This window comes from Vitis riparia, chromosome 14 (assembly GCF_004353265.1).
Source record: "Vitis riparia cultivar Riparia Gloire de Montpellier isolate 1030 chromosome 14, EGFV_Vit.rip_1.0, whole genome shotgun sequence".
In the NCBI taxonomy this organism is placed as follows: domain Eukaryota; kingdom Viridiplantae; phylum Streptophyta; class Magnoliopsida; order Vitales; family Vitaceae; genus Vitis; species Vitis riparia.
In genome coordinates, this window is record NC_048444.1 from 5874610 (window position 1) to 5985069 (window position 110460).

The window sequence follows — 110460 nt, forward strand, 5'->3', positions numbered from 1 at the left end:
TTACCATAACATTCTAAATCACTTGTCTTTTGGATTACTCAAGGAGACACACTATCTCAATCTCATGAGATATCATGGTACCTCTATTGAGCATACCTATTGCCACTAACTTCCTCTAATAGTGACATAATCCATAAGAATATGTGATCACTTTAGGATTTTACTCATAGGTCAAAATCTCTTGTTAACTTTAACACAAACTCAATACCCTTTCAAAATTGAGATTTCATGCAATAGAGTAGTTTGGTGAATCATGACAGTTGATAGTCTTACATCATGATTCACTGTAGATCTTGTCAAATGCGTACTCAAATCCATGAACTGACCATGAACAACTTATCTATTTATAAAAGACCCATGACTTGTATTCTCTACGTAACTCCTAATACACCAAATTTATATACAATATAAAATATATAGACATGTATACTCAAACAATCAATTAATCCATATGGGATAATAAATAAAAACCAAGAAACATGAATAAATAGAAAATTATAAATGTATCTCTATTTGTTACATCATATCATGTTTTTTAAAGTTCAACTCCATAAAAATTTATGAATTTATTTCAATCTATTAGATCATATCATGTTTTCTAGAATTCAATCCCAATAGAAGACTATTAGTGCATTAGATTATTTAGATTGACAATTTTGGTTTAGGATTCTAGGTACTTTCTTGTGATTTAAACTTCTTTGAAGATTCAAGGTTGTTGCAAAATCAACATGTAAGTGTGATTATGTTATTTGATAAAAATGATATAAAAGGTATAGAGTTAACTTATGAAAGGAATAAAATTAATTTAGAAAGGAATTAAATTGAGAATTTAAAAAGAAAAATATTTTTAAATAATAAAATTAATTTGAGACGAAATTTTAAATGGAGGATTTAAAATGGATAATCTTTCTAAATATTTTAAAAAATTTAGAAAGTAATTTAAATTAATAAATTTAGAAAATAATTTAAATTAATAAATTCATATAATTGTTTTGGTAGGTGATTGATATTTTGAGATTAATATTTTTTTTTTCTTTTTGTGAAGATATGTGATTTTTTTTAAATGGATTTTGATTAAACTATATTGGTAAATCATTTTCCCACATACTACTTTGGAACTTTTGTAAAGATGTCTTCTTCTTCTTCTTCTTTTTATTTATAATAATTTTAATGGATTGTAAACTATTTATATTTATCATTTTTCTTCACATTGCTTTCATGGGTATTGTTTTTTAGGTGTATAGAATCACAAGTTCCAAACTTCAACAATGTTTTAGATGAATTGGAGATATTGAAAATTAATTTATAGGATATATGGTTTACACAAGTGACTTTGAATGATTTGTAGGATTAAGGTTTATGTAATCATTATTTTATTATAAAATTACCAAAAGAGGAGAATGCTAGTATATTAAGTTATTTAGATTAAGCTGACAAGTTTGTTCTATCCATTTTGATTTAATATTTTATATACTTTTTAGTGATTTATAGGCAAATATGGTTAAATTATTTGAGAATAATGACAAAAAAAAAGACATAGAGGAGACATGGAAATTAGGAATAAAATTAATTTGGAAAAAAATTTAGTTTGAGAATTCAAAAAGAAAAGCCTTCTCCAAATAATAGAATTAATTTGAAAAAGAATTTTAAATTGAGGTTTTAAATTGGAGATTTGGAATATATATATATATATATATATAAATTGAGAATTTCAAAAAGAAAATCTTACCAAATCTTCTAAAATTCTTAACTTTTCAAATTATTATTATTTTTCTTTTTGTAAAATATGATTTCTAAATTGATTTCAAGTCCACTAGATTTCCTCTTATATATGTCTATTAAGAAAGTTTAATCAAGAACTTATGTGCCTTTTTAAGATATTATTCTTGACCCTTAACCCGAAACTCTAAAAATTATCTTTATTTTTTTCTTAAGTTCGTGAAAAAGATTCACATCCCTCAAGGCGTAAGGGAATCCACTCAAGAGAATGGTGGTATTGCATTGTTGACGAGAGGGTATAAGTCTTAAGAAGTAACTATTAGACAAATCTCTGTACCTCTCCTTCATTTTTAACTAGATTATACCGTGGGGAAGACAGTAAAATCTTTGGGAGATTTTGTGAGTGGTTTTCCACATAAATTTGTTGTATTTTGTATGACTAATTTATCTTATTCTGTAATTCTTAAAGAAAAATTTAAAAATAAAAGTATGAACTTAAAAGGATTAAATATTTACTCCTTTAGATATTCCACAATCAAAACCTACAAACTTTCAATTATCAAAGGGATAAAAGAGTATTTTCCTTTTTATTATTTGCTAAAAGGTAGTGTATTAAGAAAATTATTTTTTAGACTCAAAAATACATTTGGTAATTTTTTATTAGAGAATGTTTTTTGAGAAGTTGTTTTGGAAACAAAGTGTTTTTCAGGTAAAATATTTTAATTGTTTTTCAAAGTTTGTTTTTAGGGTTATTTTAAAAATAATTATACAAAAAAAATATGGAGAATGAGAAATTATCCTCTAGAAAGCAAGAATACATTTATAACAATTTATTATTATGTAAAAAAAAATAACGGGATTAATTAAAAATTTATCGCATTGTCAAAGTGATTGCCTTGAAAAGAAAAATATAGTAATTTAACAATTTTTTTAAAATCTTTTAAATGGTTTATCAAAATGAATTAAAATAATAAAAATTGCTTAAAAATTGAAATGGAGGGGGCAAAATGCCATGCATGAACAGTAGAGGGTATCTTTTGTTGTCTTTTCTCGACTTTTATATTATATTATTATTTTTTAATGATTAATAAATGTGAAAATCAGATAGAAAATAAGGCTTTGTATTGGAGTTGTTTTTTGTTCTTCCCAACAAAAAACATAGAAAATACAAACAACAAAAAACATAAAAAATACATTTGACAATAAAAAATTATTTTTTATTTTTTATTTTTAAAAACATAAAATAAGATGTTTTCAGATAACGTCTTTTAGTTATTTTCTATTATTTTCACTTGTTTTTTAAAGATTGATTTAAAAAATAATTATACAAACATATAAAATAATTAAAAATAAAATACTAGATATAAAAATTATTTTTAAAATATATTTAAAAATATTAAAAATAAGTTAAAAGCATTTTAGATTTCTAAACAAACTTTTATTCTACAAAAATCATATAACAATTTTTAAAAATTATTTTCAAAAACTATTTTTTAGAATTATTTTTTAAAATAGTTACTAAACAGACACTAAATATCATTTATAAAATAAATATTTTAAAAAAAATTATTGATTTGAAATAGGAATTTACTATTTCTTTTTGCCTATTTTTCCGTAACAGTGACACAAGGCTTCATGACATTTGTGTTTAGTACACATGTATGCTAGAAAAGCTTTATTCTCAAAATTACCAATTTAATCCGATTAGAGGAATCATTCATTGTCCCCAAATAATGATATTCTCTTTTATGGTGAGTTTGCTTGGAATAATTTGATCGAATCTAACCCTCTCAAGCCATAAATTTATTATTTTATATTTTAAATGTCCATAAATAATGAAAATCAATATAGATGAAATAGTGAAAAATTTTGAAATTAAAAAGATGCCATGAAACCAACACATTAAAAAAAAAAAAAAAGGTGAAGGTATTATAGAGGAGAGGAAGAAAAGGAAAAAACAAGAATCATGTGGTATGATTGTTTGTTGGTCATCATTCTTTAAGAAAGAAAAGACGATATGATGAGTTTTTTTTTTACTTATCACGACATAGTAAAAAGAAAAAAAATGATAGAAGGAAGGGAGGGTTGGGGGATAATTTTGAAATTTTGATGATTTGCATTGTTGAAGTTTATATTTGTAATATTATTTTTCCCAAAATGAATGTAATTTAAAAGTTAACAAGATAAACTTCTAAAAAAAATTATGTTTTTTAAGTGTTGCATGATTACATGAGCATCCTGTTAGTTTATCAACTTTGTAATTTCACTAAGTGAAACCTTTGGGTCTTAATGCACCTCCATCAACTCTACATTAATCTCTTTAATCATAATTATCTTTTAAGTTCTAAAAAATAACTCTCATGAATAAGGACGAAAATTTTGGGATATATCGATGATATATTGCCGATATATCATGTATCAAGAACAATGGAAATGAATTTTCGTGATGGTATATTGAAGAGGCGAAATTTCCAAAAATCGCTAAAAATCGTTGATAACTAGTGATAAATTGACGATATTATGAAATAATCACCTAACAATGCCAAAAATCGTCAATATATCTATGATTTATCGATGAAAAATAGTATATTTTTATAGAAATATCGATGAGGATAGGGGCATGATCTGATGGCCTATATCATGTCCATGTTTGCAATGGTCATCTACCTCCCCTAATGCTTCATTTGACGACCTAGATTAAATTTTGTAGGTGATCCAACAGTTGGGAAGTGATCCTAACAACTATTTGATGATTCAACGGACAGGTTTTGTCTAGATTTCGATCAAACGATCAAAATTGTTTTTTAACGTTAAAATAACATTGCAATAGCTATTTTAGCCGTTTTTTTCTCTATAAATAGTTGATTCTTCATCTATTTCATCCACATTTCATTCCATACTTCAACTGACCTTTTATTGCTCATAAATTTTTTGTTATTATTCTCAAGTTCTTATAAATTTGGGAATTTACAAGTCAAGTTTGTGGATTAAATCTAAATTCCAAACCAAGTTGCTCAATTATTGTAAGATATGTTTGTTTTAAATTTTAATTATTTTGTATTAAAGTGTGTTAGCCCAAGGGTTCTCTTAATTAGGTTTTGATGATAACAAATCATGGTTAAGTGACTAATTGGTTTGAATGGTAAAGAATCTTAGGTATAAATTTGGAAATTCATCAAATGACCAAATGGATATAAGATCGAGACTTTTGATCATAGGAAACGAATGTAAAATGAATGCATTGGTGCACTTAGGTTTTTCATACCTTTTCATGCATCTTTGAAAACTTGGTTTATTCTTTAAAATTTCGATTTCATTAAAACCCGAATTTTATTAAATGTACCTTAGGCAAAACGTTTCAAAATTGGCATATTAATTTACCTAAAAACCTTGTCTAAGTGTTAGAAAAGAAAGAAATTGAAAAAAATAGGTTTTCAAGGCCAAAAGGCTTAACAGGTCAAGACTCTGGCCAACCAGCTCAACCAGTTGGGGAACCAGTTGCCCTTGTCCGGTCGAGATAACGGTAACCTACCAAAGTATTAAATGCTCAAACGACTAGTAAACCGATCGACCCCCAGCTCGACTGGTCGAGGCTACCTTTTGTTTTTCTTGGCTCCCGAGCTTAGAAATCTATAAATTGAGAACTCCACTTCATTTATGATATAGAGAACACTTGCAATCAATTGTCATCCTATTTGTTCTTAGCTTAAAAGCTCTCATTTCTTTCTTAGTGCATTAAATCATCACTTGCATATCTTTTAGTGCACCCTTGCGAGTCATCCTAACTTTGTTTTGTATTTGAGCTATCTTTGAGCTAGGTTGAGGGATTCTTTCTTGTAAAACTTGAGTGTTAAAACTTTCAAGAGGTTTGAATCTTGAAAAGATTGTGTAAGAGCCCATTGGAGCGTGGAATCCAAGTGTAAATGATTGAAAGCTTGGTTGAAACTTCAAACTAATGGAACTCTCACTCGGTTAGGAGATTGGGGAGAGTGGACGTAGGCAAGAAAGTGTCGAACCAATATAAAATCCAAGTTTGAATTCTCTAACTCTATCTCTTTATTTTTTTTATTATATTGTGCTTGAATTTGTTGTGTTGACAAAGTTTTTGAAAAACCCAATTCACCCCCCTTTTGGGTGTTTTTCTTATTTAAGCATAGCCTTTATTTTCTCAAAATGTAATTAATTAGTAGATTTTTAAAAAATTTAGTAAATTAATTTAGCTTAGTTATATATTTAATTCACTAGTAGATTTGCAATAAATTAATTATTTAATTTTATTTTGATATTGTAATTGGTGAGTGGATTTGCAATTAATTAGCATATTTTCTATAGATTTAAGCAAATTAACTTAACATAGTTACTTATTTGATTTACATAATAAGTAGATTTGAAATTATTCACATAATCAATAGATTTTGCAATAAGTTAATTTTAAATTAATTATATTTTTTATATTCAATTATAATTAATTAGTAGATTTTTAATTAATTAGTCATTTTTAATAGATTAAGTAAATTAATTTAGTATTATTATATATTTAATTCACATAATTAGTGGATTTGCAATAAGTAAATGAAATTAATGACTTAATTTTAATATTTTGCATCATTACTAGGCATTGAATTTAAATTACTTCAATTTTATGTTATGCATGTTAGGAAGTGTCCTAAATTCCTAACTAGTATAGATTCTTTTTTTATAAAGAATATTATATAGAATATTTCTAGGTTGATATATTATTGTAATATTAGACTTCCTTATAGAATAAGGAAGGTTGTTGGAAATATCTTTATAAATATTCTAGGTCATGAGGGGAAAAAGTCATGAAATGGAGATGGGCCTGTAGAGACTATACGAGGTGGATAGAGATGTGAGGAAGAATGGGAGGTACCCGGTGGAGCGAGAGGGCTCGAAGTAAGGTATGAATACAAGAAGTGGGGAAACATGGGATGTTTCAAGAACCCAATAGTTGTATCTGGTTCTGTCCTCTGTAATATTTTTTATTGTATAGTGGAATTATTCTCTCTTATCTGTGGACGTAGGCATGGTTGGCCGAACCACGTTAAAACCTCGTGTACCATATGTGTGTTTGTTTTATCTTTGTGTTCTTGAATTAACATTGTTGGCATCAAAGCTTTCGCTGGCATAACAATGCATACTTCCAGTTGAATAGAATGACCACTACAAGTGGACGTGGAGGTGGTGGAAGTTTAAATTACTTCAAATCTTTCATGTAGCTTCATAATGAGCGTACCCTTACAAAATTCACATTTATTATTGATTTACATGATATAATTAAATTCAATATTACAAATTTATATCATACATATATCAATTTCTTCAACAAAACAACTTTTAAATGTTTATTATACTTTTAATTTCTTCTTTAAGGTTTTTTTTTAATATATTTTCATCATCAATATTTTATGTCAAAATAGTTATCGATATATATGTAAAATTAGTAGTTTCAATACATAATTCAAAACATTTTATCATATACCCCTCTTCCTAAAATTTCTACACTCACATCACCTCTCATTTTAAAATAAAATAGAAGTGTTTGTATTTGTTGTAAAATGATGATAAATGCAATGTAAATAAAAGTTTAATTTTAATAATATATATGATGAGGAGGAAGAAACCAGATAAGAAAATTAAGGTTATGTTTAGTTCCCGGAAAATATTAAGGAAAGAAAAAAAAATGCGAAGAAAAATGATTTTTTCATGTTTGGTTCTCCTATAAAAAAAATATAAAAGAAAATCAAATATAATTAAAACTAATTAAGAACTTATGTATTTTTTAATATTTTAATCTTTATATTGATGAGATAAAAATAAATAAAATAAATTTGAAGTAACAAAAAAAATAATTTATTGATTTTTAATATATTTTTTTATTTTCCTTCTACTTTTCCTTTGTATTATCTTTCTCTTACATTTTTTCTCAAATTTTATGACAACCAAACATAGCCTAAGAAAGTTGAAAAAATGAAAGAAATGGAGAATGATTAAAAAGACAATGAAAAGAATTTCTTTTTTGCTCGAGATAAGTTTGTACAAGAGATGGAGGCCTTTTATAGGCTTCATTGAAGTCCTCCGTTAATGACTCTATTTATTCATATTAATGGATGGCATTGATACCACATTCGCCTTTTATTTACAACAGTTTTATATTATTTTATTTTGACCTTTTTACCACCCTGCTGACGTGTGTTCCCTATTCACAGCGTGTCACATGTAGCTATCGAGGTGGCACCTGAACAAATAACATAACAGAAAAATGCTAAGTTGTATCAACACTTTTATTATTATATTTTTATTTTTTATTTCGTTAGGTGACATGTCCTTTTGTATTTAACAACCAAATAACCACTTTTCTTTTTTAATTGTATTTCATCCAACAAACAAATAATAAAAATAATGATGGGTGTGACCCTAAAGACAATATATTTCAGAAATGTAGAAAATAATGGGATATGAAAATAACATATATATATATATATATATATATTAAATAATACATATATTAATATTATTTTATAAAATAAGTAATATAAAAAATAAAAAATATATTTATGATACATGAAAATACATATCCCACATCTTAACTTAGGATTATTATACTTTATATAGAAATATTGGTAAATATATCTCCAATATTTTTGAAAATTTATTTATATTTCCGATATTTTTTAGAATTTCCTAATATTTCCTCTGATATTTTCACCTCCTATTGTCTTTTTGTTTCATCAACTCGGTCAAAGCATGCTCTAGACCCCTCTTTCCTATTGATCAACTCGATCAAAGTACAAAAATGATTTAATTTTACCATATCAAATAGATTATAATTTTAATATTAAAAATATTTTAATAAATAAATAAATTAGAATTATTTTATTTAAAATTTCATTTAATTGATTACAAAAAAAATGTAAGACCATCATTATAATTATCTTAAGGAAGTCTTTTTTTTTTTTTTTTATATCAATTATACTATAATTAAAGATAAAGAATAAAAACATTAAAAACTATCATAATTTATTTTACATTATTAAATAAATTATAGTTTTAATATAAAATATATTTTTAAATTAGAGATATTATTATCAATTTCATAAATTCAAGTACCATATTTTAATCCTTATCTATCCTATCCTCCGTTGACTTGTATCCTTTCAGGCGATGAGTGAAAGCACAAATGTTCTCCGATATCAAAGACAAGGCGACCTGTGCAATGGGAGGAGCCGTTGGCATGGAGACTTGCCAAAGGAAGAAAGTCCAAAAAAATGTACCTTATTATTAATAATTAATTAATCATCTTCAACTCTGATCGGGTGTGGTCAGACAATTCTATATCTAAAAGGGAATATTAAATTTGATGGTGGCCGGCCGGGTCGGGGAGGGATCTGGAGTCCTCATTCGCGGTGATTGGTCAAAGCTTCCAAACTCTCAAGTAAAAAGGCCGCCTTCATCTTTATATGTTTATCATTTCGTCGTCTACAAGTTTGTAATATTCAACCATCCTTATCTGTCTTTGAATTTTTATATGGACCAGGATCCGATTCCAACGTCGGAGTACGGCGCTGAGCCCCAGACGCCAGGGTGGGAAAAAAATATCCGATTTTCCGAAAATTAATTAATTAATTAAAAAATCGAAAGAGGGAGAGAGAGAAAAAAGGAAAAATGATTCGGGTTCGTTGGTAAATCTATTATTCGTAATTATTTTAAAAAAGGAAAATGGGGATGGTGGCTGGGTCCTATAATTTTGTGGGGATTGTCAATCCCGGTGGGTGTCACGGGCCGTCGCTGTTCCCTACAAATTCCTCGTCAACTCCCGGCCCCAGGGCTTTTTTCTCTTTTGATTGCTTTCGCCGGACACGTCGTGGTGGTGGTGGCAGTGGCCGTGGCCGTCGTGTGACCATGGCGACGTCTCCGGCACCTTCATCGCCGCAGCGGAAGATTCTCAAGACCTCGGATCACCTCCGCCACGTGGATTCAATGTCGGTTAAGCCTTCCGGCGCTGGCAAGGTGTCGCAGTTGAACGCTGTCATACTGGGCGAAGCGCTCGCTTCCGAGGCGCACGATCTCGTCTTTCCCAGTCATGACTTCTCCTCACAAGCTCTCGTCTCCTCTCCCGAAAAGGTCTTCCGAAAGCCCAACTCTTTTTTTTTCTTTTCAATTTCATTTTTATTATGTTTTTGTTTTATTTAATTTTGAATTTTTTTTGGGGGATGATCATCAGTATGAGGAGATGTACAAAAGGTCAGTTGAGGATCCAGCTGGATTTTGGTCCGACATTGCTTCCGATTTCTACTGGAAAAAGAAGTGGAGCCAGCCAGTCTGCTCTGAGAATCTTGACGTCAGGAATGGAAATATCAAGATTGAGGTACTCTAATTTTCAAGTTAATTTATTTTATTTTATTTTATTTTTTTAGTTTTTGTTCTTATAGTATGTAATGTGGGGGGAATTGAATTCTGTGAGCAGTGGTTCAAGGGAGGAAGAACCAACATTTGCTACAACTGCTTGGATCGAAACATTGAAAGTGGAAATGGTGGCAAAGTTGCAATGTACTGGGAAGGAAATGAGCCTGGTTTTGATGCTTCTTTAACGTATGCCCAGCTACTGGACAAAGTGTGTCAGGTAAAGATGGTTTCCTCCAACCAAATTTTCGGGAATTAAAGCGATAAATGAAAATTTACATCGATGTTTGGTTATGTTGTGTGAGATCTGGATTTTGTATGTGTATCTTGTGACAGCTTGCAAATTGCTTGAAAGATATGGGTGTTAGAAAGGGTGATGCTGTAGTGATCTATTTACCCATGTTAATGGAACTCCCAATCGCAATGCTTGCATGTGCTCGCATTGGTGCTGTACACTCGGTATGCCACAACTTTGCTCTGTCTTCCTTTTCTTTGTAAGTGGGCAATGCCTTTTTTGGAAGTGTTTTGCGAATAAATGGCTTTTATTTGCTCTATTATTTCAGGTAGTATTTGCAGGATTTTCCTCAGAGTCTCTTGCTCAGAGAATTGTAGATTGCAAACCAAAAGTCGTGATAACTTCAAATGCTGTTAAAAGAGGTTCTAAGGTTATTTCCCTCAAAGACATAGTTGACGCTGGCCTTGTTGAGTCAGCCAAAAATGGGATCTCTGTAGGTAAGAAAATCAAGTGAATTTCTTATGGCTGACAAATATTAGTCTCCAGTAGTGCCTTTGCTCGCCCTCATGCCTAAAACTGACTTGCCTATACACCTTTGCAGTAAAATCCTGTCTCATGTGATAGACGTAAAATTTTATGCCCCATAATATGATCAATGGTAATTATGGGAATGAGAGAGGGGCCTTTTGGAATCAGGTTATCCATGCCAGGCATGAGAAAGCAAGAGAGGGGTGGGCAACTTAGGAGGTAAAAGAGGGGTATGGGGTTGGGTTGTGGAAAGTGATAAGAAAGGATTGAGATCTTGTGAGATCTAGAATTCCTTTGTGGTGGGTAATGAGTGGAGGGTACTTTTTTGGCGGAAGATACATTGATTTGGTCCGTGATAAAGAGTGGTAAATTTACAGTTAAGTTCTTTTACAATATTTTAGAACCAGACTTGAGTGGGGCTTTTCCAATGAGCTGCATTTGGATTTCTTGGGTTCAGCCCAAAGTTAGTTTTTTTTCTTGTGTGAGAGACAGTGTGGGGTAAAGTTCTAACTTTGGATCAAGTTCAAAGACGAGGTTGGTCAAATTGGTGTTTCTTGTGCCTTGGACATGAATCCATAGATCATTTGTTGCTCCATTATGAAACGACAAGGGTTTTTTTGGGAGCTAATTTTTGTACTTTTGGGGGTGTCTTGGGTGCTTTCTTTGTCAGTTAGAGATACTCTGCTAGGTTGGCATGGTTCTTTTGAGGGCAAAAAGCGCAAGAAGGTTGGCAAGGAAGTCCTTTGTGCTTGTTTTGGACAGTTTGGAAGGCAAAGAACAACATTGCATTTTTTTTGAGTCGCTGTTTTGGCGGCTCTTTTCAATACAATTTTATCTCTTTTATTTATCAAGAAAAAGGAACAACATTGCATTTGATAGCGAGGTTTTTTCTATCCAAAAGCTGAAAAGGGATTTTGTTTCCTTTCTATGGTTTAAGTCTAACTTGTTTTTAGATGATTGTCCACTGACTTTAGTAGGTTTTTTTAATGGTTGGGTGCTTTTTGAGGTTCTTATTTTGTATTCTTTTGTTTGAGCCTTGGTGGTGGAGGGAGGTTTGTTTTCTTGTATACCTTGGGCTGCTTTTCTGATAGCTCTTTTTATTTTAATTTGAGTCTTTATTTATATATAAAAAAATATGATCAGTGGTAATTGTGAGTTATTGTTGTGTAGCATCTGTAAGATGGAACTTCTATTTCATAAGCAGATGGTCTTTTTTAAAATACATATACTGTATGTACCCTTAAGGGGAAAAACTGGGTTAAGGCATTGTAGGCATAGTGGTTCCGCTTCTTTTCTTGAATTAGTAGTTTTCATTCACCTTCTGATATTTTCCAATTTGAATTTTTTTTTAATGTGTTTGATAAGTGGACGTTGCCACATTTTGATATGGAAAAAAATATGGAATACTGAGTTTTTTCTACAACAGGGTTTATAAATATCTAAGTGTGAGCTGAATTGATGTGAACTTGTGTAGAGCACCAAAGATTAGACATTGGATATAGTTGACATAAACCAGATCAATCAGGCCTTAGTTATGGCCTTGGGTTAGCTTTCAACCTGCCTAATTTTCCCATGTTGCGGTCCTCATTACAATCAATGATTATAATACACGAATCCATGTAAAATTTATACCGAACATTGATGTTTTTCTTTTGCCTTTTTCTTTCTCCTAGAATCAAGGACCCTTCCCTCTCTTCTCTCCCCCTAGAATTTTGTGTTCTTTTTTTTTTTATTTCCTGATCGTCTGTTTTCTGAGCAGATGCATGCTTAACCTATGAAAATCAATCTGCGATGAAGAGGGAAACTACTAAATGGCAGGAAGGAAGAGACATTTGGTGGCAGGTTAGTAGAAAAATCACCTACTATAGGCTGTATGTTATTGTGGAAGACAAAACTCTTCTATTTGTAATGTTCATGATATGACCATATTTTGGCATTACTAATACCACTGTGTAGCCACAAGTATAGAAATGGCAATTGATAATCTTGAATTGAAGGAAGTGCCGTTAATAAAGAGCAATAGTATTTTGAGGAATTGATGATTAACAACTGTCTTCCAGGATGTTGTTCCTAAATATCCAACTACTTGTGATGTGGAGTGGGTTGATGCAGAAGATCCACTTTTTCTGCTCTATACAAGTGGGAGCACGGGAAAGCCCAAGGTATCTGATATCATTAGATCAGATGAAAATTTTCCATCTATAGTTCTTTTTTATGGTCTAATATAAATTTTTAAAAGGGTGTTCTGCACACAACTGGAGGATATATGATATATACTGCGACAACATTCAAATATGCATTTGACTACAAGCCGTCTGATGTATACTGGTATTATTGAAAATTTAATCTATTCTTTTAGAGCTTTATTAATGGGAATCAGATCAATAATTTATCATGAGCTAACATATCTTTTCCCTGATTTTAGGTGTACAGCTGACTGTGGTTGGATTACAGGACACAGCTATGTTACTTATGGACCTATGCTTAATGGGGCGACTGTTATTGTTTTTGAAGGGGTAATGAATATAGCACTTGTGAAATAGTTTGATCACTCAAATTTCCATTGAGTAACAAATAATGAATCGAACATGATACATCGTTACAAGTGCATTAAGATCAACCAAAAAAAAAATTCAATTCTAGGATTTGGAAACCTTGGAAAGGATCAAAGTTGATATCTGAATGCATGTATAAAAGCTTAGATGTAAAGGATATAATTTGATATAATAATTGTGAACTTAGCATGTCTAAGAAAGTATTAAATTCTTTAATCTTCTGGTAATCATTCCATATCCATTTTATTTTGTCATAATTTATGAGGATTAAATGATATCACTTAAGACTAAATTTTAATGTAATCTACTGAAGAAGCAGAAATTTATATGGTAGCTCAGTTGAAGATAGTTGGTATCTGGAAGATGTGACTACTAAAGAACAAGGCCAGATGTTGAAACTGGCACCCTGAGATGGCCAAGGGATTGGTGTGTTTTATGATGTCATGTTGACGTCCCAACACCTCAGAATTCCCTGCTTTCCACCCCCAATTTTTTGAGGAAAAGAGAATTTCTATATGGAATTATACAATGAAAAAGAGATAATTCCTTGGAAGCTTCTTTATAATTCATTTATTTTATTTCTAAATATTTCTAGAGATTTTAGCAAGTTATGGGGTATAAAGTAGAAGGCATCAGCACACCGCAATGTTGTTCTGTACCTGCATGAATTCTCAAGTATAAGTAGGTGATAAGTTATCGTAGTTGCCTGTATTCCAAGTACATTTTATTTCAATCTACTTGGATGTCTAATGATGCAACTTTATATCATGTATAACTTGCAGGCTCCAAATTATCCAGATTCTGGACGTTGTTGGGACATTGTAGACAAATACAAGGTGACGATATTCTATACTGCCCCCACTTTGGTGCGCTCCCTCATGCGTGATGGTGATGAGGCAAGATATATCTCTAGACCTTATATGGAAAATTGTGGTTGAAATCATTCATGCAGATTAGCTAGTCAAGTTCACAACTCAATAATGCCTTACCCAACCATTTGGAGTTAGTTACAGAAATCCTATTTTGCTTGTTAGCTGTCTCTAGGTCCATGGTTTCTTTGTAGCCATGCCATTTCTCGGTACCTTTACGACGGTGTTTCTCATGTTCTTTTTCCTTGCACCCCTGTTATGTTTATCCTATTATAAGGTGGCTCTTGCATTGTTTTTATAATTTACCATCTGAGTAAATTATTCATGAAAAGGCATTTTTAGCTGCTTATATCAGTTATTGTTGATGATGCAGTATGTCACTCGTTATTCACGCAAATCTTTACGGGTTCTTGGAAGTGTAGGTGAGCCGATCAATCCAAGCGCATGGAGGTACTTAGCTCTATTTTACATTGTATAAAAATCTTTGTTTTCAAATTCAATGGTGTACTTAATAGATTCCTCTACCTTACAGGTGGTTTTTCAATGTTGTTGGAGACTCAAGGTGTCCTATATCTGACACTTGGTGGCAAACAGAGACGGGTGGCTTCATGGTTGTTTTATTTCCATCCTTTATTTTTCTTCTACCATGATCAGAGTCATTTAATTTATATTTTCTAGGTCAAGATATTTGTTCAATAGGAACATTTATGCCGATTTTGTTTTATTTATGTTTTTAAAATTTGTAAATCTGTTATTCATGGTGGATGTTTGTTGCCTTTCAGATTACTCCTTTACCAGGTGCCTGGCCCCAGAAACCAGGTTCTGCTACTTTTCCTTTCTTTGGTGTTCAGGTATTTGCTTCACTTGACTCATCTTCAATATCTTCATTGGTGTTCATTTTTTTGATATTATTATTATCCATCTTCCTCTTTGGTGTAAATGCAGCCTGTTATAGTGGATGAGAAGGGCATTGAGATTGAAGGTGAGTGTAATGGGTATCTGTGTGTGAAAAGCTCATGGCCTGGGGCATTCAGAACTCTTTATGGTGATCATGATAGATATGAAACAACCTACTTCAAGGCATTTCCTGGCTATTACTTTAGTGGTGATGGCTGCAGCAGGTAAATTATGATTAGGATCACATTTGTCATTCTATATCTGTCTGCTTGCCTTTTAACTTCCTGAATTACTCTTTTGATTTTAAATTTCTTAGTTTTTAAGCTTGGTGGTATCTCTAACTTGTGAGTTATGTTTCCTCCTAAGAAATGATGCCTTAAATGCTAAATGAGTGATTGTTTTTCTTGTGTTGGTCAAATCTTTGTTTTAGGGACAAGGATGGATATTACTGGCTGACTGGAAGAGTAGATGATGTCATCAATGTCAGGTATGTGGGATTTCAAACATTGTTTATGTGAGATATGCGTTTTTAACAAATTTAATGCGAAGGATATGTGCCCATTGAATCATGAAGTTGTAGGTTTCTTAGTTTTCTGATATTAAAAGTCATTTTAAAAAAAAAAAAATGGATTTGTTTAACATTATATTAATACATGCAGTGGACATCGAATTGGCACAGCAGAGGTGGAATCTGCACTTGTCTCGCATCCGAAATGTGCTGAAGCTGCTGTAGTTGGTGTTGAGCATGAGGTAACTTTTCATTTGTCAATGTCACAATTAAAATGTCTGTAACAGATGCCCTGTACACACTTCGTCTCAATTATCTAATTTATCTTTCACTTCTTGTTGATTGTTAGGTAAAAGGGCAGGGCATATATGCATTTGTTACTCTAGTAGAGGGTGTTCCTTACAGTGAAGAACTTCGGAAAAGCCTTATCATGACTGTGCGAAGCCAGGTTTGTAACTACCCTAAATGCTTCTAATACGGAAACAAGCTTTTAATTTTCAGACAAACTATGTAGTTGGCTTTTTGAAAGAGGAGATTGATAACTTCATACCATATGATGCCATCTGTATGGTGGAAATTTTGATGCTTCAAAATGCAACAATACGATATATAAGCAAGATGAAAGAATCTATGCTTCAGGGTGTATCCTGTATCTTCAGTAGTCCAACGATTACACATAAAATTGTAAATGTGTTTTATGATAGAAATCAATAAGAAACATGGAACAAGTCCAAGGGAAAGGCCTTAGTTAGACTTTAAGGTTTTTCTCTTTCTTATTCTTGAATTACTTTCTTTTACCCCTGCAATATCCCTAATTTCTCCTTCCCTCTTGAATGCTTAAAAAATTGAAGCCAATTCTGTTATTATATAATTGTAGTTAACCATTTTAAAGTTGTCCTACATTAATTTTAGTCTTAAAGCCAAAGTTTTGCCTTGAAGGTGCATGCATTTGGGGAACTAAACAATTTACAAAACCATGAGTTCCAAAATTATTTCTAGTATTCAAGGTGCTACTTCAAGTGTGTTCGGTGGCAAATTCTGCTACTATTATAGTATGAGGTCATGACAAGACATAACAACCAGACTGATGATACAGTGAAGCCAGTTGAAAGGTATAAAGAGAAACAACCAATTAAAGTAGTAGGCTCAAACCATCAGCTTGAACAATCCCCCATTGGACCATGTTATGGTAAAGAATGAAGTCTATAGTTTATAATGTTTAGTGGTTTCTTAACCTTTGTATAGCATAGTAAAAAGGTGGCTATGCACCCAGGATCTGTTATCTATTAGCCTTATGTATTTTGCTAACCTGATTGCATACTATACCCTACTAATGTAGCTTAAGTAGAACATTGCTGGCTATGCCAAAAGGCAACAGAAGAGGAGGATTGTTGACCTAATAATGTCTTCCATACTTTCATTTTTTGTCAAGGGGGACCATGCTCTATGGTTATTGGAGGTACCGATTTAATGGTTATTGATTGGGCTACTAGTTTAAGCCCATTGTCACAGGAGCTCATTGAGAAGCTCTTATCCTGGTAACAAAGAATCATTCAAATCCCCACCAAGTAACACACAATGATAAGTCTGCTCCAATTAGTCTTCCTTGTTTAGTTATCCTGTTATTTGTGAGGACTTTGGGGAATCAATATTTTGTGATGCCTTAAAAGATAGTTAACTTTTGCTTGTTTGACCTATGAAAATACTTCCACTCTTATGCACAATGGGCATAAAGAAAGTTCTATGTCCGATGAATGACTGTCCCCCATCTATGCAACTAGAGAAGAAATAATTAAAAGGCCATATGTGAATTTGAAAGAGAACAATTATCGACTCTTAAGTGTGGGTTAATCGAGAGGAAAGAACTAGGAACATCTGGCAGAAGTAAAAAGCATCCTTGTTAATGTTTCTAACTTATTGCCGGAAGATTTACCGAACGAGATTCCCTCACATGGCATGATATATGATGAAGTTCTGTTCATTTGATTTCTTATGTGATCTCAACAGATTTACCAGCCTACCCAAAATATAATGGAGTATACAAAATTGAGAAGATAGTTTGATGGAATCCTTGCTGAAGACCGTTTTCAATGAAGCTCAAGTTCTTTGGAGTTCTTACTTTACCAACTCCTAAGAAGAATGGATTACAGGGAAGAAAAGTGATTTTGGGAAGGATTCCTTGGAATTCCAATAGAACTTTGTAAATCATACAAACTTAAGGTTGAGATTCTTCAGGATTAGGGGAATTTATAGGGATAAGCCCCTAAAGATTTATTTATGAAATGGAAGACAAGGGAACAAAAAAATCCTGAGTTGACCTGATCAAAATTATTTTGGTAATTTTGCAAATTTGGTTGCTTAGAGTTGAAGTTAGTAGTAGTTGATTTTCCTTACAAGAATCTGGGAAGCATTGTTTGTGAGAACTATCTTATCATAAAAAGTTCATATGCTTTTAAAAGAAACTTTCTATAATCTATATTCTAAAAGTATGCATTTTCCTAAAGTTATTATTATTTTTATAATTATTTTAGGCAAATCGATGAAGTAAAAGGAAGAGAGAACAATAAAAAACAATCTCCCTCTCCTTACTTTAAGTTCAGCAAATTAATGAAGCAAAAGGAAGAGAGAATAAAAAAAAACAACCTCCCTCTCCTTACTTTAAATTCAACCCCCTACGAAATCTATCATGCTCATAGGCCTAGCATCCATGTTTGCTCTAGCCCAATCCAAAAAGATACACATAAAGGAGGATTTCATTGCTTGATTTGATTGTTTTGCATCTTCAAAGGACCTCCTATTTCTTACCTTCCATAATGTCCTAAACAGGCATAAAGGAGTCATCCTCCTAGCTTTCTTCCACCTTTTCCCCTCAAAAGAACCTTATCAACTCAAAAGAGTTCCTCTTACTCAAAAGGGCATCATCACCCATACCACTCCAAACTAGAAAAAACCAGTTGCTATAGGATTCTTGCTTTGGGACAATGAAGGAGCATGTGATCAGTCGACTCTTCTTACCTTTTACACTTGTAACATCTGGTCTGAATACTCCATCCCCTCCCCCCAAACAGCTTCCTAAACAAAGAAACTCACATTCGTTGGAACCCATGGTTCCAAACTGTACTTGCAAGAAAAGGCACAGTTCTTGCGTAGGCTAGGAAGCTTAGAAAGAATTGATAGAGAAATTGTCACCCTTGGTTTCGTTCCAACCCAATCTATCCTCCACTTCCACTATTGGTTTCCTTAAGTTGTTTTTATTTGGTTATTTTATTTTTTAATTCCATCATTCAGAAGGTTTATGAGATCTAAAAGGAAAATTAGGGTCCTAATATGCTATTATTATGTTAGCTAGGTTTTTTTCTTGACCCCTCTTGGGTGTATGATGATTATGAGGTTTGGCATAGCATCTCAAATATTTTTATGGCTCAGGACTGGGCTCAGATTATTTAACACTCAATAGAATTGGCTAAAATATGCTTAAAGCCTATAGCTTTCAATCCCATAACTCAATTCCTAACTCATTATGGATAACATTAATTTATGGAAGGGCTAACAATCTCCTTTAAGGATCCTGACAATAGCAAACATTCCTTAGGTTTTTTGATTTGTCATTTACCTCCTTTCTTAATATTTGTTTCTGTACTGATTTTTTATTTTATTTTTGTTCATAGACTGGTTTCTTTAACAATGTTAATGCTATTTTTCACATAACCAAAATATCCTCAATCATGTTGAACTCATCTAAGATTTCAGTCAAACTCTAAATGGTTTCCTCCACCTTGCTAGAGTTGCTTAAGACTAAATGTCCCCTTGTTGCTTCCACTTCAAAGCTCTTCATCACTAAATTATAAATTTTAGCTCTCAACTTAAAAGAAAAAAATTTAAAAACAAAAACAAAACAATGATGGTGTTCATGCCATGAAAGCCATAGTGCTGATGTTTTTTGATGTCATAAATGGAGGTCCTGCACAGTAAAAAAACCCAGTGGTGTGCAATGTGGAGGCTGTTGGACTCTATTGACTCTATTGTTGTGGAAAGAACATATGATGATAAGGAAAAATGGTCACATGAAGGATGCTAGTTACATCGTGATTGGGGTACTGGTTGCTGCTGATGATGGTGCACAAGAGAAAAAGATGGGAGGCAAAGGTGGTTATTTTGGTTGTACATGGCATCTGGTTCAATATTGTGACATCAAAGAGCAGAAAGATTTTGGATTCCGGAAGTGCAGAAGGGGAATGAGGATTAGGGGTTTTTGTAGGACTAGGGTTTTCTTCACCATCATAAACCCACTGCAGCGATGTAGATATTCTACTTTATGCCCATGGAAGGACAGAGTGGTGATGATGAAAGGTCTGACTTGATAACCTTTGATATAACTGGTTTGTTTTGTTAGGATTTTGGGAGGCAATTTGTTACATTAGGAGAGGGAGGTGACATCAGCATATATTAACTAATTTCAAAGGTGATTTTAGGATTCACTATAATGTTAATGCTAGCAACTTCCATCCTAATTTTTAATGGTGGTTGATGGAAGGGGCATTTCCATTAGTTGTCAGTGAACCTCAGTAGAGGTGTTATTATAATGGTTTTTGTAATTTATCCATCATAATTAGTTCTAAGACTATTGTATCATAAATACCTTAGTAGATGTTAATAGTTCAGTCTATTGGTGAATATATATCCCCTGCAAGTATTGAATGTATCAATCAGAAAACCTATGAAGTGGATGCCTTCCTGGATTTTATGATCAACTCTCCCCCTATTTCAAGGGAATATTGCACATATCCTGAATCCTACCTTCTGATGGAGGACCCTACATGAGTCCCACACACAAAATTTCACTACAGAACACATTGTGGCTTAATCACATTATTGCTAATTAAAACTTGATGTTCTCTCATCTAGTAATATTTTGACAGAAAATCTCCTTTAATTTTGACCACTGCATCTGGCTTCTCTCCATCATTATCATGCTAGACTTGCATTTGTTGGACTGCATCAGTCTGAAAGATATGCTGTTACACAGCTTAAATTGTATGCCCAAAATGTTTGAAAAGGAGAGATGAGTGGTTTATCTAGATTGGATATATGATAATGAAAACACCAAAAAAAAGGAAAAAAAAAAAAAGTGGGATGAGCTTTACCCTAGCTAAAGCCCATCCAGCTGTGGCCTAGGTTTGTTGATCCGAGGCTTGTCTCAGGACCCTTATGATTAAGCGCCCTGTCCATTGACAGTGCAACTATACGATGTTTTCTATAAATTATTACATGCAAATGCATGAATTCATCCTTTATCTACTCTGAAGCTTTAGAACTGGTTCACATTTCAGATAGGAGCATTTGCTGCACCTGACAAAATCCATTGGGCCCCTGGCCTTCCAAAAACAAGGAGTGGAAAGATAATGAGGAGGATTCTGAGGAAGATTGCTTCCAGGCAGTTAAATGAACTTGGTGACACTAGTACACTAGCAGATCCGAATGTGGTTGATGAGCTTATTAAACTTGCTGATTCATAAATCTCCAAGCTTCTGAAGTGCAGCAAATCAACCAGTGGAAGAACAAGTTTGATCTCAGGCTGTCAGCAAAATTGGTGAGCTTGGAAAGTGGACAAGAGAATCACTTCATATCTTTTGCCTTATATTTTTTAGCTGCTTCTCAATCTTGATTACCACTCTCGTTGTCAAGAAAATTATGCAAGCAGGATTTCTTTCCCCAAACGGCATAGTATGTGCACTTCACTATCAAAATGTTATTTATGATCTCAGGGACTGTTGAAACTAGATTTTGCTGTGGAAATAATGGAAATGAGGAGCCTATACAAATATATATATATTGGAATGGGGATACCAAGTACAATTTCATTGTGGAATTAATCAAATCATTTGTTCGGCTATCATTTGTTCTAGCTCACGATGATGCTCAACTGTTTTTCAGTGTTTGTTTCATAGGGTGTTAGTTTTATCTCTATGTATGTATAGATTTGGTGCTTCATTATTGATCGAGTGTTTGTTTCAGAGTGTCTATTTGGTGTTTTCAGATGGAATTGAGTCGATCTTTTTCAAGTGTTCCGCCTTTGAATTTCCTAAATTAGATCTGAAAGTGGTGGTAGCATACATAAAAGGACTCTAAAGATTTTAATTGAGAAACAAAGCAACTCAATAAAGCTACATTCCTCAGAACTGATTAATGACATAGTCTGTTACTTGACATCATCAACACACGGTATAAGAGGAATTGGGTTACCATCAAGGACTAATGCTGATTTGAGGAATATGTGCTATGGATCCAAGTTCAGCAGGATTCTTCTCTTTCAGCCTATTGGCTGATATTTCATCACTTAAAGCTTATCTATTGTTAAGTTCATATTCGACGTTTATGACGACTTAAATTAAATTATTAAATCATATTAATTTATTAAGTTGATTTATCCAAAGCAGCTAAGATAGCAAATGCCACATGGAAAGACACGTCAATCTCAAACCTGGCTAAGGAGAACAGAACCAATACTTTCCATTTAGTGAGAATAGCAGAAAAGAGAAGATATCATTGATTTCTTGTAATTTTTTTTTTTAGGCAAATTTTCGTCAGCTTGTCACTCCCTGCATACAACAAAATGAGGGCGAAAAAAAAAAGGGTTCTTTGGAGGTTTGACAAAATTGGGACATTATACTGTACAAATATTGGATTGTAGAAGAACAATTATAAATTATGTGAAGCATCGCTCTAATATGTAGAACCCCCGCGATGGATGAAGCTTGAAAACAAGCTCCCAATTTACAGGGCATGTTACAGGTGCTGAAGCAGCAGGACGGTGAACCTTGGCAGCTCACAAGCTGTTGGCTGGATCAACAATAGTACCTTGGATCAGCAGTACTGATAATGACGAATCAAGTCAGATTTGGAACATTTCTGTGACTATCAGCAAATTCTCGGACTAGTCGCTTCAGAATTTGTCCCCCCTTCCCCTGCATATGCCCACGATTATCTTTTCCTCCATCACATCTCTTGCTCTCAAGATAGTCCAAGGCTGCGCCACCAAGGGCTTTCAACCAAACTGGCACTAACACCTCTGCTTCTCCCTGCTTTAGATACTCAGCTGGTAAAGCTTGCACCTGACAGCAACTCAAAAGTAGTCAAATGAATTCTTAATCCAACTTGAAAAAGGGAAAAGAAGAAAGGAATATCAAAAACATGGCAAGGGAATATGATAATCTATGGAGAGAAATCATCTAAAAGTAAAAATAAGGTTGGCATATGGAATTGGCAGAATCATTGCTGGGTATGGATTAATTGAAGGAACACTGCTGCACCAGCAGCAAGAATGCATGTTTTATTTTTGACTAAAAGCCTCAAAGACATCTAGACCATACAAACAGGGGGATTAACCTGAATAATGCCCCAACCTAGCCTGTCTTTTTAAAATTTAGGTAGTCCAAAAATGGAACATACCCAGATCCATTTGCTCTGTTCTTAACATAGCCTAATCATATGAAAGTATACATAAAGGAGCCAACAAACCAACACACACACACACAACCAAAAAGAAAAAGGTAAGTTAAGGAAAAAAAAAAAGGACTCACACCTTATGAACTGCCCAGCATATCAGTAAAATCTATTAAAGACACTCCCATTCCCACCAGATCTACCCAGTCCATCCAAATAGAAATTTCATGAGAGCAGGTTTTTGGGTTGTAAGTCTGATCACTCTAGATCATGAAGATACCTTTTTTGTTCCATGAAGTACTTTTTTTGTTCCTTCCATAAACACCAAATTAAGCAAAGTGGAGCCACATTCCGTACTTTATTCTTTCCCTTTTGAATAAATCTACTTGCCAGATAATGGTTTCAAATATGTGTGTGTGTGTGAGAGAGAGAGAGAGAGAGACTGACCGCTAAGCGCAGCCATTCATGCAAAGATTCCCAACAAAGAATAGCCTTGCATGCTGTTCCTTCACTTAAACTGCAAACTGCAGCCAACTGTTGCAAGATTGTTGCAGATTTGTGTACCTGTCAAGAAGAGGGACCAACAATAATCTCTTAGCTGGATTCTATACAAGGATGTATAACAATGAAATGACAAGTGAATGGAAAAAACACAATTATAATTTGCCACACCAAGCAGCCCATTTTGATATAAATAGGTCAATTTGCCACACAAAATAGCATACTCTCCAGTAGTAAACTAGGATTATCCTATCACCTGACTAGTGTAGAAAGTTGTTCATCTCCATAAATTTTATTACAGTTGAAAAAGCACAACGAGCTTGTTCAAATTTCAAACACCTTCTGAATGAATTCATTTTTTTTTATTTGGACCTTTTAGAGTTACATCTTCTCACAGTAGTCAAACAAATTAATAAAAGAGATCAGTACATAGTTTCTACCTCATCTATAATTTGTCTTCAGATAAAAGTTAGGGATGCATCAGGAAATTAAAATTGTCCCATGGGGAAAATTTTGAAATGAAAATTTAGATTATTGATTAGTAAAAGATTAAAAACAGACCATACATTAAGAAGGCTGAAAGTAAAAGGCATTGGTGACTCCAGAATTCTAAACCTAGAATTTTACTAACAGAGTTATTGTTCATGCTGGAGTTTTCATCTGATAAAAAAATAAATTAATTAAAGGGCAAAATTGCTGTTGGAGCCAAAGAGAAAAATATTTCACTTGAAGATAGAAATCATGAGAACTCCTATCCCAAACCACAACAATTCTCTGTTAAATTTCATTGTTAGTTATTGTTTCAAAGAATGAAATCCAAAATATGCAATGTTTGGAACCTTGCTAAGTCCAATATCCTATGTCCATGTTCATGTCCTAAAAGCTGGCTGAGTTAGATGCCAAAGCCTGAAATATACTAATTGAATATGTAATATTTGAGTGCTTATATTGAAAGCTAGATCCGTTTTTCCAAATTTTACTCAGTTGAGATGTAAGGACATTCGGCTTACCCTTGACATTGCTGAAACACCAAGTAAAGCATATACAACATTTGATACAAGTCCCTCACCACTATGGGATATGACCTGAATCGCCACAGCACTGAATGATCCTTCAGGGATACAAGTCATAGATTCCAACAGAGAGATCAGGCCAACCTCCAAGAAACCTAAAAACCTCAAGAACAAGTTAAAGAATCAATATGTCTCTCCTTAATATTAACAAATTAAACCAGAAACAGTCAAAGAAAACAGAAAAAAAAAGGGGGGGAAGATAAACAAGAGAAATAAGCAAGAAGCTAACAGCATGATCCTAAGAAAGAATGTGGAAAAAATTCCCAATGCAGTAGCTAGCTTTACCATGATTGACTTTTGTTTGAACACTACAAGAGACTTCGGTTGGAGAGTATGCTCTTCAACTCACTGATGTGATAATTACACCAGACAACATGGGTCCAGTGATTGCTAGAACCTAGAGTGACTTGAAACACATACATATTGAGGATACCATTAGAAGTTTAAATAATAAAGCCATGACTGAATGGCATCCATGAAGTTGGAAATTTGGTGGTTGACAAACAACATAATGATGGACATGGTAAACATACAGGGGCGTGGAACCCACCATTCAGCGAGTTTGATAACACCTCTGTATTCTTTTTTTTTTTGGAAGTTCAGTGTTACACCCAGAGTAAATCAATAGATTAAACTAAAGGGTACTTAAGCATCAACATATTAATTTCAGCTAAAAAAAAGGTCTTATAGGTATCAAGTTCCAAAACCTCAGCATGCAATATATGACCCTTGAAAATGAGTCAGCACTTGGCATTGGATGCAAGAAACAGAAACAGAACATGGATATAGTAGTTATAAGAGAATAAAAACTTCATGCTTCAACAGAAGAGTATGGCCTGAAAAGGGGCTAAAATGAGAGAACAAGTTTCATACTGAGAAAGCAAACAATTGATATTTGGAATAATACAACAGATTTATCACTCTCATCTATATGTGAAAATTTTCAAGAAAAGTGTGAGCTGCCAATATACTATGCTTACAGGACATATATGACATTGCAGCTAGTGCTGCTCCACGATGCATGGCCGTGCAGCATATAGCTGCCTTTTGGAAGGAAACTTCAAGAAGGGAACCAGATGCAGCCAGTACCTCCTTAGATACATCAAATAGCAAGATAAGTCATCCAATGTATTTCCCATAGCAGGTAAATCACAAAGAAATATTTAGAGAATTCTGAAAATAATTAAATTCTGAAAATGATTTTCTTTTGTCATTCAGATTCTAAATGGATAAAAATTAAAATGGGATGCACAAAAATGGAAACAAATCCAAAATGAAATGAGAAGTAAATAAACCTTGGGGGAGCCACGAACAAAAGTAGATGTGAAATTAGTGTAGGCTTCCACCAGATCAGGCTCTTGGTCACATATGTACGAAGAATTGAGAGCCATTACTGATGCTGCATATGTAAATCTTTCAAAAGCGCTGATAAATAAAGGTCCATATTCCTCTTTATGACCAAATTCTTCAAGGACAACAGAAGCTGAAAGTAATTCATGATGTTCCCAAATAAATAAAAAAATAGAGAAATAAATAAGTGACATATGGTAATTGCATCAATCAAAGAATTCACAGAACAATAGCTAATATTTTTCATAAGCTGTGCAACCTATGTCGTATAAAAGCCATGAAGGCAGGCATGGGATCCATATCTCTTTCTTTTATGCTCACTTTCTATATTTCTTGCAGTGTTAACAACTATTTTTTTCCCCATAAAGTGAGTTTCCCATTGCTTTAATTTCTTATTATGTGCTATCTTCAATGGTTATTAATTAATAAAGGCAAGTGTTAGCATATTTGCTTAAATCTTAATGAAGGACACAACTAAATTGTCAAACAGAAATACCTATGATTAAAACAAAAAACAGTGGGCTAAGATTTAGGACAGCTTACAGATTTGGAGTTTATAAAGGTGGAACAGAGGAAATAGGACTAGGGATAGAATAAGGATTTGAAATCAATATATTGCCGAAATTCCAAAGACTTGAGGGTTTTTCCTTTTTTTTTTTTCTTTTCTTTTTCTTTTTTTCTTTTTTCCTTTTTAAGGGAAAAAGAATGAGTTATTGGGATATTTGACAGCATAATATCTATATTTTGGGATGTTAAGAATGGTGAACTTATGATCCTGGAAGCAAAGTTCTAGATTATAAAGATAGGAAAACAATGATTACAACAGTGTAGAACCCTTCAACAGGATACTAGGTCATCACAACTAGAATACTTAGGAAACTAGGTTACATTACACAATCATTTAAGACCTTCAAACACAGCCAGAAATTTCTATATACTGTCCTTTGTTGAATTGAAGCATGTACATGGGAAGGCTGCTTCATCACCCTGTCATCATCAGACAACTTTTAAGATTAGAAATTTTTACTTCACCTAACCATAATTCAAGCCATACACCAAGATGGCAAGATCCTTCAACAGAACTTGAGTTACCCATCAACAGAAGTCCCATGGACAATTACTATACCCAGGGCCCACAAAATATGAAATTTCAAGAATACACTTCAGTAATAGAACTTATGCTTATCACTGGTTCTTTAGGACTCTTTTCGGACATTTCCAACATCATCATTGATATAACTAGTTCCGCTTCTAGAACTTAAAAGACCAAAACATCCTTGTTCGTGAATGCAGTTCTATGTAAGACTCAACTTGGATAGAATTGAGCATGTGCCAACTTCTCACTTCTACCACAAACCCCAACCCAATCTCAGTTTGCAAAACAAATGGAAAATAAATTTTCTCCCCATTGCAACAAAAAAGTAGAACCTTACCTGTTCTGATATAGCATTCATGACTTTGGAATAATACAAAATTTTTTGAGAGGCAATCTAGCACTTCAGGTAATAGAGTTACAAAATGCTGGCCTGCAAATGAAACATATTCAATAATCATATAAAAGCACAAGAATGAGAAAACTCCACTCTGTAGAGGAAATTTGTATCCAATCCACAATATTTAAAAGATAAGTAATTTAATAGAGGCACCAATACCTGAGGACTGAACTGCTTGTGAAAGAGCCCGACAGGCTGCTGCAGATAGACTACCATTCTCCATGTGTTCAGACCTAAAAAGTTTCTCCAGAACAGGCCAAAAAACACTCAGCAACACAAGAATAGGATCATCTGGAGAAGGACCGATTGATAATGGCCCAGCAAGATGACTGAATACAGTTCCCATCCTGAAATTGAAAAATTGGTCATTGAAGTAGTTCAATTAATATATCCGTTACAAGGAAGTCAACTACAATATTAAGACAACCCTTCTGGTGTATCTTGTATTCTTCAATAAATACCCATCACATTCTCTCAATCAAAGATCGCAGAAGAGGTAATAGAGCAATTCAGTTAAAGGTAGTTCAAAACAACCATGGGCTGGGAGTTAAATGTATGGTACCACCTCCTTCCTACAATAATACACTTGGAAGAACTCTGGTTTAGTTAAGAAGAAAAATAAATCACAAATGAAGGAAACTTGAAAAGAAAAACATTATTTTCCTACAATATCAATGGAAATATTGACAGTCTACATTTATACAAATTTTGACATTGATTTTGAAAAACAAATACAAAAATTAGAAGCAAGAGAGTGTAACAACTGGATTTTCAATTAACCAAAGGTATTTTTATTGAAGGAGATCAGTATTATATCCTTCTTGGAATGTCTATAGCCTGGTTGGAGATGGAAAATTATACATTTTGGGATTTTCATCGATAGTCTAAATTGACAATAGTAGGTTTTAACTTACCTATTTTTTGGCTATGTAATCTGGTTTTCTATTCACTTGTTGCCTTGTATACCCCTGCATAACTAGGGTGTGCCCCCCTTTCTGTTAGGGGGTTTTAATATATTTTCATTTTTCCTATATAAAATTCATAAGGACCTTACTGATTTAGCACTAACAGAAATTATACATGACAAGAATGTAGTGTGTAAAGATGCCAAATGAAACCATCCTGAAGCATATAAAGAACATAAATCAACCCACATCAGATTACTTAACAACAAAAATATAGAAAAATGTCTGAAAATGACTTCCAGACATTAGGAGTGATAATTTTTGTTTTGCTTCCCCCCCTCCTTTTTGTTTTTCTACTTTCTGCTTTTGGTTATGTTCTGTTCTCCCAGTGTCTGGGCCACTTATTGTTTGGGCATTTGTTGATGAATGATATGCTTGAACCATGCAGTCAGTTGAACCAACAATAAGTATGCATGTGTTATTGGATCATGGGAAGTGGAAATGATGGAATGAAAAATATATCCCCAAGGTACCTTCTGTCATAACAACAAAGGTAATTAGAGGTCTCAACAAGTTTCTGAGTGGAGTTAAGACCTGTAAAAAGAGTTTCAACAGCAAGAATGCTGACTTGATAAAATTTTGACTAAGGTAGGGACTAATGGATCAAGTCTCAAATTCCTACTTGAGTTACTTTTTCTCTTCGATTCCTAGATTGGCCAACCCAATAGTAGGCAAGTTAAACAATTATCCAATAAGTTGTCTGCATATCTATGTCTTATCTCAGAAGAGCATCTTTGGACCTTCAAGAGGTGCGGTTTATTTTTTATCATTTTTTTTCCATAGGAAATAAGAGAAAGTATATGAATAAAAAAATCTAACAATACAAAAAAAAAAAAAGGTAAACAAAAAATGAGCTGTCTTTTTTTAATAAGCATGGGAAGTGTACAAAGATTGCCAAAGGGCAAGAAACAAAAGAAATAAAAGGGAAATACTCTAGTGTGACCCCACCCAATCCATAAAATCATACACAGATGAGCATCCCACTTCTATACAAAATCTGGACAAATAAAAGAGTGTTTGAATAAAAAAATCCTTTAACAATTGAATCCACTTCTTCGCACTTTCAAAAAACAAAATTAGACACCAAAATACACCTTCAAAAGACAAAATTATATTACTCCAACTCTTTGTTTTCAAAATTGAATCTTAAAAAACTTAAAATCAAGTTAATTACAAATTTCTAGATTATGCATTATTATTATCAAAAATAAAAGATGTATTAACTAAAGATAATAAAATATAAGAAGGACGAGAAATCCTCTCCATGAAATACAAACCTGATCAAAACACCCATGAAAACCTCTGCTTTACAGGGAGATCGTACAGAAGGTAAAAAGACTACACAAAAATATAACTCAAAAGTTCAACTCGACTCCTCACCAAGTAAGCCCAACCCTAAGGTGCATACTAAAAGCCAACTAAACCGAATGACACTTGAGGGTAAAGGTTTGAAAACATCAGTACAATAGGCCTAAAAAGAAACAAAGAAATGAATCAAGTCCCATATCATCTCAAGCGTCTAGTAAGTATTCTAAAAAATCCTAGCATTCCTCTCTCCACACAATCCACATCAAAGTGAGAGAAGCAATCTTCCAAAGAGTCTTGTCTCCAATAGAGTTCCCAAAACACATAAAGGAAATAACCATCATATTGCAAATACTCCTTGGTTGAACCCACTCCATCCCAACCTGTGAGAATAGTCTATGTCATTACCCTAAAGTAATATGACAATATAAGAAAAGATTATCAATCGTCTCTCCACTACCCATACATAGGATGCATCAATCAAGACTAAGGGCTTTCAAAGGTCTTCTCAATTGTAGCATGTCATTGTTATTTACCTTCTTAAGTGCCACTAACCAAGCAAAATTTATGACCTTAAAGGGGACTCTTGATTTCCAAAAAAATTAGTTGAATGGAAAGGAAATGAATCCAATAAATTGGTTAAGGCTTAAGAAGAAAGATTTTACTGAGAATACTCCTAAAGAAGAAGGTGACTAAGCTTTCGCATCTGAAACAGATGGACACAAACGTACAAGAGAAAGAGAAGTCATTAGTCTTTCAAAATCCTTAATCTCCAAGTCAATTAGATTACAACAGGAAAAAAAAAAATTCCAAGGAGCATCACTACCCAAAATAACTGAAAATGAGAGGTTTCTAGTTGTGACAACTTTGAAAAGTCTTGGGACTTGTGAACACAAAGGTTGATCCCCCCACCACAGGTTTTCCCAAAAACGAATTTTTATCTCATCACCCACCACAAAGCAAGTGTCTAAAAAAAAAACCGAAATCTAAGTGTAATGGCTTTCCAAGGGTAACGATGTGACCATCCGACTAAATTATTAGCATCCAATCCATTAGGATTTGTCCCATAGATACTCAAAATAACTTGATGCCAAATGACAAAACTTTCTTTAGAATGCCTCCAAAGCCACTTCCCTAATAAAGTTTAATTCCTCAAAGCAAGTTTCTCAAACCCTAAAGCACAAAACTCCTTAGACCTACACACTAGATCCTAATTGACCAAGTGATCCTTTACCTTCACCAAAACCTGACCATAAAAAATCTCTTCGCGTTTTTTTCAATCCTTGATGCTATTAATACTAGATTATGCATTATTCAAATACATTATTTTCTATAAATGGAATCTTAGAGATCATGGATTAGGGGTTGTTTATCTTCAATTAGCTTTTGTAGTCTTGACATTGGCTACACCAAAGGATGGGTTAAAACCTTAAAAGGGAATTAGATGGGGAGATCCACTATCTCCTTTTTCATTTTATTACCGTGGCAATAAATTAATGATCAAAGTAAAGAATAAAGACCTGCTAGAAAGTTGTCAAGCAGATAGAAGGCATATCAAAGTGTCTCTCGTGCAATTCAAAAATCACACTATCTACTTTTGTAGAACTAAAACAGAAGGTAATTACAATGTTAATTTTATTTTATTAGTCCTTCAAGGGTTTCTAAGCTTAAGGGAAATCCACTTAAAAGTAATCTTTCCAACATAATTGTCATCCTTGATTATCTTAACAGATAAGCTACATATAGGCTACATCATTGTAAATTGGGCCACTTCTTATTTAGGTCTCCCTTTGGGTGGAACCACAAAGCACTTGGCTAAAGAATCAAGTATTAGAGAATATCTCTAACATATTAGATGGGCAGGAGGCAAGTGGTGTGGGGACACCTTTGAGGGAGTCTTTCCCGAAACTCTTTTCTATAGTCTCTTCAAAAAATGCTTGGGTGATTGATGTATGGGATAAAGGTAGTTGGAATCCTAGGTTTGGAAGGCAATTGCATGATTGGGAATTGGAGGAGGTTGAAGTCTTTTTTGGGAGGTTGTATGAGTACTCCATTAGTATGGAAATTGAAGACATTATGGTGTAGTTGGTTACAAAGGATGATAGTTTCTCAATTAAGTCCTTTCACTCTTCTTTGGCAATTAGGAGAGCAGAGATGTTTCCTTTTGGCTTAATTTGGAATTCCTGGATGTCGTCGAGAATTAGCTTCTTTACTTAGAAAGCAACTTAGGGTAGGATTTTGACTCTAGATCAGCTCTAAAAGAGGAGTTGGAGAATTCCTAATAGATACTACATGTGTAAAGCAAAAGTAGAAACAGTTGACCACATTCTCCTTCATTTGTTCGAAAGCACAGTTTTTGTGGTAGATGTTTTTGCTCTCTTTGGAGTTCAATGGATGATGCACTCCTTAGTTAGGGTATTCTCTTGAGCTGGTGCAGGACCTTTATAGGTAAAAAGAAAAGGAAGCTTGGAAGGTTGCTTCTTTGTACCTATTTTGGACCATTTGGAGGAAGAGAAATAGAAGAGCTTTTGATAATTGTGAAACTATGACCAATTGATCATAAATTATTTTTTGAACATTTTTTGCAATTAGGTTAGAGTGTAGAGTGGGGTGGCTCCATATTGTTGATTGACTTTTTCGATTGGTTAGGCTCTGTGTAAGGCACAGTTGCATATTTTTGTGTTTTTGTGCTATTTTTTGGTAGTTCAGTTGCTTTGTATACATTCTCTTTTTTAATACAATTTTTATATTGCCTATCAACAAAAAAAAATATTAGATGGGTAGAAGAAAGCCTACTTAAGTTTTTTGGCACGAAGAATAAAAAAGGCTATAAAAAAATAAAAAGAGGAAGATGAAAATAATGGAGAACTTTTGGACTATCATTAGATTCACTACAGCCCACACCTTTATTATTTGTAAGGAAATTGGAATATATATAAATAATATGCCCTTTCACTTATCAACTATTTAAATTCTCAACACTCACTCTCAAAGTGGTGCATGTATATCACACATACCCAACTTGCATAATACCCAATGACATGCATGACTTGTGTGAGTTCCTTAGAAAGAAAATATGCAAGTTGATCACTAGTTTTCATTGGTGTACAGATTTGGCCAAACTTGAATTTCACCTTAACAAAACTGATCACCCTCAATATACCTTTTTCTATTAAGAAGAACTGGATTATAAGTTATGCTAATTGTAGTTTTATAATCACATTCTAAATTCATGGGCAACTTTGCTGCTATACCCAATTAATTAAGAAGAATCTTCAACCCAACAAGTTCACAAGTCATAACAATTTTTTTTGCTTGTACAAAATACCAATGTTTTGAAACCAGATCGGTCGGTCAGACCAGTTCAACTGCTGAACAATCCTTGTTCTAGTTTAAAGAGTATTTTTGGACCATCCTGCAATTAAACCGGTAGAGAACCAGTGATCTGGCCAGTGAGACTGGTCAATCATCTAGACCTAACAGTTTTACCAAAACCGGCTGGGTGTTTGTTTTTTTCTTTCTTTGTTCCCAATGAGCTGCTGTCTTCCCAATGAGCGAGTCGGTCTGTGTTTTCAATTTTTCCTAGGTCACATAGTGGGTCCTTTGACTAATTTCAATTTTTACCAATGACTGGACTGTCTTGTTTCAATATTTACCAATTACTTGAGCTTGTCCTGTTGTAAAAAAGCAGAGGTTAGTGGCCACTGGGCCATGTTAACCCCTAGTTAAATGTGTGCCTTTAATGAATTAAATGGATCCCTTTAATAACATGGTATGTTATTAACTATTATCTATTTAACTTGGCAATTATTAACTCTATATAAAACAATGAAAAAATTTAAAATAAATTTATCCACCTTCATTCATAAAATGATAAACATAATATATATTGATAAAATAACATAATAATTTTTAAGAAAATAAAATGCTAGAATATATAGTTAAATGTGAATCAAATACTGGAATTTTATTTCCCTTTTGAATAAATTATACTTCACTTATTATTAAAATTATAAACATCGATACATTTAATTTTTATCCATATCATTATTTAATTTGTTAATATATATATATATATATATATATATATATATATATATATATAAATATCAATATATTTAAAAAGATGAAATATTTTTAAGTTTTTTTAAGTATTTACATATATTTCTAATTTTAATAATATACAAAGTACACATTTATTATATCATGGTGACATCATGATTCAACTGCAATTAACCATTGGTCCAAACAATAAACCATGATCCAATAACATTTTTAGTTCAACAATTGGTCCAATTCTAGAAACATTATAAAATATCCTTCCAAGGACATAACTTTAGATATCTCTCGACTCTTTGTACCACCCCTTGATGACAAAAGTGGGTGAATGCATTTACTGGATTATAACACTAACTTCATAAGCAATACCTGGACTGGTGTGAGGCAAGCATCCTAATGTATGAAGAGTTCCATCTTCATTACCTAATTGATGATTCACCTGAATTGGAGTATTTGTTGGTTTACATGCAAGCATCCTAGCTTCTTTCAATAAATCTAACACATTTCCTTAGGCAAACAAAGTTGCTTTATCAGATCAAGCAATATCAATTACAAGAAAATGTCTTTTAAGTGACCCAAGTTTTGTTCTCAAACTCTCCTCCTAGTTCTTTCTTCAAGAGGAAAATCTCAAATGCTTCACAACCATCCAAAACAACTCAAAATATTCATCTTGCACTTATTTCCCAGCAAAAGACTGAGTCTACTAGGATTGGTTATGGGTCCACGGAGCCATCAATGTGTAGCAGAAACCAAATCAAAGAAAAAGCAGTTTTATTTTCCAAAAAAATACAAGAAAAATGAAAGGACTAATTAAACAGTCTCAAAATGCAAGAAAATTCAGATCCACATCCTCCCAACAAATACTAATGAAGCCCTAGGCCTGCGCTTAAAAAACAATCTTTAAGAACAGTTTTTTAAAACAATTCTCAATTTTTTTAAGGAACAAAATTTTGTTTGGGAATTCAAATATGAAAAACTGTTTTATTGGCTTATTCTCCATAAAATTGTACACTTATATACAATGCAAAAGTGTTCAAAATATTCGTCATCTTTTTAATTGTCACTTCGAACATTCTACAAAAAATACCTTAAATTTTTTATAAAAAACAATTTTTATTCAAAACAAATTCTGGAAAAAAAACAGTTTTCCATCAAAAGTCTAACAAACGTGTTTTCTAGCTAATGCAATTATGTTCTGTTTCTAAAAACAAAAAAACTGTTTTCAAGAACTGTTAACAAACAAAAGTTTTAGAACTTTTTTTTTATGTCCATATAGTGCTAACATCAGGATGTACCGCTGCCGATACAACACCCTCCAGATGTCATGCTGATTCTGTCTTCAATTTGTTGTCTTGATCCCAATGATTAAAACCTTGCTCCAATACCAAGTTGTTTGGCAGAAAGGGGCTTTTTTAATAGGAAAAAAAGAAGAGAGAGAGAGAGAGAGAGAGAAGAAGAAGAAGAAGACGCTTTTTTAAAAGGAAATAAAAGAAAAGAGAGAGAGAGAAGAAGAAGAAGAGGAAGAGAGAGAGAGAGAGAGAGAGAGAAGAAGAAGAAGAAGAAGAAGAAGAGAGAAGAGGCTTTTTTTAAAAGGGAAAAAAAAAGAAAAGAAAAGAGAGAGAGAAGAAGAAGAAGAAGAAGAAGAGGAAGAGAGAGAGAGAGAGAAGAAGAAGAAGAAGAAGAAGACAGGAGGCTTTTTTTAAAAGGGAAAAAAAGAAAAGAAAAGAAAAGAGAGAGAAAGAGAGAGAAGAAGAGGCTTTTATTAAAAGGAAAAAAAGAAAAGAGAGAGAGAGAGAGAAGAAGACAAAGAGAGAAGAAGAGGCTTTTTTTAAAGGAAAAAAAGAAAAGAGAGAGAGAGAGGGGGGGGGAGAAGAGGAGGCTTTTTTTAAATGAAAAAAAGAAGACAGAGAAAGAGAGAGAAGAAGAAGAAAGGGCTTTTTTTAAAGGAAAAAAGAAAAGAGAGAGAGGCTTTTTTAAAAGGAAAAAAGATGAGAGAGAGGAGGAGGAGGAGGAGGAGGAGAACTACTCTTTCAGTTATTAACTACTTGAAGAAGAACAAGGAATAAGAACTACTTTGTCACTTATTAACTACTTAAAGAAGAAGAAGAAGAAGAACTTATCAACTACTCTTTTCACTTATCAACTACTAAAACTCTCAATAGTCCTTTGGGGGAAGGATCACCTAATACAATTTGGTTAGACTCATTTCCAATTATTTTCATTGTCTTTAAGATATTTGTTAAGGTTGCTTGTAGAATGGAGAGAATTCAATAAGATTTCATGAGTTCTAGAATTGGGGAGGCAAGAGATCATTAGATAGGTTAAATGCATATTCAAAGACTAAGAGGTGAAGGAAGGTTGGTTCTTGGTGCTGTAAGTTATTGCGCCAACAATGTATTTCAAGTTAAATAATTTTTACACTAATAACCTTACAAGGAAGTAGAGAGTAAAATCAGAATTTCAACTTTGCCAAATTTAAACCAAATATAGAAAGCAGATTTTTAATTCAGCAAGTCTATCATACCCTGATAAAGCAACCCCACTTGGTGCTACTAATATTCCAATCAGTAATAATTAATATCTATAATTTTGGCCTCGATTCCAAAAACATGCTTAGATAGGCATTAGAATCCCACACAGGATACCTCAACTCAGTGGTCTCAAGAACAAACCTGTACAGCCCTCTTACTGCAGAGGTCAAAATTTGTGTATAAGCAGCTGGATTCTGCTTCAGAGAATGTTTGTCCTCTTCTCCAATCTGAAAGAGAGAAAATAAATGAATGAGAGAACTTTTTAAAGACCGTTCCTCTTGAGGAAGAATTGGTTTCAAAATTGATCAATAACTATTTATGGCTGAGACTAACTTATAGTCTGAGGTTTTGGTGTTTCAAGTCAACAGCTTTAACAACTAAATGCTAACACAAACTGGTTACGCCTTGAGGAAAATTAAATAAAAAATGCAAAGACAATAATATATTGATTATCACTCCAAAGCAGCAATAGTGACTAAAACTATTCATCCTTTTTATCTATAGCTCATAATTTGAGTTTTCATTCATTCAGATGTGCAGCTTCAATAACAAAAACTATCCCAAATTGATAGATTAAACAAAGCCCAGAAACACCACTGCTATCGTATGTAGTCTTGTATAAGTAGACATATCACTCTCACCATCTCATATATGTCCGATTGGAAATTCATTTTTTCTGTTCATTTCTCCACATTCATAGGATCATCTTATTCTATGCAAGATCATTGAACTAGGAAGTCAACTAACCATAGACTAGGGGGCTTTATTATATGGATCCTTACAGTAAGGCAAAAGAAAGGAAGCTAACTCTTCCCCCATCATCGAGGATGTGGGTTTTAGATGAAATAAGGAGTGCTGATGTGGGGGCCACCCTGAACAGACATCAATAGATCAACAAAGAAGAGTTGCATTGATGGATTATTAGATTCATTATCATAAAGCCAGATTGATCATGTATCTCACTCAAAGGAAGAAATGCAGTATCGCGCTCACAAAGTCCATAAAAAGATCAGTTAAAATGATATCTTCACCATATTCTTTGGGTTTTTGCATCAGAGCTCAAAATTGAAACAAAGTGCCCAAAATTTCAGGAATTTTGCAAAAGCCACAAAACTTAAATCTTTGGTCATTCATATGGGTAATTGTTCCAATGTTTCATCTAGCATCAGTATTATATGCCATCAGCAATACATGGTATACCCATTAAGGAAGAACATCATAGGTATCCTATGATATTATTGAAGTAAATGAGTTATTTAGGAAACATTAAACAAAAGAGTTTAGCATAACTTCACCTAGCATAAAAATAAAAATAAAAGAGAGAGAGAAAAGAATCTAGCATAACTTAAGAAACCTGATCACTGAGTGACTCCATTGATCAAACTTTACTAAGTTGCTTGATTATCAACATAAGGCACTCCCAAAACGAAGTGGGGCCTGTATCACACTTCCAATTATGTTCTAAAAATCAATTATCCTTGTGTAGTGGGAAAAAATAAAAAAAAAGCTATTTGCATGATCAAGCAGGTTAAAGCTGAAAGCTTGAAGCTCAAATAAGGGCACAATCACATTACCATAACAACGGAATATGCATCAACAAATAATAAAAAAGACTACTAAGAACAAGGAAGAGCTTACAAGTTTCCCAATGGCTTCATAGCTAGAAGAAAGCAATCTAGCCAACAAGTTGTTCTTTAGCTCTTTGTTAGGAACAGAGCTAAGAATCAAAGTAATTGCACTTATAACTTCCTCCTCGTCTTCAAGTGGTAAATGCCTCTTCTCCAAACCCTAAGAGACAGATGCAATGTTCTTTCATAAAGTTAAGGACAATAACAGAAAATGTATTTCCATCAAGGACAGGAACAAGGGATTACCATGTATGATTGTTTCCACACAATAATGGAAACACAATGTTCTTAAGCAATCAGTAATAAAGATCCATCATAAAACAAGCAACAAAATTTCAGTTAAATGATAGCCCCACCAGTAATGGAAGGAATATGAAACCAAAAACAAAAACTAAAAAAATTCAGAATCTCCAGGTTTGAATGATCCTCAACAGGACATGACTAGTCATGCACGGGTAATGACAATAGCATGTTTTTCAAAAACCTATGTTAAGCTACATAGGATACAATATAATTGTTTTTAATTATGAAACCATGTATTATCACTTGTAAGTAGATTATCCTAAATGTATTTTAGGATTCATATAAAATACATGTTGAAATTCGGCATTCAAAGTTAGGGTTTTAATTTAGGAAAGTATTTTAGGAATAAAAAATGAGAAATCATTTAGGATATTTCCTTAGGATTCAGTTTCCTATTTTTTAGGAGAGAATCAAGCTAGATAGATATTTTCTTATTCAGTCATTTGTGTATATATATGTGTATGGTGTGTACCGAATAAATCAATAAAAGGAGTTCAGAAATTCTTCATGGTATCAGAGCCAGTTTTCTAAAACCCCAATCCCTTCTGGTCGCCTCTTATTCAGGCCATCATTCATTCCAGCCAAACCTCTCTGGCCATCTCTCAATCCGGCCATCTCTCTCTCTCTGGCCATCACTCATTCCGGCCAAGTCTCTCTGGCCATCTCTCAATCCGACCATCTCTCTCTGGTCATCTCTCATTCCGGCCATCAGTCCCTATTCTCAGGTCAGTATCTCTGGTTTTCTTCTCTTCCCTATTTCCAGCAACCATATTCGGCTGTCTCTCAGGCCGATATCTCTGGTTTTCTCCTCTTCCCTATTTCCAGCAACCATATTCGACTGTCTTCCTCGTCTCCATGACAAAATACGAAATGGCATCATCACAAGTATCCAGCGTCACGGCACCAGAATCAGGGGGCAATTCTGAAATTCCAAACCTTGGTGGCAGTGATTCCTCTCCTATTCTCATCACAGGACACAAATTAAATGGCCATAACTATTTACAGTGGTCACAATCTGTGTTGCTGTTCATTTGTGGTAAAGGAAAGGATGAGTACCTCACTAGAGAAGCAGTCATGCCAGAAACTACAGAACCAGGTTTCAGGAAGTGGAAGATTGAAAACAGCATGATCATGTCATGGCTTATCAATTCCATGAACAATGACATAGGTGAAAAATTCTTGCTATTTGGGACTGCAAAGGACATATGGGATGCAACCAAAGAAACTTACTCAAGTTCTGAAAATACTTCAGAACTTTTTCAGGTTGAATCAGCCCTACATGACTTCCGCCAAGGAGAGCAGTCAGTTACTTGGTATTACAACACACTCACAAGGTATTGGCAGCAACTTGACTTATTCGAGACTCACTCATGGAAATGTTCGAATGATGCAGCAACATACAGGCAGATTGTGGAACAAAAGAGATTGTTCAAGTTTTTCCTAGGACTAAACAGGGAATTGGATGATGTTAAAGGCCGAATCATGGGCATTAAACCCCTGCCAAGTCTCAGGGAGGCTTTTTCATAGGTTAGGCGTGAAGAAAGTAGAAAGAAAGTGATGATGGGATCCAAAGAGCAACCTGCCCCAACATTGGATGCCTCTGCCCTTGCTGCTCAATCATTTAATAGTAGTGGTGGAGATCGTCAGAAACGGGATAGGCCTTGGTGTGATTATTGTAAAAAACTAGGCCATTATAAGGAGGCTTGCTGGAAGCTTCATGGCAAACCGGCTGATTGGAAACCAAAGTCACGGTTTGACAGAGATGGCAGAGCACACGTGGCTGCCAACTCTGAGAGCACATCTATTCCCGAGCCGAGTCCATTCAACAAAGAGCAGATGGAGATGCTACAGAAACTATTAAGCCAAGTTGGCAGTGACAGTACTACCGGGACAGCCTTCACTGCTAATCGAGGAGGAATGAAGCCGTGGATAGTGGACACAGGTGCTTCTGATCACATGACAGGAGATGCTGCCATTCTTCAAAATTACAAGTCAAGTAATGGTCATTCATCCGTTCATATTGCTGATGGTTCAAAGTCAAAAATTGACGGGACAGGTTCCATAAAACTTACTAAAGAATTGTATCTTGACTCTGTCCTCCATGTTCCAAACTTGGATTGTAATCTTTTGTCCATTAGCAAATTGGCCCGTGATCTCCAATGTGTTACTAAATTTTATCCAAACTCGTGTGTTTTTCAGGACTTGAAATCGAGGAAGATGATTGGCAATGCTGAACTGTGTTCCGGACTCTACCTCCTCCCATGATTGGCAAGTTGCGTACAGTCTCAGAGTCTGTTAGAGTCTTTCAATTCTGTGTCAAATTCTAAGGTCAATAAAGATAGTGAGATTATAATGTTACACTATCGCCTTGGTCATCCTAGCTTTGTTTACCTTGCAAAATTGTTTCCCAAATTATTTATCAATAAAAATCCAGCATCGTATCACTGTGAAATTTGTCGGTTTGCAAAGCATACTCGAACAGTATATCCTCAAATCCCATACAAACCTTCAACTGTTTTCTCTTTAGTACATAGTGATGTGTGAGGTCCCCCACGGATAAAAAATATTTCTGGCACTCGATGGTTTGTGACATTCGTTGATGATCATACACGGGTAACATGGGTTTTCCTTATGAAAGAAAAGTCAGAGGTCGGGCACATTTTTCAAACCTTCAATCTTATGGTTCAAAATCAATTCAATTCCAAAATTCAGGTCCTCAAGTCAGATAATGCAAAGGAATACTTTACTAGTAGTTTCAGTACCTATCTTCAAAATCACGGCATTATCCACATAAGTTCTTGCGTTAACACCCCATTACAAAATGGGGTAGCTGAACGCAAGAATAGACATCTCTTGGAGGTTGCCCGGTGCCTTATGTTTTCCTCTAATATTCCAAACTATTTCTGGGGGGAAGCCATTCTCACAACTACCTATTTTATTAACCGTATGTCATCCAGAGTGCTTACCTTTCAATCCCCACGTCAACTTCTCTTAAAAAAATTCCCTCACACCCGTGCAGCCTCTTCTGATTTACCACTCAAAGTATTTGGTTGCACGACATTCGTTCATGTGTATCCTCAAAATCGTAGCAAATTTGCTCCTCGAGCCAATAAGTGCATTTTCCTAGGGTATTCTCCAACCCAAAAAGGGTACAAATGCTATTCTCCAACCAACAAAAGATTTTACACCACCATGGACATCTCTTTCTTTGAACATGTCTTCTTCTATCCCAAATCTCATGTTCAGGGGAGAGCATGAATGAACATCAAGTTTGGGAGTCTCTTCTTGAGGCTGTACCTTTTTCTCACTCAAAGTCACCAAATCCTTCCCAATCCGCGCCCACTGAGTTGTCCACACCCATGCCGTCATCAGTCCAACCAGCCCAGCCCACAAATGTTCCTTCTCCCGTGACCATCCAATCTCCCACGCCAATTCAACTTATAGCCCCACAACTTGCTAATGAGAACTTACAAGTATACATCAGGAGGAGGAAAAGACAGGAATTAGAGCACGGATCACAACCAACATGTGGCCAATATATTGACTCCATTTCAAGTCTACCTGAAGAGAACATAGGTGAGGATAGGGCTGGAGAGGTGTCAATTCCCAGCATTGATGATTCTACTCTGCCGATTGCATTGAGGAAGGGTGTTAGGAGATGTACAGATCATCCAATTGGGAATTATGTTACGTATGAAAGGCTATCACCATCTTACAGAGCATTTGCTACTTCTCTTGATGATACTCAGGTTCCCAACACAATCCAAGAGGCATTCAAAATCTCAAAATGGAAGAAGGCAATACAAGATGAGATTGATGCACTTGAGAAGAATGGGACATGGACTATCACAGATTTGCCGGTTGGGAAGAGGCTCGTGGGGTGCAAGTGGATTTTCACCATAAAATACAAAGCAGATGGATCAGTCGAGAGATTCAAGACTCGTTTGGTAGCTAGAGAGTTTACACAATCCTATGGGATAGACTATCAGGAGACTTTTGCTCCTGTTGCAAAACTGAACACTATCAAGATTCTTCTCTCATTGGTTGTCAATCAAGATTGGTGCTTGCAACAACTGGACATAAAAAATGCGTTTCTAAATGGTGACCTAGAAGAGGAAGTCTACATGGAAATACCACCTGGTTTCGAAGGAAGTATGGCAAAGAATCAGGTTTGCAAACTCCAAAAATCCTTGTACGGCCTTAAACAATCTCCCCGAACCTGGTTTGATAGATTCACAAAGGCAGTCTTGAAGCTGGGCTACAAACAAGGTCAAGCTGATCATACTCTATTTGTCAAGAAGTCTCATGTCGGGAAAATGACCATATTGATAGTCTATGTCGATGATATTATTTTATCTGGGAATGATATGGAGGAATTACAGAATTTGAAGAAGTATTTGTCAGAAGAGTTTGAAGTTAAAGACCTTGGAAATTTGAAATATTTCCCTGGTATGGAAGTGGCTAGATCAAGGAAGGGAATTGTAGTCTCTCAAAGAAAATACATACTCAACCTTCTTAAGGAGACCGGTATGCTTGGATGCAAACCAATTGATACTCCTATGGATAGTCAGAAGAAACTTGGTATCGAGAAAGAGAGTACACCGGTAGACAAGGGGAGATATCAGCGACTCGTCGGGCGCTTGATTCATCTCTCACACACTCGGCCAGATATTGGCTTTGCAATGAGTGTTGTAAGTCAATTCATGCACAGCCCCACTAAGGAACACATGGAAGCAGTCTACAGGATTCTTAGATATTTAAAAATGACACCAGGGAAAGGTCTATTCTTCAGAAAGACAGAGAATCGTGACACTGAAGTATACTCAGATGCAGATTGGGTAGGAAACATCATTGACAGGCGGTCCACTTCTGGATACAGTTCCTTTGTCTGGGGAAATCTTGTTACCTGGAGGAGTAAGAAACAATCAGTTGTAGCCAGAAGTAGTGGAGAAGCTGAGTACAGAGCTCTAGCACAGGGAATCTGTGAAGGGATTTGGATAAAAAGGGTTCTTAGTGAACTGGGACAAACGAGTTCATCTCCGATTCTGATGATGTGTGATAATCAGGCAGTTATAAGCATAGCAAAGAATCTCGTGCATCATGACAGGACCAAGCACGTTGAGATTGACAGACACTTCATCACAGAGAAGGTGACTAGTGAGATGGTTAAATTGAACTACGTTCCTACCAAGCACCAAACCGTAGACATCCTCACCAAAGCTTTACCGAGGCCTAACTTCGAAGAGTTAACTTGCAAGCTGGGATTATATGATATATATTCTCCAGCTTGAGGGGGAGTGTTGAAATTCGGCATTCAAAGTTAAGGTTTTAATTTAGGAAAGTATTTTAGGAATAAAAAAGGAGAGATCATTTAGGATATTTCCTTAGGATTCAGTTTCCTATTTTTTAGGAGAGAATTAAGCTAGATAGATATTTTCTTATTCAGTCATTTGTGTATATATATGTGTATGGTGTGTACCAAATAAATCAATAAAAGGAGTTCAGAAATTCTTCAATACATAAGATGCAAGATAACACAATGCAAGTTCTTTTGACTGTTTTTCAATAGCTTTTAAGAAACATCAATTAAAAAGAAAAACCTTAAAAATAGAATTACTTGTTTAAATGTATTTTAAGGTTATAAATAGAGAATTAAGAGGAAAAGATTTGAATGTTAGCCTTGAGATTAAGCTACCAATTAACCAAAAAGCCTAAACTGTTAGGTAATTAGCCAATAAAATATATCAAGTCAACTTTTACTTGCATATTTTGTTTGTAGGCAATATCTCCCCTTTTTTTATTGGGGGGGGGGGGGGGGGGGTTGTACTAACAGAGCAGTTGGTATCTGTTCTATGGGTTCTCCTTTATTTTGAGCAAGTCTCTCCAAACTTAAGATCAATTTGGAGATTTCTACTGGGAAGGTGGATGGTATAGAGAGATTAGCTGGCCATAGAGGACCAATTGATGTCTATGATAGATCTTTTAGGTTGGTTGAGCTCCAGGTAAGGATAGTGTAGAATTATAGGAAGATTTAATTTGATGATCTGTCAGCAATGTTAGGGGCTAAGATTGAGGAGATCTACAGCTAACAGATCATCTTTTCTTATCCCATGATTTTAGGGGATTTGGTAGTCTGTTACCAAATCCGTAGATATGAGTTTCCATTTTTATAGCTTTCTGTTTTAGGTAGTTTTGATTTTTTTAGGTAAGTTGTAAATATCCCTAAAATAGATGAGTATTATCATCTATATATAGAGGGGAATGTAATCAATATAAAACATAGTGGAATGTTGAGTTTTTTCCTTCCACAACGATATGGCATCAAAGCATTCTCTGAACCCTAATTCGCTCATATGACCAAATACGGCAAACGTGATTCAACTACTACCGTTACCCAAATCACCTCCAATCAGGAAGCCATGGCTTCCAGCAACAGTAGTGCAGATAGTAACCTCATGCCCATTACATGACACTAACTGAATGGGAACAACTATCTCCAACGGTCCCATTCCGTAATGATGTTCATATGCGGAAAGGGCAAAGACGATTATCTCAATGGAGTTGCTGCCAAACCGAAAAAGACAGATGAAAAGTTCAAAGTCTGGAATGCTGAAAATAATATGGTCATGTCATGGCTCATTAATTCCATGACAAATGACATTGGAGAAAATTTTCTTCTCTATGGAACAGCAACGGAGATTTGGGACGCTACCAAGAAAATGTATTCTAACAATGAGAATACGTCGGAATTGTTCGAGGTGGAGAGTGTTATCCATGACTTCCGCCAAGGAGAGTTAACGGTGACTCAGTACTTCAACACACTCAATCGCTACTGGCAGCAGCTAGACTTGTTCGAGGAGCACAATTGGAGTTGTCCGGGTGATGGAATCAAGTATAGATAGATTATTGAATGGAAAAGAATATACAAATTTCTGATTGGATTAAATAAGAATCTCAATGAAGTACGAGGAAGAATCTTAGGATCCAAACCACTACTAAATATCCAGGAAGCATTTTCAGAAGTTCGGAGAGAGGAAAGTCGAAAGAAGATCATGATGGGCTCTCAAGATTCTGTGACAAATCCTGAGAGCTCAGCCCTTGCAGTTAGAGGAAATCCATCCAACAACAATGATCGCAGACCAAAGAAAGGGCGACCATGGTGTGATCATTGCCGACGTCTTGGTCACACCAAGGACACCTGCTGGAAGATTCACGACAAACCTGCAGACTAGAAGCCTTCCCGGTTTGCCAATGACAAAGAAGGACGGGGCAACCTCGTCTCCATGGATGAAAAACCATCACCCGAACCCACTCCCTTCAGCAAGGAACAAATAGAAGTCTTACAGAAATTGTTCAACAAATCCTTGCCTGCACCTGCCCCCACTGTGGTTGGTACTGGTTCCTTGGCACAAAAATGTAATTTTTTGAGTGCTCTAAATGTTAAAAAGGAGAAGCTAAGTCCATGGATTATAGACTCAAGAGCATCTGATCATATGATTGGAGATGAGAAGCTTTTTTCCACTTACAATCCATGCTATAAAAATTTAACTGTGAGAATAGTCGATGGTTCACTCTCAAAGGTGGCTAGTACAGGTTTTGTTAAGAGTTTCAAAGAACATCACTCTTGATTCAGTTCTCCTTGTGCCAAAATTAAATTGCAATTTACTGTCCATTAGTAAACTCACTCGGGATCTCAACTGTGTTCCTAAATTTGGCTCAAATTTGTGTGAATTTCAGGTCTTTTTTTTTTTTTTTTTTGATAAGTAAAAGAAGTATATTAAACTAAAAGAGGAAACACCAAAAAACGGTGCCCTCTAAGTATACAGTGAGTATACACACCACCTTCCCTAACTAGGAGCCTATCCAGTCTACAAAACTTACAAGAGAAGAATGACTCTCTGCTAGGGAACCCCTGACCCAAAACCAAAGATTACATACAAAAGAATATTTCAACCTTTGAAGCGATAGATTCTCATCCCCAAACGCTAGCCTATTTCTCTCCTTCCAAACTGACCAAAAAATACATAAAGGCGCCATTTGCCAAGCCTTCTTGCGTCTTTTTCCCACAAACCCTCCATTCCACCCAAGAAGGGTTGTCTTCACTGTACACGAGAGAGTCCAAGATATTCCAAAAAGAGAGAAAAGGAGGTTCCATAGGACCCGCGTCTTAACACAATGCAGTAGGAGATGATCCACTGTTTCTTCTTCAGATAGACAGAGAAAGCACCTATTTGCCAAAGAGAACCCCCTCCTTTGAAGTTGCTCCTGTGTTAAAACTTTACCCCATGAAGCCTCCCAAGCAAAGAAAGCTACCTTGGGAGGCACTCTTGCCCTCCAAATTCTTTCACTAGGGAACATAGGAAGGCCCCCCGGCTCCATCAAAGAATAAAGGGATCTAACAGAGAAGGCCCCATCATTTGAAGCTGTCCATATCATTCTATCTTCTTCCTCCCTTTGAACCCTGAAAGCTTGGATCCTCTGCAACAACCGCTCCACCAAATCAATCTCCCAATCATTAAAGGCCCTTGCAAAGAGAGGAGTCCAACCAACCCCATCACCAACCGGATTCCACACCTCCGCAACCCAAGCATTCTTCGACAAGGACATGGAAAAAAGAGAAGGGAAGGACTCACAAAGAGGCCCATCACCACACCACTTGTCTTTCCAAAATTTCACTCTTTGCCCATTTCCCAGATGGAATGCTACCCTGCCAGCTAACAGCCCCCACTTCTTCCTAATTGCTTTCCAAAGCCCCACTCCGTTACTTCCCATCACATCCCGAGTATACCAGCCCCCCTCCTCAACGCCATACTTGAGGCTAATTACACTTCTCCACAACGCCTCTCTCTCATTAGCAAACCTCCAATTCCACTTACCCAATAGGGCGTTATTCATCAAAGATAAATTTCTCACCCCTAGTCCACCTTTCTTTTTCTCCAAGCAAACCAAGTTCCATCTTACAAGGTGAGGTTTATGGGCTAAAGATCCCCCACCCCACAAAAAATCTCTCTGAATTTTCTCCAATCTGAGCCTCACTTTTCTAGGCAAATGAAAGAGAGACATCAAATATATAGGCATACTGGACATGGTGCTTCTAATTAGGGTAAGTCTTCCCCCTTTAGAAATGTACTGCCTCTTCCACATAGTAAGCCTTCTACGAAAGCGCTCTTCAACCCCATCCCACACCGCCAGAGAATTGAAAGCTGCCCCTAGAGGCATTCCCAAATAGCTAGAAGGAATCCCTCCCACTTTACACCCCAACTCCAAAGCCAAACCCTCTATATTCAGCACCCTCCCAACTGGGATCATCTCACTCTTCTCTAAGTTAATCCTCAAACCCGAACACGCCTCAAACCACATGAGAAGCCAACTTAGATAAGTCATCTCGTCTGAAGACTCCTCACAAAAAACCAACGTATCATCCGCAAACAACAAATGCGATATATGCATCCCCTCACCCCTCCCACCACTCACCTTCCAACCAGCTAAGTAACCCCCACTAGTAGCCCTCCTCATCATACTGCTAAAAACCTCCATGGCGATCACAAACAAATAAGGGGAGAGGGGGTCTCCTTGTCTTAGCCCCCTCGAGCTTTGAAAAAAACCTGAAGGAGACCCATTAACTAACACTGAGAATTTCACAGTGGAGATACACCAATCAATCCACTTAATCCATCTTTCACCAAACCCCATTTCTTTAAGAACAGCCAACAAAAAGCTCCAGCTAACACGGTCATAAGCCTTCTCTATATCCAACTTGCATAAAACCCCTCCCGCATTGTCTTTCAATCTTGAGTCCACAGCCTCATTTGCAATCAGCACTGCATCCAAAATCTGTCTACCCTCCACAAAAGCATTTTGAGACTCTGAGATCACTTTCCCCATCACCTTTTTAATTCTATTGGCCAACACCTTGGCCAGCAACTTGTAGAGGCTACCTACAAGGCTGATAGGCCTGAAATCTTTCAAGTCTTCAGCTCCTCCCTTCTTTGGGACTAGGACAAGGAAAGTTGCGTTTAAAGATTTTACAAATCTGCCCCTCTCATGAAATTCCTTGAAAAAGCCCAAACTTTCAGCCTAGACAACCAATTCCTTCTGCTGTGCGCATTCGCCATCCTATGAAAGAATTTGGTATTATTGTCCCCCTCCTTCAACCACAATTCTCTTGATCTTTGTCTCCAAAAAATTTCTTCCCTCAACACCCATGTTTTATAATTCTCCTTAGCCTCCTTCCTTGCTTCACAATCCTCTAGACTCAGCGTTGAATGATTCTCCACTGCATCCCAGTACACAACCTGGCTCAGAGCTTCTCTCTTCTTAGTCTCAATTTCCCCAAAAACTTCTTTATTCCAAGTCTTTAAAAGCCCTTTTAAGGCTCTTAATTTTGCATCCAGGACAAAGCTACAAGACCCAGTAAAAATTAAACTGCCCCACCACCTCTGCATCAGATCCATGAACCCCCTATCCTCCAGCCACATATTCTCAAATCTGAATGGTGACGGACCCCTCTTCAGTCCTCCACCTTCAAGTACGATAGGAAAATGATCAGAGACTGGTCTAGCAAGGATCCCCTGCATGGCACCATTGAACATTCTGTCCCACTCATCTGTAACTAGGAACCTGTCGAGCCTAGATTGGGACTGATTGTTTAAACCCCCTCGCCAAGTGAAGAGACCCCCCTGTAGGGGGTAATCCCTTAACTCCAAATCCTCTACCACTTCATTAAATCTCCTCATTGATGCAGATAACTCGCCACCCCTACTGCGCTCTTCCGGGTATCTGATCATGTTAAAGTCTCCCCCCACACACCAAGGATCACTCCATAACCCCTTTATTGACCCAAGCTCCTCCCAAAAATCCTCTCTATCCCTTCTACACACCGGCCCATAAACTCCGGTGAACACCCACCTCATCCCATCCATACAATTCTTGAACAGGCATGACACTGAAAACAGACCTTCTTCCACCTCCAACAGATCAACCACTCTGTTGTCCCAAAAAACCAGAACACCTCCAGCTGTCCCCTTAGAATTAATTGCTCTCCAATCAATATGTCTTCCCACCCCAAGGCTGCGAACAATCCCCGTACACATATCCTTGATCTTAGTCTCCTGCAGGCACACCACGTCCACCTTGTTGGATTTTATTACGGACTTAATGATTTTCCTCTTATCAATATCATTTGCCCCTCTAACATTCCAAGATAAAATTTTTATCTTCATTTATTCCCTAACCCAGAAGCCCCTCCAAACTTGCCTTCATTGGAAGCCAGCTTGGCTTTTTTATAGCTTACCGACCATTCCAGCTTCTTTAATTCCCTGCTGGATTTTGTACCCGAAGACTTTGTCCTTTTATTCTCCCTGTCCTGATTTTTCTTTTCAATTCTCTCCCTCATTCTCCTCAACAGGTATAGGATTTCCTCCTCAAACCCAACTGTCGGCATTCCCAAGCAGTGACTGAATTTCGCAAGGCAACTGGAGCTCCATTCTTCCTCTCCGTCCCCCACTTCCACCTGAAGGGCCAACGTCCCCGCTAAAGGGCTTTCTAAAACCCCTCCAAAAGGAACAATAGCTAGATCGGACCCACTTATCTCTCCCCCCGACGCACGCGGAGACAAATTCCTGTCTTCGTGGACCGAAGGGTCAACCATCCACTCTTCGCGCGGAGAAAACCTGCTCCTTGTTTCTTCCACAGCCCCATCCACACCACTGATCCCCACCTTCCCCGACACAAACACCTCCGGCCCCGAGATATGAGGAGAAGAAGAAGAAGCCCCAGACCCCAAAGAAAGAATAGGGATTTTGAGGTTACGGGGGTACCTGGAAGCTTCGTCCAAAAGCGCGTCATCGGTGGGCTTCCGAAGACCGAGGGAAGGCACCATGCCGTCGGCGCTGCCCACGACCAGAAGCTCCAGCTCCATCTCCGCAAGAGTCCCGACAGTCTCTTTGGAAGCCCTAGAAATGACGGGCTCCCTTAAAAGGTCCAAATGGGCCTCAGGCTTAAAAGGCCCACATAACACCTCAGGCCCCTTAGTCCAGCCCGACGACTTAGGGCAAAGGGAAGACGGGCTCTTGGCCCAACCCACGTCTTCGTTAAGAAGCAGCCCATCAACGCTTTTTAAAAAAGCCCCTCTACCAGCCTTGGGCCCAGGCCCACTCCCTGAGCAGCCCACTGCAGGGTTATCCACCTGCCTCCCCCTGCACTGTCAGCCTTACTATGTACACTGCCACACGCCACTTTCTCTTCAGCCCCCCTTTTTTGAAAGTCAGCTTGGGGCTCCCGTACTCTGGATTCAGCGCGTGAGGCTCCCCCACCTTCATCCCTGACCTCCCGCTCACTTCTCATCTGCATCCAAGAGCAGGACCCCTCCTGCAACACTCTCGGCATGGCTTCCCACCACAGGCATAGCTCCCACCTAGAGTTACCAGCCTCCACCTGCATCAACCCTGGCCATTTCATTCCCGAATCTTTGACCAAAATCCGAGCCCACTGCAGCTGAGAAAAGAGGGCCGTTTCCTCATCCACAGCTACAAACCCCCCACAACAATCTCCAATCCGCTTGAAAACCTCCCTACTCCAAAGATGGAGAGGAAGTCCGACAACTCTTACCCAAACTTCCTTAGCATGGCTCTCTTTCCAAGTACACCCCACTTCCGGTCCCCACCTTTGCAAAAGAAATTCTCTATCCTTAAAACGTCTGCTCCCTTTAAGAAGCACCATATCAGCCTCCCATTTGTTTTGAAACTCAAACAGTACCAGGGCTCCACCCAACCTGGATAATCTTAACTCCCCTTTCAATAACCAATTCTCATACGCCCATCTCTTCAAAGAAGGCAATGACGGGATAGACTCAGGACTACCACCGAAACAACCCACCAGGCAACGCCCAAGCTGTTCCTCCCTACATATCATTTCCTTTTCCCCTAGGTGCACCCTCATAGAATCCACTGACTCACCTTTCTTCCCTTTAACTACATCTGCATACGAGCCTGGCCCACTCTCTGAAGTGTTGATCTTGCTCTCCACCTTACCCATGGATGACACACACTGGTGGCTATTCCTCACTTCTGTGGGAGAGACCCCAAGAGCCCTCAAATTCTTAGCCAGCAGGAACCAACCCCCTACTAAACCCTTTCCCTCAGGGAAAACTAGACAGAACTTTTTCCTTTCCTCATCTCTGACCGAGCAGAGCAAAAATCTCCCAGCCACATTTGAGCGGCATTCTAGTCTGAATTTTCTTGCTCCTTCATCCCAGACTTTTGAAAGCTTCGAGCTAGATTCTCCTCTACACCAAGCTTCCACACTTTCCAACAGAAGACTTAAACCTTTTTCTCCAAATCTTATCCAAGAGGAGAGACCTTTACTCCTTTCCCAGATAGTTCCTCTCAGCCTTCCTCTGACCTCTTCAATGGAGATGACGAATGTCTTAGATTCAACAGCAAACCAGCACTTACCTCCCTTCGGAACTCCATTGAAATCCCTCACTCCCATAGAGAGAGAGTGAGAGAGAACTTCTAAACCCTCCAAGGTTAAAGGTCATCTGAATTTCAGGTCTTGGACTTGGGGAAGACGATTGGCAGTGCTAAGATGTGTTCGAGGCTCTATCTTCTAGAGGTTAATAATCCTCCTCAAGGATCAACTCATCATTCTGATTGTTCAGTGTCCAGTAGTCCTATTTCTTTGTATGTGAGTCAATCTAATAATGATAGTGTAATTATGTTGTGGCACATAGGTTAGGTCATCCAAATTTCTTGTATCTTGAGAAGTTGTTTCCTTCATTATTCCATAATAAAAATCCAAATGAGTTTCAATGTGAGATCAGTCAATTTTCTAAACATATTCGTAATTCTTATCCTAACCGATCCTACAAAGCATCTCAACCTTTTTCCACGATTCATAGTGATGTATGGGGTCCTTCTAGGATAAAAAATGTTATTGGTTCTCGCTGGTTCATTTCATTCATTGATGATCACACTAAACTCACATGGGTATTCCTCATGAAAGAAAAATCAGAGGCAAACCAGATTTTCAAAACCTTCAAAACCATGATCCAAACACAATTCCAAGCAAAAATCCAAATTCTGAAAACTGACAATGCCAAAGAGTATTTCAACTCCATTCTTAATGATTATCTCTTGAGTCATGGTATAGTTCACCAAAGTTCCCGTGTCAACACTCCTCAGCAAAATGGTATTGCCGAAAGAAAAAACCAGCATCTTCTTGATGTTGCTTGCTCGCTAATGTTCTCTACCCATGTACCAAAATTTTTCTGGGGTGAAGCCATCCTCACTGCCGCCTATCTCATAAATAGGATGCCATCTCGTATTCTCGACTTCCAAACTCCCTGTCAAATTCTTCTTTAGTCCTTTCCCAATACTCGTCTCATCTCCACAATCCCATTCAAAGTTTTCAGGTGCTCAGCTTTTGTCCATATCCATCAACAACACAGGGACAAACTTGATCCTAGAGCTCTTAAATGTATTTTCTTTGGGTACTCTCCAACTCAAAAAGGATATAAGTGCTACTCACTGGTCACTAAACAGTTCTATCACTCCATGGATGTCACCTTCTTTGAGCAACAACCTTATTTCTCCAAATCTGATATTTAGGGGGAGACTAATTTTATCCAGGAATACCAGCTTTGGGATATTGAAGAATCATCTCATTTCTCTCCTAATTCTGACCAACCTTGCCCATCGCTAAATCATGAATCCATTCCTCCTCAAAATCTCTTCCTTGAGTCTCCTTACTTCCTAGAATCTCCTTCTCAAGATCAAACCAACAATCCGCCTACTAATCCACCTCCTCAAAATCTGGACACTATTCAATCAACAAAGAATGATGAGTTGATTACCTACTCAAGAAGGACAAAAAACCAAAAGGAGATGGAACAACAAGCATCTCTTGAGCAAACCCAAGAGTCTGACCCAAGTTCTAGATCAAGTGAAGATCCATCAGGTAACTATAATCCCGAAACTAATGATGATAGTGAATTTCCTATTACTGTGAGAAAAGGTGTAAGATCATGCACAAAACACCCTATATACACATTTGTGTCATATGAAGGACTGTCACCGAAGTTCAAAACATTTGTTGCCAACCTCGACAACATCCAGGTTCCTAATAATATACAAAAAGCTCTCGACTCACCTGAGTGGAAATCAGCAGTGTATGAAGAAATTCATGCACTTGAAAAAAATGGAACCTAAGAAATCTCATAATTACCAGCCAACAAATGCCCAGTAGGCTGCAAATGGATCTTCACAGTCAAATATAATGAAGATGGGAGTGTTAATCGATTCAAGGCACGGCTGGTTGCAAAGGGATTCACCCAATCATAAGGAATCGACTATGAGGAGACATTTGCCCCTGTAGCCAAGTTAAACACAATTCGGGTTCTACTATCTTTGGCTGCAAACCTAGACTGGCCTCTCCACCAACTAGATGTCAAGAATGCATTCCTAAATGGGGACCTAGCTAAAGAAGTTTACATGGAAATTCCTCCAAGATTTGAGACACAAACTACACACAACAAAGTTTGTAAACTTAGGAGATCTCTATATGGGCTCAAGCAATCTCCAAGAGCCTGGTTTGAAATATTCACAAAGGTAGTTAAGAAACATGGCTACTCCCAATGTCAGACGGACCATACTTTATTTGTTAAACACTCTCCTGCAGGAAAGCTTACTGTCCTCATTGTATATGTGGATGACATAATTCTAACGGGAGATTATGAAGAGGAAATCCGCACCATCAAAAGTTTTCTAGCTGCAGAATTTGAGATCAAGGACCTTGGGAATCTCAAATACTTCCTAGGTATGGAGATTGCAAGGTTAAGAAAGGAAATCTTTATCCCACAAAGAAAATATGTCCTGGATCTCTTAAAAGAGACTGGAAGGCTTGGGTGTAAGCCAGCAGATACTCCTATGGATCCAACAACCAAACTAGGAGCTAAGAAAAATTGTGCACCCGTGGATAAAGGGAGATACCAAAGATTAGTGGGTAAACTAATATACCTATCTCACACACGACAGATATTGGTTTTTCTATCAGCATGGTAAGTCAATTCATGAATAATCCAAATGAAGAACACATGGAGGCTGTGTATAGAATCTTGAGATACCTGAAACTAACACCAGGTAAAGGATTATTTTTTGAGAAGAACCAAAGAAGAGATATTGAAGTGTTCAGCGATGCAGATTGGGCAAGATCAATACAAGACCGAAGATCAACTTCAGGGTACTGCACATATGTGTGGGGTAATCTGGTCACATGGAGAAGTAAGAAGCAATCAGTGGTGTCAAGGAACAATGCAGAAGCTGAATTCCGGGCAATGGCACACGGCATTTGTGAGGGAATATGGTTAAGAAGGGTGCTAAAGGAATTAAAGATTTCAAATGAAGAACCTATGAAAATGTCCTGTGATAATCAGTCGGCAATCAGCATTGCAAAAAATCCAGTACATCATGATAAAACAAAACATGTGGAAATTGATCGACATTTCATAAAGGAGAAGATAAAGGAAGGAATAATCAAGATGTTGTACGTGCCTACATGCCTTCAAACAGCTGACATTCTTACCAAGGTTTTACCGAGAAAGGTGTTTGATGATCTGAGTTCCAAGCTGGGGTTAATAATTTTTTTTTTTTTTTTTTTTTTTTTTTGATAACCGTGGATGTCCGGGCCAGCTTACGCGCACCTCGACTAATCCCACGGAGCCCTGAAGTTAACGACCAGGTAAACCTCCAGTGGCCCTGAGGGGACTCGAACTGGTGACCATTGGGGAGCAAACCCAAGGCCGGACCAACTGAGCTACCCCTCAGGATTGCTGGGGTTAATAAATATTTACCGCCCAACTTGAGGGGGAGTGTAGAATTATAGGAAGATTTAATTTGATGATCTGTCAGCAATGTTAGAGGCTAAGATTGAGGAAATCTACAGCTAACAAATCATCTTTTCTTATCCCATGATTTTAGGGGATTCGGTAGTCTGTTACCAAATCCGTAGATATGAGTTTCCGTTTTTATAGCTTTCTTTTTTAGGTAGTTTTGATTTTTTTTAGGTAAGTTGTAAATATCCCTAAAATAGATGAGTATTATCATCTATATATAGAGGGGAATGTAATCATTATAAAAATAGTGGAATGTTGAGTTTTTTCCTTCCACAACGATAGATAGGGTGCCTTTTTTGTTTGTCCTCTTCTCGCTTAGATTAGGCATCTTTTGTATAAATCGTGTGCACTTTGATGTGTCTCCTCTTAGTCTCTATTAATACAAATCCTCCTTTGCCTATAGAAAAAAAACACTGGTCAAATGATTTTAAGGTTGGATAGTCTTTCTTTAAGGGTTTGGTTTTACCTTTAGGTGCTTCATTTAAGGCTGCCTCAGGTCCTCAATGTCAGCCTCTATCAAGGAAAAATTCAAAAGCAAGTCAGATTCCCAGAGAATGCAACTTTGATCTAAAAGAAGAAGATTGATATTGCTAAAAAGCACTCCCTCGAGTTTGTCAATCAACATTTTTCAATTTTTTTGCAATTCCTAGAAGGGTGAGGTTTGGTCTGGAGAAGATTCAGAAGGACTTTCTAAGGTGGGGGGAGGGAGGCAGATTAGAGAGTAAGATTCATCTGGTTAAGTGGTGAATTATTTCTTCAAAAGAGGCTTATGGATTTGGGTATTAGAAGGTTGGGCTCCTTACAAGGCAATGTCAGGAAAATGGCTCTGAAAATTCACAACCAAGAATGCAAGTTTCTGTTGGAGGATGATTGTGGGAAAGTATGGAGAGACACTGAAGGAAAGCATGGAGGGACACTGAGAAGTTGGTGTCCCAGAGAGAGTCAAAAAGCTTATCGGACAAATCGTCTACAAAAATCCACTATGAAGGAAGCCAAGGAATTTTGTTCGTAATGCCAAGCCTTTTACTTGGAAATTGTTGTTGAATCAAGTTTTGGCATGACCCTTGTGTGGGGATAGAGACCTTAGAAAGATTGTTTCCCATGTTGTTTAGTATAGCACTATACAGCGAGGAATGAGCATTGGCAGCCCATGTTGCTTAGCATAACAGACCAAAAAGAGGCATGGGATATCAGTGTATTTGGGAAGAGAACTGATGGCATCTTGGGTTCAAAAGAAATTTTTTAATCGGAGTACCCTAGACCAAGCATACAAGATTTGAGATCTTTCAACTCCTATTCCGATTGAGACATCCTCAAAGATCTTTCAGTTTTGCTCTTCCCAAATAGACAAAGCACTAATGGGCTGGGCCAGACGCATTATCTTCATACAAATGAGACACAGCAGCTAAATCTCTTTATCAGACAACAAAACCTCCAAAACCCCCACATCATCAGCCTCATCAATAGATTTTGGAACCCACCCCAGACCCAGGTCCTCAAATAAAAATCCAAGATTCAAAGCTGGAAGAAGTTAGCCACCCCATACCCACTTCAGATACCTTAGGAAGGGATTACTCCATCCAACCTTAGTCTACTAATGAAATTACCTCTCTATAAGCATTAGCCATTTACGAAAAAAATAGGTATTTCTATCCTTTTACTTAAGCCATAAAGCCCACAACTTTTGTCTCCTTCAACCGAACTAAATGAGTACATTTCCCCAAAGTAGATTCCCTAACTACAACAAATAAATAAATAAAAGCTAACATTAAAAATTAAGAACTAAAAACCAAAAACTAAAAACTAAAGAAAAAAATATAAGATTTTGATTTAGACAGAGACTCACGTGCAACTGATTATATATCATAGCCAGACAGATCAATGAAGCATTAAGTAAGAATCCATTGTGGTCATAGAACGTAATTCACCTCTCCTATCCACATTAAAATTTCCAAATTTGAAGGCTCACAGATTACTGCAGAGGCATCTTCACAAAATTTACGTAAGGCAGAGGCACAAGCACTTGAAGAAAGAGGTTCTGAAATCCCTGTAGCAAGAAATAATCTGAAAGTAGCATATCAGTACCATAAGGAATGGTGAATGTCAAATACAGTTGTGCCTGATGCCATAATGCATGTAGAGATCATATTTTTAGGTCTAAAATGAAAATAACAAAAGTTAAAAGCACCATCAAGTCAAATGGATCAATATGCTGTATTGGCATATGACAATATTCTAGATTGTGTGTAAATTCTAACACATTCCATTTAAGGAGTACAAGAACAAAATATATTAGAATGTCAATTAAACATTCTAACATAAATATCCACATGTATAACTATACGAAGTATTTCAGCTGCTAGACAATTTAAGGAGAGAACTCTTACAGTAAGGGTCTAGCATTAGTTCGAAAAGAAGATATCCACTTGGAGTAGGAACCAACAACATCTGCAAGTGACCTGTATACCTAGAATGGAGATAATTACCCACAGGTAAGAGGAGTAATATTAGAGAAACAGAAGAATCAATCAGATAAAATGGATCCTATTAAGTTAAAGGGCCCGCCACATTTCAAGTAAAACAGAACTATTTCTGAAAATATAAAATTCAGAGTATAAATAACTTAAAGAAGTCTACTGACATACAATGCGCATGAAGCCTTTAAGTTTGTCAGGAGCCATACTGGACAAAATTGTCAGCAACTGCATAATCACAGAGAAATCAAAGGTTTGGCCCTCCTGTAATACTACCTCAGCAACCTGGAACATGAAACTTGTAAGCCACTAAAGTTGTAGAGAAGGTTGAAAGCAGAATAGCAATTTTGGTGAATCTGAAATCTTAAATCAAATTCTAATCCACAAAGGGAAAAAAAAAAGAAAAAGAAAATCAAATTCAAAAACAACACAAGTGCAGCTTGATCCAACCCAGGTAGCAAGTAGCAGATCAGCATCTTAAATATAACAAGCTCTCACAGAAAACTATAAACATTCAAAATTAAAATGATGAGAAGAAAAAGTAAAATAATTTCTCAGCAACCATCAATAGTTAGTTGCTTTGAAACTACACATTGCTAGACTTTTTCATTCATGTATAAGTATAAGAAATTTTAACATATCTACAAGTCTGGGCCACTGTCCAACAATCTTCATATAAAATAAAGTAATTTCATCGCATGTATGTTTGGTAATGATAGACCTTTAAATTGTGAAATTAGAGGTAGGATTAAATCCAAGTTAGAGCAACTGTATCAAGTTGAATAAATAAATAAATAAAAAAGAAACACCCGTCTAACATAGAGATCAGCAAATCTAGTATAGGCAGAATGGTTTGAAGAACTGCTGGTAGTCGTTGATTCTCAGTTATCTTAGGGAGGCACTCAAATGCAAAGTGCTTTATTGAAGATTGGGTGGCGAAGGTTTGGGATGCTACGGGGGAGGATGGAAGCTGGAATCTACACTTTTCTAGGCCATTTAACGATTGGAAGATGGAGATGGTGGAGAGATTCCTATTCTCCTTGCAAGGGAAGAGGGTGGTTGTTAATTTGGAGGATAGGATACGGTGGAAGGAGGCTAAGGGTGGTAATTTTTCTGTTAAATCCTTTCATAGTGCTATGGAGGGTAGCAGCACAGTCCCATTCCTGAAAAGCATTATTTGGAGGCCTTGTGTTCCTACTAAGTTTGGTTTTTTTGCTTGGGAAGCCACTTGGGGTAAAGCCTTAACGTTGGACCAACTAAAGAAGAGGGGCTGGTCTCTTCCGAACAAATGTTACCTTTGTTGTGCTACTGAAGAGTCTATTGATCATCTTCTAATTCATTGCACCAAGGCTAGGGTTTTATGGGAGTTGTTATTCAACGTTTTTGGTGTGTTGTGGGTTCTCCCATCGTGAGTGAAAGAGATCCTTCTTGGGTGGCATGGTTTGTTTGTGGGCAAGAAGTGAGTAAAGATTTGGAGAGCAACCCCCCTGTGTCTTTTTTTGGACAGTTTGGAAGGAAAGAAATAGAGTTGCATTTGAAAATGAGGATCTTTCAATCCAAATGACGAAATATTCTTTTCATTGTAATTTGTGGTCTTGGTCTAAGTTGTGTATAAATGAAGGGCCTAATTCTTTAATTAACTTTTTTGAGTGGTTGGGCTATAGATGAGGGCGGGTGAGTCTCTTGTACACCTCTTCCTTTTGTGTTTTTGCCTATAGGCGCCTGTTGTATACCTCTTGTATGCTTTGGGTTAGCCATTAGGTGCCCTGTTTTTACTAAATAACATTTTTTTGTCTTTGCCTATCAAAAAAAACAAAAAATAGTTATCAAAGGCTTTAAGTTCACAATTCACAACATTAAAGTTTGTTGGTATTGTCTAAAATCGTAATTCTGAATTCAAGTGCTAGGTATAAAATTTGAAGTTGGAAAATTGCCACATTTCCCTCTTTCTTTTCCCAAGTATACCCATATGATGACCTTTTCCTGAAGACACAGAAACAAAATTTTAAGCAGGGAGGAGGGGAACCTTCTGAACACATGCTATTCTATTGTTAGACTATAATATTTTATTACAAATTATTTTTTAGCAGCTTCCTTTCTAGAGTTGCTACATTAAAAAATTAAGGAAAAAAAAAGTAAATATTTAGACAAAAGTCTAATTTGCAGCTATATTATACTTTAAAATGTCGAGTACTAGAATATCATAACAAATCATTAAGTATTCAATCCAGGAACAACACCATCATTAGATATTATAAAGAATGCAGTTCAGTTTTAATACCATCATCCTAAAAAATAACTTGATATTTTCAAGGATTTTTATAAGAACTCTACCTACTCAATTTTAAAATATCATATAGATATTTTATTTAGAACTTCATATGTTACTTGCCTTAAAATTCCTTCCCCATGGTGCAAAGAAACCAATAAACCAAAAAGGAGGAAAAAAAAAAGACACAAAGAAGCAAGGAAAAAAATAATCAACAAGAAGAAAGAACATAAGAGTCACCGTTTTGGCGCCTCTTTTTAATATATATTTACCTCTCTTTACTTATCAAAAGAAAAAATGAGAGTTGGAAATAATTTTTGCCGAATGACAAGGTAAACTTGTGGAGTGAAACAATAGTGAAGACTAAAAGATCATTGTTCACACACACTAGAAAAAATGCTATTAATTTAGTTCAAACTATGGTAAATAATGATGTGTAAGTTAGATATCCAAAAGACTTAGGTGTTGTTTGCTTTTTTTAACTTTTTTCTAAAAGCAACTTGCTTTCAGATTTCAGCTAGTTTGTTTTTTTACTTTTTGTTGACTTATCACTTGTTTTGTAAATTTTTTTTACTAAATAGAAAAGGCCAACATATGTTATTTTTTCTGAATACTAAAAGTAACATGTTGATTTGTCTTTACTTCTTAATACTCAACACAAATAAAATATTAAAAAATCAAACAACTTAATATTAAACACTATTATGCACTATTTAGATTTAGAATTAGTCAAAAACCACCTTCCTATCTCTGATCAAAAAAAAAAAAAAAAAAAAAACCCACCTTCCTATCACGTGAACTAGGATTTCCTATGCTCAGTCACAATGTGTTTCAATCAGACATGAAGTGGGTGGATAAAATCTTATAATGCTACAGTTAATATTTCTGTGTTGATCAATGGGATGCAGACTGATTTCTTCTAAGGTTTAAGGGGTTTGATGTAGGGTAACCCTCAATCTTCTTATCACTTCATCCTTAAGGTGGAGGCTCTTACTTGCCTCATTTTTAGATGGTGGATTACTAGCAGGTTTGAGGTGGGTAAGAGAGGAAAGAGGAGGTTGGAAGTTTGCATTTACTTTTTGTTAATAGTAGTATTCTCTTTTGGGAGGCAACTTGTGATCTACTTCTATGCATGGGGAGGATTTTTCTCTGTTTTGATGCAGTGTCTTATTATACTAAACTTCTTTGCACCCTTTTAACTCCTCACCTAAATACCCAGAATCCATATTAATTCATGTTCAAATATGCCAGTGAACTGTTTTCAGAATTCCAGCAACTTATTGTATTTAAGCAATTCCCATTCCACCTGCATTTCATTCATAATCATTCTTCCAACTTCACAAAGCTTAAAACCATAACCTTCCCAAAACATCCCACTGATTAAATAATTAGAATTTTTTTATTTTTATTTGATAAGTAAGAGATTGAATTAAAGAGCAAAAAGTGCACAAGAGTACACCGGGGGTACACAATGAGCTAGAAAAATAAAAGCAAAAATAAAACAGAAAGGGAAACAAAAAACAGCTCCCACACTCAAGAAGGACCTATCCAATCTACACAATTAGAATCTTTATAGACAGCATAATTATGAGATTTAAATCTTTCCCTCTAGCATGTGAATCCAAACTAAATTGCACATCAACATTTGAAGGATTTCTAGTCTTTTGTTCTATTTACTAATTCATTACAACAAATTTTTTATTTCTGACAAAAAAAGTATCTTCATAACATAGTTTTTATAAGAAAAGAAAAAATGTTTGCTACTTTTTATCTTTCAATGTAAAACATTTTTCATCTGTGCTTTCTCCTCCCATACTTCAATCATCATTGGCAAGTTAAATCAAAGTTCTTAGGCAAGTCAAGCATAGATTGCTAATTTTAACATATGAATCCTTATAATGAGAATTGCTTAGATTCTGATCATAAATGCCCACATATGCAATTTATTCTCTGATTGTCTGGTATTTGAAAGACTTAACTTATCTACAAAATTGGAAACTATTTTTCACTTGTCCTCAAAACAAAAATAGTGAAGATTTTACCCATTTTTCTCATTATATTAACCGAAATGTCAAGAACTTCTTACTACTTATTATCATCTAACAATTTCATGTTAAAAACACCATAAGAATGGTTTTAAATTGTAGTGTTCTACATGCTAATCACTAAGCATATTTGTTGATTAAGCACTTCAACGCTTTGTAAAAACACAACTGAATAAATTAAAAAGATAAATAGAATAAAACAAAATGAGTAGTTGCACCATGTTTCTTTGCTAGCAACCTTTGGTATAATTTTTATATGCCTATAAAAAAGGAAGAGAAAAAAAAAAAGTAAGATGTACTCACCACATTAAGAGCAAACATTTTGGTTTCCACATCTCTCCAAGGGATTGGTAAATTTATGGACACCCAACCACCAAAGAAAAGCTACAATAGAATTGAGATGCAGAAGAAAAAATGACATTAACACACCATCATTATTAACAACTAAAATATAAAAATTAAAATAAAGAACACTTCAAACCTGCAATTCAAGGGAAAAAATTGGAAGATAAAACTGTAGTGAAACGTACTTATTTCTTTAAATGACTTTAACCAAGGGAAGCTAAACCAGTAATACCATCACCTATTTCTTTCAAATACTTTAACCATGGGAACACTCATACTTGAGTTGAGGTCCTCTTGGAAAAAGGAAAAGATAAAAAAAAGAGAGAGAGAGAGAGAGAAAGAATGAGAAGGTGAGGCTTGGGACAGCTGCCAAAAACACAGGGAGTGTGCATCCAATAAAAGCCAAGAAAAGGTGGAAAAAATTTATCTAGCATGCATAAAATTTGTTGATCAAATAACATTTTTTTTATTGGTAAAATTTTGTCTCCATTGGAACTTAAACCTAGAACCTTCCACAAACCTTCCCCAACCCTTTACTACTTTAGTCAGACCTCAAGGGCTTGTTGACTGAAATACCACCAAACTAACTTCCATAACTCCCAAGTAGCATCGGACTGAAAGAGGTTGGAGGCTGTATTATCATTATTTAATAGTTGGGATGATTATAGCCAAAACATCAAGATCTCAAATCAAATGTAAATTAATCTTTATCAAGATCAAAGTAAGTGACCTTTAATTGATCAAAACTTATAGATACAGAACCTCCATCAGTGTACAATAAGTGAAATGAAGGCTCTGACCCATTTCCTTCTCTGGTCCTTGTAGTACTGTCACCAAGGGGTTTGGATCCAATTCCAAAAAGGATTGGTTTTATCACAGGCTTTTGCTAACAAAACTACCCATTGCTTACCTAGCATTATGTTCTTTTTTCTAATAAGAAACTATACTTGTGTTATATAAAAGTAAGAATTTGTACAAACAAAAGAACCATGAAAAATCCTTCAAAAAGGGAAAAGAAAATATACAAGAGACAATGAATAAAAATCCCCATGTTTGTTTTGGTGTGCGACATGTAAGAAATGGTTGTATATTCTATGACGAAGAGCTCAACAAACATAAGTTGAAAGAGATCCTTATTAGGTCTCTTATGGAATGGTTGTGGAGAGCCTTGCTGGGGAGGGAATATGCTTCTCTGTTGGATTTTATCATTAACTTGAACCATGGATGGTAGTTTTCAGTTGTCCTAGTCTTTACTGCCACTTCCTTTATGTTTAGGTGGCACCTCTTGTATACTCCTTGTGTACAAAGGGTGCACCCCCCCTTTTGTATTGGCACATTTTGATGCCTTTTTGTTTGCCTATCAAAAAAACCCTTGCACTGGTCTCATATATGAGAGAACACTCCAAACCTATAATATGCAATCACTCCACAGTTTTAACCTTATAAGGGGCAGAAGAAAACTAGTAATTTTACTAGAGGTTAATTCTTGATCTTCAAGAATTTATTTTTTTTTGATAGATAAACACAGAAAATTATATTAAAAGAAGGGAGCAAGAAGGCAACCCGAAGCATACAGGAAGTATACACGAGAAGCCCCACAACAAAAAAACACAAAGAAGCATACACTCACCAACCCTCAATTAGAACCCAACCAATCAACAAAGTTAATTAAGGAGCGGGGTTCTCCATCTAAACAAGACTTAGACCAAGAGAAAAGATTACAAACGAAGGAGGTTTTCAATCTTTGGATCGACAAAGCCTCATTATCAAAAACTATCCTATTTCTTTCTTTCCAAATCGTCCAAAATAAACAAAGGGGAGCTGCCCGCCAAGTCTTCCCACGCTTCTTGTCCACAAAGGGAGCGGACCAACCAAGGAGAGTGTCTCTAACCATAAGCGGAAGGACCCAATTAACTCTAAACAACGAAAACACAAGATTCCACAACACCCTCGCCTTGGGGCAATGAATAAGGATGTGGTTTATTGTCTCCTCGTCATCACAACATAAGAAGCATCTGTTTGCTAAAATCCAGCCCCTCCTTTTGAGTTGATCTTGGGTTAGCACCTTCCCCCAAGAAGCTTCCCAAGGAAAAAAAGCCACCTTAGTAGGCACACAAGGGCTCCATATGATTCTCCACGGAAACGGGACTGCACCACCAGAATCAAGAGTATTGTAAAGGGATTTTACAGAGAAAATCCCATTCTTAGAAGCATTCCAAAACACTCTATCCTCCATCCCAACATTAAGCCTCTTTCCTTGAAGGAACGAAAGGAGACTCGTCACCACCTCCAACTCCTATTTCATTTAATTTTATTTTGTTACCATAGACATTATCCCTTGTTCCACTTCTTAAACCCTAAACGATACAAACCCAAGCCCGCCTATTCGATTGTAGGAGGTCATCCTAGGGTTGTCCTACATACTTATCAAAAAAAATAAATCCTAGGGTTGTCCTACATTCACTAAAACACTCCAATTTTTAGGTCTATGAAACACAAAGCTCATGTATAGTTTTGGCATTCTTTTAGAATTTCTGTAGGCTACTTGACTTGTATAACATAACTGCAGAAGGATAAATTTTAACACTGTTTGTTGCAGGTAATTATCATATACATATTGAAAAAAAAATACTCTCTTGATTAATCACCTTTTGTATGAATGTAGTAGACTTTAGAAGCTGGCAAATATCCACCAAAAGTTCCACAAGATTCATCCTAAAATGTACAAGGCCATCAGGCAGATCAAGTGTTCCACTCTCGTCGTTAAATGTAGAATCATCTACCTATCAAAGAAAATATTTCAGTTCAACTGGGTATCTTGTCTTGGAAATTAAAATAACTGCCATGAATATACTAGATATAACATCAGAAACACAGCTGTTTGCAAGTATGTGCAATAGAAAGATAAGGCATTTCCTATAATGTAATACTTACTGAATTATGCAATAGGTGAATCTTCAAATCAGAAATAAACTATTCATTAAATTAATAGAAATTTTAGAAATATAAGGAAGAGTGAGCTGCTCTTCAAGCCAAGAGCCACTAGAACAGCACAAAAGAACATTAACAAAAGCAGGCTCAAAATTCAATAGCCAATTTCAAATATTAAAAATTATGATCCTGGCACCTCTAGTAGAACCCATGTTCCTGCCTCTCATGAATCAATTCTGCTAAAAAGTCATGAAGTGATATTTATAAATAACAATGAACCATTGGGAGTTGGTGGGGGCTCGAATCTCTTTTAGAGTTGGCAATGGGAGGAGGGTGAGTTTTTGGAGGGATAGATGGTGTGGGGACTCCCCCTTGTGTGTGTCTTTTCCTTCCCTCTTTGCCTTGTCTGTTGAAAAGGAAGCTTGGGTGGCGAATGTGTGGGATCCCTCGGCCGAGGGGAGTTGGAGCCCCTATTTTTCAAGAGCTCTAAATGATTGGGAGGTGGAGGAGGCAGAAAGATTTTTGGAGCATCTTCACAGGAAGAGAGTGATTGGAGGTGTAGAGGATATGGTGGTTTGGACCGAAACAAAGAGCGGAAAATTTTCGGCAAAGTCTCTCTACTTTGCTCTAGAAGCGGACTGCCCTGTTTTGTTTCCTTCTAGCTGTATTTGGAATGGGTGGGTACAACCCAAAATCAGTTTCTTTGCGTGGGAGGCAACATGGGGTAAAGCTTTAACCCTAGACCTTGTTCAGAAAAGAGGATGGTCCTTGGCAAATAGATGCTTTATGTGTCTTGAGGAAGAGGAGACAATAGATCATTTGCTTCTTCATTGTTCAAAAACAAGGGCCTTCTGGGAGCTACTCTTTACCTTGTTTAGGGTGTCTTGGGTGTTGCCCTCCTCAGTTAGAGAGACTCTCCTTAGTTGGCACGGTTCTTTTGTGGGCAAAAAGCGCAAGAAGATGTGAAGAGCTGCTCCTCTGCATATATTTTGGACGGTGTGGAAGACGAGAAATAGACTGGCATTTAGGGATGACAAGCTGTCAATCCAAAGATTGAAATATTTCTTTCTTCTCTCTCTTTGGTCTGAGACTAAATTGTTTATAGTTGATTGTCCTATAACCATAGTTAATTTTATTGATTGGTTGGGATACTATTAAGGTTGTTGTTGTCCTAGGTGACTTTTAGGGCCTCTTTATTGTTCTTAGCTTTTTGGTGGGGGGTGTTTAGGTATGTATATCTTGCATAGTTCTGTTTACATTGAGTCGCTTTTCTAAGCGCCTCTTTTTAATGAATTATCTTTACCTATCAAAAAAAAAAAAAAATGAACCATTGGAAGCCACCCGACAATGCCAGGCCCAATTTACCTATAGAATGCAATAAAAATACAAGTATCTCTCAATCATAACGCCCAAAAAGAATTTAATATAGCATCTGATCAATAGAAGAAAAAAACATAAATTCTGAACCAATGAACTGATTCGTCCATACGAGAAAAAATTGAAATGTTTTTTTCTCAATCATAAGAGAAGCCAAAGAAGTTATAAAATTAAAACTAGAAACAACATGTAACAAACTTGATGGGGATGAATATCTAGAATCTACTCAAAAAATGAATGAAAGGAAATAAAGAAATTACAATCACTCTGTCAAAGGTATTTAGGTACAGCTTTTCAAGTTCTCTAGAGTCATAATCAATTAGCAGTTGATACTTGAGTTTGATATACAATTTGAGAAGTTTTTTTATTGAAAATTTATCCTTAAAGGCATTTTATACTTCTAAACTTTCTATTTAGAAAAAAAGAAAGTTTTCTTTTTCTAAGATTTCTATTTGAAACATTTTTATAACTAGAAATCTTCTTTATACAAAAAGTCTTATTACAAGAAGTTTTTTTTTTTTTTTTTTTTTTGATAAATGAGCACAAAATATATTAAAGGGCGAAAAGCTACAAAGTATACAGGTAGTATACATAGCAGCCTAAAAACAAAAAACACATGAACAATCAACCTCACCAGCCCTTAAGGAGCCGCTAGTCACTCCAAAAAGCCTAAAAGCGAAGAGGACTCCTCTCTCATATACACCCTAGCCCAACTCCACAAATTACATATAAAAGAATTTTTGAATTTTTGTATAGCTAAAGAGCCCCCCCTAAAAGCTAATCTATTTATTTCCTTCCATACCGTCCAAAAAATACACAACGGGATGGAGTTCCAAATCTTTTTCCTCTTTTTCCCCATAAAAGGGCCCCTCCAACTAAATAACACCTCTTTGACTGTCTCTGGGAACACCCACTGAGCCTGACCACTATACAATGTAAAAGAATATGATTTACATTTTCCTCTTCACAACCACACAAAAAGCAACGAGTAGGGAAGTGTCACCCCCGTTTTTGAAGCCTATCCAAAGTGAGGATCTTCTCCCACGTGGCCTCCCAAGCAAAAAAAAGCAACTTTGGTTGGAACCTTATCCTACCCAAATGCTCTTTTTCGGGAAGGCGATGGCACTAGGAGCAGCCAGCAAATTATAAGCATCCCTAATCCGAAAAGTACCATGACCACCTCCTTTCCATAACACTGAGTCATCTTCTAAAGAAATCCTGAAGTCCCTCAGCATATGAAACAACTCTCCTATCAAATCCAGCTCTCAATCATTAGAATCTCTGGAAAATCTAAGATTTCAACCTCCTTGACCAAGGCTCGAGTCCCACACTTCATTGACCGTTACATTCCTATGGACCGCCAAGGAAAATAATTGGGGAAAATTTTGGGACAGCGCTAAGAAGTTTTTAAAAGTGTATAAATAAATAAATAATAAAAATAAAAATTCTATTTTCTTTTTCATTCTATTTTTCCAAGATTTAGGGGTTTTAGGAAATGGATAAGAATCCTAGTATGTCATTCTATAATTTAGGTTTCTTTTTTTCATGGTTTAATTCAATTTATAGGGCTTTCTAAAGCCTATAAATAAGGCTAATTGATGTAAAAAAAACTACTGGTGAAAAAATAATATCAAGTGCAAACATTGCATTTCTTACTTATAAAAAAAAATAAAAAAGTTTCACAAACATTGCAACTTTCAATCATAACACTTTATTACTTTTTTTGATAAAAAAAAAATAGTAAGACTTTATTACCTTTTTTTTAATAGTTAAAACTCCTATAAGGCCTTAGTGAGACTCTAAGGGTCTGTTTGAGAATGTTTTCAAAAACTGTTCTCATAAAACAATTTTTAAAAAGAGTTCTCAATTGTTTTCAGGAACAAAATTCTATTTGAGAACTCAAATATGAAAAATAGTTTTCTCATCCTGTTCTCCATAAAGGTACTATGCACTTATATAGAATACACAAGTTCCCAAAGTATTTTCTATATTTTCAATTGTTGCTTGGAACACTTTAAAAAAAAACAACTTGAAACACCTAAAATGTGTTCTAAAAAACATGTTTTCGGAACAAATTCTCAAGAAAACTGTTTTCTGTCAAAAAATTGTCAAACATGTTTGCTAAGTTCTGTTTTCAAGAACAGTTTGCTAATAGGGCCTAAGGTTCTTCTATTTTCCTTCTTTATTTTTCTTTTCCTATTTTTAATTTTAATTTTTTCTCCCACTAGTATAATTTTATTGTTGTTTCCCTCCTTAAATCCTAAAAGATTGAAACCCTAGCCCACCTATTTGATTGTAGACAACCATTATAGGGTTGCCCTATGTCAGAACATCCAAACTCTTCTAGATTAAGGCATAATATTTCAATAGCAAACTGAGAGGATCTATTTGGAAAAGGAGCAAAGGTTTTTCCTCTTAGATAAGATTTGGAGAAAAGAGCTTAAGTCTACTATTAGAAGGTGTGGAAGCTTGGTGTAGAGGCAAGTCAAGTTCGAGGCGTTTAAAAACTTGGGAAGAAGGAGGAAGAAAGTTTAGGCTGGAGTGTCGTTCTAATGAGGCTGGTAGGTTTTTACTCTGCTCAGTCTGAGATGCGGAAGCTAAGAAGTTTTGTCTTGTATTTCCAAAAGGAAAAGGTTTAGTAGGGGGTTGGTTACTGTTAACTAAGAAGTTAAGGGCTCTTGGGGTCTCCACTCCAACTGTGAGGAATTTCTTCCTGACTGTTCCAACCTTTGATAAGGTGGGGAGTAGTGTCAAAGGTTCAGAGAAAGAGTTAGGATCGTTTGCAGAAGTTGTGAGAAGGAAGACAAGGGAGTCAAGGAAATCCTTAAGGTGCACCTGGGAGACCAGGAACTGCTTTACAGGGAAGAGCAACTAGGGCATTGTCTAGTTGGCTATTTTGGTGGTAGTCTTGAGTCCGTTCCCCTACTGCCTTCCTTGGAAGAGGTGGGCGTTTGAAAGTTGGTTGCTTAAGGGGGATTTAAGAATTTCTAGGCTGGGTGGGGCCCTTGTGTCATTTGAGCTTGAAAATAAATGTGAAGTTGATATGGTGCTTTTAAGAGGGAGCAGACGATTCGAAAATAGAGAGTTTCTCTTGCAAAGGTGGGGACCGGAAATGGGATGTACTTGGAAAGAAAACCATGCTAAGGAAGCTTGGGTGAGGGTTGTAGGACTTCCTCTCCACCTTAGGAGTAGAGAGGTATTTAAGAGAATTGGAGAGTGTTATGGGGGGTTTGTTGTTGTGGATGAGGAAACAGCTTTCTTTTCCCAGTTGCAATGGGCTCGGATTTTGGTTAAAGTGTCGGGGAAGAAATGGCCAGGATCTTTACAGGTGGAGGTTGGTAACATTAGTTGGGAGATTAGTTTGTGGTGGGAAGCTTCCCCACAGGTGTCTCAAGTTGAGCAAAGCTCCTGTCTACAGATGAGAAAAGGGTGTGAGGTTAGGGATGAAGGTGGGGGCGGTGCACGCGTTGGTGCTAGTGTACGGGAGCTGCATTTTGAAATTCAAAACAGGGGGTCAGATTTGCAGGTTGAGTGTGGCAAAAGGCAAAGGACTACAGAGGGTGTAGGGGGTAGGTCAGCTCAAGTTCCTACAGTGGGCTCTTCTACGAGTGGACTTGGGCCCAAGTCTAAATGTTGGGAGGCTTTAAAAGGTGTAAGTGGGACGGATTTAAGAGGTGGAACAAGATGGGCCGAGGGCCTTAATTCCTTAAGTCCTGTGGTTTCGGGCTTGAGAAAGGTTTCAAAGGGGCCTTTTGGGCCTTTGTTTTCTGAGGCCCATCCGAGTCTTTTTAGGGAGCCCTTCCCTTCTAAGGCTCTCTCTGAGCTTGTTGGGGACATTGCGGGGCTAGAGCAAGAGCTCCTGGCCGTGGAAGGTACTGATGTCGAGGTTCGTCTCTTAGCCGTCTGAAGCTCACCGACGAGGCACTATTGGATGAAGCATCTAGGTATCCCCTTCGCCACAAACTCTCTCTTCTCTCTCTGGGGCTTGGGGTTTCTTCTTTTTCTACTCCTTTCTTAGGGCCCGATGTGGTTTTGATGGGGACGGAGAGGGCTTCAGTGGGTTGGTTGGGTCAGCGGAAGGGGCGAGGAGCATGGATCCGTTGCATGATGAGTTGATGGAAGATTTTTCGGCCCACGAAGGGCGAAATGAGCCTCTGTGGGCTTCGCTTGGCGATGCAAGTGTGTCTGAGCTAGCTATTGTTCCATTTGGATCGGGTTTTGAGAGTCCATTAGTGGAGAAGATGGCCCTTCAACAGGAGAAGGAGGAGAGTGATGAAGGATGGAATTCTAGCTACCTTGAGAAGTTCAGTCGTTGTCTAGGTATGCCGACATAAGGGTTTGAAGAGGAAATTTTGTACCTTTTGAGGAAAATGAAAAGGAGAATTGAACATAACAGTCAGGACGGGGCATATAGAAAGACGAAGTCTTCGACTTCAAAATCCAGTAGGGCATTAAAGAAGTTGGAGTGGACAGTAAGCTATAAAAGAGCTAGGGTGGCTACCAATGCAGGTATATCTAGAGGGGCTTCTAGATCGGGGTGCAAATGAAAATAAGGATTTTATCATAGAATGTCAGAGGGGCAAACGACAGTGATAAGAGAAAAGTCATTAAGTCAATCATAAAATCCAAAAAAGTGGATGTGGTTTGGCTATAAGAACCTAAAATCAAGGAAATGAGAACATGGCTTGTCCGTAGTCTTGGGGTGGGAAGGCATCTAAATTGGAGAGCAATCAATTCCAGGGGAGTAACTGGAGGTGTTCTGGTGTTTTAGGACAACAGATTGGTTGAATTGGTGGAGGTGGAAGAAGGGATGTTTACAGTTTTATGTCAGTTTAAGAATTGTGTGGATGGGCTGATGTGGGTGTTCACTGGAGTGTATGGGCCAGTAAGCAGTAGGGATAGAGAGGATTTCTGAGAGGAGTTTGAGTCAATAAAAGGTTTATGGAGTGACCCCTGGTGTGTGGGGGAGGATTTCAACATGGTCAAATATCCAGAGGAGCGTAATAGGGGGGTGGGCTTTCTGTTTCAATGAGGAGATTTTCAGAAGTGGTAGAGGATTTGGAGCTAAGGGACTTTCCTTTACAGGGGGATCCTTTTACATGGCGAGGCGGGTTAAATAACCAGTCCCAATCTAGGTTGGACCGGTTTTTAGCGACAGATAATTGGGACAGTATGTTCAATGGGGCCGTGCAGGGGATCCTTCCCAGACCAGTCTCTCATCACTTTCCCATCCTCCTAGAAGGTGGAGGTTTGAAGAGAGGTCCTTCACCTCTCAGATTTGAGAACATGTGGCTGGAGGAAAAAGGGTTCAAGGATCAGATGAAGAAGTGGTGGGGGAGTTTATCTTTTACTGAGACTTTCAACTTTGTTTTGGATGCAAAACTGAGAGCCTTAAAAGATATTTTGAAGAATTGGAATAAAGAAGTGTTTGGTATAATTGACACTAAAAAGAGTGAAGCTCTCAGACAGGTGGAGTACTGGGATGAATTGGAGAAATATTCAACTTTGAATCTGGAAGATTGTGAAGCAAGGAAGGAGGCTAAGGAGTCTTATAAGACTTCGGTGTTGAGGGAAGAAATTTCTTAGAGACAGAAGTCTAGGGAACTGTGGTTGAAAGAGGGGGACAATTACACCAAATTCTTTCACAGGATGGCGAATGCTCATAGCAGAAGATATTGGTTGTCCAAGTTGAAAGTGAATGGTTGTTGGCATACGGAGGAGAATGATTTAAAAAATAGTGTGGTGGGGGTGTTTCAAAAGTTGTATTCTCAAGAAGGGGGGTGGCGTCCTTGTGTTGAGGGGTTGTCTTTCACGAGGTTAGCTAGCAGTGAGGCTAATGGGCTGGAGATTGCTTTTTCGAAAGGAGAGGTGTTTGCAGCACTTTCAGATCTAGGCAAGGACAAAGCCCCCGGTCCAGATGGCTTTACCATGGCTTATTGGTTGTTTTGTTGGGACGTGGTGAAGATTGAGATCATGGGTTTTTTTAGAGAATTCCATGAGAGGGGCAGATTTGTTAAATCACTGAATGCAACTTTCCTGGTTTTAGTTTCAAAGAAGAGAGGTGCAGAAGATTTGAAAGACTTCAGGCCAATTAGCCTTATAAGCAGCCTCTACAAGTTGTTAGCCAAGGTGTTGGCTAATAGAATTAAAAAGGTGATGGGGAAAGTGATCTCAGAGTTCCAAAATGCCTTTATGGAGGGTAAACAGATTTTGGATGCAGTTTTGATTGCAAACGAGGTTGTGGACTCAAGGCTGAAAGACAATGTAGGGGGTGTGTTATGTAAGTTGGACATAGAGAAGGCTTATGATCATATTAGATGGAGTTTTTTGTTGGCAGTTCTTAAAAAGATGGGTTTTGGGGAGAGATGGATAAAGTGGATAGATTGGTGTATCTCTACTGTGAAATTTTCTGTTTTAATTAATGGTTCTCTTTCCGGTTTTTTCCAAAGCTTGAGAGGGTTGAGACAAGGAGATCCCCTCTCCCCTTATTTGTTTGTGATAGTCATGAAGGTATTTAGTTGCTTGTTGAGAAGGGCTATTAGTGGGGGCTTCTTATCTGGGTGGAGGGTGAGAGGTAGGAGTGGTGAGGGGGTTCAAATCTCGCATTTGTTATTCGCGGATGACACGTTGGTTTTTTGTGAGGAGTCTTTGGATCAAATGACTTATCTAAGTTGGCTTCTCATGTGGTCTAAGGCATGTTCAGGGTTGAAGATCAACTTAGAGAAGAGTGAGTTGATCCCAATGGGTAGGGTGCATGATATAGAGGGTTTGGCCTTGGAGTTGGGTTGTAAAGTGGGTGGGCTCCCTTCCTGTCATCTGGGTTTGCCTTAAGGGGCACCTTTCAAATCAATAGTTGTGTGGGATGGGGTTGAAGAGCGTTTTCATAGAAGGCTTGCTATGTGGAAGAGGCAATATATATCTAAAGGAAGGAGACTTACCCTAATCCAAAGTACTCTTTCTAGCATGCCTTTATACTTTATGTCTCTCTTTTACTTGACAAGAAAAGTGAGGTTGAGATTAGAGAAGATTCAGAGGGATTTTCTGTGGGGTGGGGGAGCTCTAATCCAAAAGCCACACCTTGTCTGGTGGAACTTGATTTGCTTGGATAAAAAGAAAGGTGGGTTAGGTGTGAGAAATTTAGCTCTGATGAATAGCGCTCTCTTGTGTAAGTGGAATTGGCGGTATGCTAATGAAAGAGGCGTTTTGGAGGCGAGTTATAAGTCACAAGTATGGCGAAGAGAAGGGGGGATGGCATACTCGAGAAGTAAATGAATGATACGGTGTTGGGCTTTGGAAAGCAATTAGGAATGAGTGATTGCTTTTAAATGGTAGGTTAGCCTACCATGTGGGTAGTGGGCAAAGAAAGAGATTCTGGACGAACAAGTAGTGTAGAGATGAGCCACTTTGTGAGTCATTTTCCTCTTTATTTTCCATCTCCTTGTCTAAGAATGCTTGGGTTTCAAAGGTTTGGAACCCCGTTGGTGATGGCGATGGTTGGACTCCTCTTTTTGCAAGGGCGTTTAATGATTGGGAGATCGAGTTGGTGGAGCTTTTTTTGCGTAAGATCCAAGCTTTCCGGGTGCAAAGGGAGGAGGAAGATAGAGTGATCTGGACAGCTTCAAATGGTGGCGCTTTCTCAGTCAAGTCTCTTTATTCTATTTTGGAGCTCGGGGGTTCTTCTATGTTCCCTAGCAAAAGTATTTGGAGGGTAAGAGTGCCTACTAAGGTAGCTTTCTTTGCTTGGGAGGCTTCCTGGGGTAAAGTCTTAACTTTGGAGCAACTTCAAAGGAGAGGGTTCTCTTTGGCAAACAGGTGCTTTCTTTGCCAATCTGAAGTAGAAACGGTGGATCACCTCTTACTTCATTATATTAAGACGCGGGTCTTGTGGAATCTTCTTTTCTCCCTTTTTGGTATGTCTTGGACTCTTTCATGTACAGTGAAGGAAACTCTTCTTGGATGGAATGGAGTGTTTGTGGGGAAAGGTCGCAAGAAGGCTTGGCAAATGGCTCCTTTATGTATATTTTGGTCAATCTGGAAGGAGAGGAATAGATAAGCTTTTGCGAATGAGGAGCTTTCACTTCAAAGATTGAAATATTCTTTTGTATGTAATCTTCGGTCTTAGGTCAAGGTTTCCTTAGTTTTGAGCCTTTCTTCTCTTGTAAGTTTTTAGACTGGATAGGCTCTAAGTAAGGGAAGGCGGTGTGTATACTACCTGTATACTTTGAGGGCACTAGTTTTTGGTGTTTCCTTTTTTTATTAATATATTTCCTTTTATCTATCAACAAAAAAAAAAAAAATCAATAGCAAATAAATGCATTTTACTCAAAATGCCCAATAGAATTACTTCACACCTAAAATAGAACAAAGTTGGATAGACTAAGAAAGAAGACCTTAGCATGTAATAGAACATCAGGAAACCCAAAATAGAACAAGGTAGATAGATGAGAAAAACCTGAGCACGCAATAGAAAAGCATCCAATAATGCTGAGAATACAGGAGAAAACATGTCTTCAATATCTTTCTTATTTTTTCCACTATCGGAGTCAAGTCCAAGAATATAACTTGCAAGACTAGACCTGGAAAGCAAAATAACGAAGCAAACTCACAATTATCAAACTTTGATGTTTGACACTAAACATATCAAAAGCTTCCACATTATGTGCATCATTTAGAACTACATAAGAATACCTTCATCTGGTACATAGAGATTTATCTACTTCAACAGAAAATAATATACAAGAGCTTGAGGTCTAATCTTCAAAAAAATATAAATAAAAATAAAAAGTATAGGAGCTTGAGATGAAAATATTCTTTGGCACTTTAGCAAGCATATTCTTTTTCATGCATGTTTATATGAAACTGAACATGTAATGGAATCATCCAAGAAAAGTACTGAACAGGTTTGACAAAAATATAACCATATAAATTAAGGAAAGAAATGCCTCAAATCAACCCAAATCAGCCCAATACCAACCACCTGGGATAAGTTATATGGATTCTTTTTGCCATTCGGCTCTAGTGAGAGCCATACACTCCATTAGATCCCCGGGGATCATGTTATTTATGATAGAAAGGTAGAATGGGATGTTAGTAAGAGTGTGGTGACTAACAAAATGATCATCATTTCCACCATTACATTCTTGGTGACCTATGATCATGTTTTTTATTATAGAAAATATCATAATTTCCTCCTTTCATGTTTTCTTATAAAAAAAATATATATTGGCAAGGATCTAATGGAGAAAATAGTCATGTTGTTTTTAGTAACCTTCATTCACATCCTTTTTTACCTCACCTATTGCCCTTTCGATGGCTTCAATTTAAATCAAATCACTCCTACAAATTCATGCATTTATAGGTCTTTGCTCCAACATGACAAACTGCCATAGAGAAATTTCTATGCACCTCTTATCTTTTTGTGAATGTTAATTATTCTAATTCTCATTGTATTGTCACTCATCAAGGGAAACATTCTCATTTTGGTTACATACACCTCATTCTTAATTGCCTAACGCACTATGCCATAAAGTAGAGTTAGCTTTACAATTTTCCAATAGGATTTTCCCTCTATCTTTGATAGAAATGCCATGAAAGAGACCATGGGAGTAATTGGGAGCCAATTCATGTTGAACGATGAAGCAAAAAATCCTCTCTTGGAATGTTTTTTTTTTTTTTTTTTGGGTAAATAGCAATATATGGTGCATATGCTAACAAGCTTAAGCTTTTAAGAAATTTGGCAAACTAATTTAGTATCAAAGGTATGGTCAACTAGAGGCCCCAAATTCAAGTTTCTACTATTATTGTCTCCATCTATTTCTTTGTAATCCACAACTAATTTTGTGTCTCTCAACATGTGGGTATGGGACCACGTGTGAGAGAGTTTTAGTTTAATATACAATATGGGTCCATATCCTACCATTTTAAACTTTTAGGAAAGTTGGTAATTTAACAAGGATCAAGTTAGAAGTCTCAAGTTAGCACTCTTACTGCTACAGTTCCCATCTATTTGTGTACTGCTGCTGATTTGCCTCTTGTGAGAGCTTATATCCTAATTAGGAAAGTTATATGCAGATAGAAACAAAGAAGTTTATACATCATCTGTGTGCTTCCTATGAACCAGAAAAAACTTTGGTATCTCAACACAAACATTAATAAATTTTACACCATGTTTAGGAGCTCAATTATAGCCCTCTCAGAAAAAAGTATGGAATCAATGTTACTTAAGCCTTCAATCACACAAAAACGCATGTGAATCCCATAAGAGGCATAGCAAATCCTGTGGGAAGAAAACAACTCAAACATGCTTCAATTGATCACAAATTTTCCAGCAGAACCACTTTTTATATTGATTTGGACCCTATCCCAGGAACACTCTATAACCAAAGAAAAACAAGAAAAAAGAATACCAGAATTGCAATGTGGTGTCTGCAATCTCCCAGTCTTCACTTGGAAATGCAACACAGCTGCCAGAACATTAAGCATGTTAAGACATTGCACACTACAAAAATTGGACCCAAATGCTAGATTCAAAAAACCTATAAATTCAATGAACTATTGTATCCCAAGGAAGAGAGGCAATAATCAAACTCTGAGGAATGTTATACTCTGCTTGTGCATGCCACCAAGTTACAAGCCATTAGGGTGTACAGTGCACATACGAGGTGTTAGTAATTTAAATAGATTATGTCTCGTTTTAAGTACTCTTAAACATAATCCATGCATAAATTACCATATACACTCAAGCAGAGAGCTGTCACTGCATAGGAAGGAACCTTGGGGCACATACTGAAAAGCATATAGAACAAGAGTTTCTCACATGCATATTGCACAAGATTTCTCAAGTTAAATCTTCATATCAGAAAGTTGAAAGATAGAGATATGACCTCAAGAGTGCATCCGCAAGCAAATGTGCTTCAGCGCTTGCTTCAACAATTAGAGATGGTGCCTGTTATACCACATACAAGTAGTAGAAGTAAATGAAAAAGATTTTGGAGACAAATTATTGACAATAACATGCATCCAATGTTTTCTTTCTCTACCCTTGAACTTATTATGGGTGACAAGCTGCCAGAATTTTGGATACCAATTTTCATATCAATGTACTTATTATTCGTAATAGAAGCTTGATTAATACAGGGCTACTCATGCATTCATGTTTAAACCTTAAAGAAGTGTAACATACAGATTCATAAAAATTTAAAAATAAAAACTGTGCTCCAAGTAGAATATTCAATACTTACAGCCTGCCCAATTTCTGACATCAAGCAGGCAAGACCACTAATTACTTTCTCATCTCCATTATTAAGAGCCGGTAGAAGAAGCACTTCTTTAAGAAATTGTATTCTGCACAACAAAACCTGGGGTAGCCCCTACAAAAACAAAGACAGCTCAAATTAGAAAAGATAATCCAAAGAAATGAAGTGCAAAGGTTCTATCAACAGCTCAATCTTATCATTTATCCTGCAAAACTTGAAACTGGTTTCGACATAATGTTAGAAATGGGGAATCAAGTGAAAGTTTTATGTTAACATTTGAAATAGGAGATTAGCCCCATTTAATATAACCAAACATTTTGTGATGTTCCACATCGGATAGGGGAGAATGTTCCTGGCACTTTATATGTAGAGGCTCCTCTTAACCTTGTAGACGCGTTTTAAAGCCGTGAGGGCCCCTTTCGGCCCAAAGCGGACAATATCTACATGGTTGTGTGCGGGTCGTTACAAATGGTATCAGAGTCGATCCTCGACCCCGGTGTGGGGGTTTGTTTGGCTCCGTAAGGGGTGTTTGTCTGTTTGGCCCCGTAATCCCATGGGACACGACGAGGACGTTGTGTCTGCATGGGGGGGTGTTTGTGATGTCCCACATCGGATAGGGGAGAATGTTCCTGGCACTTTATATGTAGAGGTTCCTCTTAACCTTGTAGACACGTTTTAAAGCCGTGAGGGCCCCTTTGGGCCCAAAGCGGGAACAATATCTATGGTTGTGTGTGGGTCGTTACACATTTCTTTCTTATAATGAGAAAAAGGGGCATTAAGACATGATGTGTGCAATGCATAGGTGGTGCCACAACAAGCAACCAATGGGCACAATAATTCTCTAGGTCTCCTTTCATGTAAATCTGACCAACACAGAACCAATGGGTTTATATGTTTTGTCACAAGCTTGTCCATTGCACCCGAACAACCAAACAACAGACACACCGATCCTCTAGGTGGTTGACCTCCTTTCATGTCAACTCTGACCAACTCAGAACCAATGGGTTCATGCGTTTATCACAAACCTAAACCCTAGTTTTCATTTTATATGAATAATGAGCCTCTCATGTGGTTCCTGATGAGGAAAAAAAATAGGACAAAACCAGTATATTTTTAGCCTGCTTGTATACATCATGTATTCATGGGATTCACCCCCTTTGTTTGTTAGGCATCTTTAATACACGCATTTTTTTGCCTATCAAAAAAAGGGGGACAAAAACTACATTCCCCTTCCCAAAATGTGCAAGCTACTTCCAATGCATACAAGTTTCTGGGTGTAGATGATGATATATCTATATATAACATATAATGAAGTACCACATGAGTTGATCTTCAACATTCTAGGTCTTCATGTTCTGTCATCTTACTTATGGTCTTCATTAGCATTCAAACTGAATGACTCTATGAGATTAAGTTGATACTTCCATATATTATGGATATGCAAGAGACATCCTTATTTTTCCTCAGGGAATCTTTAGAATCACCACTGTTTAGCTTCCAATTCGCCTCTGACCATCATTGTTGAATATAATTATTAATTAACGAGGCTATGGCCATAGCATGAAGCTCAATGGATTGCTTTGTATACATTATGCATACTTTCTAATTTTCAATACAATTGCTTTTACCTATCAAAAAAAAACAGAATGCAGCTCAATGCTATATGGAATCAATGAGACATGATTAAAGAATGCAGCTCAATGGTATATGCAAGCCAGAATATATTAAAAAATTCAAAGAGGAACTATACACCAAGGTACATGGGACGTATGCAATGAGTATCAAAAGGATTTACCAAATAACAGGAGAACACACAAAATTGTTCTCTTCCTCAGCCAAATCCCACTCAATCTACAAAATCAATTATAGGCAATGAGCCTTTTTCTATATACAAGCTAACACGGAATGCTATACTTTTATTAGTGATTGAATCAGTTGCTCCCTACTTTCGAACATTCTTCAATTCCTTTCCTCACCAATTGTCAAAAAAAAAAACACACAAGGGAGTAGCTCTTCAAACTTTCTTGCATTTTATTCCCATAAAAGACCTATGCCAACTTAAAAATCTCTCCTTAACGATAAAACAAAGAACCCATACAATGTTGAAAAGATAATTCCCTTACTTTGACACAATGTAAGAATATGTGATCAATTGATTCCTCTTCATTTTTGCAAAGAAAACATTGGTTTGCCAATGATCACCCTCTTTTCTAAAGCTAATCCAACTTTCCCCAAGTAGCTTCCCAAGCAAAAAAAATTTGCTTTTAATGGGACCCAAAAATTCCAAAATAATACCAATCGGAAAAGAAATTGTACGTCTTGGCTCCAGGAGGGAATATAAAAATTTGACCAAGAAGATCCCCTTCTTTGAGTCCATCTTAATCACTCCATCCTCTTCCTTCTTCGCAGACCTTTCTTGCAACCTTGAAAGAAACACATCAACATTACCTTACCTAGTTCCCAATCATTCAAGTGTCTAGAGAACAAGGATTCCACTGACGGGGTTCATACATCACTCAAGCCACTTTCAATGATGCTAAGGCATACAAGGAGGAGGAAGACATACATAAGCGTTCTTCCCCACACCACCAATGCTTACAAAGTTTCATCCTCCAACCATTTCCCACCTCGAAAGACCCTTTATAATGTTTTTCCAAACCCTAACCCCATACCCTTCATCCTTTTGAAATGTATTTTTTTCATATTGATAGTCTTCAATGAAATCTCTCTTTCACACAATTCCAAAATGTCTCTACTCCGAAAAGAGTCCCTAATGGGAGCCCAACTAGATAGATGAAAGCTCTTGTACCCTACATCCCAATTCAAGGGCTAAATCCTCCAAATTAGGCATCCTCCCTATTAGGATCAATTCACTTTTTTCTAGATTTATGTTCAGCCCAGATATAGCTTCAAATCACACGAACATCTAGCTCAAACAAGTCATTAGACCTTGTGAGGCCTTGCAAAAGAGCAAGGTGTTGTCAACAAACATATAAGATAGGACAACATATTGAGATTGATAGGCATTTCATCAAAGAAAAATTGGAGGAAGGAGTAGTGCGTATGTCCTATGTTCCATCAGAACATCAATTAGTTGATATCCTAACAAAGGGCTGAACAGTTCAATGTTTCACGATTTTGCATTCAAGCTGGGAATGGAAGACATCTATTCCTCAACTTGAGGGGGAGTGTTGAGCTGTAAATAGAATAGGAGAATTATCTTCCTATTATGTTAGTTTCCTATTTCTGTAAATAGATAGTTTTATTAGTTTCTTATTTCTGTAAATAGATAGTTTTATGATTTAGGAATAAATTAGTTTCCTATTATATCTCTTGTTTCCTATTTTTTCTCTTGTAATCTCCTATATAAACTGTGTGTATAGTCAATCTAATAGACAGAACTTATTATTTTTCATCCCATATTTCGTGTCATAAGGCTTGATGGTTTTAGAGAGAGATAGAGAGAGGAGAACAGTATGAGCTTAGGCTGTCTAACACAATAAGAAAGATCAGTGAGAGTGAAACCTAGTTTTGGCATTAAAAATCTATATATGATTTGTTTATTGACATGAATGTGTTTAGTGTAGTGTAGTGGAACAGTTACAAGGCATTTGCATACCTCATGCCGGCCCACGAGTTCAACAAGAACTTCAATGGCTAGATCAAATGTGGATGAAACCTATGTACAGAAATGCAAAAGAAGATTTGAGTGTATGGTTGATATCAATCTTAAGACACTTCAAAATAACCAATCAGAGAATTAAAGAAGAATTACCTGCAAAGAGTTATATACAAAATTAAGAAGTGGATGCCCTGGCAACAAACCAGGGGGAATCTCTGCAAAACACCCAGCTCGAACCTGAAAGCAAGCATGTTTTCATGACTAAAGCATTGTAGTAAAACCTAAATATTTAAGACTACAGTTTTTGCTCTTAGTTTCTATATCCATGTCAACAAATCAAGAGAATACTACTGAAACCAAATCCAGTCCTTGATTCATCAATGTAATACAAGGGAGAAACCATCCACCATTTTAGCAGGGCAAAACGGTATGCATTTCTAATCGAATCATAAGGTAATAGGCATTGATGCAGTTTTCAAAAAATTTCTTACCCAACTCAATAAGCAACGCAAAATTTTTCTGTTCCTTTCATGCGGTTGAATACCACCATCAAAACTTTTCTCTGATTGCTGCAGGAGGAACTCAAGAACCCTAGTAGTGTGCGAGAGGAGCTGCTTTTAACAGAGAACATGTGACATTACTGAAGGGAATTATGACTAAAAGGTAAGGGAGGAAAAGATAGGTACTTAAAATGTCACAATAATAAAGAAAGTTCATAAACCTCTTGGCCATACTGGCATCTGCGATCTGAACTTATGTTGCAATCAGTATTTTGATTCTCAACAATTTCTTCAGGAAGAACAGTGAGCATCTCCAAAACAGCAATATTGCTGTCATCCTGGCTTTGCAGATTCTGGAGACTATAAAAGAGCTGCTCGATAGGTTTCCTATGTTCTGTAGAACGAATTATAAGTGCAGAGAGCGCAAGACAGATTTGTGTCAAAAGCTGTCAAGAAGATGGAGCACCCAGTCAATGATCATTTCAGGTCATAGAGGCACCTAACAATGAAAAGGCCTTCACAGAAACTATAACATCCAGCCCAATTTTTCCAGCAGAATAGCCCACATATAGCATTTGTTTTAAGTCATAGAGCACCTGAGAATCCTATTGGGAGGGGAAAAAATGGAGCACCTGCGGAGGGCCTGAACTGAATCTTTTAGCAGCCAGCAGAAGAGCATTTAGCAAAGCATCTTTAGCTCCTAACTGCAAGTAATATCCTTCATTTTGGATCTGTAAGGTGATAGTGTTGATATTAGTCATATTTGAATGCATATTTGTGTACATGAGGCAGCATCCATGAGGGAAAATAAATGAAAGAGTAAGATCAAGATACTTGGTGAAAAGTGAAATATAATACTCCTGACAAAATAAACAGTCATGTTAATCCATGCACATCAAATGGTGAAACATTTTTACACCTTACAGTGAAGTTGTCACTTCAAAATCTCGGACTACAACCCAGCAATGTATACGGGCTTTTATGTCCTTATGCAACATGATAGTTATATACCTTCCATTCTGTGTCTATGTCATATAATAAGTGCTTATCCACCATAAACTTCTAAAATACACTTATGGCATTACCAAATTACCTCAAAAATACTTAAAGAATCAAGTAATGAGTTTTATTTTCTTTTGATAGGTAAACTTTTTTCTTTTTTTTTTTTTTGTCCTACTAAAACTCGAAATAGAACCTCCCACGACCTCATCCCAACCCCTTATCACTTGAGCCAAGCCTCTAGGGTCATGTAACAAGTGATTTAGACATACTAATGATAACAAGGAAAAAGCAAATTATTCTCTTTAGTGGTCAAGGAAATAGAAGCAGAAAGAAAGCATGACCACCACCAGATTTTGCCTTTCACATGTCTGGCATGTGAGGTTGGGAAACTTGACCGGCTTCTTGTATGTCAGGGGTGACAGACTCACTAGAGATATAGCTCAACATGATGAGATTTCTGGGTGGCGTTGCTCATACAGAAACAACTGAGGCCGAATTTAGAGTGAGTTTGGGGAAGAAGGGGAGGATAATTTTGGAGTATACCCTTTTGATCTACTTAATTCTTTTCTAATTCAATAGTACATCAATGTGCCATGTCTTAGCTCATGCTGTGACATCAGGTCTTGACTCGAGTAATTTCAGAGTAATTTTGGAGACTCGCTCATGCCAAGTGAAGCTTCCTGAATTCTTTCTCGAGAATAGAAGGCTTCAGACATAAATGGAGACGAAGGGTCGCAGTTTCATATCCTCGGCTAGCATTGCAAACATTACCAGGGTGCTTCCAAATAGGAAAAAATATATATATATATCCTCCAGTAAAGGTTTTAATCCATCCAGAGGAATTAGAGAAGAAAACGCCCATTTCCTGCTACCCTTCTGCCATTGCAACCGAACCAGAGAAGCCATCCAGCACATCTGGGTGCTGAAATAACCTCTTAGTTTCCAATTCAAACTTTAGGAATGACACTAAACAACGGAGTCCCGAAAACCAGCTTGATTACTATTTACAGGTATTAAACCCCTTTGAATGGCGGCATCACAAAAGTTCCATTTCTTTGTCAAGCTATCCGTGGCCAACATTTCAGTAAAGATAGCTCTCGTGGATTAAAAATAAATAATAAATAAAAAATTAGTACCATTATTCTCCAAACCAAAACCCTAGAAATGGAAGCATTGCCAGGACGGGCAAAAGCACAGTGACAATTTTGAGAGAATAGAGGGATGGATGTCCATCCAAAACACAGAGAGAAAGAAAGAGGAGGGAGAGAGAGAGAGAGAGAAAGCAGAGAGAGAACGAGAGAGAGTGAAGGATTGAGACCTTCCGCTTAAGAATCTGGGCGGCGAAGAACTCGACTTCGAAATCGGAAAGAAAGGAGTGATGATGACGATGATGATCGGAAGTGAGGATGGAGGTGGCGACATCCCAAGCAAGGTCGGTCTGCTGGAACTGGACAAGCCACTGATTAGCAGCCACGCGGTTGCAGGACTGAGAGTCATGATTGAGAACGTGAACAGCCTGAGCGACCTTGATTTGCAACTCCATCTACGCCTCTCTTCTAAATAAGCAACAGACGAAAGAGAATCATCGAAAACGAACGAGGAGAGACCGACGCCTGTAATTCCCCTTGTTTCCTACAGGCTCCTTAGATCAGACGGCTGCTGTCCCACATTTGTTGTACTGAGTCTTAGATATGCGCGTGGGGGAGGTCCATTCCTCCCTTCACTTCTCAGTTCTCACCCTCTCTACCATCGAACGTTAGACCCCGACTGCCTCACCTCACGTGCCATGCACCTGCCTTCACTACAAAATTACTAAATTTTGTACTAACTGTTTATCAGGACATATATTTAAAAATATTTGTTTTTAATTTAAAAATAAATAAATATTTGTTTGACATGTATATATATTCAGAAAAAGGCAAAGGGAAAGCTCGCATGCCTTTAAACTACACTTTCTATTAAGACTAAAATTTTGGACTACCTTTGGATAAAGATAAGCTTTTATAATTTGAAATAACAAAATGTTGTTTATAACATCACTTTTTATCATCGTTTTGACTTTTATTACGGGATGACACGTGGCAAAGACCCTTTTAAACACTTATTTTTAAGGGTAAAAGAGATAATTCCTCGTATTCACCTACTTGCACAATGAATTTTTTTATTTTCATTTGAAGAACATAAAATAAAAACATGTGTAAAATAATTGGTTCCATTGTTATCCTTAATTTTATATTATCCAAATTAATTTAAAATCATTTTTTATTTCTATTGTGACCAATAAATAAATTTTTATGTGACATAATTTATAATTTATTGAAGTAACAATATATATCCTTCCACAAACTAGCTTCAAATTTATTAGTTTATCATCAAAAATTTTAAATTTACTATCTTAATTTTTTTAGCAATTTTTAAAAGTAGCTATATTTCAATATAATCATTTAAAAACATTTATATTTTAGGGTTAATTTTATTGATTTTCCAAGGTTTTGGTTAAATACATTTAGTTCCCATTAATTATAATTTCATCAAATACCTCATTTATGTTTCTTATTTGTTATTTTCATTCACCTCTTATTTAATTTAAAATAAATGAGGAATTTAATAAATTTTCAAACTAGCAAAGGTTACTTATATTTAGTTAAAAACTCAAAAGAGGTAAGTGAAATTAACCATTTATTTTATATAAAAGTAACTACCAATTTTTACTATTAAAATCAAAATTGTCACTTAATTTATTTTCCTTTTATTGTAGATAATTCCCCTCTATGTCAATTATAAAAATATTTCTTATTAAGTAAATAAATATTTAGTTAATGGTTTAAGTTCCCTCCCAATTGGCTTGAAATTTACCCACCTTTTGAATCAGTGATGTCTTTGAATACTCAATGCAAGACGAAGTCTCTTGGTTATAAGACTCGCAATTTTGCTATTTTATTATAATGCGCAAAATTGCCTTTTTCACAATATACCTTCACACAAACCGATTTTGTTTTTCTTAATTCATCTGTCCTATCGAGATTAGCCCCCTAAGCGTCAGTGCTTAGGTTGTGGTAAGTTGTTATAGTGTGTAATATGAGCATTCCTACTTTAGTAAGAATGATTGTCTACATCCTAAATGGCAAAAGAGAAAGAGGTTTATCAAATTAGGAGCTTTCAAGTAGTCCAGTGTGCTCATAAGACTCCGAGCAATTTTTCAACCCATCGACCATTTGCCCTAGTCCAGTGTTTTGTCTATCATATACCTTCTTTAGATTTTAAAATTTTAATACATATCACCTAGAATGCATCTTGATATCATTTGGGTTCACTAAAATTTTGGTGTTTATAAATGTCCCACTTCAAGCTTTAGCTCCAACAAGTGTTTGTTTTTTTGTTAATATGAATAAGAAATGCTTCATATAAAAAAAAAACTTTTAAAAGAAAATTTTATTTACAAAACAAACATATAGATAAAAAAATAATTTAGGACTTAAAAAATATCTCAAAACTCATTTGGGAGATAAACCTAAATTTATTTCTTTTATTTGCTGATGGACTATTTATGTTCAAATTCAAGGCAACATGATTTTTTCTTGATGTATAGACTTTTCATTTGTGCCCAAATCTTGATTTATAAAATGGTTAATAGTTGTTTTTCATATAGAACAAGGGACAAAATCATTACCTTCAACTTGAATTTTAGTGACTACCCTTGAGGACTAATGTATTATTTCTTAATAATTAAGGTTGAAAAGAGAGTAAAGATGGACAACTTGAGGTGATTCTTGAATTTGAGATGAGAGGGAGAGCAAGGATTCAAATGATAACCTTGGTTCAACAAAGGGAAGAGAAGGCAAGAAAATGTAACCAATTTCAAGTTAAAACATGCAAGAATGGTTTCGAAAAGCCAAAACCAATTTGAAGATGGGTAAAATGTATTTGGTAAAAGTTGAAATTGAAAAGTTGATTTAAATGAAAGAATTATTTTAGAGGTAAAGTATTGAGAAAGTCAATTCCTCATAAACTCATTTATTCTCATATGAAAGCATAATGAAAATATATAGGGAAATCATTCATGGATTTGGTAATGATTTATTCCTCGTAGGATTATTCTAAGGTGTGGGAGGAAGAACCTTCCTTTATCCAAAAGCAAGTAATTGTCCTCCAAAAATGGAGAGATGAATTTAACTCATTGTGGCCTCGGGTGATTGGTCTTCCCATTGACTTATGGGGGTCAATATAGTTATAAAAAATAAAATAAAAAAAAAACATTTCCCAAATTATAGTGGTTTTAAGAGTTGGTTAAAGGAACAAAGAAATTTCCAAAGGCTTATTGTGGACCCCGCATTTCGGCTCAATGCGTTTCCCACTCGATGGCGAAACTCGATTTTGATTTTAAAAAAAATTGATTTTTATTGATTATTTGAAAATGACTTGGAGTCGCCACTCATTTTTGTTTTATTTTTAAAGGGTAAACAAAATAAGAAAGAAAAACCCTAAGTGTGACTCTTTATTTGGAAAAGGTGGTCTACGAAAAACCGGATCGGGTTCGGGGGTCAGGTTACTTATCGGGAAGGTACGGTAAGGACCGTAACACCCTTCTAAGTCCCTAAAATCGGATCTCTACTAATAAAATGAAGCAATCATGGCAATTGATGAGAGAATCAATGAATACTCAGAGTGATCACACACATGTGAGAATCTAAACATACATACAGAAAATGACTCGAGCGGGTGTGGATGCTTACCTGGGCAGTGATCCATAAAGCGCTATCAAGAAGTGAGGTTAGTGCACAATTAAAAAATAATTTCGAGCATGTCATAGAGCAAAATAAAATCGATCACGCATGACAATTAAATCAAACAAACAATCAATCAATCATAAGGAAATCACATATGTTGGGCCCCCACCAAAGCCCGATCTATCTTGCATGAATTAATCCCATAAATTCCATTATTCGGAATTACGGAAAATGTGTTCTTGCTTATATAAAATTAAGAAAGATAGAAAATTATTTGAAAACCAAAGTGGAATTAAAATTGTTCGAGAGAAAATTGAATTTTTGAAATTTATTTGAAAATTGGAGTCTCGAAGATTATTTGAGAATTAAATTTAAGAGTTGGAATTTTGAGAATTGAATTAGAAAGAAATTTAGAATTTTGGGAATTGGAAATTAAGTTCATAAGTTGGAATTTTAAAAAAATTGTTTAAAATGGAATTTCAAAATAAATAAATAAGATAATAATAATTAAATGGACTAATGTAAATATTGAAATTTTGGAATTAGAAATTAAATCGAAAGTCGGAAATTTTAATGAATTGTTTAAGAATGGAATTTTAGAATAAATAAGTAAAAAATAATAATAATAATTAAATAGATTAATGTGAATGTTGGGATTTTTGGAATTGGAAATTAAAATCGGAAGTCGAATTTTGAAGAATTGGATTTTAATTATCAAAATAATAAATAAATATAGAGTAATAATACTAATTAACGAAAATAGTATTTAAACGAGTAAAAATGAATAGTGGAATTTTTGGGATTAAAAGTTAAATTAGGACGTCAGATTTTTTTTGAATAACTGAACTTGAATAATTTGAATTTTTAAATGAGATAATTAAATAAATATGGGATAATAATAATAATAATAATAATAAATAATAATATTTAAACGAATGAAAGCGAATAGTGAAATTTTTGAAATTGAAAATTTAATTCAGAAATTGGATTTTCGGAGAATTGGACCTTATATAAATAAATAGATATGGAATAAGAATTCTAATTAACTAAAATAAAATTTAGACGAATAACGAAATTTCTAGGATTGAAAAATTAAATTAGTACATGAGAATTTTTGAAGAATTGAGCTTTAATGAATAAGATTTTTAAAAGAGGATAAATAAATACACACGAAATAATATTAATAATTAATAAACATAATATTTAAACGAATGAAATTGAATAATGGAAATTTTGGGATTGAAAATTAAATTTGGACGTAAGATTTTTTTGAAAGATTATTTGAGAACGGTATTTCGAAAAATTAAATTAATAAAAAAAAACAAGAAATTTTGAAAAATTGAAATGTTAGAAAATTGTCCCAATATTAAAACATAAAGAAATAGTGAAAGAAAAGGTTTGGGATGGTCTTCATTTGCAAGACTTTCCCACGTGCCCAAAGTGGAAAGCAACCCATTCCCTATGCTGCCAATATACTAAAGAAGGCCATTAGACTACCCCCATATTACAATAATGCCATCCAAAACCATTTTTCATGCAAGTCTCAAACAAAGCCACCGAGAGCACCACAAAGCTATTTTTTTTCATGAAATAAAAAACAAACTTCACTCCACAACGCAGCCACCATCTTACCTATCCATGCACATGGATGTTGGGAGGTTAGAAGGAGGTTAAAATGAAGGAAATGATGAGAAGATATGGAGAGGTGGTGAGATGAAAAATGGGCAGGTCGGGTATTAGAGGATGGTGAGGTGCATGAAGTGTAGAAAATGGGTATGAATAAATCTAGAGAGAGAAATGGATGTAGGTGTGGAATGGAAAGATGGGTATGTAACTAAAAAAAAGTGATGAGCAGGGGGCGTGCTTGGAACCGTGGTGCATGGATTGGGTGAAGGTGAGTGGTGTGGTGTAGAGAGAGGAATGCATGGGAAAAACATGGATATTGATTAGTTGGATGAGTGGCAGTGTAGTGATAGAAGGAGATATGATGGGCCTCGTGGACGTGGATAGGTGAATTTCAGGATGCTGATGGAGGCTTTGAGAGGAGCTTTGGGCAATGGATATGATAGATGGTGAGGATGGTGATCAAAGGTGGTGAAGGTAGACAATGGATATAGGATAGAAAAAAAAAACTTGTGGGAAACGGGTAATAGAGTGAAATCATCTTTTAGCAAAATCCAAAGGAATAGCAGATATAAAACAATAACAAGCAGCCTATAATCACCTCAAATAGCAACAAGTAGATCAAAAGCATAGCCTCAAGTCCACACTCAACCCAGACAATGTAAAGAAGCTAGTGAAAAGCAAAATAAAGTAATGAAGAAAATGGAGATGCCCCCGCTCACACTTACCTTTTGATCTGCCTCTTAAAAGAGTTTGTTTTTGCTTTGAGCTGGCTGTGTCTCCTTTGGAAACCAGTTCCAAAAGCTCCGCAACCCCCCCACCAGCTTTGTTCTCCCTTCTTTCTTCCTCCAGCTCCCTCTGCCCTATTTTTCTTTTCCTTCTTTTTTTCCTCTTTCTTCTTTTGGCAGTCGGTCTATCTTTCTGAGGAAGCCATTACCTGCTTCCCTGTTCCTTAGTCAGCAGCATGGCTTCGTTCACCTACCAGCATGGCTGCCCACTCTCCTTCGCCCAACGTCCAAGGTAGCCGGGTTCCATGCCTGGAGAGGGGGGGCCCCCACTCTTTAAAAAAATATGCAATGGAAAAATGAAAAAAATGAAGTTAAAAGTCTCCCCCGGGCCCTCACCTTCACAGGGGTCTACACTTATTTTTTTTACTTGTGTCTAAAGGTGGATTTGAGTTAATATCTTAAATATGAAATTAAGTATTATGGAGGTAAGAGATTTAGCCATCCAAAATTGATTACAAGGAGGTTCTATATACCTACTTTTGATTTGATTTTGCTGATCATGAGTTTGATGAATGTCCTAGAATATAGACAAAATTGGTATCAAATTTGAAAAAAAGAAAAAGAAAAAATGATGGACTCGAATGATACAAACAGTGAAAAATGATAGGTTTCTTTGCACTATTGCCTCTATGAGAGAATTTAAACCATGGACTTTAGTCCAACCAAATATGAGGGTCGATAGGATTTAGGGTTGATTTTAACCTTATCACTCCAATTATGACAAAATCCTGGTCATGGGGGCTTCTTTTGAAGTATATGGGCATTGTTCATAAGGGATTGAAAGGAGACAATTTAGGTGCAAGCAATACTACTATTTATGACGCATTAGAAACCATCCCTTATGGTGGCAACTCTAAAGATGGTGTTGAAAATGAAAACAAATTGAACCAAAAGTTCCATTAGTAGGAAAAAAAATCTCTAACATAGTTTGTCTAACCAATGAAAAAAAGGTCCCCCTTCTAACATGGCTTCTTAGACTAAATCTCTATCTTGTGATGTTCTTATAGGAATGAAACGTGATGGAGATGTAAAAGAGACTACAAAGGGTAAAAGAAAACACGGTTTAGTTAAGTAATAATGTAGTGAATGTGGAAATAGGTTTTGGTAAGTCTATCTTTGTATTAGAATGTCTCGAAAAATCCATTCCAAACATTAGATCGCAATGGTGCATGCATCTACAATCCTATGGATACCAGATCCAAGTAGCAAAAGCATTAAAGATAAAAGCTTAGATCTATGACTAAAATAAACTTTACCTTTTAATAACCTCAACTTATTTTATTTCATAAAGTTGTACAATTAAGTTTATATTTTATTATTATTTGTATATATTGTATATATAAAATTTGTATGACAATTAAGGTATACTTTTCATTTTTCTTGGAAGCCATTAACATTAAAACAAATGTTTATAATATAATGTAAATATTCATATACAATTTTTAATATATTTTTTAGGTTAAATTTAAAATATGTGCATAATGGTAAACATCAAATGATTTAGCAGGTTGAAGGGGTGATCCTAAATAATGCTTTCATTTTTCTATCATTGCATTAATGTTTGGAGTATTTTCTAATGTTAATCATTAATATCTCCTAAAAAAATAAGGAAAAGTTGGTTTTCGCTCACTAATTTTAAAAAAAAAATTGGAAAAAAGAACTTCAACTTTTATAAATCAATTTTATCTTTATTCATTTAAAAATGTTTTAAAATACATTCATTTTTTCATAAGTCAAATAATTATTTCCTGAAATACCATTTTTCTCGATACATAATTTGAAAAAAATAACTTATGTTGTAAAAGGGTGACGAATGACCACATTAAAATAACAATTAATTGAAGTTCATATATGAACTTCATTTACTCATCTTTAATACGAGTAAATGAGAACCACTTGGAAAGCCTATGAAAAGGCTTTCCATCCCTTGTAGAAAGAGCATCTCAAACAATAAATAAATTTTATCTTTCTATTTTTCTCGCTCTCTTACTCTTTCTTTCTTTCATTATCTCAACTCTCTCACTTCTCTTATGTAATTCCTTTCTCCCCGTTATATATACTATTAAAGTAAGATATAATTGTGTCTACTTTTATTTGTATCACATTTATTTTTGTTTTACAACATCCTCAACTTTTATAAATAAATAAAAAAGTGTATGTATTTCAAATATGTTTAAATAAATAAAGATAAATTTGATTTATAAAAGTCGAGGTTATTTTTTTTTTTTCTCTCTCTATATATATATATATTCAAAACAAATTAATTATTTATTTATTTATTTATGAAATTTAATATATATTTGAGATATAAGAATTTGTCTAAATTTGAATTCGTGGATGATCTTTCTTATTGATGTAAATCAATAAATGCTTATGCTTATATCAATATTAGTAACACTAATAAAAAATTGATAATTTTGATTAGACAAATTAAGTTGCTTTGATACATTATTCACAACAATTGGATTTTCACCAAGATATAATGAAAGGCTCTATGTGCACTAAAAAATGTAAAATAATTACTCAATAACTCTTTTAAGCAAATGTATATTCCCCATTTTTTTTTTTTATAGAATATGCACACCCAACTTTTTTTCTTTTGATATTTCTAAAATGATAAAACCTATTTTTGTGAATTGGAAGGTGAGAGACATATAACTAAAAATTGCAATTAGGTAGAGGAAAAGATGAGGGACAAGGCGGAAAGCAGTCTGAAGTTATTATTATAAATTTTTTTTAAAAGAGAGACTTTTAATAAAATAATATTTATTATTTATCAAATTTAATATATTATTAGTTTCATATTAATAATTTTTATTATTACTCTACTTTAAATGAATTAAATGAGTTGTAAAAAAATACTTATATTTAAGATTAATTTCACTCACCATCTCTAAAGTTTTGATTAAATACATCTAGTCCTATACATCTAAGCTTGATGAAATTTTAAACTTACGAAAACAAGATGTATTTAGTGAAAATATGGAGGGAGGTGGTAATTATGTAAAGAATTCCAATTATTAGATTTTAAACAAATGTTGCTTCAAAATTGGGAAGATATTTTTTTTTTTTTAATAATAATAAATTTAAAGATAGGGGCGGAATGGCTGGCGTAGCAAAATCAGGTGACCACCGCTGCTCTGCAGTCTGCACTAGGTCATTGCTTTCCTGAGCAAAGAAGAGTAAGATGTCGTTTGCCACCACTTTACACTCACCACAACCACTCTTGAAGGACCAGACGCCCTTATTCGCCCTCAGGGTTGGCTCCCTCCCCGCTAGGCCAAGTCTTGTTGCCTATCGCCGTGGTTCTTTCCGTACCTTGACTCTCGGCGATGGCCTTGTGGTCGGAGCGAAGTCCGGGCGGATTGGATCCTTCCGTTGTTTCTCAGGTGCAGTGCTTCCCTTGTAAAATTCCTCTCATCTTGCTTCATCTGTTGCTTAATCACTGCATGGCTAGATGCTCGTTACTTCTGCAGTGTTCTTGATCTTGATTGATATGTTCTGATTAAATCTAAAAGGTAAAAAATACTTGAAAGCGTTTGGTTTCAAGAGGAATCTGTAATCTAACACTGTCAGCAAATCCGATAAAGGGCATTTGATGGGAGATGAGGTTCGTTTTTGTGTAGAAATGTGGAAATACCTCTGAAAGATAAGGGCAAAATCGAAATAAAATTGCATCTCTGGTGTGACCAAGGAAACATTTTTTTTTTCCTCGGAAGCAAACGAAAAAGGAAAAAAAATTAAATATTGCTTCACATGGAGCAGGAAAATTGGATTAAAAGGTGGCCCGCACTTTCAAACCGACTAGAAAAAGGAAGGGGTGATCATGAAACAATTATGGTGGCTGGGGTTGTTTTGGGTTGAGTTTTAGGATTAGCGAGGTTGAAGTTTTTGATTTGTACAGTCATATTCTAAATCACATAAATGTTTGCATTCGATGATTATTATGTTACTGAAAAGGTGGAGTGGTCACCTGATATTATCCTAATTTGACACTGTGCTTGACTGGAATCTTGAAAACAAGAGAATGTTTAGTCAATTTACTTCTAAGTTGAGTTTGAAAGGAAAACTTGGAATAAATCGAACATTAGGCAAGTGAAAGAAAGATGCACGTCATGCCCCACCAACAATATTATAGCATACTCCCCTCAATGTTATTCAACTCAATTGGGAAGTGGTATATTGATCAAAGGGTTAAGATAGCAGAGGGAGGAACATTGCATTGGGTCCATTTTGGTGGAGATTGGATCAACTCCTAATTGATATTTAAATGATGTACACTTCCTAGTATTTTGGAGAAGGTTTTTTCTCCAATGATGTACATTGCATCGGAGTCTTTGTTTCCAAAACTACAACCCTTGGTTGTGAGAAGAGTAGTGGAGGACGTTAGGAGCTGGAGAGAAGGTAAGAATGGCAAATTTTCAGTTAGATCCTATTATTGCTCCTATACTAGGACTTCTAGAGCTCCTTTTCGGAGGAGTATTATATGGAGGTCTTGGGCTCTAGTGAGGGTGAGTTTTTTGCCAAGGAAGCATCTTGGAGCAGAATCTTGATTCTCGACCAGCTGAAAAGGAGGGGATGGATTATCTCAAATAGGTGCTACTTGTGCAAATAAGAGGAGGAAACCATTGATCACCTAATCCTGTTTTTGGCAAGGCTAGAATGTTGTGGAACTTGATCTACTCCCTTTTCGGTGTGCAATAGGCTATGCTTTCCTTAGTTATGAGGAATCTGTTAGGTCGGTATGACTCTTTTGTGGGTAAAAAAAGGGAAAAAGCGTGGAGGGCTGCCCCCTTATGATTAACGACGTCGAACGGTTTGACCAAACAATTAAATATTTTTTCATGTATACTTTTGTGAATTGGGTTAGGGTGTATATAGAGGATCACATTTTGTTTATGATTGATTTTATAAATTGGTTGTTTGTCAAGTAAGGGGAAGACCTTTTTTTGTTTCCTTACTGCCTAGCTTTGTTGGGTGTTATTTGTATACTTATGTGTACTGTTTTTTCCATTTTTAGGTGTTTCTAATGCAAGCCTTTTTTTTTTCCCTATAAAAAAAAATGTTTGTACATTTTGGAAAGGATCCCTTATCCTTCAATTGTACTTAGTTCATGTAATTAAATGTATCTAATAAAAAAAAAATAATAGTCTCCACCAACAATTCTTGGAGTGTCACCATTCCTGAAGACTAGATTAGAAGGAAGGATAAACTTGTCAAATGTTGTAAACATAGTATTTACCCATATCAGAGGCTATGAGTCAACTATTCTAGGAGAAGGCTTCTAAGAAACCAAGCAAGCTGTCATACTGGGCTGTTCAAAAAATCTGTCAAGTTTGGTTCAGTAGGCTTGATCAACAATTAGCTTTATGATTTGTGTGACCTCATTGATGTAATAATGTGGTTCTTATTACTATTAAAACTTATTACATGAATGGTAGTAGGAGCTTCACCACTAGTAAACAGTTATATACTTAGATTGAGTGGAAGATTGCTAAGTTCTAGATGAACCATGGTGTCTGTTAAGCTATTTGTATTCGTAATGAGCATTACTTGTTTTTAGATGAAAAATTCTTTTTCTCCTCTAGCTCTTTCTTAAGTTTCTTTCCATGAGAAATAACCCAAACATTGCCATATTGCTAAACTTATTTTGAAAGGCAAAGTATTCTCCGAGGGTCTATGCATTGTCATGACCATTGGCCCCAAGATGACAAACATGAATGCCTTACTCAAATTTTTAAATCTTATTAAAGCTATTGGTCAGGACAAAATGCATCATGTGCATGCCTCGCGCTGAATCAGTTTACCATTTTATTTCTTCCATGCCTCTTGCTTATGAGATTTGACTGCTACTCTTCTGATTGATGACTATTATTTGGTGGTCTCTTAGGATTTTTGTAGCATGTTGATAATTTCTCATGGGAAAGGACTAGTGTCATATAGAGGTGTGCTATTTCAAGTTTTTGCCATCCTAAATTGGCTGTTTGAAAAACAGATAGATTGTTACTAAATTCTGATTTCCTTTAAGGTTCTATTTGAATCATAAAAACCTTCCTATCTCATCAATTCCTGGGCAGGCATTTCCTTCTCTGTTTGCATTTGCGGTTTCCCAAGATGTGTGGGTAGAGGATTGTTGGGATTCTATGGGGGATGGGGGGGGGGATGGTCTCCTCGTTTTTCTAGATCATTTAATGACTGGGAGCTGGAGGCGGTGGCGAGCCTCCTTTCGGTCCTTCAAGGTAAGAGACTCAACATTGGGATGGAGGATAGTGTGGTGTGGAATGCTTCTAAGAATGGGATATTCTCTGTAAAATCCCTGTACAATACTCTTGATTCTGGTGGTGCAGTCCTGTTTCCGTGGCGAATCATTTGGAGTCCTTGCGTGCCTACTAAGGTGGGTTTTTTTGCTTGGGAAGCTTCTAACCCAAGATCATCTCAAAAGGCGGGGCTGGTCTCTAGCAAACAGATGCTTCTTATGTTGTAATGATGAGGAGACAATTAACCACATCCTTATCCATTGCCCCAAGGCGAGGGTGCTGTGGAATCTTGTGTTTACGTTGTTTAGAGTTAATTGGGTCCTTCAGCTCACGGTTAAAGACACTCTCCTTGGCTGGTCCGCTTCCTTTGTAGACAAGAAGCGTGGGAAAATCTGGCGGGCAGCCCCCCTTTGTTTATTTTGGACGATGTGGAAAGTAAGAAATAGGATAGTGTTTGATAATGAGGCTTTGTCGATCCAAAGATTGAAAGCCTCTTTCGTTTGTAATCTTTTCTCTTGGACGAAGTCTTGGTTAGATGGAGAGCCCCGTTCCTTATTTAGCTTTGTAGATTGGTTGGGCTCTAATTGAGGGTTGGTGGGTGTAAGCTTCTTTGTGCTTTTTGTTTTTGGGGCTTCTCGTGTATACTCCCTGTATGCTTCGGGTTGCCTTCTTGCTTCCCTCTTTTAATGAAATTTTTTCTATGTTTATCTATCAAAAAAAAAAAATTCCTAGGCCTTTTTATCATTTCTCTTGGAATTTTAAATTCTATTGTAACCTCTGTGATTTTGAAATAGAAAATCTAGAAAGACGAATGCTCTCTCTTACTCGCTTGCATTTATCTTCATTCGCTCCAAATGTAAGAGTTTGGTCTTTATCTTTTTCAAGTTTATATACAGTAAAGTCTTTCTTTGTAGCCTTGTCCAATCATTTTGACCTAGTTCCTTTCCTCTCTACTAATTTTGTTTGGAAATCTCAAGTCCCTCTTCAAGTTAAGTCATTTGCTTGGTTAGTGGCACACAAGAAGGTGAACATCAATGACATGCTACAACCGAGGAGATCCTACAAAGCCCTCAGTCCTGATGTTTGTATGTTGTGTATGGTGCGTGGATAATCAACATATCATATTTTTTTCCATTGCTCTTTGACTATGGGGTTGTGACACAGATTATTTGAATTGACTAAGTTGGACTGGGTTTCTCCTAGGAATATTTGTGACATGATGACCATTGCATATAAGGGATTGGGAAATTTTAGTAGAGGATTAGTACTGTGGAAAAATGCTTATTTAGCTTTGATTTGGGTTGTGTGGTGGGAAAGAAATGCCAAAATTTTTGAAGATATGATGAGGACCTCATAGGTTCTTTGGGATACCATTCATTTCCTTGCAGCCTTTTAAGGCTCTTGCACCACAACTTTTAAGGGCATTCCCCTTAATGTGATTCAACTTGATTGGTTGTGGGTGTGTAGGTCCAAAGATGTGAGCTAGTAAGGAGAGGTTGTTTTGTGTTCTTTCCTTATGGTGTATTGGTTTATTTAGTATTTTGGAGGTCCTAATTGTTTATTTCCTTGGTTTGGGAGGATTACTCATCCTTCCTTTGTACCTTTTTATCCTTATTTAATATATTACATTGTTGTTTCTCATTAAAAATAAAATGGAAGGAATCACAAAATTTCTTGTTTAGTTGGCCTTGGAAAATTTTGTGCTATTGAAGTTTCAATTCCACATTAACAATGTTCTAATAAAAAAATAAAGCTAACTCACACATAAAGATACACGGGATTTAAATGTAGTTTGGCCAATTATGCCTATATCCATGGATGAGAGAGAATAAGTTTTTTATACTATAGAAAAATTACATAAGAAAGAGAGAACATATGCAACTCCCAAAACTTAAAACAATCCCATCTTTTTTGGTTCTAGTGTCTACATCTTGAATCATGAGCTCCTCTCAATTGGGTGTCTCCTACTCTTCTTCACATCTCTGCCTACCATGTATGATCTTCACAAGCCCATCTTAATTTCATAACTTTTTACCCTTCTTGATCGAGAATACACAGATATTCCTAACACATTTCTTTACTAAAAAAAATATCTATTTTTCCAAGGAAGTATAAAAAAGGAAATATTCTATACAATATTTTTTTACTGAAAGGAATATGAACCAAACAAGTTCTCCTCCAGTTGAGTGGTCTAACGACTTGATGAAGTGAATGATTAACTCTAAGCAAGACCTTTCTCTTTCTCTTTTGGTCCACTCACTGACTACAAGAGTCTACCCCCCTATTCTTGAACTACTCCTTATGCATTGAGGCGAATGTAGACATACTTTTAGCGCAACCAATATGAAAGAATTGGAGACTCAGCCCCCTGTACTCAAGCAACATGATTTTCTTCCATGTGAAAAACATGATTAGAGATTAGGCTTAGGGATATGCCTCTAGAAGGGCTTACAACTCTAAAAAACGTAGAATATGCTCTGAGGGAGGTTTGTGCTGCCATCAAGTTGATGCCTTTACATATAGGGGGTGTAACTTTACAACTCTCTCTTGTTACTATTTTCTTGGGTAGATCTCCTGAAACAAGTGATTAATACATTAAGAAGAGACTTGGCTGAACAGAAGCAAGACTAAGAGGAAAATCAAGGTAGGCTTGTCTTCATGTACCTGCCTCTATAGAGAAGGAGAAAGATAGATTTCTAAGTGAATAGGGCCCACTTTTTAAAGTCAAATATAACTGAACTAGCTAGCATGCTTGAAAATATTGTTTTTCCTTGTGCCTTCCCCTTCTTACCTTGCTTACTTGTTAGCTATTCTGTGACTTAATTTTTTATTTTTTTTGCTTGACCTTGATCCTGTTTTTAGGGTAAGATAAGAGGCCTTAGACCATAAGCTAGCTAGAAAGAGAATCAGTCTTTTATGAAAAATTATACAAGAAAGAGAAAATATATGCAACTCCCAAACCTTAAAACAATCCTATCTTTTCTGGTTCTAGTATCCATATCTTGAATTAGGAGCCTCTCTCCATTGGGTGTCTCCCACTCTTCTTCACACCTCTAACTGTCATGTATGGTCTCCACAAGCCCATCTTAATTTCATAACCCTTTGCCCCTTCTTTATTGAGACTATAAAGATATTCCTAACACATTTCCTTGCTAAAAAAAAAATCTATTTCTTCAAGGAAGTATCAACCAAAGAAATATTCTATGCAATATTCTTTTACTAAATTCTTTATTCTTTATTTAAAAGAGGAATAACATTGGAGAAGCATATAAAGAAAAAAGATAATGAGTTTAAACTTTATTGATTTAATTATTTTTTATGGGCAAACAAAAAATATATTAGCAATGCCTAGTAAAAGAGTGTAACAAAGTGCACAGTACCTATACAAAGGGTGCTTAAAGGCAAAGAACAAGAAGAGAAACAAGGAAAAAAAAAACTCTCTCCCCTTACTCAGAGCCCAACCAATTAACAAAATCTATTTTAAGTGTTGATTCGAACTATGCACATTCTAACCCAATCCAAAAAGTGCACATAAAAAAAGAAAGATGATGAAGCAACTCTTCATGCTTTTCTTTGCTCCTTTTCAAGGATGTGATTAATTGATTCTTTTTTATTTTTACATATATAACATTTATTCACCAATATCCATCATCTCTTTTTAAACTAATCCAAAGTCAAAATCCTCCCCTAAGTAGCTACCTAGACAAAGAACCCCACTTTCGTTAGAACCCATGGATTACAAACGAGTTCCATAGGAAAAGTACTTTATTCATCTAAGCACAAAAAAGGAGTAAAAGACTTTCATTGACAATTTTCCACACTTTGAGTTCATTGACACCAATCCATCCTCTCCATCCCTACCTAGTGCTCTTTCTTGCAGCCTCAATGGAAATGGCTCCACCATATCTAGATTATCCTCTCCTATTATCTTTCATAGCCTTACTTGAAACCCTTAACTCATACCACAAGAATACTGACCCTCATCACATTTCCCAACAATAATCCACTTCCATCGAAGCTCTCTTTCTAAGGCAAATCTCCAACTTCACTTGCTAAGGAGAGCCTTGATAAGGATAGAAAAGTTGTTAATGCCAAGCCTACCTTTTTACATTTTTCCATGCAAGCAGTTGCCGATTTCACTAGGTGAGGTTTTTCCTCGAGAGTTCCCTACCCTAAAGGAAGTTTTTTGGATCTTATTAAGTTTTAAGCTTACTTTTCTTGAAATGGAAAACAAGGACATGAAATAAATTGACAGACTAGAAAAGGCACTTTAAATGCCTTCAAATTAGAGCAAGTCTATCCCCTTTTGAAAGGTATCATTGTTTTCACATAACAAGCCTTTTTTGAAATCTCTTTTCCATTAGATACCAAATCATTGACGATTTATAAGAGACACACAAAGGAAGACCTAAATAAGTGGTGGGGAGCTCCCCACTTAACATCTCAACATAGAAACCAACTTTTTCATATTATTCATGTCCCTAATTAGGATTAACTTACTCTTCTCCAAATTAATTTTCAGGCTTGAAATTGTTTCAAACCTCATGAAAGTTCAACTCAAACATTCCATTTGCTTTTGGTAAGCATCACAAAAGAGAACAATATTGTCAACAAACACGAGATGAAACACCTTCACCCTTACTTCCTCTCCCTTCAACCTTAAAAGACTAGATGAAGCCCCTTTCCTTAACCCTCTTCAAAAGATAATTGAGAGCCTCTATCTCCAAAACAAGAGAATAGGGAGAGAGCATCTCCCTGCCGCAAACCCCTTAAACCCTAAAAAAAGGTAGTAGGAATACTATTAACTAACACAGGGAAACTTGTTGAAGATTTATACCACTTAATCCAACCAACCCATTTTTGTCCAAAGCCCTTTTTTTTCTAGAATTGCAAGTAAGAAACCTAATTGATATGGTTATGAGTCTATGTCAAGGATTCAAGTTTATAGATAATACCAGTTGAGCTCTTCAGCCTTAAATTTATGGTGTCATTTGCAATATGAACTGTGTACACAATTTGTCTCCTGTCTACAAAGGCATGCTGATAATTGGAGGCTACTTTCTTAAACTTATTATTAGCCAATACCTTTGCTAGAAGTTTGTACAATCCTCCCACCAAGATAATGGTTCTAAATTCTTCTAAACTTCAATATCTTTCTTAGATATTAATACTAAGAATATAATGTCTAACCTTCTTTCAAAAGAGCGCAACTCATAAAATTCTTAAATATTAAAGAATTCCACAGATTTGCTTGCATCTGCAACTTGTAGATGCTACTGTGGATAGATTGGAAAGATAAAAGATCTGGATATGTTAGTTTTTACTTAATATAAGATCTAGATACGTTATTTTTTACTTTATATGAGATCTGGATATGTTTTCTACTATGTTTACAATTTGTGCATGTTGTTTAAATGATGCTTCCCATTTCTTTGTACTTATGTTATTGATTGATTCTGTTCACTTGTTTTTTTATTTTCCTTGCTGGTTTGAAGCATTGACAATTTTTTTGTGGCTGTATGTTTGTTTATATATTCATCTTGCAGCACTAACTCCTGAGCTGAAAACTACATTGGATAAAGTTGTTACATCAAACAAAGTGGTTCTTTTTATGAAGGGAACCAAGGAGTTCCCACAATGTGGATTTTCAAACACTGTGGTGCAGATACTCAATTCCCTGAATGTTCCTTTTGAAACAATAAACATTTTAGAAAATGAAATATTGCGTCAGGGGTTGAAGGAATATTCCAACTGGCCTACCTTTCCTCACTTTACATTGAAGGGGAGTTCTTTGGTGGCTGTGACATTACTGTTGGTAAGTTCATTTTTAGTTGTCATTTTACTGTACTTGAAATCAATTTTCACCATGTCCTGTTATAACTTGGAATATTTGCTCCTACTGTAGATAGTTATCCTAATGTATGACCATGAACACAAAGTGCTCATAGGTTTAGCTTTGCCTCTAGTGAGTTGGTAGGGGATTTTTATCTTCAGGTTCTTGGGTTGAATGTAGTGGTTTTGATGGGGGAAAGCCTTTTAAAGTTTATTCAAGGAAGAAAGGGAAGACCTAAGTAAACTTTAAGTTGGATTAATATTAATTAGAATTGAATACGGATTGGTATTTGTTGGAGTCTAATTAGGATTAGCTAGTTGAGTTATAATATAATAAGAATTTGAGTCATGATAGGTTATTAGAGTCCTAGTAGACTTTGGATGTTATAATTAGAATTAGAATCATAATAGGTTATTAGAGTCCTAGTAGACTTTGGATTTCTTAGAGAAGCCTATAAATAGGCTAATCAATGTAAATCAAAGGGATGAATTTGATGAATAATATTATACTTTCTTTCATTGCAAGGTTGCAACCCTCAATGGTGAGACTCCATTGATTTTCTTCTAGGTGAGACTCCTAGAAGGCCTTAGTGAGACTCTAAGGTTTTCCATCTTTTCTTCATTGTTTCTTCTTTCTCTCTATTTCTTATCTTATAATTTTCTCTACCATCAAATTTATTCTTTGTTCCCTCTCCTTACACCCTAAAAGTAAAACCCTAGCCCACCTACCCTTGAGTGTAGGCAACCATCCTAGGGTTGTCCTACATCAGGTTTTATGTTATGTTGCTTTTGCTTGTGATGGTACTGTTATGTTGTACATTTTGCTTTCTTCAGAGGACTTCTTGTCTGGCTTTGTATTTTTTCTCCATCAACTAGATTTCCTATCAAATTTTCTTTTAAGGTTCATTAATCCATTTCCTCATTAGTACTCAACCACATTGTAGAAGAAAAAGTTGGAAAGCCAGCATTACTGAATGAGTGACTTTGCTTGTCACGTGCTAGTTAATGTTATATTGAGGGTCAATCATGAAATTAACAGACTAAACAAAGCAGAGTTGATGTGGAGAACCCCCACCAAAGCAGGGTTTACAATGTCAAAATAAAATTGAATTCTGGTCTGATTGATATTTGAACTTATGTAATTGGATTAGATTTATCATCTGTAATGTGGCCACAAATGCCATAGCTAAATGGCACAGCCTTAGAACTGTCGATGGGCCAACTCACCGGACCCATTGAACAAAAGCTTCCAAAGTTACAGATAATGGACATATTGTATCTTATTTCCATAATGAAATCTCTAGGGATGCAGGCTTGATATTTCACTTTTAGAGGTTTCATCAGAGATTTCCTTCTACTTCTACAGAATGTATTACATATGCCTCTTCAGAAAAGTCAGCCTTTATATATAGGTGTGGCCCTTTTGGGCATGCATGCACTTGTAAGTCACTTGTTACTAAGATGAAGAAATGCAAATTCAGAATCTGGATTTGTTCATAGGTTCATATTCAACATAAGAAAATTTTAACTTTGTTCAGTCTTGAGCTTGATCGTATAATACACAAGCATGGTGTTTTTTGCATGTTGGTAGGAATGGTTTGTTGTGTAAACCTGTTTATTTTTGTATATAGAATTTTATATTGTCATTTTCTTATTTCATTTTTCAATTAATTCTTGCTTGTACAAAGCATACAAAGAAAAAGCATATTCACTGATTAGCTTAGGGCTTTAAGTTAGTGTGACAACTTGTCTCCTCCCATGTAGATTTGAGCCCAATAGGTCCTCACGACTTTAAAATGTCTTTACATAGTTAAAAAAGGTCTAATATGTGTATACTATTAAGAACTTTTACCTTTAGTTGATGTGGGATATCATAATCGCCCTTCCCCTCCAATTGGCACGATGTCCTCCTCATGTCTTAATGTGAGATTGGAGGACTAGATAGATAGACATCCCTTGCAAAGGCAAACAAAGATCCACACTAAAGTCAATGATTAGCTTCAATACTATTTGTTATGGTCCGCTCCCTCTTATGTAGACATTGTTTATTCTAGTCCAAAGTACACCTCGAAAGCATATCCACACAATTAAGAGGAGTCTATATAGTGAGTTTTTCTTAACTATATGGACTCTTTTTAACACTATACGGGCCTATTGGGCCAAAAGTGTACCATATCTACATGAGAAGGGTACAAGTTGTTACAAATAGTCTCATTCAAAAATTGCATTTTGTTTTTTTCTCTTTTATATCAAATGACTAAATTTAGAGGATTTGGATCCATAATGAAAATCATGCTCTTTAATGCCCTCGTTCACATGTGGCATCATACTTGCATGTGGAAAGATACACACGATTGTAGCCAAACAACCACAATAACCTCTTTTGGGCTTACATGCAAGCTCAATAAATTTGGAAAATAAATATGCACCCACAAGCAAACAATGATAATCAGTCTTTTTTGGACTTAATAAATTAGAGAAATAAATATGCAATGAGGTTTGAACGCATTACCTCTCGCCAAATGAGACTATGATACCATGTAATCATCACAAAGGCATCCTATTATCATTCATCAAAACTTTTAGATTCCTATGGAGGTGGATCTTGTACAAGATGCTTTAATTTTCCCTTTGCCTTAATATATACCCTCACAAGTTTAGCCCATAATATATAATTAGATTCTAAAGTAATCTGGATACCAATACTATTTCTAACTTTGTGATCATTGTTGGATGTCATACTTGTAAATTATTGAAAATAGAAAATAGGGATTATCACACTAAAAAGTTGAAACAAAGGGATGCTAAGAAACCTTCAGCACTAACCCTACTAGTGCTGAAGATCACTGTAGCATCATAGCAAGGGCATTGTTGCTGTATTGTAGCATATACTGCTAGGGTTTTGGCACTCTAGCACTGTATGGTACTCTAGCAATATTGTTATAGTGCCTGCTACAGTCCCAATTGCTACAATGCTACTGCAGTACTGCTACAGTGATCTCCCATACTAGTGCTTATGTGATTGGGTATATGATGCAAGTATAGCGACACTGTAGTAGAGGCATTGTAGCAGGGGGCACTGTAACAGCACTGGTATGAATCCTTCCAAGGGAGTCTTTGTTTCCCTTCCCATCAAGACAACTTTCCCTTACCCGAATATCCAGTATGGGTTCCGGGCTTGATTGTAACACTTCTGCCTGTGCCTGTTGTTTCTGTGCTCATGCAAGGCCTTCAAGTGGGACCTGCTCAGACCAAAGGGTCGGGAATGAGATGGGTGATCTACGATCTTAAGAGGGTTGATTGCAGATCTTAGTGGGCATAGAGAGGCTAGCACAAAAGCTGTTGTGCAGTAGGCTAGAGAAGTAGGGCGGCCCTTTGATTGCTTCACATGCATCCGTTTTCTTGGTTACCTTATCCCCTTCACCCTGATTGAGTAGGCATTCGTATAGCAGAGGGCAATCTGTCTAGTAGCAGTGAGTATTTACTTGAGTCAGCAATCAGACTCACCTACATCCTCTGATCTAGGATCTAGCAGCTAGGAATTGCGCAACTGAGAAAGAAGCATGACCAGTTGAGCTCGAAGAACAAGAAATGGAAGCACACTTTGGAACAATCACAAAAAGGGGGGATGAACTGATCAAACAATGGTCTTAAAGCAAAGGTCTTGACCTAGAAGGATCAAAGAGAGCGCCAGTAGATCGAGCTGTAGGTGCATGGACTTTTCTAGTGAAACACAACCATTCACCTTTCCATAGCTAGTGTTACCCTAGGGTAGGATGAGCGATGTTCTCACGAATCTCCCTATTACCAGGAAACCCACAGAAGTCAGAATGGGAAGAGGAAAAGGAAATCCTATGGATTGGATTGCTTATGTGTCCATGGGGCAAATCCCATTTGAAATGGACTACTACAGTACCATACAATACAACTACTGTGATTTCCAACACCAGTGCCCGTGTAATTGGTTGTTCTGTGTGATGCAAGTATAGTGCAAGTATGCTACAGGTTTCCTAACATTCCTTTGTTTTTCAGTTCCTGTTTTCTCCCTTCAATGATTAATAAGTATGAAATCTAGTTGTAATCACAAATTTGGAGATAGTGTTAATATTCAGATTACTTCAATAAATCTAAAGGAACCTAGTTATTTATTATGGGCTAAAGGCGTGAGGGTGTATATTGGGACAAAGGGAAAACTAAAACATGTTGGACTAAAAACCTTCACCCCAGGATTCTAAAATGTTTTATTAATGGCAACAAGATGACTTCATGATAATAACATGGTATCAAAGCCTTATTTCCCCATGTGAGGGTGGATATTAAACTGCACGATATATATTATGGGCCAAAATCTTATACTTCCAAGTTTTTAAGAAAATTGGTTGTCTAACAAGTTTTATATAAAGATTTGGTTATTTTCACATTTTGTGACCTTTGAATATTTTTATAAAATGTTAAGCTCTAGGATCTCACTATGAATATGTTTCAACTTTTAATTCATTCGGCATTCTTTTACGTCTATAGGAGTGATTAATGGATAATGTGTTTACTTAGATTCATCAATCTCTTACTGTGCTGAGTTGCAAAGTAAAACTAATTTTGCTGCAGATGCATACAACAGCGGCCAATTGCAGGAACAGTTGGAGAAGGCGATGTGCTCCTGATGAATTAGAAGAATGATCTTCCTAAGAATAAACACCTGATCGTGGATGCATTATTAATTTTATGGGGTTGGACTCAAACCTTGATTACAGAGGTTGTAAGTTTCACAGAATTACCTAATTATTTCCATTGTATTTACATCCCTTTGGCCAATATCTGATGTGTTCCCTTCCCCAGCTTCCAACCTGTGGCTTAGTGCCCCTTATGATGGTGGGTGCACTCTTATTGTGGTTTCTTATTCAATCATGCGTGTTAGGATAGTTGAAGACCTCACCAGTAAAATATGCTGCAATTGAAATTTGTTATATATTTGTGATGGGCTCTAAATGAATGTTATCAGGTACAAACCAAAACTTGTTTTAAATAATTAAATTGATATATTAATTACGGTGAAAGAAATCAAGTAATAGTAAAAATTGTAGAGTAATAAAGAAAATTTTGGATGTAATTAAGATAAATAAAGTAAAAAATAAAATAAAATAAAGATATGAACTTAATAATAATTTAATTATTTTTATTTATTATTTAAAGTTGTTTTTTACTTTAAATTATTTTATTAAATATATTTAATTTATTTAATAACTTAAATTATTTTTAAGTTATCAAATTGGCTTTCCATATGCTTATTTACTTTTTGACTATGCCACCAATGCTAAAATTGGCAGTGTAAGCAGGACCATTCATTAGTTAGAAAAATATGCGAGCCTTATTCAATACTTTTCAAGGCAAACCGGCCTCACACTTTTCAAGGCAAACATATGGTTGGTCAAGTCAGCATGCTCCTTCATGTTTGAATTCAAACACTGCATGGTCGATGGTTCCCTACATTAAATGTGAGAAGATTTTCCCATGCATGATTCAATTAGCAGCCTGGAGGAATCCATGATTAATATTCAATACTAGCTCTTTTTTTTGCCATTTCTACTTCGTTTCCTACACCTTTCAATTTCGATTCCAATCTCCATTTCCCTATTTTCTTTGCTCATGCTTACCTTTCCCGATATCAAAGCCATTGCTGATTAGCCTCACCTTTGTTTGAATGGTATATATAACGCTCTTTTGAAACAAGCTCCATGTAAATTGGACACCAACTTCTCTAATATTTTGCATACCAATTTTTTACTTCTTTACAGATAGACGCATTCATATGGCTTCATCACTCAAATGTTTGAGCTTCTATTTCCTTGTTCTAGTGCTGATCAGCTCCACCGCCATCCAAGGCCGCCCCTTCAATGGGTTGAAGAAGCCGCAGAGCCCCGCTGGTACGGGGGTCATGGGATTCTTTGATGGGTTGTCTCTTGGAACCATCAAGCAATCAAGGCCAAGCCCTGGAGAAGGAAACAAATTCACCAACGTGGTTCGAAGACTTGGAGGAGGAATCAATAAGCCAGGTCCCAGCCCTGGTCAGGGGCACGAGTATGTTGGCGGCATGCACCGCTGATACACTTGAGATACATGGCCTCGGCCTCAGGTGTTTGGGAGAGAAAAAGGCATGCAAGTCAAGAAGAGGGTGACTTAATGACTTAATAATTTAAGATATTAAATTGATTTAATATGTTTAAAAAATAATATAAATAACTTTAGTATTAAGTTAAAATAGTTCATTTATTCTTAATCTCAACTTTTTTTGTCTTGTTTATCAATATTTAATGAGAATATATTTAGCAACCGTAACTCTAAAACCATGACTCATTTTCTATAATAAATATTTTAATGTTATCTTATATGTTTAAATACTTTAAATATTGATGTTTAATAAACAAGTTTATTGCTTAAAATTAATAAAACTAACATTAGTTAATATTAATGATGATAAAAATCAATTACAATTAATGAGAGTAAATATGTCAATTTCATAAATTAAAACAAATTTTAAATTAATATTACCAAACAACTTTAATACTTAAATAAAAAAATAAATAATAAATTTTAAATTAACAACTTAATAATAATTTAATTTAAAGTTAATTTAAGTCATTAAGTAATAAGTATTAAATTTTATCAAACATCCCTGAATTATAAAATGAAAGGACAATAAAAAGAGAAGAAAAATAGAATTAAACAAAAATCTTTCATATTTTTTTTTAACCATTGAGAGGAAGAATGATTTGTATTTCTACATCAGGAAATGCAATGATTTACTAGTTTATCTAGCTTGGACAAATAATAAAAGAAACTAGTAGTAGTAACTATTAATATTATTTTAAACATTACTTGTGAAAGAAAAAAATATATATGACTTCTCTAAATGAATTAAATCACATTTTGCATGAAATGAAACTTAGAAATATTTATGAACTTTTGGGGATTATCTTGTTAGAGCACATGTGAATGACTAGGTGGAATCCACTTACTCTCTTTGGTTGGGGAAATTATTAGATGTCATGCGGATAACCATGTGATCGTCCACTTGCCAATGTGGATGACCATGTAACGTTTGTGCTTTGATGACTAGTAGGTGGACAATCATGCAAACATCCTATTGTAAAAGACTTGTTTCTAATAATTAGTTTGACGTTCTAACTCTTATATAAATGCTCTATGTTTGATTTATTGTAGAGGGAATTGTTAAAAGGTATTCTTTAATCATTTATTGAACCTTGGGAAAATATTAGAAGTATATTGGGCTTAAACTCGTATCTCATTTTCAGTGCATCCCTCAATCCTAGTTTCATTTGTGTTGCTTAAATCAAAATTGTAAACTCGGTAAAATATTACTTAGATATTTTCAAGTATGAGTAATTACTTAAGGGATTTTTAAAAGTGAGATACCTTTTGAAAAAATTTGTGAAGGGTCATTGAAACTATAATTTAAATATAAGAGCTTTAAGACTTTGACTTGAAAGGCTTGTTGATAATGGAACCCTCAAAGTGGTCAAGGTTTGAGAAAAATGAATATAGGTCGATATTTATAAATTTAGAGTTTGTATTTTCTCTTCATTTTTTATTTATTTTATAAGCAATTGTTATTTTATTGTTTCATTATATATAACATTTAAATTTGTTAAAATTATAAAAAGAGATCAATGTCCAATTAATACAGCTTCCCCTAGATTGGTCTAGCATAAAACCCAACAATTAGAAAAAAGAAAATTTACATAAAGATAGTTGTTCTATCTTATATTTTTAATTTAAATATATTTTTAAATTAATTTAATTTTTATTTAATTATAATTAATGAAGCCTTAGTTGAATTATAAGATAAGATGAAGTCATTAGGTGGTTGATCAAGAGACTTTCAATAATTAGAAGAACATGTGCCAATCTATTATTGAACCCTACATGATCAAGAAGGATTTTTTTTGAGGTGATCCACACCCAAATAAATCTATCCCATATAAATTAAATTTTCATACCATTTCTTATTTTTATGTTTGGAGACAAGGAAATTTTTTTCTAAAAATGGGAAAATAAAAAGCATTACAAACGAGATTTGACCTTTCAAACAAAAAGTTTCATTGTATTTAATAACCTCACTTT

General features: G+C 35.9%; 3 protein-coding genes across 5 annotated transcripts; 2 read left to right on the plus strand and 1 right to left on the minus strand.

Moving 5' to 3' along the window:
• Positions 1-8994: 8994 nt before the first annotated feature.
• On the plus strand, positions 8995-21628 carry LOC117929804 (acetyl-coenzyme A synthetase, chloroplastic/glyoxysomal-like). The gene is made up of 19 exons (XM_034850218.1): positions 8995-9172; positions 9275-9861; positions 9962-10105; positions 10205-10360; positions 10477-10599; positions 10704-10872; positions 12663-12745; positions 12964-13065; positions 13143-13231; positions 13329-13419; positions 14241-14354; positions 14701-14777; positions 14860-14938; positions 15110-15178; positions 15273-15448; positions 15655-15711; positions 15884-15974; positions 16082-16180; positions 21063-21628. Exons 2-19 carry the CDS (start codon positions 9457-9459, stop codon positions 21246-21248), a joined length of 2310 nt encoding a protein of 769 aa, XP_034706109.1. The 5' UTR covers positions 8995-9172; positions 9275-9456; the 3' UTR covers positions 21249-21628.
• A 611-nt stretch (positions 21629-22239) lies between these two features.
• Positions 22240-84803, minus strand: LOC117929803 (transportin MOS14). Of its 3 annotated transcripts, none has more exons than XM_034850217.1 (24): positions 84413-84803; positions 82725-82823; positions 82314-82538; positions 82084-82206; positions 81746-81829; positions 81590-81649; positions 77956-78084; positions 77599-77660; positions 77122-77178; positions 75168-75291; positions 65056-65190; positions 62366-62446; positions 57920-58033; positions 57662-57741; positions 57203-57338; positions 38091-38240; positions 36594-36679; positions 27752-27939; positions 27533-27625; positions 26045-26232; positions 25730-25838; positions 24687-24844; positions 23623-23739; positions 22240-22844 (listed from the first exon to the last, which is right to left on the minus strand). In XM_034850217.1, the coding sequence occupies exons 1-24, from the start codon at positions 84635-84637 to the stop codon at positions 22620-22622; spliced, it is 3048 nt and encodes a 1015-aa protein (XP_034706108.1). In that variant the 5' UTR covers positions 84638-84803; the 3' UTR covers positions 22240-22619. The 3 variants fall into 3 exon arrangements, with proteins under 3 accessions (XP_034706108.1, XP_034706106.1, XP_034706107.1); XM_034850215.1 differs by having other exon boundaries at positions 25730-25841; positions 84413-84802; XM_034850216.1 differs by having other exon boundaries at positions 25730-25841; positions 82084-82203; positions 84413-84801.
• Positions 84804-93359: 8556 nt separating this feature from the next.
• On the plus strand, positions 93360-107307 carry LOC117931223 (monothiol glutaredoxin-S7, chloroplastic). The gene is given in 4 exon segments (XM_034852147.1): positions 93360-93621; positions 102036-102254; positions 102257-102304; positions 106927-107307. Coding segments are annotated over 4 exon segments (525 nt in total). The 5' UTR covers positions 93360-93419; the 3' UTR covers positions 106983-107307.
• Positions 107308-110460: the final 3153 nt, after the last annotated feature.

Excerpts from the sequence above, each read along its gene's own strand:
- LOC117929803 (XM_034850215.1), bottom strand. The coding sequence starts at position 84,637 with ATGGAGTTGCAAATCAAGGTCGCTCAGGCTGTTCACGTTCTCAATCAT. Across the intron at positions 62,447-65,055 it reads CTACTACATTCATACAAAAG|CTTTTCTTTGGTGGTTGGGT; the intron begins GTGATTAATCAA and ends ATTCTATTGTAG. Across the intron at positions 57,742-57,919 it reads TTAAAGGCTTCATGCGCATT|GTATACAGGTCACTTGCAGA; the intron begins GTATGTCAGTAG and ends TCTCCATTCTAG.
- LOC117929804 (XM_034850218.1), top strand. The coding sequence starts at position 9,457 with ATGGGGATGGTGGCTGGGTCCTATAATTTTGTGGGGATTGTCAATCCC. Across the intron at positions 15,179-15,272 it reads TTCCTTTCTTTGGTGTTCAG|CCTGTTATAGTGGATGAGAA; the intron begins GTATTTGCTTCA and ends GTGTAAATGCAG. Across the intron at positions 15,975-16,081 it reads TAGTTGGTGTTGAGCATGAG|GTAAAAGGGCAGGGCATATA; the intron begins GTAACTTTTCAT and ends GTTGATTGTTAG.